Source organism: Cavia porcellus, unplaced genomic scaffold, assembly GCF_034190915.1.
Source record: "Cavia porcellus strain 051 isolate PalLab524CR breed Dunkin Hartley unplaced genomic scaffold, mCavPor4.1 scaffold_20, whole genome shotgun sequence".
Classification (NCBI taxonomy): Eukaryota; Metazoa; Chordata; class Mammalia; order Rodentia; family Caviidae; genus Cavia; species Cavia porcellus.
In genome coordinates, this window is record NW_026947503.1 from 56238109 (window position 1) to 56382287 (window position 144179).

General features: G+C 40.8%; 1 long non-coding RNA gene across 1 annotated transcript; it reads right to left on the reverse strand.

The window, feature by feature from the left end:
- Window positions 1-284: 284 nt before the first annotated feature.
- LOC134471805 (uncharacterized) lies at window positions 285-107965 on the reverse strand. The gene is made up of 6 exons (XR_010041471.1): window positions 107415-107965; window positions 103211-103314; window positions 27562-27630; window positions 18054-18110; window positions 10281-10476; window positions 285-916 (listed from the first exon to the last, which is right to left on the reverse strand). It is a non-coding gene; the product is annotated as an uncharacterized LOC134471805 (long non-coding RNA).
- Between the last annotated feature and the right edge of the window lie 36214 nt (window positions 107966-144179).

The window sequence follows — 144179 nt, forward strand, 5'->3', positions numbered from 1 at the left end:
AGATTAAAAAAATTAAGAGTATTAGGTCCCACGGGCAAGGCATATGATGCCTTATAATTCCAAGCAACATTATCTGTAGTTTATGTCCCTTACTCTGTTTTTATAAGTAAACACTAGGAAGTAATTCTTCTGAACACAGCAGCATTGTGAGACCAAATTGATGCTGGAATACTGGAAACTCAGCGTTACTTGGCTCTGTCTGTCATATAGTAACTCCGAGCCCCTGACCGCATACGCTTGCAAAACAGCTTCAGCCACCATGTGGATAAGCTTGGCGTGGCTGAGTGGACTGATCTTCCTGAAAGTCTGTGAGTTCTCTGGCATTTACAGCTCTCCTTTACTGTGCTTGTAAACCTGAAATCTGCGTTCGGCTGGTTTACATTTGCTGGCTCTTTTGTTCCAATTACTGGAGGATTAACACGCTTTTCAGGCAGAGGCTCTACCCTGGTGTCTCGTATTAATCTCTGGGCTTTGGAAAGGAGCGGAGGCTGCCCGGCAGTCCCAGAATAAGCAGCCACCACCTCCCACCCAAGTGAATGTTCCTGCCTCAGGAGAAGCCAGTGCTCAAGCCCAGTGACCTGGAAAATGTCTAACATCTCAGGACTTCTTCAACCTATTTTTCATTAACAAAATGTGTAAAGATCTTTACTGGCCTCACTAGTTACAAAGTTTTTAATCAGTTACAATTAAAGACGTGAGAGTAACTCAAAGGAGGGAGAGCGAAGAAGCACGCCATCTCACTTCCAGAGAAATGAGACACTGCGTGCAATTAGCTTGTTAGCTCACCGGTTCGTAGACTGTGAGGAACACCTGCTGTATGATTTATAGGACACTCACTATAGATGCTTACTCCACACCAGGAACCTCGGGGCTTGGAGAGCGCTGCCGAACCAGACCCTGTCCATCCGTAAATATTCTGTGAATAAATGAACAATAAATAAGTGAGTGCATTTATTACATTTTAATTACATTCTAGTTGGTGCCATGCATGTATATTCCAGTGAAACCAGTTCCCTTCCCTGCACTCAAATGCTTTCTGCTTGATCCAAATTCTTTGATGGTAAAATCAGTGCAGTTCATTCCTTCGGATTACCAACAGGCTCCCCTGGAGACTGTCAGGCCTTTGGGAAATCAGAGTCCCCCGAGGCAGGCAACCTACTATCCACAGGGTGGGGGAGACAGGGTGAGGTGAGTGAGGCTGGGCCAGGCCAGAATTGAGGCAAACTGAGAGCAGGGTTCAAGTTCTTCCTGAAAGGGCTATGAGCAACCCTTACCTCAGGAGCCAGCCTGTGCTGTGGGGTCTTCAATGTAGAATCTGTATTGCTGCGGGAAATTGCTAATTTTTAAATGATCACAAGAAATTTTGTTAGAACACCATTTAGGCCAAGTGGAACATGTCTTGTGGGCAGGATTCAGATTGTCCATCTGAGATCGCTGATGTATAGTTGCAGATTAAATGCACATTTTAGAGACTAATAACTCAATCTACCAAAATAGTTCAGAACTCTCTGGCTTTATGAAGATGGTTCTCTTCATTGCTATGGAGATATTTGATAATTAAAGGCAGTCCTGTCCTGTGGACACATTCTCTAAACATCCTGCAAACTCCATTCAAACTTGTACTGACGTCTGAACTAGAAGGGAAGGGGAACCACTACAAGGAAAAGTTATGTATATCATAGATTCTGTGCTTATTACTTTATTTAAATGAAATATAAATAGTTTTAATCTTCTATAAGAGACTTCTTGGGACATAAAAAAGTAGGTTTTCATTGTCTTATTTTATTATTTTAGCAGACTGTCACACCGTGGCCCCAATAAATCAACTCATTTATTATCAATACAAAGATTCAAAATAATTCCTTGGTTATTACTCCCAATTTTTCTCTCTTATGAAAGCAAAGGAAAATCTGGTTGGTGCTTTAGATTACTTATTCACTCAACAAACACTTATGGAGCTCCTACAATTAGTTGGCATCCTTTTTTTTTCCTTTTTATTGGTACCGGGGATCAAACTCACGACTGCTTGCAAGGCAGGCACTTATGCTGCTGAGCTAAATCCCCAGCCCCTTAGTTGGCATCCTAAACTGCAAAGTTTATCACTCCTTGAAGGTTTTCCAGCACAGAATCTGCATTTTGATAAAGCACACTCAACACATGTATTAAATGTTATTCTTGAACAAATCTATTGTTAAAAATAGAGTTGATTTCTAGTAATTGCAACATGAAGAGGTTGAATATTTGGGTTTAAGGAACAGAACAAAGTTGTCTTTCTTTATAAAAAAAAATTGTCTCAGCCTATAGAAATCTACCAACAGCAGAAAATAAATTAAGAAGTATTTATTCTAGAAAACATAAACTGGTCGTGCTTTGGGTAAGAATGATGGAAATCTGTATAGTCTGGGCTGTTCTTGAATTTATCCCTCTCCCCAGTTCAGTTAGCAAGAATTACAGCCGCACATATTTCAGCTGGTTGCAATTAAAAAAAAAAAAAAAAAGACTTTGCTGCCAAAGAGTGGAGACTTGCCTCGGGCATGGAGAGGGACAAACATCTATGACACTGAGAGCTAAACATGGCAGATTGGACTTGGAGTGGATGTAAAATCCTGCAGCTTTTCTAGAGCAATGCTGTATCTCCAGTTTAAAATGAGGAGTGAACCAGCCAGAGATTTAACTGGGCAGTCCTGGATTCAGAACATCATCAAAAGGCTGAGATAAGCTCTCCACACACCTGCAGCTAACAGCTCAACTGCACATGCCTGCACCACACACACACACACACACACACACACACACACACACACACACACACCAGGAAAGTATAACTAAGTCATACTCAGGGGTTAAGGAAGAAACAATCATTTTAAACTGACTGAATGACCCTTGATGTCAGACCTAGCAGAAAACAGTTCAGGCAACCATTATAAATACATGAAAAGAACTAAAGAAAATTATGTTCAAAAGTTTAAAGAAAAATATGCTAACAACTACTCAACAAATAAGGAGCCCATACAGAGAAGTAGAAATTACAGACAATAAGCAAACAGAAGCTCTAGAGGTAAAGAGTACTGAATGGTGAAATGAAAATTTTACTAAATAAGATCAACTGCAAGTTTGACGTGGCAAAAAAAGAGAACACACTAGAAAATGTATCAATAGAAATTAGTAAATCTGAAGAGCAGAGAGAAATAAAGACAGAAAAATGCACAGTCCTCAGAAGCTTGCCAGAAAATGTCAAGCATTCTAACATGTGTGAGGTCGGGGTCCCAGCCAAAGAGACAGGAGAGCTACAGAAAAACTGCTGAAGAATTTGTGGCTGAAATTTCTCAAAACTTGGTGAAAATCACTACCTCACAGATCCCGAATTCTCAGCAATTATGAGCACAAAGAGAACCACATTGAGATACATCATTGTTAAACTACTAAAAGTCAAAAACAAAATCTCGAAAGAAGCAAGAGCAAATGATTTCACCACACACAAAAAGAATGCTACGGCCAGCAGCTGATGCTTCGTTAGAAACAGTGCGATCCAGCAAGCACTGCAATCATATATCCAAAGCACTGGAAAGGTAAAGAAGAGAAAAGTCCACCGGGAATCCTATCTCCAAAAGAAGAAAATGAAGTAAAGACACTTTTAGATAAACATAAACTGAGAAAATTCATCAATAGAAAACCTGTAGTATATGAAATATGAAAATTTAAGTCATTTGAGATGAAAGAAAATGACATCACATGATAACCAGTACCCACTGCAGGAAATGAAGAGAAAGTAAGTAAAGGCTGAAGACTGTACTTTTGCCTGGTCTATTATTTCTGTAAGCACATGAATATTTAACCATAATACCACCATATTCTTAGGGTTATAATATATACTGATTATATATATGTACATAAGTGAACAAGGATATGGAGCTGTATTATTCAGTATTAACCCCAAATTTTGATAAATTAAAAGAGAAATATAATCCCTAAAACAACTACACTAAAAGAGTTTTCAAAAGATGTAATTAAAAATCAGTGGAGGATTTAAAATGCTACATTAAAAAGTTTTCTTTAATCAAAATGTCAGTAAAGGCAAAATTGAGGAACAAGAAAATGGACAGGGGTATAAGAAAAAATCATAAAGTTGGAGGCCTGAATCCAAAGCTATTAATATTACATTACATATGAATCAACTCAATGGCCTAATTAAAGTAGAAATTATCAGACTACAGAAAAACAAGATTCAATTTATATGCAGTCTGCAAAAAAAAACCCTCTAGATTCACATATGTTGAAAACATATTTTAAACTACCCCACAAATGTAATCACCAAAACAGAATTGGAAGGGCTATACCAACATAAGACAAAGTAGACTTAAGAAAAGACATATAGTTGAGAGACAGAGGTGTCTCATATGGTAACAGTGTTGATATACACAGAAGACATTTTAATTTAAAGTGCACATTCACATACTAGAGACAAAATATATGACCCAAAACACACAAAATTGAAAGACGAAGTAGATAATCTAACAATTTCATAGGGAAATTTTAATACTCTTTGCTCAGTAATTGGTATTTCATAACAAAAATAAACCTATAAGAATATACAAGTGTTAAACATCTTAAACTGAAAGAGATCACTTGAATGAAAATAGCAGACTACACATTCTTTTCAATAGCAGGAAAAAATTTAGGATTGCTCCAAATCTCCAAATGAAACAGCATATATCCCATAGTTCAAAGAATATATAAAAGAGAATATCTTATAGTTCAAAGAATACATAAAAAGACAAATTGAAAAACATCATAAATTCAATCTAAATAAAAACACAATGTGTTAATCAGCTTTCTGTCATTGTCACAAAACACCTGAGATAATCAGCTTAAAAAGAGGGAAGGTTTATTTGGCTCACAGTTTCAGAGGTTTCACTCATGGTGAGTTGGCCCTGTTGCTTTTGGCTTGTTGTGAGACAGCAGACCACGGATGTTAGTGTGCAGTAAAGTTGCTCACTTATTCACGGAGAGGTAGAAAGATAGAGAACAGGAGGACAGGGTCCCCATATCTCCTATAAAGCCATGGTCTCAGTGATCTAATTTCATCCCACGAGGCTCCACCTCTTACAAGTTCTACCCCCTCCCTGTAGCACAACAGGATGGTGACTCAACCTTTGAGGAACGTTTACCCAAAACTTAGCACATAGTATATCTAATTCTATGCAATGCAACTAAAACACTACTTAGAGAAAAATTATAACTTTACATAAATCAATGAAAATAGGGAGGGAAAAGCAATAGAAGAAAAACACTGAAGTCAAAGCTTTGTTCCTTTACATGATCCACAAAATTAAAACACTTATAGCTAGACTGACTCAGAAACAAAGAGAGAAGACAAAATTTATCAAACCTGGAAGTAAAAAGGGCTCACAAACATACACTCTGCAAATTTAAAAACTCAAACGAGAATATTATGCCATTTGATGTCAACAAATTTGACAATTTAAGTGAAACAGAAAAATTCCTAGAAGAAAACAAATTACTGAAACTGACTCCTGAGTAAATGACAGTAGTGAATACTGACCAAGTAAAGAAATTGAATTAATAATTTAAAACCTACCCCAAAAAGTTCAAACACAGATGGCATTACTGCTGAATTCTATCACTTAAAGAAACAATAACCCTACAGAAATTCTTGCAGAGAATAGTAAAACAAGGAACACTTCCAAACGTATCTTAGGAAACCAGCACTTTCCTGCTATTAAATCCAGACAAAAGAATTACAATAAAATAACATGGTAGATCAGTATCTTTTATGGACACAGATGCAAAAGAATCTTTAAAACTCTAGTCACATAAGAAAAGGATTATGAACAATAGCCAAATGAAGTTTATTCTAGGAATACAGAGTTGTTTTGATATTTTGAAATCAATTAAGGTAAAACCCATATCATTACAATAAAGATATGTTATAAGTTTTCACAAGTTCAGGAATTAGTGAGAACTTCCCCAAACTGAAAAAGGACATTTATAGGGAACTTACAATTCAACATATTTAGTGTCAAAGACTGAAACCTAAAATCAGGAACAGGGAGAAATGTGTGTTCTTCACTTCTCTTCAATTCTGTGAGATAGAACAAGCCAAATAAATAAATGGCACACAGAATGTAAAGGAAGAAGTAAAACTGTCTCTGTACACAGACATAATCTTGATGTAGAAAAGCTTAAAGAATCTAAAAAAGAAGAAAAAACCCTACTAGAATTAATAAACAAATTTAGTGATACAGATTGCATGACCATTGTACAGAAGTGAATGTGTGGCATTTTTATATACTCAGCAATGAATTCAAAAATTCAGTGGAAAAATATTTCACTCACAAAATACAAACATATAACAAAATACTTAGAAATAAATTTAAGAATAAAGGACAAGTTTACAATTAAAGGAGATCTAAATAATGGAGATGTATATTACATTCATGTATTTAAAAATTCAATATTGTTAAAATGACAATTTTCTCCAAGTTGGCCTTTAGATCCAACACAATTCTTATCAAAATCAGATAAGAATTTTTATAGAAATTGGTAAGTTACTATAAAATTAATCTGGAGATACAAAAGATATTACAGCCAAAACAATTTTGAAAACAAATGAAGAACAAATTTGTTAAGATTTACACTGATAGGGCTGGGAATTTAGCTCAACAGCATAAGTGCCTGCCTTGCAAGCAGGCAGTCATGAGTTCGATCCCTGGTACCGATAAAAAAAAGATTTACACTGATTGCAAACTTATTGTAAGCTACAGCAAGATAATGTAGTTTTGGTATAAAGACAGATATATAAATAAATAGAACCAAATAGAAATAGATCAAAACATACATAGTCAACTGATTTTCAGCATCGAAACCATAGGTACCATAGCTAACAATTAAATGGAGAAAAAATTTTCTGAGATTTATGCCAGAACAACTGGATATTTATATACAAAATAATTGACCCTTATTTCTCCCCATACACAAAAATAACTCAAATAGATGGTCGAGCTAAAACTAAGAGTATAGTAGGCATAAAATTACTAGGATAAAACTTTATGTAGCTTGAATTAAGCAAACATTTTTATATGCAACACCAAAAACACCATTAAGTCATCAAATATAAAAGATACTATTACTGTAAGAAAATAAATAGAAGTCACATACTGGGACAAGATATTTGTAAAACATACATTCATAAAATATTATTCCAAATATTTCAAATATATGTATGTATGCTTGCACCTCAATAATGACATGACAGTTTAAAATCATAAAGGAATTAAAATTTTTTCTTAAAAAATAACATACAAATGGCAAAAATATGAAAATTGCTAAAGATTGGTAGTCATTGGGAAATAGAAATGTAAAACAGTGCAAAAAAAAACACTACAAAAATCACTGAAATGACTAACATCAAGCAGACTGATACTATTAAGTGTTGACAAGGAAGGAGAAACAAAAGAAATCATATATACACGTTGGTGTTCAGTAGCTTATTAAAAAGTTTTCATAGTACTCAGTGATTTCACCCAAAGCACCTACCAAAGAGAAAAACAAACATGTCACACAATAATTGTTCTTGCAAAGATAACTCATACTATTCAGCAACCATAAACAATCCAAGCAGCTATTCACAGATGAATGGGTCAATAATATACCTGTTTAGTAGAACATGTTTCAGCATGAAAAAGAAACAAACCTTTGATAACATGATAAACCTCAAAAGCATCATACTAATGGAAAGTCTGTGTAACACATGATTCTACTTATATAAAATATCTAGGAAAGGAAAAATGATATCAACAAAAAATCATGATTACCTTTGAGATGGAGATAGAGAAAGTTACTGACTGCAAACATCCACACTAGAAATTTTGTGTGATAAAAATGTTTTAAAACTGGACTGTGGAGATGGCTACACAGTGGTAATAAATTGCCTTTGCAGTTGTGCGACTCTACTCTTAAAAGGAATGTTAGGGCACACACTGTTCCTCAATAAAGGTTTCTTTAAAATGGACCTAATCCTTGCCTTGTGGAGTTTATAATCCCTGCTATGTTCTTTTTAGATTATCCCATTTGAATATAGAAGTTATTTGTGTTGACTAACTGTAATAAAGATAGAGCGAAATAATATAGTTTCAAAATAAATCAGTACACATCTTTTCCCATTTAAGAATAAATAGATCTTCTAGAGCAGCTGTCCTCAAAGGCTCACCAGTTTGTCCCCATGTTGTGCCAGCACTATCTGGAGACATTTCTGATGGCCACAACAGAGAGAGAACACTACTAGCAACCAGTGAGTAAGGCCAGAGATGTCCCTAAAGATATACAATCCGTGAGATTGGCTACTGTCAACGAAGAATCATCTGTCCTCTGGCCGGGGTGGCAATGGCGCCAAGGGACAGAAATCTTGCTCTAGGCTAAGCTAATGGCTCTTTCCTACTCCTTGAGCTTGCAAGTTGGATTTCAGTTGCTTACATACACTCTCTTCCTCAGACTGGGACCCTCCAACAGTTTCATTGGTGGGTCTCTTTATTAGGGGCATTCGGCATGATGCCTAAAATGTAATAGTCACTCTATTAGTCATTAATAAAATAAACCAGCTATGAATATGAAAGCAATGACCAAATAGAAGGACACTATTTTTAGGAAATTGTGCTACCTCCATCACAATTTCTTGAACATCTACTGTAGCTTTATCATACTTGGGAAACAAATAATAATTTTTCAAACAAACATTTTATTCTGTACCTTTTTGTAAAGATGGAAGGGAGTTATAAAATCTGAGAGACATATGTCACATCTTGAAAACAACTATAAAATGATGGGCTAAATTCTGAAGTTACCTTCCTCTTCTGTTTTCACATAGGAAGTTTTCTTTCATAAATCTCTTGTAAGATAATTTTGTATTCACAAGTTAATATTATTGTCATAAATAATAGTCATTCTCATTACCCAGTATATGATGTTCTCATCTTTAAAGCTCTTTGCAGAATCTACTAATTTCCATTAATTATTAAAGCTATAACAATTAAATATAAGCATTTCATCTTAAACTTTCCATTCCCCATTCTCATAATAAAAGAAATAAGCATCCAATATTTTTACCATTTCTCTCTAACACACTGACCCTTTCTGTCTCAATCCTGGATGAGTCACGATGTTCTCTAGAGGATATAGATATAGTTGTAATCATAACCATAGGATATAGATATACTTTTAATCATGAACAGAGACATACAGATATACTGGCAAGCAGATAGATAGATAGATAGATAGATAGATAGATAGATAGATAGCTATAGATAGATAGATAGATAGAGTAGCATTATTATGTATTGTTTCATGTAAGTATATGTACCTCATTCTATCTTTCCATTTGTGTATCCATCCATCCTTACTTCATCTAGCTTACATACACATACATACACATATACATGCATATACACATATATAAGTGGTGCTCCAAAGTCTTTGATATAGTCTCATCTCTCAACATTCACATTTAAGGATTTCCACAGTTTGCCTAACACATGGCTGCAAATAATATAACTCTGTTTAAGAAAGTCTCCACTTAATATGGATTGAACGCTCATTTCCTTCAAATAAGAAGCAAGCTTACTGAAAACTGCTTCCATAATTCATCCTTCCTGCAGTGTATTCATGGAATGATAATCCTGTGTTTGTGGCTACAACCTGAAAAATGCTTTTCTCATTCAACAGTCTTAGAATGGGGACAACCTTGAAACAAAGTCGCTGGAGATTTGACTCATCAAATCTTGTTTGTAGCCTTCTGCTTTTCTAAAACACCATCTCCTGTGTTTTTGAAGTTATGCCACTCAAAGTCTAGTAAAATAAGAATCAAATTTTGAAGAATGCTGATTGCCAGTGATGTAACCACAACATAATTCCCAAGTGATATCAAGCAGAAATCCAGTGTATCTCCATTAGAATCCCACCCTCTGGAAGTCAATAAACCTGTCTTAGTACCCACAATCATACAGCACCTAGCCAAGAGGCAATAAATATTCGGGACAGGACAACAGCTGCTTACAGGGCCTGTTGCTCTCTATAGGCCTGGTGAGGGTCTGAATTCCTGTCCCTCCGTGAGTCGTGCAGGATTTCTTGCTATAAATGAGCTGCCTCTCCCTGCTTGCTGGGCTCCAGGTTTTTGTCCATCTGCTGCCATTGTTCCCCCACATTTCACAGCTCTGTTGTATTGCATGTTATTCTTTAGTGAGCCATTATGGCATCTGTCTGCCCACCTTGTGCATGGCCCGTTCCGGTTCACCAGGCAGCAGCTGCCTGCACATCTTGCCCCCTTCCATCATCCGAGCAGGGCCAACCCAGTCAAGCCTGGTTGCAGAAATCATCATTTCATCGCTGGAAGATTGGCTGCGCTCCAGGGCTGGGTTATAGGGATCCTTGCTTGCCGTTTTCTATTCCTATAGGTGATTTCCTCTACAAAAAATTCAGATACATTACCTACAAGAAATTTCAGTTTCAAGGATGTATACAAAGATGCATTCAACTATCTCACTACATACATCTCTATTAGTAGGGAGTGTGTAGAAAGCAACTACAGAAGCCACATGTATTAGAGAAACATTCTAATATACAAAGACTAGATTTCCAGAAACACTAACCCTTGTCCAGAATTGATTTTAAAGGAAGAGAGATAACACTATTATAAAATCCATGCCCTTTATTCTGCTCTTTAAATAGATGACTCCTGATCATTTATAACCATTAAGTGGGGCTCAGTTACACGTGGTATACAGTTTATCATGGTATAATCCAAAACGGTGATTGTTAAATTGATTGTTCAGAACTCAAGCTTTTCTCACCATTAGGAACTTTATTTTTCATAAAATTTAAGGTTAGCCGGGCATGGTAGAACATGCCTGTAATCCCAGCACTATGGGAAACTGAGGTAGGAGGACCACGTGGTAAATTCAGCCTAGCAATGTTAGCAACTGACTTAGATTTGGGCTCAAAAGAAAAAAGTGGTGGAATTATATATAGATCAGTATGAAGATCCTGAATTTAATCTTCTGTACTACCAAAACAAAACAAAAAAAACAAAAAAAAAGTCTCTTAAGAGCCCTTAGGCAATAAAACTCTGTGTAGATACAATGTATCCAAAACCTAATAATATTCATACCTTTCCTATGAAACAACACTCCTGGTCTTTATCATGGCTGTTTTCCTAATCTTTTTTGCTTACTTTCATATAAACCACATGATAAAAAGATTAGCTTTCCAAGCCAATTGCAAAGTGTTTAACATAAAATGTGTCCAAATAATATTAGTATTACAGAATGTCTTCAACAGGAAAGACACTGCTAGTAACCTGTGAAATTCATTCCACATAGCGTGTCCCCCTCCACAGAGGATGTGTTCCCAGACTCCCAGTGGCTGCCTGAAGCTGCAGAGAGTACTGATCTCTACACATCTATGGTAAAGTTTAATTTATAAATTAGGCACAGTAAGAGATTAATAATAATCACAAAATAGAATAAGTATAATAATGTACTATAACAAATGCTATTTAAGTTTGTGGGGTTTCTGTTTCTAGAATTTCCCATGTAATATTTTCAGATCAAACTAATCATGTGTAGGTAAACGTGCATAAAAAATATCCTGGATTAGGAGTACTGTGCCCTACTGTGTTAGCACTTTTCTCATCACTGAGGCATAATACCCCATACCAGCAACTTGAGGGAGAAAAGGTTTATTTTGGCTCATGGCTTGCAGAGATTTCAATACATAGTTGATAGGCTCCAAGGCAGGATAGAGGGGCAAGGAAGAGGAGAGCTGCTCATGGCATGGTGGACAGGAAGCAGAGGATGCAAAGAAGGGCGTGGGGAGGAAGATAAACCCCTCCAGGACACACCTCTGGGGACCCAGCTCCTTCGCCCAGATCTCCATCTCCCGTTAGCAAATCAGCTATTAGCCCTCATAATCCAATCACCTCCTGAAAGACCTGGGTGAGCACATGAGGCTCCTGGAGGATGTTTGGATATAAAGCAAAAGACCTACATAGAAGGCAAGCACAGAGCGCCTTGTCCTCCCCAAAGGCATTGCAGAAGGTGCACTGGAACAAGAAAAGTCCAAGTAACCTCAGCAATGGAGGGGAAAAACAGGCCCCCGGGGGTCCTGAGCGCTAAGCTCCTTTGCAGATGGCCCCTGGGTAACCACCACTGCTCCCCAGCAGGTGGGTTCTGCTGCTTCCCAGCTCTCAAATGAAAACCCTGAAATTCACTGAGGACAGTGTCCAAGATCAAGTCAACCCTACACAGCAGAGGTGGGATTAGAGAGAAGATCTTTCCATCTGTGCTGGATGATGACACGTCCTGCCTTCCAAGAGCACCAGCACCAAAATGAGAGGTCAACATAAAAGACTAAAGGTAAAACTCAAGGCAAAGCAGAAAACCCACAGACTCTCTACTTCATGCATGGTTTATTTTTTTTGGCAGTACTGGGGATTGAACTGACTACCTCACATTTGCCAGGCAGGCACTCATGCCGCTGAGCTAAATCCCCAGCCCTTCCTTGTGCATTTTGAATAGTTAGATAAACCCAAGCTGCTGAAATAAGAAGTGGGAGAAGAGTATGTCCAGGGTTGCCCGGTGCACCCCACCTTCCTTGAGCCATTTAAACAAGGTGATGCGATGAATTAGCTCCTAAAAACAAACACACACACAAAAGTGTTTTTCATTATGCCATTTTAAAATAATTTCAAAGAATAAGCTTTTCAAATCTATATTTGGTCTCTTTGTAAATATTATGACACCTGGCATTCCATGTTGGAACTGAGACATTTCCCCTTCCTCTGAAATTTTCCAGAGTATTCATACGTTTTCTTCCTGTGCTGCTATCACCCTTCAGACACATTTCTTCCCACCCCAGGCCGTTCTCATTCCTCTGCATAATCTAGTATTCAATTTGAATGTACTCATTTAAGTCCAAGAGGGAAAAAAAAGAGAACATATAAATAAATCTTTATTACTGTCAGCATTGTTAAAAAATTTCCTATTTTGAGCTGCTCTTCATTTGAAATCACCACCCTACCAGGATAGAGAGAATCCTGCTAGGCATTTTAAATTAGGGAAGACAGTTTTATTGTCAAGGCAGGTCAATCAAATTATAATTGGCTCTAATTTGCACTCCCACCAGCTGTTAAATTCTTCACCTGCAGCACTCAAAATGGTGTGAAATTCTTGCTGGCTTTGTGAAAGCTTCAAAGAGAATCACTCTCAATCTGATCCCTAAAACCAAATGTCCTTGTTCCTTTTCATCAGAAGCAAGGAAAATGCACTTTTGACTCTGACCATGGCAAGCAGGGCATGGTAAGAAGAGGGCTGAGCTGCACAGGGAGGGATAAACACATCTTCCATGAATGACCAGTCTTGAGAAGCCAACATTAGTACTACAAACCAGCGAAGGGAGACTTGTCTTTGTTATGACCATAATATTGTTGCGTTGTCTTCTGGTTTATTGTTAATTGAATCTGCAGCTCGCAGAAAAATCATAAATTTGAGTATTGAGAATGAAACAGCAGACAAAGGTAGAGTGCTGGGATAAGGGACACATGTGCCAATTAGCCCAGGAAGATCCAGTATGTTTTAGGATATTCTCTGGTGCTGCCATGGATATTTTGGGACTCTGAATAACTAAAACACCCAAAGGAAGCTCCTTTCTAGTGTGTGCATGCACACACACACACACACACACACACACACACACACGCACGCACCACGCTTTCAGGAAAGAGTAAAAAGTAATAACCAGTTAGCATGTTATAAAGTAATAACCAGTTAGCATGTTCTCCCAGGACCCCAGTTCCCTGCTCTGTTTACAATTTTGCTGAAGGCAGTTTTGAGCAAAATATAGACCCTGCAAAGGCAGCAAAAGTAGGATATGGTCATCAGATGTGGAAATAACATCAAAACCAAATAATCAACATAATCTTGATTTTGGATGAATTCTGGGTGTATCAGTTTGGCTGCAGCTATGGAAATTTTTTAATTAAAATACATGAATGGGAGTTTTTCTAATCTTGCTAATTGGTTGCATGGACAGTTTTCAGCAGTCTGGAAATGCAGGTCTCTGGGGATGATTAGTGGAGAGAAAATGCAATGAAGAACTATGGGTTCTTTGAAAAAAGCACTTCTGGATTTAGAGTGGCTTCAAGAAAACACAGCTTTCTAAAAATAAAGCATTCCACTAGAAATAATAGAACAGCTTCTAGGTAAACTTTCCAGGAAATGAGACTGGAACCCAAATTTATATCAGTATCATCATTACATTACTTAAAAAGCAAGTGGGGCCAGGGATTTCGCTCAGTGGGGTAAGTGCCTGCCTGGCAAGCACAAGGTTGTGAGTTTGATCCCCGGTATCAAAATAATAAATAATTTAAAAACTTAAAGCAGGGGAAAGGCTGGAATCAGACTAACCTTCTAACCATAAAGAATAGTTAATACATGGAAGGCACCCCTTAAATAGAGTAGCATGTTGCTTTCAAATGTCTCATGAGGAACTGTGTTGAATGAAAATAGGATAAAGCAGATTTAGAACATAATCTGACTTATGTAACTACCTATTTATTTTATATGTATAGTAAAACACAGAATAATGTTAAACAATTGGTTATTTCCAAATCATGAGTTAAAAGCAATTTTTAAAATGTTTTTCTCTACTTCATGAATTTTACATGATGGTTTTGTTGTTTTTTGCCTTAGTTTTGTTTTTTAATTTGGGGATGAGGGGTTTGAAACAGGGTCTTGCTGTGGGGTTCAGGTTGGCCTCGAGCTCACAGTGATCCTCCCAAATGCTAGGATTACAAGTGTGCACCACCACGCCTGGCTAGAAATTTTTATAAACAATAGCAACAGTCAATTAATACTTGTGAGCAATACAAATTTGTGATTTGTTCAGGCACCAAAAAAAAAAAAAAAATCCCATTTTAAAAAATTTCGTAAATCATATAAAATCTCTGCAGCCCAGGCAGGCAAAGCACCCTTTGTGGTCCTCACTGGGGCACCCTTCTGCCTCAGTGGAGTCAGAGTCGAAATGGATTCAGAAAATCTGGGAAGGACCTGGCCCTTCAGCACACAGTCTCCCATCTTTTGGCACTCAGATGTGGCTGTGCACATGTGCTATTAGGGTGCCAAGGCCCTGACGTGACTCCTTTGGTCCTGTACATGACTTCACTAAAGCCCTCATCCCTTCATGAACGTAGTCCTCCTGCCCAGGCAAGGAGAGAGCCCCAGAACCAAGCCTAGCTCTCCACAATGTGTAGCTGGTGGTGAGCAAGTCCACACAGCAACCCACCGCCCCAGAGCTCCCCCTACTGTGAGCAAAGAGAAGCAGGCTCTGTAAGCAGGCTCTCGCCCAAATAGAGCACCAAATCTTTAAGCCTGCTATAGAACAGTACCCAGAGCAGAAGTGTCCTGAACAACAGAAATCTATTTCTCCGCGTCTGAGGTTGGTTTTGGCCTCTCTCCTGGGCAGCCTATGATTGTCTTCTTGCTACACCTCATATGGTCTTCCTGCTGTGTGCCTTTGTCCTAACCTCCTCTACTTACAAGGACACTTGTCAGATGAGATGAGTGCCCATCTTCATTTTACTTTCATGGCCTCTTTACTGACTTTATATCTCCAAATAAAATCCTGTGCTGGAGCGTGGAATTATGGCTCAGTGGTAGAGAATGCGTTTCACATGTGGGAGGCTTTGGGTTCAATCACCAGCACCAAAAAAAACCCAAAAACAAAACAAAACAAAAACCAATAAACAAACAAATACGCCATATTCTGAAGCAGAGGGCTTGGTATTCCAACATATGAGTTTGGGTGAGGAACATAACTCAGCCTCAAGCAGTACTTCCTGTTAGCTCAGTGACTCTGAGGTAAAGTTTGGTGTGCTTTTAGATAGATTAGTCTATGGATATGACACACAGGATGGGCTTCAAGGCACCTGCCCATTATCATTTCACCCACTAAATGTCAACCTTACTCTCTAAACATGCACTGCTGGCCCAGGCCTGTTCTATGCTGTGGAAACTCATAGTGAGTTGAACCCTGGATTTCTAGACCAGTACTTTACAGCCTCAGCTAAAAAGTCAGATACACAGCACATCCCTGTGGATTTCCACAGTCAGAGGAACTCACCCGTCTGCTCAGGAAGTGGCAACCCAGCCAAGTCTCCTGTGCTGTGTGGTATCAGGACAGTTTCTGGACATTTCTTTGCCTCTATTTTGTTATGTGTAAAATGACACTGATGGTAGATACCACAAAGGATTGTGGTGAGGATTAAATAAAATAGTACATATATAGCAGAGAGGCTGGCCCACTGGTGTCAAAATGAATGTTAGCATTAGTATCGCTGTCACTGTGATCTCAGGGTCACTAAGTTTGGCTGGTGGGAATCACACTGTGCCCCAGAGCTGTGCTCAATTTCAAGAACTCAGAAGCCTCCAACTCTAGGCCATGTCTTTGGGAGAGAGAAATTCAGGTTCAAAGAAAACCTACAAGGCCAGATGGCTTGTTTCAAAGAGACTGATGCTTAGGACAGTGCTGGAGAGAGAAAAATAGGTAGAAGGAAGAAAGAAGCAGCTTGGGGACAGGAAATTCTGCCTTGTAAACTACAGGGGAGGACACAATCACCCTGACAAATGCCAGCCTAGGAAGCTTGTTTTCTATGCCAGAACTAGGTCTGCAGTCCCTTGATGGTCACTTACTCTCTTACAGACAAACATACAGGAAGTAGTCCGGGGTCTGGGAGTCAATTTTTACTCTACCTCCCTCTGTGCCTTTTTTTTTTTCCTGTACCAGGGATCGAACTCATGACCTTGTGCTTGTCAAGCAGGTGCTTACACCAATGAGCTACATCCCTGGCCCTTCCTCTGGCTTTTAAGGCAAGGTGCTAAGCTTTTCTGGATTTGTTTTCTTCATGCACAATGGGAGAATAATATCAATATCAAGAAAGTGTGTACTAAGTATCTAGAGAGAAGCATAGTCTTGTGGTTGACTTTTTTCTTCTCTCTTAATTATAATCAGCAGAGAAAGTCATGTAGTATCTCTAGTCCCCTGCACATAAATCCTGAGCACCATGAATGGTCCTTGTGTCTTGCTTTAACACAACCATAAGATTTAGTGGGATAAATTAAACCTCTAGGAATCTAAAGGAAAGTTTTCTAGAACTTTCCTTTTTGAATGATTGTAATCTGAAACACTTTGCCAAACATTCAGGCAACCATATATAATTTGAAATTTTACTATGTGTTCTATGCAAGAATATAACCATAAATATCTATACCCAGTACCTATCTGACCCAGTATGTATCTGTCAATGAGATAAGTAATTGGATGAAACAAACTCTGAAGGAGTACATGATAGCTCATCAATACTCTAGTAAAAGGGACCAAGGCAACAAACCTTTAAAAGGGAAATGTCTGTAAGATTCTGGGTGTACTTTACATAGTCTTTTAGGAAGAAGAAAATTAAAGAGGTAAAAAAATTCTATCCTTGCAATGCTTTGTAGCTTGCAAAATATCCTAAAATAAAATATTTCATTGATTCAACAAAATATTTAAATTGATTTATGATGAAAATCATTAATCAAGTGCCATTAAATCAAAATCACATGATGTAAACCTATAAAATAGTATTTCTCAAGACAACTCCAGAAATTCTAAGTACCATGTGACAATTTTGTAGTCCTCAATTTGTTTCTTTTTTTTATGTTTCACTTTGATGATTACCCAAAAAAATTAGCTCATGCAAATTTTGCATCATTTGAATAAGTAATTTATGATTCAGTACAATTGTGAGATTTAAGAATTTCATTGGCATTGAGTAATTCTTTTAGATGAATTAATTCTTCTTGATGAACTAACAAAACCTCCGGTAATCACATAATATGTTCGTACCACCTGAAGATCAACACATGCATTGTCATAGTTATTTTTTTCTTATTGCTGAGACAAACACCCAATACCCACAGATAAAGGGGGAAAGGTTTTATTTAGCTCACAGTTTGTAGAGGTTTTGGTCCGAGGGTGGCACATGGCAGAGTGGCAACAATTCATGGCTGCAGGAGACAGCAAAAGCAACAAGAGAGACAGATAAGTCTTTTTCTGGTACTTATGTTGTATCCAGTCTCAGGATTAGGGTGGTGTCAATCTAGTCAGTGGACTGATTCAGCAATCGCCCATCCTTAATCCCAGCACCCTTAACTCCAACTTTGCCCTATGAATCAATCACATACTTTAGATTCAGCCATCTCAAAAAAAAAAAAAAAAAAAAAAAACCTTATGACCGCATGAGGTTTTGAGGGAGACATCAAAACACAAACCATAACATATGCTGAGAAGTTTACTCAAAAGTATCTCTAGATAATTGGTGAGACAACCAAACTGTTACCCAGTACTTGGTAGTTAATGCTTGCCTGGTACAAATACCTACACCTAAGCAGTCAGCATAAGGGGTTTTTAACAAAGACTTCCAGAGAAAAGCCCCACTGGACCAGTAAAGTTAAGAGGGTATTTTGAACTTCATTTTGGGGAAGTTTTACTGAAGAGTATATAATTTGAAATTTTACTATGTGCTCTATGTTTTTGCAAGAATATAAGCATAAATATCTATACTAATTTTAACTTGCAAATGTAAAAATTTTATGTATATATGTTATTTTATTATATAACTAAGTTTTAAGTTTTTTTGTGTGTGTGTGATACAAATTGAATAAAAATGAAAATCACCAAGTTTGAAATCAGTCCATTTTGAATAGAAATGTTTCCCAAATCTTTCTAAAGTTTTTAAAGTGTAGTAAATCATTTGTGGCGACCTTGAAAGGTTGATCGGAAAATCTTCATGAATTCTATTCTGAGTGAGCTATATTTTCTTCAGTCAAGCCATCACCAGGTGGTTTTGTCTGCTTTCTATGTTTAGACAGTCACAGAACCAGATTGCCCTGAAGTGGGACAGCTGACGGGGTGAGATTAATGAGAGTTAAGAGAGGGACAGCCAACTCCGTAGCAAAATGACTGTGACCTACTGCAAAAGCTGAGCGCACCATCCACCTAGAAGTTAAATAGCCACAACTGAAATCACATACCAAGGCACGCGAAAATGGAAAAACAGAAAAATGTTGTCTGGGAACCAGCTCTGGTTCTGGCACTCCTCAGGATTTCCGACATGACTCTGAATAATGGCTTCTTTATTTCTCTCTCTCTCTCTCGTTCTCTCTCTCTCTCTCTCTCTCTCTCTCTCTCTCTCTCTCTCTCTCTCTCTCTCCAGTTACAAAAAGGAGGCCAGATCTATCAGTTTGTAAAAATGGCTTGTGAATCGCAGATGCCCAGTACCCTGGAGCATGAAGATCTCAAAAATATGCAATTTATGAGGCCTTTGAAAATTACATAGCATGCCCTGCCATTTTCTGTCTTTTTATTTCATCTCCAGTCACTTTACTGCACTTATTTGAAACAGATGGAATAGAATAAATAATACTCTGGTTAGGCTTGAGTTTAATTTCCTATTAAAAGGAATAATGTAAGGGCACTAAGTGATGTCATCTCTTTTGCTCCAGGATGAGATTCAGAAGGGAATGGTCTCTCAGCTATCTGTTCCTCACTTAAATTTGAAGGAAAGTTTTAAAAGAAGAAACTTGGTAGGAAAAAAAAATGCATTTTGGTGACTTTCATGATCCAAGAACTTTAAGAGACTTTTTTTGGATTTAATAAAAATTGTGCTCACTATTATAATTACTCTGTGGACTGGGTCCTCTCTGCTTTTTTGTTTAAAAACAAATAAAAATAGTTGAATTATTAATGTGAAGTAAATTGGTTACTGTGCACTTGGAGTCACTTTTTAATTCATACATACATCTGTATTAACATCTTAATGATACTTTATTACAGATTATGCCGTAGTTGGAATGGCATCTGAGGAACCATTTACAGGATAATGGTTGTTGCAGAGACATATTTGAAGAAATGCATGGTGGTGTTGAGGAAGGGATAGAACGGTTTCAATAAAATCAAAAACTGTGTTTGTGAAGTTCAGGGGTAGAGTTCACAAGACTGCTCTCACTTCTGCTGCTAACTACAGACTTCAGGCGTCCCAGGACTACCCTCAGCTTTAATAATTCACTCACTGAGAGCTGTAATAATTGTGGTCATGGTTTATTACTGTTAAAGGACATGGATGAAGATTAGCCAGGGGAGGGACATGTGGAGAGTGTCCAGGAGGTTTCCAAACTTGGGGCTCCCTGTTGTCTTCTTGTAGAGTTGTAGACCATATTAAATACCTCAGCAATAATGTGTGACATTAAACATGGGATACTGCCAGCCTGGGGAGCTCACTGGAACCCTGGCGTCCAGAGTGTTTTATTATGTGTACCAGTAAAAATGTACATATGGCTGATCTTTAGTCCCCGGCCCCCTACAGAGCTAATACTGTAGGCTTCCCATTCCTCTGGAGTCTTTCAGAAGCATAGAAAATTCCATGTATCCCAAAGTCCCAATCATAAGTCACATTATTAGACTGTTGTGGTCTAAGGACCCTCAACATAAATTCATAGAAAGTTTTAACAATATCTCCCATATATTTGATGGTCAGTATCAGTGTTATAAGAAAAATTATAGTTGTATCTTACCAACAATGTTAGTGCTACACCATATTAATTAAATATGTCCATAATACAATTCAATTCCGTCCATTACAGAACAAGTCACTAAGAATTACTGGGATGTTTTATGTGCTTTCACAACATAATTGAACATTGCCTATTCTATCAGTGTTTACAAGAGCTTGCAGGGCGGGGGCAAGCCTCCTCAAAAGACTATACACTCTCTGAGTCAGATTGAATGCAAGACACAGAAATTTACAAGACTGGCCTGCATTGACTGCCCAAAGAATCAAATGTACAAAAAGGGGGAGGGGGCTGGAGATTTAGCTCAGCGGCATAAGCGCCTGCCTTGCAAGCAGGCAGTCGTGAGTTCGATCCCTGGTACCAATAAAAAGGAAAAAGACCAAAAAAAAAAAAAAATGTAGAAGAGTGCAAAAGATCCTTCTGCATTCTAGAGACTGAAGGATCACAGCAATGTTCTGTGTGAGTCAGCATCAGGAGGCCGATGGATCCATGATAGGAAACCTAGAGGTCTGTGTCAGGAAGTCACATTAAAGAACTAAGAAAACTAAAGAGCCTGCACCAAAACGATGGTGCTGGAAGCTGAAGAATTCTGCCTGAAAAACAGGAGATGAACCCAAGGCCAAGGTGAAGACCGGAGCTCTTCCAAGCAGAACAGCCAAAGCTCCTCCAAGGAAAATCAGCTAAAATTCTTCCCTCCCATTCTCCTTTTGTACCATTCTGACAACAATCCTCCTTTAAGTGGGTCTTCCATGCCCAGAACCATGCTTACTCAATTCAGCTGAACATTTCCCATTCAAATTGAAAATCAATTAACCACCACACCCATATAATGGCTATTTTTATGATAGGGATCATTAACAATTAGCTATGACTTGGATGTTTCTGGGGGCCACATCAATTGGGGACAAAGGCTTTCACTCTGTCTTGGTTCACAGGCTTGTGGTAAGACCACTTTCCATTTTCTGCTTTATATAGCAATTCCCAGCATCCTCCTGCTGAAAGGACGTGTGTGGTATTCAAGGCAATACCTACGTCCAATAACTGTAAGGCACACTGACTTATTTTTATCTATCTAGAATTAGGACAGTCATACTTCATCAACACAACTTACAAGTGTCCCTAGAGGACTTTCCAAGGTTTGGGAGGTCAAAAGATCCCAACAGGTGTGCCTCTCGACCCTCAAATGCCAGGATGGAGGGGCATTCTCCAGGGGACTCAGCCTCCCTCCCCATTTAAACAGATCAAGAGACTACGGTGGCTCAGAGTCCTTGTCTTTTCCCCATAGTGGGTCCTAGTACTACCCAGAAGTATTGTTGAGGCCTGCGGATTCCCCTCCCTGGCCTTCCTGGATGAGAACTCCTCCAATTTCGTCGTCCTTCCCCTCCAAATGCCAGTCCTTGTTAGAAGCAAATGAACTTGTCCCGTGGGGCCTAGTCCAGAACCTCCCTTCCCCAAAGCATTTTTCTGTCCTGCAGTACAGTATGGGGTTTTTGTTTCTACCATGTTGTCAATGTGTATTAGTAACATAGATGCTGTCAGAATGTATGTTTTTACTCAAAATGTTGGGTGCATCATAATTGAGTTACTAGCATTACATGACATGCAGTGACCAGTAGATATAATCTGGTGTGAATATTCCATAAGGCCTTGCATCTCAAAATGGAGCTGTTTGCAGGAAATTCAGCCTCACCATGTGGTGGTAGTGAGGTATCTTTCCCTTTCTGGGAGTCTGTGTTATTATCTAAGAGATAATATTATTTTCTTGCTCTGAACTTCTCTCCATGAACCAGTATAAGAGTTATGCACCAGTTAACCACTGTGGATTTACAAGACACGATTGAAATATACAGTGAATATTTAAATTTTTTAAATGTGTTACAGTAAAAGACACATTACATTGCCATTAATCTCCCCTTAAATCCCCCTTTGTATGGAACACATATCCAAGTTCTTCTTGCCATTTCTGAAGCCACTTTCTGGAAGTACTTTCTCATGAGAGCTTTACAAGGACTGATCAATAATATGGTTTTACTGTCACGTATTATCCAGTGAAGGACGGGCTCATAACAACATTACCTTGTTCGTGCACCTTGTTCACTGATCTGGTACCTTGTGATATCTCTTTCTCAAAGTAAAACTGCCCTTGAAAGCTAAACATGTCAAATTCAGGATATGGAGCCTTACACAATAGAGCAACAAGACATTCTTTTTCTTTCTGTTTGATTTTTTTTCAGAAAGAGTCTCATTCATTATGTAGCTCAAACTGTCCTAGAACTCAAAGTGACCCTCCTGCCTCAGCCTCCCAACTGCTGGGATTATAGGCATGGACCTTCAGGACTCTTGAAAAAGGATTTTCAGGAAAATGGCAAGAACTATGATTATTGTATGTTTCATTGTAACAAATTTTTTAAATTGAAACATTCACTGCATATTTTGATCATACCATGTTTCCGGAAAAATACATTATTAGACAATTTTATCATTGTGAGGTTGCATAGAGTATATAAATATACAAATCAGGTGGGGCTTTTTACACATCCAGGTTACATGACTTGATTCGTCATCGCTCCTATGGCCATAATGAATGAAACACCTTGAAATCAAATGACATACGAGAGAAAATGATACAATCACGAGATTCAGGAAGATGTACTAGGTTGCTGCTGGAGTGCTGTTTGACAGGAAACTTTTTTTTTGAATAAACAACACACTCTAAAATAATGATGTAGAGTATAGTGTAGTAAATATATAGACAAAGAGGTTTGTTCACACCAAAATCCCAGTTTCATGAGGAGAGACCTGTTGCATGACTTTACAATGACTGAGACATCTGTAGCTAACAAGTATTTTTAGCTCCCATCATAATCTGCCCTCCCCTGTACCATGTTGTTTCACTGGTCCATCACTGGCCAAAATGTTGGTTTTTCAGTGCATGCTTATGTTGGATTTTGTTCACTATCATAACCTATTTATTCTTTCATCTACCCTCAGCTATTATTCTCTCTCTCTCCATTTGTCATTTATTGTTACCCAAACTTGTCACTTTTAGTAGTGTTTAGTTTTTAAAAACCATCCAACTGCTTCACATAAAGTGCTTGCAAGCCACTGGAAGGTAAACATCCCACTGAACAGTGAATCTCTGTGCTCCCAACCTAATAGGAGACTTTTCCAGCAGGTTTTAGACTCACAATGTATGTCAAGAACCACCATAAACTTCTTTTTTCCTCAATTCCAAAGTTATTTTACCCACATATGCAAATATGGCCTTGGAACCTCGGTGGGGTGTTGACTCAGAAGTTCCAGGCGCTTCTGTAAAATTTCATTTTGACTATGTGAGAAGTCAAGTTTCTCATTATCATCTTTGCCTTCCAGCTTTTCAAATTCCTCCAAAAGAGGATTGTCTGGGGGATTTTAATGTCCAGGATAGCCCACCAGTCTTCCCAACTCGCAGCAGTGTCGCACTAGACCTTGGCTTCAGTCCCTCAGTATGCTTCTCTCTTAGGCCATTTCTTAATCACTATCTAAAGATTTCCACTCTGATGGCTGGACTCTCTTGACTGGCTCCTTTGTCCTCTCCTATTTTCTTCTGGGTCACTCTAATATCTTAGCATATGTAAAATCTATCAGGGAAGCTGAGACAACAAATCTGATCTGGATCCCAGGCTGTTGCTTGATATCTCAGTGGAAATATTACACGACACGCCAATGAGAAAGGAGCCCCTAAACCATAGCATTTACCACACTGTGGGTGAGGCACGTATGCAGTAGATGAGTACTGTCATAAGGCCAACTCAACCCTTCTTGTACATACAACATACCAATTTTTTCCTCTGGAACATTCCACGTGGCCTTTATAGGAGGAGTAAACTAACTTTACAGTCACTTTTACTCAGTATCCTGGGATAGTTACTCTCTCAGGAATAACCTGCAGCGTGCAAAGATGACATACAGACACTCATGATTGTTTAATAGCAAGCTGAGTCATATGGAGGGTTAGATGGTACCATGCGTGAAATGAAACAACTTCACAATATAACTCAGGATAGTTTCCCCTTGGTGGAAATCCTGAGATTTGTTTGTGATCATACCAGATCTGAAAAATGTTTGAGCTTGGTGCAGAGTCAAGGTTGGTCCTAACACTCTGTCTTACTTTCATTTGAGCTCTCACAGATAACAATAGTTTATTTCTTATTATTTTACCATTTCTTATGTATCCAACTAGCTATCTCCCTAGGAGCTGGACCCATCTCTAAACTCTATTGGTAATTTTTACCTATAGTAACTGCCATTCACCAGCTGTTTCATACCATGGGTGACTTCACAGTCTTTTAGGTATCAAAAGTTCCTCAGCCACAGCCTTCTGATCCTTCCTCCCAAACCACTTTCCAGTGAGCCAGGTCCATTCTAGGGAATCCCACTTATGAAACCAACTGTGAATTAGCAGGTATAACTTAGAATAGCATGCTCATTTCTAACACTAACTTCACGTTCAGGGGTTCTCAAGACTTCATTGGATTTCAATAAAACTATCTAATTTTTTGAGCAACTTTAAATTATTAACTGCATATCACCTAAATGATCTTAGGTTTTGGTAAGAGCTAACATCCTGGTTCACAGCTCATGCCGTGCATGCCAGATCCACACCAGTTGTGGCCAATGCTCCATGCACATAACGTAACTCTGAGATACTTACTAAAAAAGTCCTAAAGCCAGTTGGAAAATGCATGTGTCACTTTGGTTAAATTACTTTTACTCCAAAGCTTTATTTGCCTCTGTAGACGACATTCCTTGGTTGCCTTTCCGGTATCCATTTTCCCTTTTTATGTCCCTCATTCCCATTGGTTCTGAGAATTTCACACCTCTTTCATCTTCACATATACTTAAACTAGTTTATTCCATTTATGCCATCAGAATAAAACTTAGGACTTTGGCTGGTAATATTGGGAGAATTTTTCTAAGAGCCACAAATAAGGCAGTATGAAACCAAACCCAAGCCATCTTGGCGCGAGGACAGCCAACCTAAAAGTGAATCCAACATTACAGAACACAAGAGAAAAACAAAAGAATGCCAGTGCTTTCACAACAATTAATTAGCTAGAACAAGCCTTACCTGAGGCCAAGACTTCCTGGATGTTTGCATTAAATGAGCTAAAACTTTCTTTACTGTTAAAGCTCTTCCTATTCAGAGTGTAATCTGTAAGTGAGCAACATCGACATCACTTAGGAGGAGGTGCAGAATTTGGACCACACTATGGATCCTCCTAAGCCATATCTGCATTTTACCAGAGTCCCCAAATGATCTATCCACACTGGATAGATCACTGACTTTGAGAAGAACTCAAAGGCCTCTTGGAATCAGCTTTGCTTGTAATGTGCAACCTGAATCAGGGCCCCACATCATCCTCTCCAGATCAGTGTTCCAACTCTTCCTTGGAGATAAAGAAACAGATTGAAAGAGTTTCCAAGCTGGCCAACAGTTACACATTCGGAATAGGTACAAGCAGCAGTGGCACTCTGACTTTGAGTTCTGTAGTAATCACCCCTGGGACTAAGTGAGCCAATCAACAGTTTCATGGGTCTGGCCTACCACTTCAGCAGCCTGGTATTCATCTTTTTTAAAAGACCACAGGTTTCACAGATATCCTTTCTCTCCCTGTGTTTATAATCATGGAAAACTCCTTAATCTAGGTAATTTACTTAATGAGTAGTTCCAAATATTGGGTTCCCAACTACCAGCGGTTTAATACAAAAATTACAGGCCAGCTAATTGCACTTAACCAAGTAAGCCCTGTGAACACTTTTCTCTCATTATGTCTCGATGAAGCAGGAACCCTTGGCACAGTTCTCTCCTTAGTAATAAAATCAAGGAGCAACTCTTGAAAAGATCTTCACGCTCCTTCCTGCTTTAAAATCCTTTCCTGTTTCTAAAACTGACAAGTATGATAAGGAAATAGTACTAACAAAACAGAATTGTTTTAGAGAAAAGCTTTCCCACGGAAACTTCACAACTGGTAGACTGAAACGGTATGAAACACCAAAAAGTATGTCTGGTAAATTGCTGTAGCCCCTAACACAGTTCACTTGTATGAAAATTCCTCAACAAACATGTGTTGTATGACTAACTCACTTTCAAGTTACTGTACAGTTCGCAAGGCACCTTATCTTTTTACGTTTACTCTTAATTGACTTACATCTTTGCCACAATCCTGGTAAATAGGTGTCATCATCTTTATTTTAGAAATGTTAAACCTATGGTTCAGAAAGACTAAAAAGCACTTACCCATAGTCTCAGCACTTACCCATTTACTCATGATAGAAATGGGATTTAAATTCTAGTCCAGAGACCATAATTCTGGGTAATTCTATTACCTTGTACTGAATCTTTCTGTTAAGAAAAGTATTCCAATCAGTCGTATATTTAAGTTATTGTATGTACCTGGGGCCATTAGCAGCTCCTAGGTACACACACGCCCAAGCCCATTTCATGAAAACTACTTCAGATTCAAGCCTTGGCTTACTGGTTGGAATAATCTGCATCACACTAGATAAACTGCAGTAGACCAAATCATCCTCCAGCATCTTCATCTGTTTCACATTATGTTATTACTGTTAAGGTTCCTTTTGATTAAAGAGATGTACTGACCTTTGGGTGTCTCCATTGAGACTGCAACGCAGGGATTTTTTTATCCTGCTTTGGGTTCTGACTAGTGCAAGGCTTCAGCTTCCCGTCCATAAGGGAGAAACAACATGTATAGAAAGAAACCCAGCACCCTGAACCTGCTGCTTCTTGCACCTGTTTCCAGCCACAGCTACAAACACCCAGCACATGGCCCAGATGCCAGCCATCATGTATGTAATAGCAGAAAACAAAATTATAGATACAACTCACCTGCTGTTCAGTGATACTTCAGGGCACTTCTTAGTGAAGTGTAACTTCAACAGTTCTGTCCATGGAAATCTACAGATGGAAAAATGGTGAATTTAGCCTCAGGGAATACAGTTGGGCAAGATTATGATGGATTGCATTCCCTATCCCAACTACAAATAGATGTATTTTACTTTGCTTTTGACTTCTGAGCCCCCTCCCCCATCCCGTATCATTTCAAAATATCTCTGCAAAGTTACATCCTGAGATATGACATCATTGTCTCAGTATGTCCTTTATCCTAGTGGGAATTCAGTATGATCTTAGCATGAAGAAGATACAACTGAGAAAATGAAAGAGCAGAAGTTGACACCCATCATTTGTTCTCAGGGGTTAGCAATAGCTAAGGGAATTGGTGCTACCAACTTCAGATCTCACACGTGAGGCTTTGAGGCCATGCTGGGAGGAATTATTGCAGCAGTCCTCTGGCCACCGCTGTTAAGAAGAGGAACAAGAAACACGTGATATTAGATATGTCCGAGCCCTTCCTTTGCTCTGTCGCACTCGTAATTTTTACTATTCTTTGCTCTAAAATGATAGTCTGCATTCAATGTTGAGTTATTTATAGATTAGTATCTCCATAAATCTATTGTGAACCAATCGTTAATTTCAAGGTTTTGTTTATTTAGAGTGAAAGGGTTTGAACTTTACATGCTATTAAAATTTAGACTTAAAATAATCAGTATTCCTAGAGCCTTGTTTTACAAAAGCCCCTATTCTTGCACAGACTAAAAGTTGCCAAAATACTTTGTGAACTAAAGTGCACTGTTGTGTCATGAAGAAACTAGCTTCTGATGTCAGCATTGCAGACATTTTCTAACTGGGTTTCATACAGGAAAATGAGTGCAGTCTCCTTATGAAATGTTGCCACTGAATGTGCTTGATAATTACATTTTATTACATAACATTGCACTATACCTAATACTAGAGGGCAGAAATCTTATTGAAATATGCCTCTAATAAAATCTTCTGCTCTTTCCCATGGGCTTACAGTGGTAGAGTCTGTGAAACAGACCTGGTCTCGTTCCTCATGATGTTTGCATGTCAGTGTAATAAAGGAACATGAACATAGGGGTAAATCTACAGCAGGACCTGAATGTGAAAAAAACCACTCACAGAACTTTCTGGAAGATACAACATAACCAGAAACAGATGAAAATTGACATGACAACAACTCATCATCAGCAGTTTTACACTGGAGGGAGTGAAGACAACTCTGTGTGTCACCTACTCAGCCTTTGAGCTAGAGAATTATCATGGGGAAGCCTTGGAATACCACTTATAAACCTTTCACTGCTACTTATCAACAGTATTTAACAAGCAAGATGATTAAAGTATTCTAAAGTTCTTACATGTTCATGAGGGCAAATTTCTAAACATTGAACATATTTAGATTTGTTAATTTATACAGCCGGTTAAATTTCAAGAGTGACAATTAGCAGAATAAAACTAAATAATTTTTACATCAATAATTAAGACTCAAGCATATAAAGTACAATAAAATAGAAAGCACAAGTAAGATGCTACATAAAGTCTAAGTATTTAAATGATCACAATGAATTTATATAGTCAAAATTTGTCAGTTAAAATGTTAGTGTTACCAATCTGAAAATGTTCAATCTAGATATGTGCTTTCTTAGGAAAAAAACCATAATACAGAAGGAAATAAAAAAGTTAAAGCAGAAGAATAGAAAATAATGTTAGAGGCAATCCTCATAAGAAAACTCACAGCTACACTAATATCAAGAAAAATATATACTGTAAGATAAAAAAGATTATTTGAAGATGTAGAAGAAATGTCCACAAAAAAAATTTCTATTTCGCACTGGGTAGATTACTAAACTATATGACCCAGGCTCCCTTGAAAAATGTGACCATGTGACTGAATTCAGCCAATGGAATATATATAAAAATGACTGTGCTACTTCCGGGCTTGGCATGTGACTAATTCACTCTCATTCCCATGCATCAAGAGGATGCAAACAGCAACACCCTAGGGCATGACGGAAGCGCAAATGAAGAAGACTGGGCCCTGGAAGTTTGACACAATGTCACTGCCAATCAGAAGCAATTATACTAGGCACAAGTACTGTTAAGCCACTTAAATATTCTCCTTAGTAAACATGAAAAATAAAACAGAGGAATTTACAAAGAATTAAAGTCAAGAGACTAGAAAAATTCTAACCAGGTAAGAAGGCTGAAGGGATTAGAAAAGAATTATATAAAACAAAAATTAAAGACTAAATCCACAAATTTAAAAGGAAACAAAATGAAAAAATTGTAGTTAATTCATTGAAGAGAAAAATCATTAAGTGAAATCAAGAATGAGGTAGGTTGCAACAAATATAGAAGAAATTAATTGTGATAGAATATTATCTCTTTGATAAAATTACTGATTTTTCAAGAAAATACAAATTGTCAAACCTTCCTAAGGAAGAAGCAGAAAACCTTCCTTAAATAAACAAATCTCCATGAAAGAAGCAAGGGGATAGGAAAGCACAGTTGACAAATTACCTCCCAAGCAGGAAGGTAGACCCATAAAATATTTCCACAGGCTGTGCCCATAGAGTTAATGACAAGGACATTCCTTGGCTTACACAAAATATTGCATGCATAAAAACTTTTAAAAGTTTGCAAATTGTTTTTACAAAGCTAGCATAATCCTTACATGAAGATTCAAAGTAAATATCATGAAAAGACGAATTACAGGCTTACCTGTAAATCAGCAACTCATAGATCTCCCCTTAGTGACGCCACCTTTCTCTTCCATCCAACCACTCTCTCCTCACTGGTAAAAAGAGATCCCTTCCTTCTTGGCTAATGGCAGGCCCTTTTCAAACATATGAATGGGTGGTTCATCTTCTGAGGGGAAGCATTCAACCCAACAGTGAAAAAACCCAGACAATTAACCTCATTAGTACCTCTTAGTACCTCTCACATGAAAAGAGCCAAAGAGAGCACCCTTCTTGTCAATGTACACACTTCAAAATTGTAAATCAGTGCAACCTACTAAGGCCTACGAAGGCCTCAGATAAACTTAGGTAAAAAGAGATACTTGCCAAGAAGCAATGCTTAATTCGGTGGTGAGAGAATATGTCGTTATTCCTGTGCACAACACAGGTTGAGAAACACTGAAGTTTGCCCCCCACAATAAAAAGCTTTCTGAGTATGTTGGAAGCTGTCCCTACTCTCTTCTCTGGGTGTAGGAAAGGCATCTCTTCAAAGTTACATTTCCTTTCTTTCTGCAAGTATCATACTTCCTAAGAGTTGAACAGTTAACCAAAAAAAAATCTAAGAGTATTCTATTTTTAATTGGTAAGATGATAAGCTGCTTTTCAAGTCAAGCAAATTTCCTCTAAATTTATGCTCTGAGTTGTTCATGCATTTTTTAAATTCCTTCCACACAGCATTATATGAACAGTGATGAGCATCAACAGTATATGAGCAAAGAGTCTTAGTACTCATGATGGTCCCCAACCATGATGTTTGAACACAGGTGTGAACCTTCCCTTCAACTTTCCATGTTATAAAAGAGCAGCTTTCTAAGGAGTGAGTATCCAAAGATAATCAGACCACAGGCAGTCTCCTCAGTATCACCTGCCTCGCTTCTCTTTGTATGCTCCAGCATCAGACCTTACAGGTCCCCAAGCTGATCAGAGACTTTTACTTGTACCACCTGGTGTGGCTTTGAAAGTGTCCCCAGAGTTCATGTGTTGGGAACTTCATCCCCCACATAGCAACACTGAGAAATGGTACCTTTAAGAGTTGATTATGTCATGATGACTCTAACCTTAGGAATGGATTAATGTATTATCTTAGAAGTGGGTTAGTTACCGTGAGAGTTGGCTTGTTATGGGAATGAGTCTGTCCTCTCTCCCTTCTACCATGTTATGACAAAGCAGGAGGGCCCATGCCACAGATACAGCCCCTGGATCTTGAACTCCCAAACCTCCAGAATGTTAGGAAATAAACCTCTATTCTTTACAAACTACCCAGTCTTGGATATTCTATTATAGCAGCACGAAATAGACCAAGACACTACTACCTCTGGTTAGAATGACCTCGTTAAACTTCCTTCCTACCAAGCCCCTGCTCATTCTCTCAGCCAAGACCTGTTGTTTCTCTCTCTATAAAATTTGCCACCAAGTCAGGAAAAGCCACACTGTGTTCCAAGCACCATAGCCTTCAACTGCACTGCAGATATTTGAACATGATTCTGTGCCCCCTGATGGCAGGGTAAGCTCTGTGAGGTGGGAACCAATCATTTTCTCACATTTGCACTTGTGTTCCCACTGCTTGGAACAAGGCACTGTGACACAGGAACTCAGGATAATTTTGCTGAATGGCCCTGTTGAGTGTCTGTTGGTAACTTCTTACCTTCCACAAGCCAGTATTAACTTGTCATAAAATTTAATCAAAAGAACTGACAAAGGCATCATAATGATGGAGAAATGGTGTTCAAAACAAGAAACACTGAGAACAAAGGAGTCTCAGACTGGGAAAGGCAGATGATACCCAGACCAAATAAAAAGAAGAAGCCTGAGAAAGAGAGGCCTGGATACCCTGGAAAACATTTTCTCTGCCCTGATTCTCTTGTTTATCAGCCACTTTTGTTTCAAAGTTAAATTTTCTTAAGGGGAGATGGTAGGTGGTACAAGCCAGTTGTTTGATTACCTACTGCTGTGTAAGAAACTACCCTGAAATGGAAGAACTTGAAAAATCACTATTTCACTTGCTTACAATTCTGAGAATCAGGAACTCAGGCAGGGATAGGTGCATAGTCCTGCTCCACACAGCATCAGCTCAGGAGAAGCACCCAGTGGCGTTCAGCTGGTAGCCAAGTAGGGCGAGAAGATTCAGGAAGAACTTCATGTACTGTGTGGTCCCTCAGGCTCCCTAGTGGTCAGTGTCTCTCTGCAGGCTCCACCCCACTCCACAACATTTTCTCACAGCAGGCTGGTCTTTGGGCAATTACATTCTTTATATGAATGCTGGCTCATAAGTCATGCCCCAAACGGTGAAACAGAAGCCATAGATCCTTTGAGGACTCAGTCTTAGATGTTACAGAGAATGAATTCTGCCATATCCTATCCATCCAACCAGGTTATACAGCCATCCTGGGCTTAGAAAGAAGAGAATTGGGTTCCATCTTTTCGTGGGATGGAAGGCAAGGGAATTTTGAGTTATCTTTAATCCGCCACATTTCTTTTTGTGGGGAGAACCAGTAACCAAAAGGACTGATAAACCAGCCATTAAAGGTCTGGGCCTGCCCAGATGAGATTGTAGATCCTCTCAATCAAACCATTCTTTAGCATGAATAAATTCCTCATCAGTGTCATACATAATAAGTACTTTACTTTACTGGGCAGTTAGTGTATGTTCTTAAAACACGTCTATACTTCAGTATTTTGGAAAATTAATCACATTTTAAATGCACCAAAGGAATTGGCTGGCTAAAGGAAATCTATTTTTGCAGGAGTTTTTCATTTGCTCATTTCTAAAATGGTTCCAGTTCTGCTTATCAATATTCATTTCATCAAAGATTATTTGATAAATGTGATACTGAATATACTCATAAATAGTTCATTAAACAAGGACTAATTTTATAAATTGTTAACCATTCCACATGAATAAGTTTGCAAAGAAGAAAAAATGCTATTCAAATTTCCAGAAATAAACTATTATTTTTGCTGAAACAAAGTTTGGAGTTTTTCTACAGTTTGGAGAATTTCTACAGTTATTCTTGGGAAAGACTGATATGCCAGGGATGGGTAAGTGGCCAGAACATCTTTTCAATCAAAGTCATAAGCATTTATTCAGCAGAATATTAGATGGCAATTTTGAGAGATGTTACTTAGGAGTTATTGAGAATTATCATTTAATCTTTGATCTCTGGCTACATAGCAGCTAAAGACCCAATCTGAACATTCTAAGGTTTGAGACATACATAATACATAATTCATTAACCTAGACCATGAGATAGAATTAGGATTTCAAGGTCAAGTATAATTTTCTCAAAAGGATCAACCCAGTTTTTCCCAATAGTTGTGAGATCTACTTGTGTCAGAAAACTTTTGTGGACTTAATTAGTGAGTGCGTGCATGAGTGTATATATCCTTGCCCGCTTTCTCAATGTGCTCTCAAGAATTCCCCAGATGCCCTGGAGAAGCCACTGAAACACAGAGCAGTGCTGATAGAAATGACCAAAAGAGAGGAATAGGTTTTTAACAAAATAGATTTAAGGGACCAACGCAAGACGTGGTGACCCAGTTCTAAGTGACATATGAGGAAGAGGAAGGATTGAACCACTCATTTCAATTTGGTGCCTGGACAGATGGTGGATATCAAGCAAATTAAGGAAAGCTGAAGATTCCAGTTTTTTGGTGGAAGAAATAGCATATTAGGAATGGATGGTACTTCCGGACTCCAGGAGAGAGCTCCACCAAGCAGTTGATATATTTATCTGATGCCTACAGGAGAGGCCAAAGTTAGAAGACAGATGAAGGAGTTGTCACTTTTATGTGGCAGTGATATCTCGAAAATCTATGTGATTGCCCAGAGAGTATGTATGGAGAGGGAGAATTGGACAGGGATAGTCCCTATGGAAACACAAGCACTCACTTTTCCGATAAAGAAGACAGGAAAAGAATAAACAGAAATACATAAGAAATCTGCAGAATGAAGTATTTCAGGATCCAAGGAAACAATATCCTTTAAAAGGAAATAACCAGCCCCGCACATCTGCTAGGTGTGAAAGAGGCCTCTCCACATTATCATATAGAGTGCTCATAGGCCAAGCAGTTAGAAAGGCGGCGATTCACATCTTTTAATCTGCCAGTACATTCACTCTGACTCAGGACCACCCCCTTAAATTCTAGGCTTCAGCCTCCCACCTGAAAAATGGGGATAATGACCATTAAGTCCTTTTTACCCGTTTACTGGTTTATTGAATTTTGATGAGAATATGAGTGCATTGAGTACTACAGGGCATGCACTGATATGCAAGTAGTTTTTAATTTGGTGGGCAGATCAATAATCATTACTAAATGCATGAAACTAGTAGTATTTGCGAAAAACATGAATAACCACATTGATGGACTCTTTAAATTGTAAATACTGAATAACAGAGAAGTGCTATTTCTCCCCCAAAACTCCCTAGTACTCCTCCAGCATCAGCAGCACTGAGCTGGGGTTCACAGGCCTCAACCCAGGCCTTGCTCCCCGCCTCTGCCTGAAGACTCTGTTGTCACCATGCCCTGGTTGAAAGCGACTATTTGATGCTAGGTTCGCCTCCCTTCAGAGCTCCTTAATGGCAAAGTATCCCTTATCCATTCCCCTCCTGTTTATATCTGTGCACAGATCAAGAGGCTTGGGCCACACTGCTTGGAACATGAGCCAAGCACCGCAAGTATTTACCAAGAGAGAAAATAAATTAATAGTGACCTCAACCATTACTTAACCTGCCCTTTATTAGGAGACAGGAAAATTGGATTATAAATTTACTGTAAATCCTTGCAACATTCATATTTTCTCCAGGCACATTAAGCAACACCAAGCAATGCTTGATATGTTATTTGAATATGTAATTTTGAACACACATAGTGAAAGATCGGTTTTCATAACAAAGATGACAACAGCTCAGGCAACAGCCAAAACTCCAGTCTAGAAACACTCTTGCCCTTGTCTCCCTCTGTTCGGCTGGTTTAGCCAACTGCATATATCAACCCCCACCTCAGCCTACCATCAAGCGAAAGATATTTATTGATTCTTATCCACATACAACATGCCAAGAACTTAAGAACAGGGGTGATTAGAAAAGAGGTGACTGGCACCTCCGGATGGCACCTCTTTGACCTGGAGCAGCTGCAGCTTACAACTGACAACCGAGCTGCAGGTGGCGGCGCTCAAAGTCACGGTAGGACAAGTCTATCCATCGTTTCGTTCAGTGGTTTGAGCAGCAAAAGCCGCAATTAGCCACCATAGGGATTTGTCACAAGATATAATTGTGTTCATTTATTTCTTTGAACTTATATGCATTGCTTATCTATATACAATTTTGCATTGAAGGTGTTTTTCCTCAGTACTCCCTACCAGCCTGGGAAATTTAAAAATAAGTGGTCCAACCTCAGAAGTTAAATGTCACTTAAGCAATGAGTAAGATCAGCAGTAAGATCCTGGTGAGCAGGACTTCCAAATAGGGAGCTGTGAGAATCCCAAATCTAGTGGCCAAATTCTGGTGCATATTTTTCTTTAATTTCCTCTTTTCTAGATTAGATAAAACATATACCTCCAAACAGCCAATCAGGAAATGTTCATCCTCTAGGGTAGGCATCTTGGAAACAGCAGGAATGAGAGAAATTTCCCATTTTGGACCATGGTTCTAGTTACAGATTGTGATGCTCTAGTATCAGCCCCCTGTGTGTGGGCGTGGCCTCTCCCTGTCAGTCACCTGTGGCTCCAAGGTGAGCATTTCCTTGGCATCTTGGGGGTGGCTTCCCCTCTGGTTCACAATGAGGTTTCTTATTTTATGATCTGGGTTGATCTCAGCAGTTATCAGCCCTCAAGGATTGTAGCTATTCCTGCTTCAGCAATAATGCTTGAATATTAACACTGTCACTTTCAACTTTCTATTCCCGAGGGTTCCATAAAGGAAAAACAACCCCAAAGACAATTTTAGTAATTCACTGGAAATCACTTTTTTTTCCTAAAACAATCTAGTGTCACAGAAAAAAAAAAGGAAGAGAGAAATAAAAGATGCATATATTTTGCCAGTTTCAGGGAAATAACCATATAGTAAAATGCAATTTCACAAAACTGCCTTAAACCAAAATTGAAGAAAAGGTAGATGTCCTGATTTTTTCATTGCTGCTTATAACAAATTTGCTAGACTTGCCTAGAAAGATCTCCAATTTAACACCTAAAAAGTTTTTTTATTTGAGAGAATCTCAGTGTAAGATTCATGGTGTACCCCCAGACAGCAAAAGGGAAAAGCAAACTGACTCTTCAATAATGTTGCTACTAAATCTTAAATGAGGTTTCAAAAAGTCATCTCCTTAAGAACTTAATCAATGAAGCTTCCTACTTCAGAGCATACATCCAAGAAAAAGCTTCATCTGTAGATACGGCAGTTAGATCTTTGGACTTGCTATGCTCCTATAATCTATTTTATTATCCAATAAGTTTCAGGTTGCATTTTATCAGAACACAGCATTTCCTTACACTATGTCGCTTTTAAGGCATATTTTTATGTCACTTTTGGATCAGCAGGGAATATATTTCTTGAATCATTGATTTGATTTCTTGTCCAGGGGTTACTGGATACTATGAACCAAGCACTGTGCAGTTTTTCTTCATATGCTGTCACCCTGACCCCTCCCAAATTCACAATTTGGCAAAGGCTTCAAAAGATTTCATCAGCATTCAAGATCAAGATCAGTGTAAACATCACATCTGTACTCAGACCTTGGCCCATCTGCCTCTAACACCCATTCTTTCTCCATCTCTCCCAGAAGTGAAGCATCAGCTTGCCCATGTGAAATGTCACCCTGCTCTCAACTTCCTCTTCCAAGTATTCAAGAAGGAACTGAGAAGTTATTCCAACAATTGTTGGGGCTATACTTCTGTATGATCACTAACAGAACAGTCCATGAAGCTGGCACAGCTCAAGTTTCAAATGGGCAGGGATCTGTGAAGCGGCCAAGTTTACTCTGCAACTTTTTCCCTGAAGTAGAAGATAAAGGGTGATACCCTGAAAACAAAAGAAATGAGCAGATTGTCCATGCACGTATGCAGCAGGTGATCCTAGTGTTTACAACAGATGCAGAAAATCTAAGGTTCACCTAAAGCTGTACTTGTTTCTATGAACTGCTTGTTATTTGTAATTAAGACACCTGTAACTGTATATCTGGTTTAAAAATGCTCAACTGTATGTATTACAATAATAAACTCTATCTGTATGTACATACATAGACTACCACATTGATTCCCATTTGACAAGACTGTTGATATTAGAGACAATACTTGATATCAATATTGCAAAGTACAATACTAAAGTATAAGGTATAGCCTAAGTCCTTCCAGAAAAATCTACTTCTTTATGATTATCAGCCAAAAGCACATCATCAACTCCATCTTTATGGCACATGGCATATTCTTAAAGCTTGGCTCAAGATGCATTTGAATCAATACCCTTAAATATAACATGACAATTTAAAATTATCCATTGGAAACAGTCCCCTGTCAATGTTAATAATTTCTGCTTAAGCAGGAATCGCAAGCTACTTCATTTTCTATTTCATAAAGTAAAAAATTCAAGTCTAATTTTCAAAGGTGTGTGGACTATCAATACAGAACTTTTTATTCTACAGAAAGCTAACAGTTTAACTCAAAAATTTTCATAGACTTTTGTTGTCATTACTCTAATTTGTATCATGGAAGAAACATATAAGAATTAGAGTATGGCACTTCAGAACTACCAGGGATCTTAAGGACCTCTTATCAGCTGATTGTTCCAAGACAACATTCTTGTGTGATGCTGCTCCAAACAGTGGCTGTATCCTGGCGCTTTCATCTGCAAGGAATGGAAAACGCAACTAAAAGTGACTTAAACAATGGGGAGAAGGTGTCACGTGATGTCCCAAGAAGTCTGCAGGTGTTCAGTTCCTGAGAGCTGGATGCTTGAGTATCTTTCCTCTGTACCATGCTCATTAGCTTGAGGAAGCCTCCTTCATAATTGTACAGTGACTGTAGCAATTCTAAATGCTACATGCAGACAAGTCACCCAGCAAAGAAGAAGCATTTCTCCCACACTTCTCTTTGCATATTCTGGGGACACATACCCCTGAACACTTCCCATGCTTACTTCACAATAGCCCACATTTGCTTTTGGGAATAGGGCAAGAGCTTTGTTCTCTTGTTAACCCAATTTCTAAGCAAATGCAACTCTCCTGGGAAGCAGGAAGGGTGTGGTCTGGATAAGCAATCAATAGGGTCTGGCACAGGAGTTTCCCCCTAAAAAATCCAGCATGCACTACTTACCTTAAAATTGGTATCAGTTTATTTTTATGCTCACCCTCCTTACCATTTTACCTCTGTAGCATACTTACCCTTCTAAGTTTCAAGAAAATCTGCCCAAATTTTCAAAAAACTTTCCTTTCCTAGCATGAGCCAGGAGTTCCAAAGGGTACCTAAATAGAATCTCATGCTATTTGCAGACCTATGTAGGAATCATGCCTCCCCAAGAACAAAATTTTGGAAGAAAATCTACCTGATTTTGACCCTTGTGCAAGAAAACGCAACAAAGCTGCCCTAAGTAACCTGTCTGGAAACACTTTTGCAGCAGTCTACCCCAATATTTCCCAGTCCCAACTTTTCTGTTTCTTTTTTTAGCTCCAGCTTTTCTCAGAACATGCAAACTTGCTATAAAGCTTAACTTTATTGTTCTTCACCTTGTGTCTATGCTCACAGACTCCTATCAAAGAGAAATGGGGAGGACACCCCAACTCGAACCAAGCTGGTGTTGCTAATTCACTATGTCCCAGTCTAATTGTCCCCTCCCCTATACCTGATTTGTTTCAGTCCTGGAGGACTAGCCAACATGTGCGCCTCTCCTAGGATTTTCAGTTTCTTGTTTTCTTTTTAGTCTTGACCACAAGTAGAAATGTAGGATTTGGCTGGTGAGACCATTATTGATAGCCAGGTGGCCATCAAAGAAAAAAAAACTCATAGCAGGGAGTGTTGTCATAATCTATAATTTATAAATGCTGTCACTGTGTTAATTGCCCTTAGAAATTTATTATTGTCACCACAAACAGCATTCACTGATGAGACACAGGTCACAGCTCCCTCCAGCTGCTGGAAGAGTGAAATGTGCAGGGAGAGAAGGGGAGGCATCAAGAGACGCTCCAAGGTGCAAGGGCTTGAACTTCATTAGCCCTTTCTCGGTGGTTGTTTACAAATATGCATGTGCCAAAGACTGCATACACCGCAGGAAATTTCCACCTAAGTCTAAACTGAGAGCACCACAAAAGAACGATGCAAATGTATGTCCTAGTAAGAAACCACAGCAAATCTCATCCTGGAGGGTCACCCGAAATCATCTAGCTACACTCAGCTCTACCATGCTCCTCATTCGCGAGAGCCCCATAAAATGTGCGGGAATGTACAGATGCTTCTGCTCGCTGGTGTCTTTCTTTGCAGAAGGTTTCTGTTTCACTATTAACCTCACCCACAGCTACACTAGAGGGCACTTGAACATCGCATTCATTGCAGGCTAAGTCTTTAACACAGGTACTAATGATGCTTTGGGGTGGGGGTAAGATTTGCGGAGTTGAAAGGAGGTGAGGGTATATATTTACTTTAATATGCCTTCAGTAAACCCATCAGTATTTGAGGAAGCTTCTAAGTCACACTTTGGGGACCAAAATCTTAATTATACAATATAATTATTGTTAATGGAACTTGTACATTTCAACCCAGCAAGATTGGTGGTGTTGAATGCCAGCATGACATATTTCCCAAACCGTTGTCTTTATTTGTATAAATGGGAAAGAAGCAAAATCATATCAGCTCTCTGCATAATGAAGAGAGAGGGAAAGTGCAGCCTGTACTATAGTGGCCAGATGCTCTTTTATCTTTTTTCAAATCAACATGCGGAGCTGGTGGTCCTCAAATAGAAAGCATCTTTCCTCAGGGATGGCAGCACTGTATGTTTGGAATGATAACATTCTATAAATAAATAAAAAAGATTATTAAGAACACTGTGTAAATCTCCTAGTCAAACACCCCTTCAAGCAACCATCATCAGTGATGCACTTTGGTCCCCTGATCCCACTGTATACAAACACACAGCATAAATACAGTATTTAATGAGCTCCAGCAAAGAGGAGTCACTTGCACAGCAAAGACCCCTTCTGAAAGAATGAGCATCCCTGGCCCCCCATCTAGTTGCCACCCCAGATTTTAGTTCTTGGTGTGACTCTACTGCCTGAGTGAGATATCCACCTGGTGACTGATCTCCAGCATGACCTCCTATTTAAACAAAACATGCAAATATTAACTTGGTTCCTACATCCTTTTTGTTCCCCTTCAGTGACTCCATAGGGTATCCATTAGAAATCACATCACATTTGCACATATCCACAGGCTTCCTTAAACTTGACACTCCAACAAGGTTTAAATACAGGTGCAGGGTTAGGGGCAGACCCAAATTGCAAGCCATGAGGATCTCAGGGGATCTGATTCCCAGTGGTGTCCAGCTCTCTCTGGAACTAATTCACTCAGCTTATTGTCTGTTCTCTGTCACTCACCATGTGTCTCTTGTCTATCTGTGCTTTTTATGATTCTTGTTTATTCCTGAAGCTCCACCTTTTCTCCTCCTTCTGTCTTTGTGACACCTTGACATTCACTATTTGGATGAAGAACTGAGTCAGTGAGTTAATAGAGAAGGTGACACTCCTTGATGTCCTAAATATAATTCCCTAGCTTTTCTGCTGACTTGTGAGACATTGTGACAACAGCAGTGTCTAGGTTTGGGGCTGCGTGGACATCAGTTCCAGTTCATTCTTCTGCCTGGTTACTGCCTGAGTATGAGAACCTTTAGTAGCTAATCAAACAAATGGAATACTTTGTCCATTTTTGCTCAGGTTGAATTATAGAAATAACACACACACACACACACACACACACACACACACACACACACTTACACATGCCATGAGGAAGCTCTGCTAACCAGAGACCCTCTAGGGGAAATAGTATTTCTCAAGCTACCCACTGAGCATTCCACCACCTCCATGCTGTATTTTTGTGTAGAGAGGAGAGCAGGCTCTTGAATTCACTTCCCATCAACGATACCCACCACCTCTTTTCCACACTTTCTGTATCAGTCTGCTTTCCCATTCCTAAAACAAAATATGCAGCAGCCACAATTCATAGGAGAAGAGGTATAACTTTGCTCATGTCTTAAGGGAATTTAGTCCTTCGTTAACTGGCTCCAAAGCACAACCACCTTGGAAGAAGGGATTGGCAAGGCAAAGATGCTTAGTGTGTGGCATCTGAAGAGCATAGGACAGAGAAACAGTGCCATAGAGGAAAAGGGAGGAATCAAACAAACTTCAAGGCCACACCATTATAAACCCACCCAGATACAACAAGCAGTGTGCTTTTTTGAATCCCCTGAGTGGATCCCAAAGTCAAAAAGCTGGTAATCCATGTTAACCATCACATCCCCCATTTCAGTGAAGCCCACTTTGCTGGAGGTTTCCCAGCACTTGTGTCCCTCCCCATGCCATGATTGCAGACATGGCCTGATGGACTAAGTACCAGCCCCAAGGCCTGATGGACCAAGTACCAGCCCCTAAGATGGGCATGGTGATTGTGAGAGGTGAAGTTCTTGCTTACTACAAACCAAACACAAGCTACAGTGCTCTCTACACTTGGCCTCCCACACGCAATTTTTAAAAATCACATTAAAAAAACATTTTGGTCAAATATAGTAAATACAATACAAATTTATCTCTTTTCCCACCCAAAACCTGACTGAAATGACAATAAAAGATTTAAAGCTATATAAACTCATGCATTGAGGAGAATCAGGGAGGTGACGGACAGAATGTCAAATATTTTGAGGAGAAAAAGTGATAGAAAAATGGCAATGGTCTGAGTAGAAGGACCTACAGTCCAAGAACACGTATACTCAGCCCAGAACCCGCAGGCTCTTGGGCAGTGAGGTAAGCAGTGTCTGCAGCAGAGGCACAGAGGACACTCTGAGTGGGCACCACTCGCTCGCTGCATGGGTTCAGCTCACACACCCCGTGCAAGTGCCTCTCCCCTCTCCCTACCCCAGCCCACCACACACAGCCCGCTGCCAGGCCTCCCTCATATCCTCCCTGGCTCAACCTGTCTACTAGGGCAAATGTGTATTCTTAAAAGGACATGACAAGACAGCTACCAACCAGGTGGATGCTCTGCTGAAAACAAGGCAGTGGATTGAAAGTCTATTCCCAGCGCCCTTTTATCTCTGCTCCCTGAATGCAAGAGTTCATCTATCTACCTCCCAAGCAGAAGGAAGGATAATTCTCCAAAGAAAATGGCTCTAGTAGAAAGACTCAGAGAGCCACTCTTTGACACATTCTTAATCAGCCAGCTCATCTCCCAACAGTACCTACAGCAGAACAAGCCACCCCATGCACAGTCCCCTGTGAGCTCCTATTGCACCGGATCTTAACAATAAACAGACATTCAAGGATCTCCAGATATCTGAATAAGACCTCAAACTTGAAAGGAGAAAGCAAAAACAAACTTTTTTTGAGGTGAAAGAACTAACATATAGAGGATATAGAGGGAACAGAAGGGAAAAACAAAGTTAAAGCAAAACAAAACTACAACCATTATTATCAGGAAGTTTTGACAAAATATTACATTCATGAAACAAGAATAGGATAAAATATAATCAGAAGGCTAAAAAGAGTTTAGGAATTAAACATACCATTGCCAAAAATTAAAAAAAAAAACTATTCAATAGAACATTGGAAGACAAGGCTGAAAACTCTCCTCACAGCATCAAAGAAATGGGCAAGATGGAACAAAAGAAAATTAAAGACCAATCTAGTATTTCCCCCATCTAAAATGCCAGAAAGATAAAATTGAGAAAATACAAGAGTGGAATAATTTTCCAGTTGGTTAAGTTACTGAGAATTGAGAGTTTCCAGCACATTGCATTTTTTAAAAAGTACAACCAAACAACATTCTAAGGAAAATATCATGGAATTTCAGAATACTAGAGATGAGAAAGAGCTTAGGTATGCAAAGAAGAAAACCTATCACAAAAGGCAAAGAATAAAGACGGTCAGGGGACTCCTAGGGCAGCTCCGAGGCTGAATGACAGTGTAGCTATGCCTCTGACTTTCTCAGGGAAACAATTCCGTCTATGACTACCAGTCCAAGCTCCTAATCCAGGATGAAGATAAAGAACCTTTCAGATAAACTAAAGAAATACGCCTCCTTTAATCCTTTTTTCAAGAAGCTAACTTAGTGCTTCACCAAAATTCTTTCTTAGCAAACAAGGCAAAGCGAAACTAAAAACGGAATATAAAGGAGGAGAAAATAAACCCCAGAACAAAGCAAGAAGGGGAGCCTAGGGCAAATGTCCTTTGGAAAGAAGAACAAGCATGGTAAGCCACAGGAGTCTGGAGAATTCCAGGAGAAATATATCCAGGCAGCAGCAGGGAAATTTAGATTATCTGATATAACTACCTTTGGGAGAAAGTAGTATGAAAGGCATTTTACACAGCGATCATCAGATGTGAGGAAAATTAGTGACAGGACCACCGAACACTAAGTCCCCCAAGAAAGACAACTATTAACTTGTGGGGGAAAAGTGTCAGACACTAAAGGTAAATATAGTGATGGTTTCGCTAAGCGTAGTAGTAACTAAACAATGTTTGCATAGCCAATGTAGGCCTTGTCTAGGGACAAAACTAAGGTGCCATGAATTTGCTCAGAGAATAGTGAGGAAGGAAGGCAGCAACAAAGAAAAGCTTCACTGCCAAGAGGTGGAGTAAATAGATAATGCCGAAAACAAATAAATCGAGAATTAGCAACATTAGCAAATTATTTACAGCTGTGTATGTACACACGAAAAGCACACACTGATATAGACAGAAAGACTTGCCAATAAAGAGCGTGCGTAGGGGTAGGAAGCTGTAAGTTGTGAGTCTGATTTTTAAGTCTTCAGGTGGTGTAAATTACTTTAATTAAGTTGATATAAATTTTAGATCTCCTTCCATATATCTGCAAGTCCCAAACTCTGGATGCTCAAGACCTCTTTGTAAAATGGTACAGTATTTGCATTTAATTTATGGACAGACCCATTTAGTTTAAATCCCCTCTGCATTAAACTCTAGTACTTGATACCCTACAAATGCCTATAAATAGTTGCTATACTGTATCGCTTAGGGGGAAAAGTCTGAACATGTTCAATATAGATGCAATTTTTAAAAAAATGTCAAGCCATGGTTGTTCTTTTCTTTTTTGTGTTTGTTTATTTATTTGTTGATGGTGGAGCCAGGGAACTTAGAGAGGTAACTGTACTTCAATACATATGAAAATTTTGCCAGTAGATAACATACAGAAGCAGATAAGAGGGACAGACAGACAACAAGGAGAATGGATAGGGCTGTGCGTTTGTGTACACAATCAGGAAGCTTCTGTTGACACCAGAAACCCAGGCAGGGCCAGGCACAGGTGCCATTTCACTGGAAATGGAGACTGAGCTTTGGGGATGCAGGCAGAAAGAAATTGCTTCTTAGATTATGTAGGAAATATTATGGCTTGGACTGAGAGAAAAATAACATTGGAACCAAGGAAAGTGTACTGACTTGTTGGAGAGTCTGGCAAAAAGAACCCGAGATGGTCATGCGCCAACTCCAATTGCGGGGCACATGACTCACATCAGGTCCAGATGACTGGTGCGCCCTAAAGTTAGCAGGTGCACACTCCAGCCCTGTGGGTAGAGCTCCAAGATCTGAGTTTCACTTCTTAAACTGAACCTCAGCTCTTAAGCTGTGTTTAGTCCTTGTAGCTCACCTGCCTATTTCTTGGGATACCTGACAACTCTAGACCTTCAACAGAGCAAATATGTTACTCTTAGGAATGACATTGAGGCCTTGAGGAACTTAGCTCTAAAGAGACAGCAGACTACAAGCTCAGTGAGGTTCTTGAATCCCCAACTAGAGGCAGAAGTATCAATGTGGCACACACACAGCTGGGCTTGGTTCAGGATATCACAGCCATTCCCTAAATTTTGAGAGCGCAGGCAGATCATTTGCCTGCTTGGATGTCAAGACATTCCTAAGGTACAGAGTTGAGCTGAATAAACTGCGTGGCCCATTGGCAGATGTGAACTCTTACTGATGTCTAAATTACACCTCATGGACAGAAGCCCTCTAACGTGTCACCACCTTACCAGGCCTCAGCTTCTGTCCAAAGGGCTCCATAAGGCCACCGAGGCTACTCTACTGAATTTTAATTGGGTACGTTTGATTTTCCTAAATTCATAGTGATGAGTTAGTCATAATCTTGAGTGGGTCACTTCCTGGACAGGTGTCTCAACGGCAAGTGCTATCATGCTGCGTCCTTTGGTGCATCCCTCTGTGTTGCTCCATGTGAGGCAAAAAGTGATGAAACAGATCTTGTGCAAGCCGTAATCAGCACAGAGAACAATCATCTATGTAGCTGGAAAGGAACTTCTAGGTTACCAAACCCAGGGTCTAAGCATTGGCCTTAAATTTAAATTCTAATTCTTTAGGCCCACATTCCCTCCACTGGGTTTATGGAAGCTCACTTAGTGAAAAGCAGTACCTCCACTGACCAGTGGAGCTAGGGTCACCAAGACCTCTGCGATCCTAATTCAGCTTTTCTTTGCAGCCCAATCTGCTTCTCCTACTACACAAAAGGGTCCCACCAGAATACAACCTATGTCACATCTGCACTCTTCTCCAAGTTCCAAATCCTTGGAATCTTTCTCTTTGCCTCTACCTTTGGAGGGTTTTGTACCTTCCACATGTGTGCAGACCCCAACTCCCACCGCAATACACTTTTGCTAAAGCTCACTGGCTGAACAGTTGACTCAGCCCACTGAGGTTCAAGGCGCTGACTCCTCATTGTACATAATCTCATGGCTCCTCCTCCGTCACCTTGAGTGTTGCTTAATCTTTCCTCTATCTCTGCTAATCTCAGCAGATCACAAGGGCCCTAAAGGCAGATGTACATTTTATACTTCTCAGTCCCTCTTACAGTAATTGGTACACAGCTGAATCATCCTTTAACTCCATCTTTGTTCCCTTTAATCAGATACCCAAGACTGTCAACCTTCACTACTAGAAGGCTCGAGTTAGCTTCATTCCATTGGACCCTGGCAAACTATAGGCAAACAGAGAGGCCAAGACATACATGACGAAAGGTGGTTAACTGCTTAGAAGGCTTCTACTTCCTCTTCTGTGAGATTAGAATAATAACAGACCCGATCTCCTAGTGTTATTATGAGGATTAATCACTCAATAACTATAAACATTGCAAACCATAACCATCATCCAGTTCATAGTGAATATTCAATAAGTATTTTTGGATATTATTATTACTTCTTCCTTTAAACCTTGGTCCAAGTCTATATTGACTTATTTCTCACTTAGGACTCTCCATCCTACCCCCACCAAAAAAAAAAGGTGAAGAAACAAAACCTTTGGTGATTTAATTTCTATTACGATTTTGTATGTCTTACAATCCTTCCTTGATGTGGGATCCTGCACAGGACTCTGAATGACACACACATGAGATGGATGTGGGTGCCGAAACAGCCTCAGCCTCCCCATTAGCAAATAAAAACACTTCCAATAATAAATGTGAAGTTTCTACAGGCACAAACTGGAGGAGGAGGATGATTAAGTGAGATGAAATATTCTGAATGATGCAAGTGATTAAAAAATTGGAGGTTCTTTGCATTGCTTTTTAGAAATTCCAAACTTATACCATATTTTTTGTTTTGTGAGGTGTTGCTCAACACTGCATATCAACACAAGAAAGTAAGCTTTTCATCTCCAAATGCCCCTCATGGGCTCTCCCTCGCACCACTGGAAGTGGAGGTACAGAGCTTCCTCCCAGGAGAAGCTTAGGGTTAAGATGTGTGCACTGAATAGAAGAGAATAGGTCTGTACTCAGAGTCTCATCAGTCACCCAAGAGTCTGAAGTTGTATTTACTACATAATTACTAACCTGTTATTTGTTCAGCTGGCCTGGAACAAAGTTTAAATGGGGAACAGTTCGGGAGGAGGTAAAAATGAAAGAGAAGAGAAAAAGCAGGGAGGAAAGCAGAGAGAAAGAGAGAGAAAGAGAGAGAGAGAGAGAGAGAGAGAGAGAGAGAGAGAGAGAATACACTTAAAGAACTAGAGAAGAAATAAAACAGAATTCACCACTCCAGGAAGCCTCAGACACCCTGACAAGCCAGCCTGTGACCATTGCGGGGAAGGGCTTCCAGGCGGCCTCCAACACACAGCAGGCCCTGGGTCTGGGGGTCTGGGGGGTGCTGTGTGGCAGCTGTGTGCAGCCCCTACCTGCTGCAACCAATCTCTGTCCTTACAGTGCCCAGGAGGCTGCATTTCCAAGAAATGCCAGGGCAATTGACAAGTCATTGGTAGGGAAGTGAGGACATTCACAGGTTCAGAACTGAAGCTCGGTCCTTAAAATGAATTGGAAGCATCTGGCTGTTTTGCTGTCGGTTCGTAATGATGCGGCCGCGTCACACACCCAGATGTGATTCTACATTGCTGCAGCTGTTCTGGTGGGAGTTTCAACACCCAAAACATCTGCTGCTGGGACTCTGTGGTACCATTCTCACTCCATCTCTCTGGGCACTTACTCTTCTCCCAGAAAATGTACTTTCTTTCTGCTTGGTAATTTTTTTCCGCTTTCCAAAGGCATATTCCTGGCAAAGGATGCCCACCAAGGTCTATGAAACACAGAACAGAAATTCGTATCATCTTAAAAATTCACAGTCCAACTGAGGGGGCGTGACACTAATTAGTTATATGAGGTTTGATGAGAGAGAACATTATAACCAAAAGACTTTATCATTTATTGTATGCTTAGAAGAAATGGTTGTAATGAAGTCACTTCTGTATGTGAAACATAATGGGCAGGGGAACACCTTTAAATTCGAAAATGTTTGTCTCCAGGATATTTGTCTGCATCTTCAAACTGTGCATAAAGCTCTCTCAGTTCTGCATATTTACTAGGTAACAGACCCTTTCAAAGCATGATCTTGCAAACATTTAAGTGATATATTAACTTACACAATAGTTGGGAAGATCAACAGGAAATACCAAGAGTAATAAAATATTCACATACTTTAACTCAGTAATTTCTGGGAATTTATTCTAAAGAAATTATCTGATATATGGAAAAGGCTTATGTATAAAGATGCTTATCATGGGATTAATTACAGTGAAAATGGTCCTGATCTATTGTCCCAAAATATGGAAATAGTTAAGATAATGGGGTGTCTCTACTTCCTAGAATACATGGAAAATCAATGCAAGGGACTGAACTGTTCCAGCTGCTCAGGCAGCAATTAAAAAGATATTTACTGAAGCTAATAATAACATGGGAAAATATTTCTGACACATACTAAGTGAAATAACAAAACGCAAACTTGTTTACACAGTCTGCTTAAAACCATATCAAAACTCAGCATTTGAAAAGGACCCAACGTAATTATTCTAAAACAATAATAGCTATTGGGCTTTAGTGGTACAATCATAGGTGATTTTCTTCTTTTCTCCATTTTTCCTAATTATTTATGAAGCATGATCTTCATAACTCCATTTAAAAAGACAAAGAAAAGTGGGGGGTCCTTACAGGATGGCCAAGATGTGGAATCTTCCCAGGGAAAAGGGGATTTTGGAACAAAACAAGAGCAACTCGGATGAAATCCAGGGTCATCACACGGAATCTGGAGCTCACAGACTTCACCTGCAGACCTGTTTCCCCTCACCAGCCCAGCTTCCTGCTATTTTATCCAGCAATTTAAGGAATGCAAAATGAATTTAACCCAAGATCCCTTCCCTGGATGGTGCTGGAAATACGATGTCTATGAGAAAACCAACCTCACCTGCTATGAAAATTCATGGATCAGCACACATGGGGAAACTCATTTTCTTTAATTTTAGGGATTGAAAAAAAAACCTTGGAGCATGGCTCCTCTCCTTGGTCCCCCAAGGTAACATTTCCAAGCCCTTGAAAGTTGGGAAGGGCAAACACAGTAACTGTGTCCCACTGTAGCCCAAAGCCTTCGCCAACCTCGTATAACCCAGAAGAGAGCAGACCTAGTCCATACTGCCTTGCGCTGACTTCTGCTTCCTAACTGTCCTCCAACTTTAAAATAGTACAATTGATTTTTTAATATCCAAAACTACATTGCTGTTTCTTAGCATTTGGAGGACAGCTTTAATTTAGGAGTGAAAGGTAATGATTGAGTGACCATAAACTGATTAATCTTGGGATTTCTCAAGGAAATGCTGGCCCAGCATCATGGTCTTCACACGCACCATTATAATTCTTTGATTTCCTGTCACTACGGACAGTCACTAAAACACGAAAGTAAATAGGAGACATGGAAAATCGATGTGAGGTGCTGAGGTGCTCCAGCTGCCGAGGCTCTCTTAATTACATCATATTTTCATGGAGACACGCAGCTCAGACTTGCCAAGTTGCCCGCATCTGGAGGCCACGCCTGCCATCCTGCTGGGGAGAGCTCCTCTCCCCAGGTATCTCTGGTAGCTGCCAAAGGACAAGCTAGCCCAGGAAAGCAGCTCATACACACCAACTCTCCAAGGCAAGACATGATGATCGTCGTGTCTTCTGTTACCATAGAGATAAGAGGTCTGGGAGCTGGCAGAGGCGCTGGAGTGGCGGGAAGCGGGTTAGTCAGTATGCACAGTGTGAACCTGAGGAAAATGCAAGTCTGTTCTACTCTGATGCCCTAGCCTTGGTGAAAGAAGCGGGGAGAGAGCAGAGAAGAGATGAGAGGCCATGGGGAGCAGACAGAGAGAAACAATGAGAGCTGAAGGACGCGGCTTGAAGCTTTGTGAAGTGACAGGCCATCGGGAACCATAGCCAATTTCCAGGACGAAGTCCTCCAAGGCCCCCCTCTCTAGCCAGGGCAGTAAGAGGAAGCTCCCAACACTAGCACAAACTTTAGGGATTGTTTCCATAAAGGCCCTTTCGCCTTTCCATATCCTTGAGACCCTTCCCACATCTTCTTTGGCTTTCCTTCCTCCTCTCCATCTTATTCCTTTCCCTTTTTCTTCTCTCACATCCTTCCAGAAGTTTCTAAAGCCACATTTTCTGTCCATCTTCATTTGTACAGAGACAGGCTCTTCCAGGATCTCTATTTCACCACAACACATTCTCTTTCTCCTCTTTTCTCTCTACAGCACCTGATTCCCTTCATTTACTTCTTGCTAATTTTCCTCACTATCACATTTTTTTCCCTAATGCTGAAGACTGAACTCAGGGACTTGTTCATGCTAAGCAAGTGCTCTACCACTGAGCTACATCCCAGCCCTTTTTATTTTTACTTGGAGAGAGGATCTCACTAAATTCCTATCCTCCCGCCTCAGTCTCTTGAGTAGCTAAAATTATAGACTCGCCCCACAGTGCCCAGCTGCATCATAGCTTCTTAAATGGCAGAGGAAAGGTAAATCCAGTGCTATGGAGAGGCTTTGAGATCTTCTAAAGTCCAGTTCCTGCTGCCACAAACCCGCTACATGATGGGTCCTGTTTTAAGAACAGCCCTGGCCCAGGCCTGTGAATTTTAAATCCTTTCTCCCTCAGCTTCCAATGATTTTACACATACAATACTTTATCTCATTATTTACATATTTATTTTTAAAGGTGTGACACTTGCTTCATATTTTCTCCCTTTGCCTGAAAAAACACATTTTAATGTAAATTAAACATATAGCATTCTTAAACATGTACATGTATAATATGTATATACATATAGCATGTGTAAATGTGCACTACCCTAAATTTTAAGTATAAATTCAATATAAATTTTAAGTTTAAAAATGTACACGTTTTAATACTTTATGCCATCCAAAAAAATCATGGTGTGAGATTTAGAAAAAGATTATAATAATATTTAGGAACTGTAGAGATTAGGAACATTATAGGACTACACTGGAATTTTAATAAACTCAGGCCTGTGCATGACTCATCACACAAAATTCTATGAAGCACACCATAAAATCACAGAAGTTAAGGGCTCAGTTCAGTACCAAGCAAGGTGTTCTGTCTCTCTGTGGAATATGTGTGTGTGCGCGCGCATGTATTTGTTTGTTTTTAATACTAGAGTTTGATCCTAGGGTCTCCACATTGGATCTTTTCTTATTTTGAGACAAAATCTCACCGAGTTTTCCAGGCAGGATTTGAACTTGCAATCCTCCTGCCACAGCCTCCCAAAATGCTGAGATTACAGATGTGTACCACCGTGACCAATCATGGGACATAGCCTTCGCACAGGGCAAATGCACTGATGCAATAGTAAGACAGATCCCCCCACATCAGAGACCGCTTTTGCTTTTGTTTCTATGTCCTGATTCTTTTTGCATGAGTTTTCCACAACGTTTAAATTCAAATTTTATTCTACTCCTCAAGCAAAAGTCAGAATCAGCCTGATGAAGGGAGTCACTCAGCACCGCACAGACAGCTGTCAAACAAGACTTTCCATCTGGGTCAGAAATTTAGCTCAGTGGCCTAAATACCTGCCTGGCAAGTACAAGGTTGTGAGTTCAATCCTTGGTACCAAAAAAAAAAAAAAAAAAAAAAAAGACTTTTCATTTGCAATAATATATCAGAGCCAGTGAGCTGACTCTAGAAGCTGATTAAGGCTAGATCCATTACCTGTGACCCCCAATTTGGAATTTTTATATCCATTCCAGTGGATTTATTTTTGTAATCTGCTGACTCTATGAAGATAATTATAAATTAGAAATAAAATGTATGTAAATGATTATTTAATTTGCTTTATATATTGGGGTTTCCCTATAGCTTTCATTTGAAAAGAAATCCTTTGAGACAAAAAGGAAAGCAGGAGAAGCCCAGACTTCACCTCCGGTCCCCTCTTGGTCTCTACAGAGACTTCTGTCCCGTGGGGCCTGGTGTCTGCTCCCTGCCTCCCCTCTGATGGCCCTTGCTTTCACGGGCGTTTTCATTTCCTTATCTCCTCCTTTCAAACGTGACCCAAGGACTCTTTCCCTACAACCCTGACCCCCTCAACCACAATAATAAACAGGCCCATTCTGTGTGGTCCTACATGAAAATGACTTCAAGCTACCACTGCATGGGAGGCAGGGGTGGAGATCAGATTTACATCCCACCCAGAATTCCTCAAGTCCTAGTGAACCTGTAAAAGAACCCAATCATCAGTCAGGCATGGAGGTGCACAGCTTGGATCCCAGCTACATGGGAAGCTGAGGCAGGAGAATGGCACATGAAAGGCTAGCCTGGGCAACTTAGAGACCATGTCTCAAAATAGAAAATAAAAAGGACTAGGGGTGTAACTCAGCACTAGAGCACCCCTAGGTTTGATCCCAGTAACAAACAAAAAGAAAGAAAGAAAAGAAAAGAGGAATGGAAGAGAAGAGAGAGAAAGCGAGAGAAACTTTCTCAAATTCTCAAGACTAGCAAGAAGAACCACTTGTGAGGTGTTCATTTATTTAAAAGCATATACCTGCGACCTGCCCTGAGCTCTCTGGGGCTTGAGACTTGGAGCTGCCTCTTTGAGCAAGCTCCTCAAATAACACTGTGCTTAGAAGTGGATCTCTGCCACCAAACTTCTGCACATTGTGTAGAGGGCAGGGTTGCTGGGGACACAGCCTGCGCTCCCTTTGCCTCTAGGGAGACACCAACTGAGAGATGGGGCCAAGAAGGGAAGGACACAGAGCAAGAAGACAGACACACACAGCACAAAAATCCCAGTAAGCAATTTCAAGAAGCATTGAGAGAAGTGCCTTTTCTCCAGCTCCATGTGAATCTGTCAGCAGTGGCAAAGCAGAGGCAGGTGGGGGACAGGCTAAGCCATGGCAGAAACCCAGCTCCCAGCCTACCCTAAAGGAGATGGCAGCCTGGGAAGGGCCATGCAGGGCAGTAAATGGAGGTGTGGGATGGAGGTGCCAGCGTCGGCTCTGTCTGCCCTTCCCTGCCTCTCCCAGGTAAGTCCAGAACTCCTGGAAGGCCGACGCTGAGAACTCAGGAACACAGCAAACAGCCACCAGGCCCCGGCACCTCCTCAGGCTGCCGTGTGCATCTCGGTTCCTCCTTAATGAAAATCCACCAAGCACTCCAAAAGAGGGACGCGGACACTTCGTTTTTATTCCACATGCATCTCATTTGTCTTCGGTAGGTTCTTCCATAATCTCATCATTATTGCGATGGCTCTCGGAGGACAGCTGACTTGCATTAATCAGCCGAGCCCCTCATCGCTCACCAGATTCTTTACACTTTTACCGTGCCCTGGGGCATCCTAACTTACTTGAAAAATTAATAAACCTCCCCCCTCTTATCGTACCTTATTAATGTCTGTCTTTGTAACCCATTATCCTTGCATATCATCAGAGATTACTGGAGGGTGCAGTGGTCACCAGCTAGTCCCCCTAATTCTGTCCTAAAACTGGACCGCCCTCCTTTGAATGACCAGAAAGAAAATGGCCTTCCTAGGCCAGCAGGGGTTTGTTTACTAGCTGAATGGAACCGTGGACCAAAGGCAAGAGAATTCTTGGGCTTCAAAGAAAGGCCATTAAGGCCCATTAAGTTGTTCTCTCCTCCTCCACATCCAACTCCCCCTCTCCTGTGCACCCTAGTAAATCTGACTCATTAGCTTTGGATGTTTTGAAATAGTGGTACATTAATCACTTGTGTTTGCACACTGTTTATGTGGGTTGTTGGTCATGGTTTGTGGTTATACTGGCTATCTCCCTTGCTTACTTAAAGGTACAATCCAATTGAAAATAAAGATTTTTGCAGGTTTGCTCATTACACACAGTGTTGGCAGCTGGTGAGTGTCTTTTGCAATTCATCAGAGGCCTCCCAGACCACCTGCTCTCGGCATCCTGCAAACAGCTGGCTCGGTAAAGTACCATAAGCTATTACCTTATACAACAAATAAATAAAGAGATGGATGGATGGGTAGACAAATAAATAAATAAATTGAATTGTCAGCTCCTGAATCGTTGCTTCTTGAAAGGAAAATATATTTTTAAAAAGGCATAGGAGGAAAAAAAAACCCACACATCTAGCTCAAACCTTTGTGGTTCTATTTAAATAAAAAGAGGGAGGGAAATGAAACCCCCAAAACTTTGAGTGGAACTATTTTGTCATTTAAGTAACAAGGCGGTCAAAAAAAGAACTTGATGACAGGCTGGCAGTGTGGATTGGTACAGAATGTGACAAGTGGAAAGACTGAATTTAATTGCTACTGGGCTCTCTCTCTCTCTCTCTCTCTCTCTCTCTCTCTCTCTCTCTGTCTCTCTCTCCTTTCTGAAAAAAACCATAGGGCAGCTTTGTGGAGGCTGGGCTAAGGGCACCAAACACCACAGGACTAGGAAGCCCGTTCCTACTCCCAAGGTGTTTTCCATTTTGGGTTTTTTGGAGTACAAGTGTGGCTTTTATCTCAATTTTTGACCTTGAGAATGACTCTCTGGGTGGCTACAACCTGCTTTGGTTCCTAAAAGAAGCTAGGGGCCATGGGAGCAGGGACTGACTCCGGGGGACCTGGCCACAGCCTCTGTGAAGGGGAAGGATGAGATTAGACAGGAGATAAATTTTTGGCTGTGTTGTGGTAGAACTTGACTACACAGAACCCCAAAAACATGGGAGTATGAGGGACTGGTGCTCAGCCAGGGTCAGTGTGAGTTTTCTGAAGCTTGTCAAGCCTGGGACTTCCCTGAAGTCTGCTTGGCAATTTGGGGTATGTGTCTATGTGCATGCTCATTACTGCAGATCAAATCCAAGAGCACTTTATTACTGGGTCACATCCCCAGAGCTTTTTAATTATTATTTTTGAGACAGGGTTTTGCTAAATCGCCGAGGCTGGGCTTGAACTTGTGATCCTCCTGCCTCAGTCTCCTGAAGTACTGGGATTAGAGACGTGCATCACCATGTCCAGTAGCAAACTTATAATTTGGAGCTGAGTGCTAAAAACATCACCCAGTACAGTTGTGATCACTATTTTTTTAAAAGTTATTTATAATACTTGTTTTAAAAAAAAATCACCAAGGCAGACTCTACTCAAGGAGAGGAATACTACAGTGGAGTTGTGGTAAGAAAGAGAGTCCAGGCTGAACAAAGACAAGCAGAAATTTATAAGCTAAGCAAGGAACAGGATGGAAGTCAGCAGATGGAAGATTACAAAGAGGAAAGAATGGGGCCATGAGTGGATTCTCCCAAAACTAACTTAACAGGATTCTTGCTTAAGAGAAGCTAGAGCAGCATCAGACATCACCCAAGGCAGGAAGAGAACAAGGAACCTAATGGCATGTGTATCCAGGTAACTATGTATCAAGATAGGGGATGCCAGAGCAAAATCAAAGTGAGCTAATGGCGAGTAGGGAGATGCATCTGCTCAAATGAGAAAGGGATCAGATAGATGGAGGAGGTGGAGAGAACCAGGAGGAAAGAATGAACAAAGGTTAAGATGTGTTACGTGCAGGTATCAACTCCACAGGGGAATGTAAGCACTGTGTACTGCAAACACAGATGGATACAATTTTTTAAAAATTAAAAATTGACTGAGCAGGTGTATTGGTCAGCTTTTTGTCACTGTAACAAAATAGTTTCAACAGGCCATCTAGGAAGAAAAGAGGATTCTGAGCTGACACTTTGGAAAGGTCAAAAGCAACATACCTCAGCTCAGTTTCCGGGAGGGCCTTAAGCTCTCTCTCATCAGAGCAGTGGTGTGGGCAGGAGGAAGCTGTCACATTTGCAACAGGACCAGAGAGAGCTGGAGGAGGGCACACCAGCCTGTTATCAGTCTGCTCTAGCAGGAACTCCCTGCAGGAAACCAGTGTTCCCTACAAGGTACAGTGTTCCCAGGGACCTGGGGACTGCCCCCACCAGGTCCTACCTTTTATTTTCTTTTAATTTTATTTTAAAGAAAAAAAAAACAGAAAAATCAAGAAACAAACAAGCAAACAAAAAACAAAAACAAAAGCAAAACAACAACCAAAAAACAGTAGCGATACAGGATTTCAAACCAAGATGTTAGGAACTGAACAATGGTTGTCATGCTGCGTATTATTATCTTCAGAATAGTTGCTCAGGTTACCACATACAGGCATGCAAGGTTGATCAAACAATATAATTTCCCTTTTACTATATCTATGGTAACTTTTGGATCTCTTTCAGTTTCTTATACTAGTGAGACAATGCAGTATTTACATATGCAAGTTTGATTTACTTCACTTATGAGTATGGTTTCTAGTTGTAACCATTTACCTATAAAAGCCTTGAATTTATCATTCTTTATGGCTGTATTCCATTGGATAAAAACACCACATCTGATCTTACCTTTTAAAGCCCACACTACTGCCCAGTACCACTACCCTGGAAGCAAACACTGGACACATGGGTCCTGTTGGAGAAAAAAACACATCCCAACTAGTGTATACATACAAATTACCAATAGCAATCTATTAACCAGCCCCCCCTTCCTCCCCGTTTTAAAATGATTAACTTCTTATTACATAATTTTACCACAAGCCAATTATGCAATATGTATTTTCATTCTGCCAAACTCTCCAAATGAGAACTACTCATACCTCAAATATTAACAAACCATAAAATTTTCCCTCCCAAATTTTTATTATCATAGGATTCCATACTTATTTTCAACATGTCAGTACATTTTTATTCTTTCTGCTCTTTATTCCAATACCCCTCCTCTCATGTCCTTTTTCCCTTTTCTCCTTTTGTCTCCCTCCTTCTTTTTCCATTTTATCTTGATATTCTTTTCTGTTATCCTTCCAAACACTAAGTTCCTTTCCCATTCTATCAATGTCACTTAATCATTCTTCTATACACTAAGTTAATGTGGCTTGTCATAAAGCAAGGCACTGAAAATGCCTAGATGAATTTATTTAACTCCATAAACACAAAGGCTTGTCCTAGTTTTTTTATTAATTGCTGGCAGGACAACACATGCAAGAATCTTCACACAGTGAGAAAGCCCTCTAAATTAACACAGATTCCAAGAAGCATCATCAAGCCCACTTCATAGAAGCTCATAACACCTTGCTCAACACACCCCCATGGGAAACAGCAGTGAGCCATACAATACAAATACAAAAACTGAGTAGCTGTTGTCGATGATCACTAATTTATGGAAGCAAGATTATGACCAGTTTTGGATAATTATCAACAATTCAGACAAACATGGGAGTCAGAGGGTCTTCTAGGCACGTTTAAGAAAATGCTGATCTCCTGAAGCTTGTGAACAGACAGATGGAAAGATCAGGCTCAGAACGTAATTGGTAGAAAAGCAGAACTTCAGAGAAAGTTAAATGCTCATCCCAGTTTTCCTATGTTGAAATCAGCGTCCTAGTAGAGTATGTGTAGGACCTTGAGATTTGGAATGGAACTAGCTGACCAATAATTTGGGGGATTTTGCTCTCAGGTTGCTCCAAGCCTTGAGGGTCTACAGAAGAAGTCCACTTCCTTTGTTAGGAAAGTGACCCCCAACCTGCCTGAAGATCATTCAGAAGCTCACATGAAGCAGGTGTCTGCATTAGTGTCTCAGAGGTCCCCACGGCCACCCTCAAGTTGATGACTCACTAGGAGGACTCACAGGACTCAGCATATGGTCCTACTCATGCTGTGATTTATTACAGCAAAAAGATACAAAGCAAAATCAGCAAAGAGAAAAGGCGCATGGAATAAAATCCAGAGGAAATCAGGCACAGCCTTCTAAGGTTCCTTTCCCAGAGGAGCCACAAAGGACACATCTCATTGTCCCAGCCTGGGAAGCTCAAGAGACTCAGCCCTCAGCATTTTTTTATTGGGAGTTAATTGTGTAGGCAGCCTCTGCATGTTACATTCCAAAATCCAGACTCTCAAAAGAAAAATGGGTCTTGTTACGGCTTTTATCTAGATGTTCCTCCAAAGCCTCATGAACTCATAGGTGGGGCATTTGGGAGGTGATCAGATGATGGGCTGTGACATTTATCTGGGGATTAACACATTGATGAGTTTATAGATAAATATGATGTTCAGAGGTGAAGCCTGGTTGGAGGACATGGGTCACTGTGGGTGTGGCCTATAAGGGTCTACCTCCCTCCCACCTCCCCAAGCCCTCCTCCCTTGGTCTCTCTCTCTGTGTCTCTGTCTCTGTCTCTGTCTCTGTCTCTCTCTCTCTCTCTCTCTCACTCTCTCTCTCTCTCTCTGTTTTCAACTGCCACACCATGACCTGATACTCCTCTGCCATGCCACCAAACCTTGCAGCCAGTAAGTGACTTAAAATAACCAATATCTATTTTCTCATAGTTGTGTGAGTAAGCATTTGGGGTTAGACTCAGTTGGGGCAGTGTGTCTGTATCCTGCCAAGCAGTTACTTGGCAGTCTGGCTGGGGTTGGCTTGTCCCAACAAGCTTTACTCATGCATCTGCAAGTTGGCTGTGTTTATGTCCCAGGACAGATCAGTGTTCTCCACACAGACCCTCCACATGGCAAGGCTCATAGCACAGCCCCTAGGATCCAAGAGAGAGAAAAGTAACACAATGCGTATGGCTTTCAGAGGCCTCAGCATATAACGCATCCACTATGGCTTCCAATTCTCCTCTATTAGTCAAAGCAAGTTCCGTGAAAGGCAGTATTTCATAAATAGCATGAGTTATAACTCTGTAAGTAGCAATTCCAGACTAGGAATGGGGCCCCCCCAGAACACTGCAAAGATTGGAGTTTTTAAGTTTTCTTTTTTCAAGAAAAAAACAGAGATCCCTTTGGGAATATGGGATACTAAGGGATCTACATACAGCTGGCACAGAAAGACAAATACCGTATGATCTAATTCATATGACAAAACTAAAAAATGTAAAAAAAAATAAGTGGTAGTTACCAGAACCTGGGGTGAGGTTTGGTAATGAGATAGAGAATGGGAAAATACTCATCAAATATTAGACAAAGAAGAATAAATTTTAGTGATTTATTGCATAGCACAGTGGCTATTCTTGTTCATAATGCATGTTTCAAAATTGCTAAAAGAGTAGATTTTGAATAATTTCACTACAAAAAACATGAGAGGTGATACGTGTTAATTAGCTTGATACAACTTTGCTACAGTGCAAAGCAACACACTATATCCTACAAGCATATACTTTCCCCCCTAAATATTTATTGAAAACACACAAAAAATTAACAACTCACAATTCAATCACTGGAGAAAAATCCGTTATTTAGTATCTCTCCTCTACAAAATAAAAGTTAAATTATAATTTTATAGCTTGTCTTTTTTAATCCTCTAATAAAGTCAAACATTTCTCCTTGTTAATAGCATTCTTGTATCATAAAATTATAAGTGGATTTTCAGAGTTTTCATGGAAAACAAAAGCAGATTCATCAGTTTTTTATTTGCATATTTTTAGTACAGTGGGTAGTTTAATCAAAAAGATATAAAGTGAATATACACTGATAAGAAAAAAAACTAAGGCCATTTATAGGGGAAGAAAAGGAAAAACCCTGATATCTTACTCTAGGCCAGAGATAATCATAATCACTCTTAATGTTTTTCTGTGCCTTGACACACAGGCTTATGCATGGATTGCTAGCAAGGCCAAATACCTTTCTATCTACTTTCTGGCTATTTATAATTTTCATTTCTGAAATGTTCATATAATTTGCATTTTTTTCTGAGTGGATCTCAATTTTTAATATGAACTTATATGATCACTTCAGCATATTAAGGCTACTAAACAGTTTTTGTTTTTAAATTTTAGCAATATCTCCCTTGGAATTCTTTTAGCTATTATTTTCTCTTCAGAACTTTAAATTTTAATGGAGTCTAATATACCACCATTATCTTTTTTTTAGTTTCTGCCTTTGGTTTAATGTAAGAAAGGCCTCAGCTATCCTTAAACTATAAAAAAAAAATCTATGGCTAAGTATGGATTCCCTTCTTTATATTTTAATTTTTAATCCATCTGGAATTCATCTGGCATAAGGAATTATGCAGTAAAGATCCAAATTTACTTTTTTCCCCAGAAGGCTAGCTAATTGTTCCAAAATCTTTCCCTTTAATTAGAAATGCCAAGTTTAGCATATATATGTAATCTTCCCATTATTTCTATTCTCTAAAATATTCTACAACTGCAATCTTGATTTTTTTCTTGTACCAGTGCAATTTAAAATGGCCCCATCCATTACGAGTCCTTGTTGCTTTCTATGATATTAATATATATACATATATATATGTATATGTTTTTAACTGCTGTGGCCAATGGATATTATTAGAACAATACTTTTTAGTTGGAGATTTTGGAGGTTTCTTTACAGTATGATGCCATTTTTGTAAATGCTTTATTTTGTAAATGTTGACAAGAAGGTATAATTTTCATGTAGTGTAGACCTCTCCTCTCTCTCATATCTAATTTCTATTACTGGTAAGTATGAATCTGAACTTTTTAAAAACAAAGGTTTTGAGATTTGGAACTTGGTTAGCTGGAGAAAGAGATGTTCTTTGACTTTTAGATAAAATAATTTACTAGAGAGCCCCATATGGAGTTTGGGGTCAAATTTTCACATAATAATAACATTCCCGTTCCCTCTTCATGGTCATTCTTTTCCTCTCCAGCCTCCTGAGTTATTTTAGGTGTAGCTCTTACACAAACAGAGGTTTGGTTTTTCCATTCTGTGTGAGATGCTTTCCCTTCCCTGATGTCTCTCCCCGTTAGTCATTGGTGCTTCATTGCCGGTGTTTGCTCTTGCTCAGTTCACATTGGTGTAAAGGTCACACTTGTTCACAGTTATTCTTCCCCATCTCTACCTAGCCCACTCTTTGGGGTGGGCAGAAGATGCTTTCCTTTCCTGACCTCTTGCTTGTGGGCTTTGCTATGGGATTGCAGGCACCAGTGCAGTGTGGATGAAAGGGACAGTAGCCAGTTTTGAGCCAAGGTTTTAAGAAGTGTCCTAAGTTTGGTTTGCCTTCAGCTGATGCCCTCTGATACAAGAAGCTCCCAGTGACAGCTGCATTGAGCTTCATTGGGATTGTGATTACAGCCCCAATATTTCCCTCCCCTTTTTCCATGCATTCTTTAAAATCAGGGAGCACATTAAGCCTCCATAGATGGTGACCAGCTCAGTGACCCAACAGAAGAATCTGTACAGACACCAGGCCACAGGAAGGAGCCTGCCCAGGGACTCTAGGCAGCCTGCTATGCAGAAAAGAAAAAGACAGCTGGCCACAGATCCTGCAGCTCCAGCTTAATTCACAGGACCCCTTTTCACCAGGAACTACTACTGGCCTACCAAGCGTTCTGTGCTTGCATCTCTGACACCTTGAAGGGGCCATCAGCCTCTGACCTCAAAGTCACTAAACAATTAAACTGAGCTCCTATCTTTTCCACTTCCTAAAGACAAATTCAGTGCTACATAAAGAGTGATAAAAACATAATGAATGTTTGAATAAAATTTTATTACAGTAAAAGGCACATTGCCACTAATCCCCTCAAAAAACTCCCTTCTCCCGCCCCACTTTATAAATACATGTCCCATTGTTCTTGCTTTCTGAGGTAGTTTTGGAAATCCTTCTTCGTGTTTTTTTGTGGCTGCTCCCACATTCTGAATCAATTCCAAACAGTTACAGCAATTTCTGTCAGATAAAAATATTGTGTGCCCTTGTGAACCTTATTCACCCATCCCAGCACCGTGCAACTTCTAGCTCTTCCCCAAAGTCCAAATGATTTAGGCACTTTAAATCAATTTAGAACCCTGAAGCAGCCACAACACTGCAACTAATGACACTCAGAAAAGAGAACTCCCAGAACTGCTTCAAGAAAGTGGCAAGAAAAATAGGATAAGTAGGTTGGGAGCAAGAGGAAGTATTTTGAGGGGGATCCATGGCAATGTGTCTTTTATTGTAATAAATATTAGAAAAATTTAAACATTCACTGTGGTTTTTATTACATTTTGCAAAAACCCTTTTAACAAGACATTTCACCCCAACATGCCTACGCTACTCAATATCACCAGGCACTGGCACTTCCTTAGCTTTTTCTGGGTGCATCCTCTGTGAGCAGAGAGTACATCTATTAGTCCCTCTGAGACAGAGAAGCAGCAGAGTAGAATTCTAGGCCTAGCAATAGGCTCCCCAAAGAAAACATTTCAAAGCTATGGGACTGTCCTCTGGAAAATCAAGCAAAAATTTGCTTAGACATTGCTGAAGAGCATAGAAGTCAAGAGCAGCTGTACTAAAGCAGATTTAGGGGCTTCTCTAAAATACACTGCTGCCACCTGCCAAGCCAGGTGGCTCCAGCCAGCTCCGATCAGCCTTCTAAACAGCTGCTGTCAGCAGCCCCATTCTCTTCCCCCAAAATAGTCTGGTTTGGGGATTATTGAATGCTAATCCCCTGAGCTGCCCCCAATTTAAAAGGAATTTTGTAGCCATATAAGGCTGGACCTGTGGGAGCTCACTGCCTTGGAGGGCCTGGACACTCTTCCTCCTGGCCTCAGATCTGATACATGAACTGTCTTTCATAGTAAATGGGTGTCAATAATAAACTCTGACTGCTCTTTGACACCTTTTATGTCAGGGATAATAAGAAACCTGTGCACCTTTCCTGAAAAATGTACTATATGGGTCAAGATCTATTTTAAAAAATGGGATCCAATTTGGAAGTTTCTCGAGCTTTCAACAACTGGTAGGGATGATAACAAAACTGTGGGTAGAGTGATAGAGAAGGCTGAGGTAAGAGTGAGGCACCCAGAGATTTTCGGTTGGGAAGCTGTGACCATTCTGGGTCAAAGGATGGAAAGAGACTCTTCCTGGAGGCTGGTGAGGGCTGGAGCAAAAGGCTGTCTATAGAAAAGAAGTAGTGGAGGGGTCATCCCCTTCCAAAAGTGCAGCATCAACAAGGGAGGAGTGGAAGAGACTACTCCTCACAGGAAGTTAGGAAGTGAAGGGGTATGAATGGAACCATGTGTGGGAAAGAAGGAGGAAAATGGCGGCCTATGGTGTGTGGGGGCTAGAGCACAGGGAAGTAGAATAACCAGCACATGATGAATGCATCAACAATCAGGGAACAAGACACAAAAAGATGGTGTTCTTCCTGTAAAAAGTCCATCAATTTGTTTTTCCATGTTCCACTAAGAATGGAGTGGAGGGGATAAGAGGGGATGAGAATAGCGGTATTGGGTTTCATGGTTAACTTTGTTTGGCCTGGCATTTAAGGAAAGCAGCAAGAAGGGGTAAGACCCTGTTTCCTGAGTTGGAATGGATGCCCTTTAGTGCCAGCAGGGATGACATTGCATGATAAAGACCCTCCTCTCTCATCCTCCTCCCAAGGCCAAGCAAACTGAACCAGGCCTTGGCTGGATACTTTAGCACAGGCAGAAGACAAATAATACCCAAGTGGTATTTTGCACTGCATTATATGAGAAATAAAAGGACAAACCTCTGTGGGTCAATCTCTGTCTCTTGATGTCCTGAACTTTACATTTTATTGCAATAAGAAGGAGAACCTGACATAGTGAACAGAGCTATTCTTAATTCTGATGGATCATAAAATGCTCCTCGTTGGAAATCTATAACATACATTATTAAAAGCTCTAAGTAGTCCTCCAGAAGAAAACCTTTGTAACTTTGCTTAACCCAGGATTTCCCCATTAGGTGAAAATAGAATTTTTTTATTCAAGTGCCCTTTGGAAAGTGCAGGATTCCATACTTCTTATTCCTGAGTTCCAGCTTGAGCTGGAGAGGTAGATGAGTTGTATAGGCCCAATGTGGCTTAATTCATTAGCAAGGTGTATGAAAGACCATCAAGTTTTCTCAGGCAAACTTAAAGGAGGTAAGAGTGGTTTCAGCCTAAGAAAGTACATGGTGACCTCCATTCAATCCACCCGCATTTGAGGTGATGAAGACATATACCACCCATCCTAAGAAACAGCTGGCCTGATAGGAAGAAGAAAGACTGCTAAAGAAAACAGAAATCTGAGGCATATGTGGGAGAGGGGAAGAGAAATAGACTCTTAGAAAGAAAGAGAGGTGTCTAAGATCTCTCAGATGTGACCAGAGATAGTTGTATGGATGTGTGACAAGGCTATTTTCCAACAGGAACAAAATCTGGATGGGTCACAGCAGGTGACAAAAACCTCTGAGGAAAGCCCTGACCAAGGAGAAGCCTGAAAGTACAGGACAAGTACTATAAACCTGCCCTCTAGAGCAACTGGGAGCCCTAGAGACTTTGCAGAATCCTGACAGTGAAAATGATACACACTGCGGTGAACAGGCCAGCTTGGAAAAGGACCACACAGAGGTCAGAGAGCCAGCTAGAAGGTCCTCTAGTCCTCATTTAAAGAGACCAGGACCAAAGCTAGCACTGTGACTATGGAGCAAGCAAGGCAATAGGTAAATCTGAGGAGTTACTAAGCTAGAGACTTTACTTTTTTTCTGGTAAAATTTTTACCAGGATCTAAGGAGGCAGGGGAGTTAAAAGGAGCTATGTTTATGAGGCTAATATGGAATTCGAGGCTTCAATTATGGTGGATGCCAGCTGGAATTTCTTGGCAACTCTTCCTTTCCATTTTAGTCCTTTATCATACTCTGGAGTAGCTGGCTTAAGCACTTCGACACCTTTCATGCCCATCAGCTGTGATGCCAGGAACAAAGGCAGTTGGATGGAGAAAATATGGCCAGAAATAATAGAAAGCAAACATAAAAGGAAAGCTGGAATGCATTCTTTGGTCCTAAAGGAAAATAAAAAGGAGGCCTGAAGATAACTTCATAAAAAATGAACTGCTCTTCCCAGGGCCTCAGATCCTGGCTTCACCCAACACCGAACACTACCTCCACCATGGAGATGGAAGCTCACTGTCATTCCAAATGACCGTAAAACACATTGGCGCCCAACTGGATGGAGTAAAAATGATCCTCTGCACCTGGAGAACTCCTTATCCCAGGCTTGTATGTCTTATTCTATAAGCACATTCTGATAGCACCTAAACTCAGATTCTCATAGGTTCTAAGAAGTGGTGATCTGAGTTCAGCTTCATAGTAAATGAAGACACCAACTTTAGGTAGATGATGAGGGGAAAGTACCTGTCCACATCATCTGTACCTGTCCATGACACATCTGCATTAGTTACCCAGATTTTGTTTGTTTTTTTCATTTTTGGTTTTTTGGTTTTGGTTTTGGGGAGAGGGGTTTGCCCATGAAATTGCTGGCATTCATCCAGTCATTCTCCTGAAAATCCAAATACAAAACTTTGAATTCATTTTCTGTTTCTCAAATGTAAAGAAATACTTGAGGAGGAGTAACTTATAAAGAAAAGAGGTGTTAGCAGGTCATGGTTCTGGAAGGCCAAGGCCATGGCACCCACATCAGGTTGGCTCTGGGAGGGACTCAGCATTTGTTTTCACACTGATGGAGCATAAACAAGGAGAGATCTCATCACCAGACAGGAGGCCAGAGAAAGACTGGGGTTCCACGAAGGAACTAGATAAATCCCTTCCAAGGACAGTGCCCCCAGGGATTAATGACTTCCCAGTCTGTCCCAGCTCCTAAAGGTCCCACCAACATCTGGTTTTACCACACTGGAGATCAGACGTTCTACACAGAAGCCCTTGGGCAACAAGCCACACCCAAATCACAGCTACTCCCCTAATTTCCATGCTGCAGCACCCCAAAATGAATTTTATGACCTGCTTCCTGTTCCTAAATTGATTATCTAGCCAGACTAACTTTCTAAAGCACAGCTAAGGCCAGGCACACCTGGCTCTGTCAGCACTGCTCTGACTCCAAAATGCCCAAAAGCCCCATCACACAAGACACAAATGCATGCCATTAATGGCTTCCATGTCACATGCCAACATAATTCTTTCAACATAAGATGGACCCCAGGTCCCCATTATTTACTTTGACCACATTCTGTACCACCAACATGCCTCCATTGTCTCCTAGTGCCCTTGGTGACATTATGTAGTACATAGCTTTTTTGGAAATTTAAGAACTCACAAGCAGAAAATGACTGTTCTTTCCATCTGTCAAAATCTTGCCAACATCAAATCAATGCCCTTTTCAGATGTCATGGGATCCCTGGCATTTCCGTTTAGTCCCTTTTACCAAAAGTAATTTCTCTCTCTGTTGACCTGTATGGAAGGTTGGGACACAGCTTGCATTCTATTAGAGTTCACTGCTTTACTGTTTGAACGTAGGCTCCCTGAGGCCAGAAAGAGTGCTTTGGCCTCCTCCTACCTCTTCACGTAGCACGCTGCTCGACAACTGTTTTCTGTTTAGTGATCTAATAAACAAACAGTCTTAGTTAGAACCCACACCCCTTAGCAAACCGGAGATGAATGGTGAATATGGAATATCAATGGGAGGCATTGCTCCAGCTGCTGCTGCAACACTGTTAATTACACAATACTTTTATTGAGCAATTCGGTGGTAATTCTTGCCGCTATTCCTCCTTAATCAGATCCATTGTGCACCATAAAATAGTAACTGGGACGCAGTTTGTATTCCACATGCATCACATTTCTTTTTAGCAGGGTCTTCCATATCCATAATCTCATCATTATTACTATTACCCTCCGAAGACGGTTGACTTGCATTAATCAGGCCTGCTGCCATTCCCTTGCCAGATTTTCTGCAGTTTTATTGTGCTTTTGGACATTTTAATTAACTTGAAAAATTAATTTTAAAATCTTACCTTATTAATGCTCTGCCCCCTTGGAAATCCTGTCTTCTTGTTTATTATCACTGACCATTTGAAGATGAGGTCATTAGCAATTAAATCTCCAGAGAACTTCCAGGCCATCTTGTCTCTGACTCCGTGCTATTTTTAAATGAGATGAGAATAATAACCCAAAACTTTTAGGGAGGTGGGCTGTTGCTTGGGGAGATAAAAGACTTATAATTTCAATTATGTCATAACATTTACTCCTCAACTACCTGCTCTCTACAGCTCAACAGTGTTAGTTGATTAATGCCATATACGGAGGGGAGATTTGTTTTACCCAGTTGCCAAACAGAAATGAATAAGGCATCAGATCAAGTGACTCAAGAACAGTGACACCAAGCCAAATAAACAGAATACATCACATAAAACTAAATTTTTGATCCTTGGTGTTCCATAAGGACCCTAGGAAATATAACAGGATGGTCACCGAACAACATGAGTTCTTCATTTTCTAAACAAGATTGTGGGAGTCAGCTTTCTGGAATTTTAATAAAATGCCTGAGATGACTCACTTGTAAACAGAATAGAATTATTTTGGTTCACAGGGTCAGACGTCCCAGTCCATGACCAGTTGGTCCTGTTACTTTGGGCCTGTAGCTCGTAGCACATCATGGCAGAAGCATGTGGCTGAGTAAAGTCACTGATTTCATAGCCAGTAGGCAAAAAGAGAGAGAGTGGAGAGGAAGCCCTGGTCCCACAGTCCCCTCCAAGGCCACCCCCCAATGACCCAACTTCTTCCCTCTAGGCCCCACCTCTTTAAGTTCCCACTTCCTCCCAGCAGCATCAGCCTGGGAACCAAACCTGTTACACATGCGTCTTTGGGGCACCTTAAGATCCTGAATATGGCAAAGATAAAGCAACACCACAGATATACCGACTCCATTGGTAATACCTTCCTGGTATTATAAAGAGCGTATAAGGCCATACTGCGGGGCTGGGGGTTTAGCTCAGCGGCATAAGCACCTGCCTTGAATGCAGGCAGTCGTGAGTTCGATCCCTGGTACCGATTTAAAAAAAAAAAAAAAAAAAAGTAAATAAAAAAAAAAAAAATAAGGCCATACTGCAAAGTGTTCCCCAGACGGTCCTTATTTAGAGATGCCTGCCCAGCGTGTAAGATAAGTGACCAAGAAGCATATCTGCCTTCTCCATTATAAAGACTCAGGACCATTTTGGTATAATTTATAACAGTAATTCTTGACTTACAATTATGAGGATCTACTTTTCATTTCAGGAGATTTTATTTTTCAGGAATCGAACTCACAACTGCGCACTTGCCAGAAGACACTTGTGCGGCTGAACTATATCCCAGGCCTTCTATTATTAATTTCATAATCCTTTACTGTCTGTTGACAAAGGAAATATATGACAGAAAACTAACGTGGCTTCAGTAACTAATTACTCAACAAGGATTCTTTTTTATTGATATTAACTGATACTGATATATATTGATATCAACTACCTCTACATTTAGAACATAACATGTTCCACATGTTATGCAGGACATATATATATATATTCAAATTACAGATGACATGTGATACACACATGTATCAGGGCACCCTTTATCCTCTGTCTCTGGGCCCAGCCCAGTCCTACTCATCTGGCAAGTGCTCCATGTCACCGATGAGAATCACCATTTTAGTCATGCAGTCAAAGAAACAAATATTCAAGCTGAAACACTCACACAGATGTAACTTTGGATATTCTAATTAAGGGACCTATTTTTGCCATGATCCTGTTAAAATGCCTGCATTTTATAGAATAATAGAGAGAGAGCTACACTGCCCAGCTGCCTCAAATCTGAGCTGCTAAGGTACCTGTTGAGTGTAAGAAACACACACCCAACAAAGTCAATTTATTGCAAGGATTTTTCAAGGATACAGCATAATACAAGGGGACTCATTGGCTAAGGGTGCCACCACGTTTATTAACTGAGGTTCTGAAGTAACTATCCTACCATCTCAGAACTTCAGCCATTTTGCTTATAAAATGGAGACAACACCTGCATCATAGGATTATCAAGATTATTAAATAAATGAACATTGAGAGCATAGCCTAACTCTTGGAAGAGAGGAATTACTTAGTCAACGTTAGCCCTTGAGAGCAGCAACAACAGTGCGTGGTCCCTCACTCATCCAGAGCCAACCTGGCATAGTCACATTTGGGTGCCAATTCTAGAATAAATTCTTTCATAGTTCATCCTTGTCTCCAGATTCAGTGAAATGATTTTTAAAAGAGATAGAAACAGCTAGAAAACTCTAGGTCTCTAGGTAACTCTTTTTTTTCTTTTTTTCTTTTCTTCTGTTTTCAGTTCTAAGAAATAAACACAGACTCTTTGTGGTGGGCTACATTCCCAGTCCTTTTTCCTATTTTTTATTTGAGGCAGAGTCTCACTAAGTCTTAAGTTGCCCATGCTGAGCTCAAACTCATATTCCTCCTGCTTCAGCCTCCCCGAGTACCAGGAGTACAAGCATGCATCACCACATTCAGCTTGTATGCTTTTTAAGAGTCTTGTGATGTATTGTCTGTATTCAGGTAAGTGTGCAAGAGCTAGTGTTATCTTATTTCATGAGATAAGGATAAAGGGGGCTTAGAAAACAAATGAACTTCATCTGGAAATTTTCACACAGAGAAAGTCACTGCTACTTTCCAGTCAAGCCAGCAACAGTAGGCTGAATATTTGTGACCATTCAACATTTATTTATGTGTTGAAACCTAGTACCCAGTGTGATAGTATTAGGAGGTAAGGCTTTTGGGGATTGAATAGGTCATGAGGATGGTGCCTCTGTGAATGAGATTAGTGCCCTTATAACAAAAACCTGCAAAAATCACCTTCCCCTTTCCTGCAAGTACAGATGCAATGAAAAGACTGCCACTTGTGGAGTGGGAAATAGGCCCTCACCAGACACTAAGTCTACTAGTGCTTTGATCTTGGACTTCCCAGCCTCCAGAACTATGAAAAACAAATTTCTGTTGTTTACAAGCCACTCAGTACTCACAAAGCTGAGGCAGGAAGCTCACAAATTCAAGCACAGCCTGGGAAATTTAGCAAGACCCTCTCTCAAGATGAAAATAAAAAAGGGCTAACAGTATAGTTCAGCACTTGAATGTTTGCCTAGCATGCATGAGGCCCGGGATTCAATTCTCATACATCACACACACACACACACACACACACATACACAGAGGCCTCATAAGCCATCTAACCTATAATATTCTGCTATAAGAGCCTGAACAGACTATCATGACGTCTATAAACTTTTTCAGTTCATATTAGGACTATAATTCTAACAACCTCATTAACCCAGAGCAGGTAGGAATGGAGAAGCAGCAGAGGCTGGAAACATACCCTTCCTCTGGAACTTCACAGGTGCTGCAGGAAGGGACTGCTGGTGAGGGGGACGGCCAGGACCCAGCCAGGTGGTCAGGGTTCCAGCCAGTGCATTGGTCATACAGTCAGCGCACATGGGTGGAAGACAAGACTTCTGAAGTCAGACAACAGCTCCAATATGTCCTGTCTGAATTTAAATCACATTATTTAACCCCTATCCAGGTAAAGGGGCTTTCCTGCCTGTACAGTGAAGTTGGAAGGACAAATTGCTATAATGCATCTAAAATGATGAGTGAGTTTAGTTAAGAACTCAATGCATGTTGTCTCATCATATTTCTGCTATCATTATTATCATTATTACTACCATTACCACTGGTGCGTCTAGCAGCTATCACTAATGTGCAAGTAGCACTTGGTAAATAATGAATAAATGAATACATGAATGAGTGATCAAAGGAACAAAGAGTTGTCACAAGGCAGTACATGATGAACTGTGGTTTTAGTGGGTTCTGTAGTAATTTCCTTGCAGCCTCATCTGGCTTTGAAAATATGTGTTAATCTTCAAATCAGATTCAATATTATAATCTGCAGATTTTTCTAATATGCTTCTGGAACACAGTTCCTTTCAATGGCACAAATGTTATAGATGTTAATGTTTAACGAATAAATAGTTCCTTAGAAATGGGAAAAAGCACTTATTAATTCTCATGCTAGGGAGATCTGTTTAAAATTTTAATTTGCTTTGTTGAAGGCTGAGAACTCAGGTTGTCACATTCACCCAGAGAGGATACTTCTTACAAGAGTAAATTGGAAAATTGGATACACAGCTTCTGAGGGACTTTGTGTTCCTTTTTAACGTCTGTTGAGATCTACCTGAATAAAAGAAGAAAGAGAAGGCCTGCAGAGCTTAGCCATGGTGAAGCAGGTCAGGGAGAGGAGGAGCTCTTGGAAAAAGAGGCTGTGTAGAAGCATCTAGGAAACTCGGAGTGAGTGAACAGATGTGGGGAGAAGGTAATTAACACCAGCATTCTGCGTGGAAATGAAGGTCAAGCTGGTGGAAAGCATCAGAGAGTGACAAAAATGACCTGGGACAACCAAGTGATAGGAGAACCACAGACATCTCAATCACGGCATTGAGTTATACACACCAAATGAGGTTACACACCCAAAAGGGAGAAAAGAGCTGTATCTGCTGCTCTCGTAGAGAAAGGACTGTAAGGTTCAGTGAAACACACTTGTGATGTTAGCCTGGCATCGATTCCTGGGACCTTGATCTCCTTATTCAGCTAATCATTTCTGCCTCCCCACTCAGCCCCTCCCACGGCTGGCATTTGGCTTTTGACTTACAGCCATACAGCGTTTCCTGTTACTTACCTAACTTTTATCTCAAAATTTCATATTTGCCCAGCCATTATCTTAGGGTTGTTTTTTGTTTTTTTGTTTTTTTTTTTTTTTCTGTTTCTGCAACTGAACACAGGTAATTCATAAAGGCTAAATCCTTCATTAAGAAATAGAGGTTTACTTAGATTCTGAAGGCTGGAAAGTCCTTGGTTCTGGGACCTGCCCAGCTTTTAGGTAAGACCTCATGCTGCTTCAACTCAAGGCAGAAAGCAAAAGGCAAGTGGGCCCATGCAGAAGAGATGCAACAGGGCAAGGGGGCAGCCTCGCTTTATAAAGGTCCTCTCTGGAGGTAATGAACCAAGTCCCACCAGAATTAATGCATTCGCTTGAAAAAGGCTTTACCCTTCTCTTAAAGTTACCACCACCTTTCAATAGCATTTCACTGGAAATTAAGCCATATCCAAACCATAGCAACCATCTTCGAGGGCAAAATGCGTGGCGTATTCCAGAATTGGCAGGTCTGAGCCTGGATGAGCTGAGTGTAGAGGGCTCAGAGAGGAGAAACAGACAGTGGGAGGAGAGGACAGAGCCTGGTAGTGGGAGCTCATGAAGCCATCTGACCATAGATATAGCAGCATGGACAAGGGCTGCTCTCTAACACATGGGTAACCTCCGCACTAGGGACCCCATTCTAGAATTAACTTGTGAACATTGTTTGCATGTGAGATATTTTTTTATGGTTTTCATTGCTTTTTAATGTGATTCCTAATTTCAAAAGCAGTCAAATCTCATTTGCTTTGCACTTTAAACGTGCTATAGTAGTGCCATCCTCATCTACACATTTACCTAATAATTGCACATTTTACATTTATACTGTATTTGCTCGCATAGTACACACTTGATTGTATGCTTCCTACATTGTAAGAAGAACAATTTTTCCATTCCTCAGATGATGGTCATTTTGGTTGTTTCCAAGATCTGGCTATTACAAATTGTGCTGCTATAAACATGGGTACATATATATCACTGTGGTATGATGTTTTTAATTCTTCTAGGAAAATGCCCAGCAGTGGGACAGCTGGATCAAACAGGACCTCTAATCCTAGCTTTTGGAGGAACCTCCACATGAAAATTTTTTCTTTGTAAAATTACACTCTTTCCAAAGAAGTCACTCACACAGACTTCACTGCTGTACAGTAGTACTATCCATTGATTACTGCTTGTCTTCATGATTGTTTTTCTCCCAAAATTGATATCTGACAAGGTGCCTAAACTCCCAAGACCTTCCATTCCTACAACCACCAGCGCCTGAGACCTTTGTGAGTTTCACAACTCAGTACTTGGAAAGAAAGAATCTTGAATCTTGACAGAAAGACTGCTTTAGCATGAATCCAGACTTTACACCCTTTCCAATCAGGTTGAACTGGGCCATCTGGTATAAACATGCTACAAAGCTCACTCTTCAAACCGAGACAGACCGATACTTCTAAAGAGTGAAGCCCAGGCTGGGCATGAACCACAAGCTTACTCATTTCAAATCCCTTTTTCAAAGATGACTGCTTCAAGGCAGTACTTACTTGTGGGGGCCATTTTGTGAAGCTAAAGAAGTAATAAAGAAAAAGAAACCCATTAGCACAATTTGATTCTAACTACATTGTCACTGACTGCAGTTTAATTCTAAATGGCTTGTTATTCTTTAGTTAACTGGGAAGAAGAGACATTATGATTTGAGAGTAATGAGGAGATGGACCATCATTCAGATTATGATCTGACTAAAGTCTCAAGGCCTGAATTAAACTGATGAAACCAAGAAAATAGAGTACATTTCAAAACAGTACAGTTTATCATATATGCAATCATGATATTATTGGGGTTTCCATGCTTTTTAGGATCTAAGAATACTCAATTCATACTTGTAAACAGTCCAGTAGCTGGTCCAGAACTCCTATGAGTTCAAAGTCACCTTTGCTCCTAGCTCTTGCTTCCATTAATTAGTTCAGTTTATGGATTAATCTCATACACTGACATTTGTTACCCATGCTCCTACTTTTCCCATTTTATGAAACAGATATAAGCACTGCCTCTCTCTTTTCTATCTTGCCTCCCCATCCAAAATGACTTATACAAGAAACAGATGTCCTAACCACTTTTTTGTCCCAGGGACAAGCTATCCCACACCCACAACTTGAAGGAGAAGACCTTTGTTTAGACTCTCAGTTTCAGAAGTTTCAGTCCATAGCTGGCAGGCTCATATACAGGAAGAGCAGAGTAACAGGACTTGTTGTGGGGGGAAAGCTGCTCACATCATGGACCAGGAAACAGAGAGAGAAGAGAGGAGCTAAGCAGTAAGATGGAACTTTCCAAGTTACACTGCCAGTAACCCACCTCAAGCAGGCCCTGCTTCCCCATGACATATTCATCCACTGAACTGATTAGTGGATGGATCCCCTGACGGATAGAGCACCACCATAATCCAATCATCTTCAAAAACTTTGAACCTGTGAGAGTTTTTACAACTTTGAACCTGTGAGAGTTTTGGGGGACATCCATATCTAAACCATAACAACATCAGTGAAGATGTAGGGAGACAGAAGCTGGCCTTGGCACACTGGACCCTTCATTGCTGCCACATCAAATGGTCAGTCTTCAAATGCTGGGCTCTACCTTGAGCTCAGCATCACCACACATAAAAGAGGAAGCTAGGAATAACCAGACTCTCTAGGTGTCACTTAGAGAAGGCCAGGAAAGCAGGATGGTGAGGCTTCTAGAGATACTGCAGTAAAAAGTCTAGAATCCAGGAGTGCAACACAGCATGCATTCATAGCTGGGGCTTTCCAGAGCTGGCTGGATTCAGGGTGTGATGCTGGGATTAAGGATGTTCAACCCTGGATGTGGGTGTCACTGCCCAAAAGGTAGGTGCCCAGGATGAAATAGAAAAGTAAGTTTGCTTGTTTGCTTGCTGCCTGCTGCCTGTCTTGCCATGAACTCTCTCTCCTTTGCTGTGCCCCTCTGTCATGCCCCCTACCTTGGAACCAGCCAACTTACTATGGATTGAAACCTCTCCAAACTGTAAACTAAATAAACCCCCCCCCACTGCCTTAACTTGCGGCTGCTGAATATTTGTCTCAGCAATTGGAAAATAACCAATACAGAACCCCAAACTACAAATTCTAAACTCAAATTTCTTCTATGGTCTTAAATTCTCTTTACTAACAAAAATGAAAAAAACTAAAAGCCACAATATAGATGTGATTTATACACAAACATGAAAAGCTCCAAAGAGCAGAACCATAGAAAGAGGTCATGATCCTACATCAAAAGATTGTACATTTTTGTGTTTGCTTTAATATTTTATACTTAATTGTATTTTAAAATTAACTCACTTAAACAATTATGTCAAAGATGAGGGCTTGTGCTGAGCCTAGAAATTGGGAAAACTGGTACACTGCTTCACAAAGAGTTGTCTGTGTTCTGCAGACTCTCTGTCACCAGTTACAAAGTACAGAGCCCAAGAGGATACCAGGAGGACTAAGGCATTGAAATAAGACCTGGATCAAGGGGAACAGGCTCAAGATGGGCCCTGACTCTCAGGAACAAACAGACAAACACAAAGTTCAGGACACTGCACAGAAATGAAGCTCTGTACTTCTATCCAAAGCTGACATTTGTGTGACTGGGAGTCTCAGGCTCCCTTCTAAATTCTGAACTCTGAGTCTTCTTGGCAGCACAGGGACTCAGTGCTCCATCAGGATTAACAGGAAGGGAGAGATGAGTGGATGTGCACAGGCATAGCCTCAAAGGGTGTAGCTGACCCACCAGGAAGGTGATCTTCCTCTAACTCCAAATAACCAAATTGTCAGTCAGCTGCCAACTCCAGTTGACCATGGTGATTGTTGACCTACATCGTGTCTTAGCCAAGAATGACTCAGAAATAGCTTTACTCAGCCTACAATGAGACAAATGATGGATTCAATGTCAAGGAGGCAGAAGAGCAGAAGAGGATCCATGTAGCGCTGCAGAGCTCACCACTTGGGACCTGTGATAGATCTTTCCATTGCCAGCCTCCAGGCTCAGGTGAATTCAGTACTCAGAAGTCCCTGATGCTCAGAAAGGCTCTGGCACTCAGCTTGCACAACAAGTGCTTGAGGCGACATTAGGATTAGGTGTCGGACATCAATTCAAAGTTCGATGGCCTCCAGGTTTAGAGGAACCCCAAAACATTCAGCAGCTTTGTGATGGAGCAATTAGCATCACTGAGGATGTATTTTTAGCTATATAGGCATCGGTGAGCAGCCCGACCTCCTAAGCATCATTTTGAAAGATTTTTCTAGGAGAAAACTATCTCCAATGAAACTCTTCCTCTCTCCAATGCACAACTTGGATTTTTTCAAACTTACGAAGAATTAAAGTTATGTTGAGTTCAGTTCAACTCAACATGGATATTTCATATATGGCATCATTTACAGTGAATAATCTGAATTTGAGAATTTGATGTCAGATTATTTGTCCTGTTAGCACCATGGGACCATTTGGCACCTCTGTAATCAGAAATGTGACTCTACCTGAATGGAATGAATGTTCATTGGGAAGAGATCTATGGGTGGGGGGATCCAGGAGGTAATCCCAATACAGGAAAAAAGTAAACACTCATATCTCAATCTGGGAGCCCATTTGAATTAATAATAATGCATGGCAGATACATTCAGGGAAAAAGGACAGACTGTCTCTTGCCATGTACGAGGTAGAGACCTAACCTCACTGTGAGGACCCTATGATAGCTCTATACAAGGTACAAACTGACCAAGCATCCCCAAAATCCAAAGAAAAACAGTTAAGAAATAAGGAAATGTTTTCACGATTTTATCTAACGTCCCCTGAAATGTACTCTCCTTACTCTTCATAAAAACTGTGCCTCTCCTGTTCTGCACAGTGCAACTCTCCTTGTCTACGCTGCCTTAGAGGTTGTGCAAGGCTGCTTCTTCCACTACAGTTTGTACTCTGGAGCCTCGGGGAGGAGAAAGGAGAGGACTGGGGCTCCACTGTATCAGAGCCAGGGTTATCCAGAGAAACAGCACCAGTACAGCATACAGAGAGAAAGAAAGCGGGCCATTTTTTGAGGACTTGGGTCACGTGATTATGCAGGTTGGCAAATCAGAAACCCAGAGAAGAGTAGATGCAGCAGTTCATGTTCAAAGACTGTCCGCAGGCAGAATTCTCTCTTGGGCGAAAGAAGTCATCTTTTATTCTATGCAGACTTTCAACTGATTAGATGGGACCGTCCATATTGTCCACCAATTTAAAGGTTGATCTCACCTGCAAGCACCTTACCACAAATACTTAGAATACTGTTCGGCCACATATCTGGGTGGGCAAGTTGATATGTAAATATCAGGGGCACAAAGAGAATCAAAACCCAAACCTGATTTCTACAAAACTCAACCCTCTTGATCACATGGCCCCAAGAGCGTTCATCTTTTGAAACAAAATTCTAGTCCTAAATTTGACAAGCAAGAAGCTGAGGGTAGTGAAATCTCATACTTTACAATCACATTCATATATATGGTAAAAGTGATTTTTCCCAGCAACATTCTTGCCTGGACACATTTCAAACCAAGGAAAGAACAAAACATAAATTTTAAAAGACCAAATTCAAGACACTGAATTCAATAAAACCCCTATAGCATCCCAACTCTACCATAAAAAATTAATGTAATTATTTGTGAAGCCCTTTGAGAACCATGGATATTGGATGCAGAAAATCATAAAATACAAAACTTTAGGAGGTACATGCACCCAGTAAACCCTCCTTTTTAACTCTTGTAGACAACATGTTCTCATGGTTAATCCTAATGATGGATGTGATTCCTTAATAGAGAAGGACATGTTCATTTCCATGTTTTCTATTTCTCTTATATTTCCATTTCACTACTCTGAATTTTACCCCCTATAGTCTTTTTTCTTCATTAGAAGGAAATGAGTGAATTAACCCCTTGTTGAGGTTCTATTGGAGAAAGAGACAGTCCCACCTTGACAGCTCATATCTACTGAAAGAATATTTTATTAGCTAAAGAAGTCAAACTATAACCATTTAAGATTCCACCAACTTCTGCAACAGCATCATTACCATAGCAAAACACAGATTTCAATTTCATCTTTACCTTTTCTCAGGACTCAGGTAGTTTAACCCACATGAAAAATCCTAAATCCACTGGGAAATACTTGAAGTTTTTGGTTAGAATCTAACAAGCAATTTGACTCCATTCACCTGACAAATGTAATCACGTAGGAAGCAGTTACTGAGATGAACAGCCCAAAAGCTGCACCATGAATTATATCACTGCAGTTCTATCTCTGTAACAGCCAAAGTAAAGAGCCCTTGGGTTAAAAGATCAATCCATCCCATCCTTAGGACTCCAATTTGGGCTATGCAATGCACTAGTCAACATGAACTGCCTTAATAAAATATCATGGTCTGGGAGACCTGAATAAACACCAATTTTCTGCAGTTTCAGGAGCAAGGTTTCAGCAGGGTTGACTTGTGGCAAGGGCTCTTTCTTGTGTGACACCAGCCCTCTTCTCTCTATGTCTTCACATGGACCTTCCCTCTGTGCATTTGTAGACAAAGAAAAGGAGAGAGATAAGTGTCTCTTTCTCTTCTTAAGTCAGAACTCTAACCTTGTTGATCCAGGGCTCACCCTTTATGATGTTATTTAACATTGGTTGCCTCCTATCTCCAAATACAGTCACATTAAAACTTAGGGTGTCAACATAAATATTTGGAGAGATTCAACTCAGTCCTTAACAGGCAGTATTAAACTACCTGAAATATAATTTCTATCATTTCAATGTTACATGGAGATTTTCTTTTTCTTCTCTTCCCCACCACTCTTTCTCTTCTGGTTTCATTTTTCTAATCATTCACAGGCTATTTTCCATTCTGAATGAAGCTTGTGATAAATCAGAAGACCTTTTCATCTATTGTTTGTCTTAAATGTATTAAATGTTCAGGACCCTTTCTTTAGTGTAAAGAATCTGATTCACAATTAACCTAACAGATCCAAAACATATTAGATTCTTTTGCATTCTGATATACTTTAAAATATTTCTAATAACTCATATTTGCTTTTGGGCCACACTCAACACAACAGGGCAATAAAAACCCAAGTGGACCATATTTGGCCTGACTTCAGGGGTTTTATTTCTGTAATGTATACAAATCATGCAAGTTTAACTATATACATTTGGAAATAGGACAAACAGGTTCTCTATACTATACTTGTGTTTCTCAAAATACAAGTCATTCAGTAAGCCTTGTATTTTACAGCTTTGTATTTTAAAAAAATAGCAAAATGCTCTTACTGGAGAGGAAAATCTGACCAAGGATGGACTTCTTGACAGACAACATATGATCCCAGAATTCATCTTTGCTACAATTGACAGATAACTTAAATTCCCAAGGATACTTTGGACTCTGTGGCTTTTGCCTAATGACCTGCCTTCAAGAAGTATTGCCAAACTAAGACTCAATTTTTAAAATTTTAAAAATATGATAAATATTTTTATCATATATCATGATAAGATTTAAAGAACAAAGTGAGAATTCCACTGGCCATCCACAGAAAAGAAATTAAATTCTCCTGAGTAAAGAAAGGAAAGGACAGCTTTACTGAAGGAAGGAACCGCACAAACAAAGCCACAGAGGCAAAAATTCAGCCAGAACCAACTGGGCAGTGTTCCGGAACAAAGTGGGAACTGATAAAGTGCAGAAGACGCTCCTTCTGCCCTGGCTTGGTGACCTCTGGGATTCCTCATGATAGCAGGCTCCCATGTAGGGCTGTTGCCACTGTCTGAAACCTTTGACTACAAAGCACCTAGAAGGAGGTAAAGGAAGATAAACTGGAAAGGCATTTGTAAGGAGGCGGAAAAAAAGGCAGGCTCTTTTGTTGAGGTCAGACAGAATAAGGCCTTGAAAAACAGACTCAGGAGTTGGATTCCTTATTACTCTTGACACTATCAGGCAACAGAGCAGCACAAGGTGTTAGCAGCCAAGTGTTAGGAATATTGTCTGGCAGAGCTAGGCAGGGACCAAACCAGTGCAAGAATACTCAGACTTAATTAAGACAGAAGGTTGGAAGAATTTATGTCTCAAGGAGAAAAAATCCACTACAGAGGGCAAATATTTAGGGAGGTCAGAATAAAAGCATCCCACTTAAAGATATTTTAATGCAACTTTCTGTTCAAAGGCAGAATAAGTTGTAATCTATGTGTCAACCATCAGATTTATATATTAGAAATATTGAATTGCTATTCCCGCAAACACTTCAAAGAAGTACCATAATGAGCAAATATTTATACACCAGCCGAGTACTAATTCCCAAAATCTCTCCAAGAGAAAACATTTACAAAATAAACCATAACAGCAGAGAAAATCCTCATCAGAGATAGACCTTTCTATCCTATGTGCTATGTCAAAATCAACGTGGATAGGAAGAAAGACTACAAGACTGAAAGGCAGATTTTTGTCATGGTTTTGCTACCAACTGCTTGGCAGTACTGCTTTTGAAAAAGCCGATCCGTACTCCAACGTGAATTATTTGGGCCTAGCTCTGGATAAAGATAAACATTCAGGCTTCCAGGGACTGAAATCACAAGAGTGATGAGCAAAGTTCAGAGGAGCCAAAAGACCCTGGTGCCAATTAAAACCCATACATCCCATCGCAGCAAGGAGGGAAGCTACTGAATAATTGAATAATCTCAAGCCATTCCAAAGGAGAATAAACAGATGATGGCCTGATCCCGGGGAGACTGGATGGAGCTGTGTGCATTAGAGTGCTCTATATTCTCTTCATACTTTGATTAATTATCCAGCTGTGCAACTGTCATTAACAAGGATATCTCTGAATCATGCGGCTCCGACAGTAACCAAATCTGGCTGTTCTTTTCATTTTTTTTTTCACATGGGTAAGCACCTTGCTGTTTGGCAGAGAGTTGCCTGGTATGTCACTTGAAACAAGCAAATGCTCCATTCACCACAGATGACAATGGGTCAGACTTTAGATTATTTTCCACTGTCCTGTGAACGGGCTTGTCACAGAGGTAGACCTGACAGATGAGAGAAATCCGCCTGCCTGGAACTTGATCTTCCACTGCAAAAGGTCCAGAAACATCAGGCCTGAAATGAGAAAGACTGTCATTTTTTTAATCTTACTTGCTTGCTTATGTGTCTCTTGCTTTGTGCTAGAAGTTATCACCTCACCCCACCATTCCTAAGGGGGCTTGAACCTGTTGTTCGGACTCGATGTGGTATTTCTCAAAGGATTATGTTAGTTTGTAAAGCGTCCGGGGCTTGAGCCAAAGGAAATCATTACCGTTTTCTCTGTCAACCAATCCCGGTGAGAAATAAAGACATAGGAAAGAGAAGTTCCTGAAATAATGCCACGTCAGGGGCTGCCTATTTTACCAGCTTTTGGCACCTATAACCAAGGTGACAGCTATCCTCAGTGAGTCACCTAATCTTCTGCACCAAAGTCTATCTGCTGGTTAAATCTGAGTAACAATGCATGTTTTCCCACTTTGGGGGAACCAGCATACTAGTTGGGGAAGGGAGCCTGTTCACTAGTACTCTAACTACTTGCTATATTTCCCTGTCTCTTGCAGTTATCCAGGACCTTGTGACTCATTCTGGCCAATGAAATGTGAGTGGTGACGTGGGTCACATCCAGGCATAGGTTTAAAAAGATAAATAAATAAATAAAATAAACAAACAAAAAACATTCCACTCATCATTTTCTTTTCTTCTCATGTTGCACTTATAGCCCCTCAGCCTGGCTTCCTGAGTCCACATGCACAAGCAAGACCCCTTGGAAATGTACCACAAGTAAGAACTAAACTTTTGTTTGGTTGAGATTCCCTTTCATATCTACAGGGAAATTTTTATTCATTCTTGAAAGTCCATCTGAGTTACTTTCTCCACAGACCCTCATTAGATATGCATCTCTGAGATATTTTGAACCTCCAGTGCCTATTAGTACTGAAAGTCTGTAAAGCATATATCTCAAAGCGGGCCATGGTGGTAGCACAGGTCTATAATCCCAGTTTTCAGGAGGCTAAGGCAGCATGATCATTGCAAGTTCAAGACCATCCTGGGTTACAAAGTGAGTTCAAGGCCAGCTTGAACTGCATAGCAAGACACTGTCTCAAAAAAGAAAGAAAGGAAAAAAAAAAAGGTGTTTCAAGATTCAAGTCTCAGTTGATCCATAAACTGTTTAGCTTTAGGCAAATTAGTAAACCTCTGTTTTCCTTGCTTTAAAGTGAAATTAACAAGAGATACCATGAGATTTAAGTGAGATGCATGTACAAAGGTTGGCACAAGGTCTGATATGTAGTTAGTATCTGTAACTTGATCCTAAAATCTTACAAGATTCTAAGCATTTTATACACAATGATGATCAACTTTCTATCTTCCGGATGGCCTAGAACTAGGTCTCATATTAACAGGTATGCAGTAAATGTCTGAGGAATGAAAAAACCAAATCAATAAATAAATCACTGAAATGATAAAAGAAAAAAACACTTCCTGAGAGAGAAGTACAAAGGAAATAACACAGAAAGAAAAAGTAAAATATGTATCGACAATAGGCAAATTTTTAAGGAATCATTTTGATTTAAGAAAAGGAAATAGATTCACCCCAGGCTTCCAGGCAGCCATTTTTAGAGAGGGCCTCAGGAGCAAAAAGCCAAGGTTATCCTAATCCTCTGCCCACAACACAGGTCCTCTTTTTGCTTCAGGATTGTAGACTGTTTGCATGAAACATTTACATTTTAAACTTTAAAAGATCTGTAAAATAGTTAAAATGATACTCTGAATTCTTAAGAGAAAATCACTTGACATTGCTTAGTAAAGTAAAATAACGATAGATAAAATATAAAATTATGGCACTGGGGTACAGCCTAACTAAAAAATGTCTTCTAAGTGTCTGTAAGAATGTTCCCTTTAATGAAACAGTTTCCCACTTTCTGGAAACTTCCTTCATAAACTGGTCCTCACAAGTTTTGACTTCTCTCCATTTTTAAACAACAGCGACATCTTGTGGCCATTCTAGTAGCTGACTGGTCTCTTGGAGCTGAATTTCCACAGGGAGACAAATAAATTTGTTTGAAAAATATTCAGTGATTTAAGTGTGAACTCCACACTTAGGATAAGACAGTGAGCTGTAGCTCTACCAAAACTTATCCAAAGGACCTTCTTGTCATCACTAAGCTCTTAAAGAACCGGACCCAGCTATTTAGAGACCAAACTAGTCACATAGCAACTGCATCAACTTTGTGTTTGACTCTAGGCTGAGTCAGAAGCAATGACATGCAATGGGTGCATGGCCCTTCCCAACTGGTGGTTATAAGAAGTCTTCCATACCAAGTCAAGATTCTCCAGTTTTGCACCTATGTCACCCTCTGGGATGCCCACTGAGAATTCATCGCAAATATGTGAGTTCTGCTAAGCTGAGCGGTCTATAAGGGTAGGACAGGGCTCACCTTTGTTTCTGTAGCACCTTTGTTTCTGCCTCTTAACAGTAGATGCGAAGCTACTGGTTCATTAGATACTTATTCAGCATCTATCATGAGCCAGGCACCTTTGCAAGTACTGCAGATTTTGCAGGGAACAAAACAAAGCCCTTTCTCTCATAAAGCTTAGGTGCCACTTGGAGTCAGCCAGCCAACATGTAAAAAGGAGATAGTGGCGAGTGCTTTGAAGAATGGAGGGTCCAGTGAGGATGCTACTCTCTGGTGGGTGTTCAGGGACATCAGATACCTGAGGAAAGCAAGAGAGCCTGCCATGCAGTCAGCAGGAAAGCTTTAGGGAAGTGCGAGGCACCTGAGGGAGGAGGAAGGACTCGGGCTGCTGCAAGCTGGGAAGACCTGGGCAGGGAACCCTGGCTCTCACTGCTAGCTGCATGGACCCCTGCTTTCTTTCTCCTTTCCAGGCCTTGGTATCTTTGTGGCTCTGTGAAAAGTTTAGACTCAAGCATTGCTAAAGCCCCAGCCACTGTTAAGACTCTATCACGAAAATTCAAAAGCTGGAACGTTTTTGGCATTGTGTGTGCGCGCACATGTGCATGTAGATATGCAGACATGTGTTACTCTCTCAAAGCCATCCTAGACATTTGGGTTTCTTTCAAGAGTGATTGCACACATAAAAACTCTATTTGCTCACTTAAAAGAAGTTAATTTTGAGATGATAGTTTAGAAATTGGTTGACCTCACACTTTTAAGACATAAACTTACAGAGATTTGTTATTATGTGCCCAAACTATAATTATGAAACAATTAAGTATGAGATATTATCAACTGTTAGTTATGTGATATTTTACCAAAAGTGAGCTCTTAGTTTCGTAAGAGCTCTTAGTTTTTTTACCAAGAAGTAAGCTTTTAGTTTGTAAGTTCCTTAGTTTGACCATTTCAGTTGTATTAATGAGGCTTATGTCTAAGGATCTCTGATAATACAGTAATAGATGCATGTGTATAATAAATACAACAACACAGAGAATATAAAGGCCAACTAGGCAGTCCCCAGGTTTAAAATGGTTTCTCAGTAATAAGTTTCTCCAGTTTTCATCCACATTGTCACATGTGGAGACAACCAAAGAAGACAGAATGGATTATATGTTGGACTTCAATCAGGGGACCCTCATCATCAATTTCAGGAATCAGTAAACATCCATTTGCCCAGAAATAGCTTTTGCACTGGACCATCATTTTATGTGAAGGGTCACTGGCAGAGATTCGTACTTTGAGCTAAGTTGTTATTTTTAGAAAATTCCTGTTGAAATGCAGAGACGTTTCCAGGAGGAGCTAACCATCCCACTTTTATAGTAAATGCCTTAGGAAGAACAATCAAGATCAAGCCTTGGACAGAACTGCTGGTGTGGGAAAGGATGGGCAGGGCCAGGAAGCAAGGCAGGAGGCAATCCAAGCTTTAAAAAAGAGAAAGAGAGAGAGAGAGTGGGTCATGGGGGTGAGTTCTGCTGTGGACGCCAGCCCAGCTCCACAGCCACACTTCAGTTCTCTTGCACACTAGATCCCATGATGCCATTTTTGCAGAGGAGAAAATGGAAGCTTAAAATCTCCCAGTTTGGTTTCCATCCCAAACAGACCCACACATCCTGTCGGTGTTCACAAGAGCTCTGTACGTTCCTGGGCAGGAGGAGGGAGGGATAAAAGAACGAAGAAAATAAAGATATAGACAAGAGCTAGGTCAGCTGCAGCCCTTCCTCCGGAAGGGAGGAAGAGACTTCTCAACCACCACAATATGGCTATTTATACACTTGTCACACCACGCCCTTTGCTTCACTAGCTCACTTCTTGTGCAGGGTTTTCTTGGGGGCTGGAACATCTCACCTCCAGCACTCCATGTCCTCAGGGCGTTTCTCAGGTGCTCTGTGCCCTTGGGGCACTCCTGTTCTGGGCACCACACATGTGACCGATCACTAGCTCAGCAGCTCCCAACAACACCCTAATTGTGTCTGGCTACTCCTCGACGCCAGGAGCATTGGTTGGCTCAAAGAAGAGGAAATACTGAAACAGAAAGGGAGGGCAGTAAAGCAAGGAAAAACAACCCGTTGCCATTCTGTCCTGAATTTGCCGCAGGCCTGAGCAGCTGAGAATCCTGGATCACAGGTGTCTCTGTGGCAGCCAGGGGTTGGAGAGCGGGATGACTTGTAACCATTCCAGTACAACGCTGTTAAGGTGGTCCACCTTAAAGAAGAGGCTGAACAGTGTGGTAAACATAGGATGGGTTTGAAAAGCAGCCCTGTCACTTCTTAGGGAAACTTTGGGAAAGTTGATAACTTCTCAAAGCTTCAGTTTCCTCCTCTGTAAAATAAGGGTAAGAGTACAACCTTGGGGAGATTTTTGAAACAAAATTATGTCAAGCCTACCTCAGTACTTGGCACACAATACACGTATTTCAATACCTATGGTCACACCCTTCATCCCCAGGAAAGAACCAGTGAACCAGGGAAATCAGACCCACTGCACCCAACCCACTTCCACTCTGCCTGCCCCAGAGCTATTCTCGCTTGCACCCTAGGTATCCATAAGGGCCCAAGAGCTTCTGGTCATCTTGCCTGCTGGAATATTCCCTGCACACACCTGTTCATACAATTCTCCAAACAGTGCTGGGTGTGAATGGAGGCCCTGTCAACTCTGCTACCCCTGCACAGGGAACACCAGAATACATCCTGGCCCATGTGGGTTGAGGTCCCAAGATGCTTAATTTAAGTTTATTCTAGCTTGAGGACTGGAGATTTGAGGAAGTGAGAATGCAGGTAAGGAAAACAAACTATTGCTGAGTGATTTAGAGCCAAGAAGTGACAGAGCTGGACACCAGGAACAAGCTCACCATTGCTCATAGCACCGAGAAAAGGCTCAAGGATGCTTAACTTAGGGGAATGAAATGGGCGGCAAGGTAGCTCTGCACTGGGCCCTGTTCCCCACCCTCATCCCCTTGGTCTGTCTCTGTCACTTCCTAGTACATAGTAGGAGCCTTCAATATAGATTTCATAAATGCACTACAGAATTATAAATACTGAATGATTGGACGGGTAACTCTTTAGATAACTGCATTTCTACCAAGTCTGTGTGATTTTTTTTTCACCAAGCTCTATATACTAACAACATGATTTGTCATGACAGTGTGGCTTTGTTTGCTAATATTTGGTCCACTAGGAGAAGTCCAACACCCAAATTAATTATTCTCATTTCTTATATGCTCTGCGCCTCAATGCTTGACAAGATAACACAGCCAGGTCGGAGGATAGAGTCCCAGAGAGAAACAAGTTTCCGCTAATGTTAGCATGAGACCGCTGAAAGAAGAAAGCACGTATTTGTTAAAGTCAGAGATGGATGCGTGGGTAGGGGTTGCTTTATTGCTCTTGAAATTGTCCACATGTGATTTATATCCTCTTATGCACATATATTTCAAAAGATGTTAATAGAAACCTTTCAATGGAAGAAAGGCAAAGAGCGGGTTAACACCTGCCTCCAGCCTCCGCCGCAAAGAATACATCTGTCACCGGAGGCCTCGTGCCTGCGCTGCGGTGGGCAGCTCCTCCGAAGGCAGCCACACAGCGTGGTGCCCGACGAACAAGTAGACAATGAAAGAAAGAGCTCCTGTGATCTTTCCATCCTTGGATAGTCTTGAATTCCACGCAGCTGTTCCTGGACAAAGGGACGTTCTGGAACTGGAGTCTTCTCCCTCGGGATTGATCTCCGTGTCCTTTATTCCCCGAGAGTGGCGGGTCTTTGGCACCAATGATGAAAGCCGGTTCGCAGGCCTCCGTGGACATAAAGGCTTTTTGTGATGTCCAAGTGCGAGACGAGGCAGCACGAGACAGGAGCAGGCACCCGGCACTCGTGCAAGCCCGGCTCAGATCTCAGGGCCGCCAGGGAGCCCGCTCCTCCCCGCTGACCTGAGACGGCCCCAACAAGCCACTTCAAGCAGATCACCTCGTTTCCGTCTTGCAGCTTTTTCTGGGCTTCCGCAAGGTGGTTGTCTGGACATAACACACACTGGCAGTTCAGCCTAATAAAAAGCAGGATGGATGGAAAGAGACTGATCAAATCCACACCTAAAGGGACTCCAAGCAGTGGCTTCTCAGGGCTCGGGACTCCCTTCAGCCCAATACCCCCTGGCAGGATGCAAGGCTGGGGCTTCCTGGCGCAGGCAGGGGACTAAGAAAATGTAAATCTGGCACAGAGATACCTTCTCTCCCTTGGACATCTCCACCTAGGAATTAGAGACACAATAATTGACTGAAGTGTGTGTGTTGCGGGGGAGATTTGGTGTTCTCTTTTTAAAACAAAACTGACCTCAAGTTTACATATATTACAGGTTTGGACTAATTAGAATTTTTGTATATTTGAAATAAATTGAACACCTACTGCAATGACCTCAAGAACTCTATGTCCCCAGTTATCCCAAATGCACACCAAGCAGAACCACTGTGGAATCCACAAACATTGTCAAATTATCTTTTTTCTCCCTTTTTTCTATTGCCTCCTCCACGCCAACACATAGGTCTTTCTGAATGAGGGTACCCTTTCACTGGGGTGTTATGACAAAGAGCCACATATAGGGCCACTTGGCAACAGAAATGTGTTAGCTCCCCTTCCAGAGTTACAAACTCAACCATTAGGTGTCAGCACGGTTGACAGAGCTGTTATTCTGGCATCTATTTCCCCCTTTTGCAGGCTGAGAAGGGAGAGTGTGTTCCAGTGCTCTTCATGGCTTGTAGATGTCTTCCTCTCCACGCCACCTTCCCTCTGCTCATCTCTGTGTCTCTCCTTCCTCTTCTCAGAAGGACACCAGTCAGGCTGGATGAAGGCCTAACCCAATATTCTTCTCTTCAGCCCCCTGTGAAGACGCTATCTCCAAAGGAGATCACATTCTGTGGTTCTGGGGTTAGGAAATGATTATTTGAACTGGGGCAGTGGTGCACAGTTCAACTTACAACATGGGACTTTGCCTAAATCCCCTTTCCAAGGGCGATTTCTTCAAGCCAAGATACTGGAGGAAATAGAGGAAGGTCTGTGTTGAATGTAGATGTGTTCAAGTGGGCGTGTTTGGGAAAGTATCAAGGACAGCACAGGTCTGGGAAAACACCAAAAGAAAGGGGAAGTTTTCTTCCTGAACCAAGATAGGAATTTGTTTTATGCTGAGCATCAAACAATAGGGGTAATGTGTATCAACACCATGGCTGTTTCCTTAGCATATTTCCCTGAAGCACATTATTTTTTTTCTTTTCAATTATTTTTGTTTTATATTTTTCATATTTATTTACACTCAAATCTTTATTTAATCTACTGTATGATTATTTGGCAGTGTAAATGGCAAACTATCAGGGAAAGAGGAAACATGATACGGGAGATTCAAACACCATAAATCCTCTCCCAGTTTATGCTCTATTTCCTAGGCATAAGACACATCTGGCTAATAAGTAACCACATAGAAGCAAGAGAGAGCTGAGCCTCTATTGTGCTTCAACTCCATTGTGCATCTACATCAGGGCCGGGGTCCAACAGATCTGGACACAAAGCACAAGGCAGTTCCTGTCCCCAGGGAGATTTGCACATAGTGTCAAGACCAAGGGGCTGCCCACTTCCAAACCAGAACGTCACCTGCCCTGGATGTCCCAACATAGAGCTAATGAGTGTGCCTCTCTTTGGGGATTCTGACTTTTGGTTCCCTTACCATCTAGGAAAAGTGAAGGTTCCACTGAACAAGGATAATGAGGTGACTAAAACTGAAAGCTGCATTGTATGAAAAGGAGATGAAAGAATTTGTCTGGAGAAGACTAAGGAGAAAATTTTATTTTTTGGACATTGAGTCTCCCTAAGTCACTAGGCTGCTCAGACGGGGCTCAAACTTATGATCCACCTACCTCAGCTTCCAGAGTTCTGGGATTACATGTGTCTCTCACCATGCCCAGCAAAGGAAGAAACTTTTGCACACTGTCAGACACAAAAGACAGCTGAATAGTGCTGAGAGAAGTTATAAACATCCCAGAGGTCAGGAAAAGGTAGGTCACTATTACAAACTTGAGCTGTGCATGAAACGTGACCAATAGGCAGTGAACTCCTACTCACTGAGATATGGAAAAAAGGACATCACACCAAAGAAGAGACTGTCTCAAAAGTACAGGCATTGGGAAGTTGAGTCTGTCCTCATTTCTTTCTGCCTATGAGAACTTAAGTAATTCCTTAACCTCTCTAAACCACAGTCTCTCACGCACAGATTTGTACCCCAGTCCCCAGCACATGGTAAGTCCTGGATTTATGAACATACCCTGGATCTTTTCCTTGGAGTTACAGACACTAGAAACTCTTTCACTTCTTTCATTGAACAACTTGAGAGAAGCCAACCCATCAGTATGAATGCCTGGTTTTGGGTGTAGGGACAAAATCTACCCTAAAAGTCCTCCAGGTGACAGAATAACAAACACAGGCCATGAGGTTACCATCATGGCTCTTCCCTTCCCCCCTGTGGTGGGGAAGCAAGATGTGAGCATCACTTAGCACATAAAACATTCAACTGCATCTTACTGGTAGTTTTAACCACGTTTAAATATTTCATAGAGAACATTTTTCTTTGAAACACTGTCTTGTCTCATTTTTTTAGCACAGACTGACCTGAATTAACATGAGAAGTCAGAAGAATGAGCAGAAGAAATTAAAACAGGGAGGCTCTAGTGTGGAAAGGGTTTAACACTAGTTGCAATGCTGTTTGTTTGTCTGTCCACACTGTGTGTGTAGAGGTTTAACAGGCAGGATGTACAATCATGCAGCTACCGTTCATCGTCCAGTGGTTTAGGCACTGGAAGCTTGGTTCCTGGCGTGGCGCCATCAAGAAGTGGAGTATATGGGAAGGAAAATGGGTCATTCAGGCCCTGCCACCTTGGAAGGATTCATTCTGTCTGGTACTGTAGGTCAGTTCTGGAAGAGTGAATTCATTGCCAGCAGACCATGTTGTCATAAAAAGAGCAAACCTTGCCTCTGCTGGCCACTAGCTTCTTGTCTTACCATGCAGTCTCTTCCATTTGTGCCCCTGCCATGCCATCCACTGCCAGGCCCTCATCAGAGCTGGGAAGATACTGGCATTATGTTCCTGGACCATCAGAGCTGTGTGCTAAATAAACCTCTTTTCTTAAGAAAATACTCAGCTTCGGGTGTACTTAGGATTCAGTCTCACAACTTGCTCCACGTAGTCAAATGTGGGCAAATGTGACAGGGTACCAGGTCCTGCTCTGGCCGCAGAGGCAGCACCTTCATGTGTCTCCCTTAGCCCACTGGTATTGGCCTGGAAACAGCATTCCCAGAGATCACAGCCGCCTCCTCTACTGGTGCACCAGAATGAATCCTCCTGAAGCAAACCTGAGCCTGAGTCATAGCCAAGAGCCAAGTTCACCTGGACCATAAGTCAAAGGGGTTCCACCCAGCAGGGACAACCCCAACTGACCAACCGCTAGATGCATGCACAAAACATCGTCTCCTCCCACTTACTTCACACCCTGTATTTCTTGTGTCATGTGATGTTGCTCTCTCTACATAATTAAGTTGGCTATATGGGGCTGTTATCACTCCTGATCAGTGTAACCCATGCACGTGTGTACTGCTAGATAGGTGTGTGTGTATATGGCTGGCTGATCATAAATATAATCGAGCAGAGGACTGCAGCAGAGATGAGAACAGCCTCCTGAGTTGTGGTTATGGACTTCCCAACCCACAGAGCCAGGCACTGACCCTTATCACGCCTCCAAATAAGAGTAAGATGCGGCCAAGAGTAAGATGAGAGGCCAAGACTGGTATGATCCAAAGCAATCCTTGAATTAAAGAATTTCTAAAATTCCACTCTTTTTTTTCCAGAGACTTTCATAGCCCTGTTGGCAGGCTCATATACAGTCATTAAGGTTCACACACACTGGGTTCAGTTTGGCTAATTAAGTCCTAGATCAGTCATTGCCATCCATTAGCATAAGTTGAATCTCCACTTGGGGACTGGCATGAAAATCAAGGGCTGGGTCCCTGGAGCCACCTTGAGTTGTCTCTTAACACATGTTCCTAGGGTCTTGGTGTCTCCACCCTGAGCAAGTGCATTGATCCTACAGTGGCTTGTGGTCTCTCACTTGCAACTAGGAAAAAAACAAGGCACTGTTACCACACTTCCCACTGCTGCTGTTGGAGAATGTGCAGGTTCAAGAGACTTTCTAGGGAGAAGCTGATCTGGAGGAGGGGCGCACTGGCCTGGAAACACGAAGGGGCCATGAGCAGGATAGAAAGCACAGCAAGCAGCTGTGTGGAGATGGGCTGTGCTCAGGAGTGCTGGCGCTGCATATGGACGGGTGCACAGCTTCAAACCCAGGGCAAGAAGCTGGAACTCAGAGCAGTGTGAAGTCTGGGAACAGAGCAAGACATCTGAGAAAAGGTCAAAACAGTGAGCCTCAAAATGTGTACTTATATTTGGTTGTCCTTATACATAATAAGCAGGAGTGCTGGAATTCCTGCAAATAACATTGGATTGGGAAAAAACTCAGCATGTTACAATAACATTGTATACAATGGTGTGAAGAAAAGTGGGAGAAGGGCACTTCTACAGTTCCTCAGGTTTCCTAGGTATGACATACTAGGTGCTCATCCAAATGTTACTCATCTATTGATCTCTCTCAGTTGGAGGAAATATGAACATCAAAAATTATTTTGACCCTCGCAGGAAGTATTCCTTTTCTATGACTGCATTATAATGCCAGCAAATGTAGTGACTTAAAGCCATACCTATTTATCAGAGTGCAGTTCAAGGGGTTAGAAGTTCAGCACAGCATAGCTGGGTTTTCCAATCAAGGTCTCACAAGACTGCAAATGAGACAGCCCCCGGGCTGAGTCCTGGCTTACAAGCTCTAATGTAAACAAAACCTCCAAGCTTGGGTCCTTGTGGCTGAAGGACTGAGGTTCTGTTTCCATGGTGATTAATAGTGGGTGTTCCCAGCTTCTGCTGCTAGGAGCCTCTTACCTTATTGCCTCTCCATCAACAGCCAGCCATGTGACATCTCCAATCTCTTCCTGCACTGAATCTCTGTCTATACTTACTTATCTCTGACCTTTAGATCAAATGTAAAGAGTTCATGTGATTACGTTACAACCCCACCTTTTCAGGTCAACTGATTCAGAAACTTATACATCTGTTGTACCATATACTTGTAATACAGTGGCAGGAGTGAAATATCATCTTATCCATAGGTTCCAGCCACGCTCCAGGTGAGGGAAAAATACAAGAGCGAGGGTCCTTGGGCATCATCTTAGAACTCTGACTCAACACAGATGTGTCTACTCCCCACAAAGTTCCAGAGGGTTCCATTATCTCTTAGCTTCCTACAGCCCTGAGAACTCTGGCTCCATTCTGGCCCACTGAAACTCAACTCACTGTTTTCCATTTCAGAAGATCTCCCCTGGGGTCACCAAGTGGTGAATGGGCTAATATCTAAATGTTACTGGATTCGTGTATCTGCCTTTGGCCACCACATATGCCTTGTGGATAAGAGCATGATCACAAAGGAGTTGAAAAGATGACAGGAGAGAACTTGGACACCAACCTGGCTCTAAAACATCTATTTGTGGAAATTTTGCACTTTGATAATTGAGGAAAGAGGATATATTTGATCTGAGAGGTTTGGGGGGCCTCCCACACCTTTACTTGCCTCACTACCCCACTTCTGAGTGATGCCTGCCCCTCCCCCTTCAAAGTATCCAGAAAGCAAAGTCCACAGTCATCCCTTCACATCTATCGTGGGTTCCAGGCCCTCTGATGGATTCTAAAATCTGTAGATGCTCATGTTCCTTATATAAAATGGTGTAGAATTTACACACATGTTCTCATCTCATTTAAATCATTCTTGAATTACTTAAAATGCCCAATACAATATAAACACTGTAAATAGTTGTTATTTTGTGTTGTTTAAGGAGTAATGATGAGAAAAAAGAGTTTACATATTCAATACAGATGCAGTGTTGTTTCAAATATTTTAAACTGACAGCTGTTGGTTTGAATCTGTGAGTGCAAAACCAAGATTCAGAGGGCTGATGATATAAACACTTGTCTTGCTTACTTTTCTCTCCTTGCTGCAACAAAATACCCAGCAACCAAAATGAAGGCAAAGATTTATTTAGTTCACTGTTTGTGAAGGTTTCAGTCCATAATCAGTTGACTCCAAGGCAAGGTGGCATAGCTCTGGTACAACATTTCAAGGCAGCAGCAAGCAAAAGCATCCAGAACAAAAAAGAGGGGAGAAATCAAGCCTCTTTTCCACCTTTGTATTGTACACAAGCCACATCCCTTCCAGGATAGGTGTAACACTCACAAAATCTTTCCTCCTTTTGCACAGGACTAGGATATTTACAAAGCGAGAACCCTGGCTTCTTTGCTGATCTCTTAGTTAAACTTCAGAACATCTTAAGTTGACACAATGTATCAACTGTAAAAACACTCAAGCTTTATCTGCATCATCTACCCAACCTGGACAATGGACAGTGGTTCCTGGAGGCGCTGCTGGCTTTCTATTTCACACATTCGAGTCCACTTGGCCATTCCTCCAAGTCTGCAGTTTGGCAGCTCAGAAACTGGCCCAGATGCTCCATCATCAAGTGGCCCCATGTGCAGCTCAACCGAACCAATCTGATTTCAGGGACAGACACCTTCAGCAAGCAACAATCCATTCCTTAGGACCTGCTTCTCAGTAGAATCTGTGCAACAGGTCTGAACAGCAAACACTTGGCATTCACCCTCTAGCCCCAGCCAGGCCCCTCTAGGATGTCTGACTAAATCAATTTTCAAAGAAAGGCGATCTCCCAGTCTCCCGATGAAAAAGATCCAAAGGCAAAGGTCTGAGGCCAATTTCAACTCACAAATTTTTAGAGAGATAGTACAAAAAGAAAACATGTACATACTTCCTGCGTTTCCTGTATTAATTCATATTTCCATATAAATTTAAAGATCACATTATACAAAGCATACTGATTTGGCAATGTGGCTTTTCTCCACTCATACCCATCAAACAACTGTGTCTGGCTCTTCCTGAGCATCTCCTGCCCCATTGTAGTCTCCCTGGCTCAATGGCTCTGTTGAATCATCTCACCTGGCCAAGCAGGAAACTTGGCTCCGAATCACCTCACCTGGCCAAGCTGTAAGCACCCTTCAGTATCCAGCACACACGCTTGCTACAAGGTCTGGTTCCCACTATGGATATGTATCTGTGACCTCCACAGTGTAACTGTTGACAGCACATCTTACACTGGATTTTTTTTAAACATCATCCCAAACTAGCCCTTGTGAGGTCCTGTGTTCTCTGTTCGAGTGCCTCCTCTGTGTGACTTTCCTTAACACCTCTCTCAATGATGCCTCCTGCTAGCGGCCACCCATCTCCCCCTCTTGTTCTTCTCCACAGAGCTCACTGTCAGTTGCCTGTTGGGGACAGAAACTTTGTCTTTTGTGGCCATTCTGTCCCCCTCTTGCAACAGCATCTGGTACATAAAGGGGCAGTAAGTTAGTTGTGTCTAAATAAAAGAATATTTGAGGAACGGTTATTAAATTATGTTAAAAGTTTTGACAATCAAAGTTTACTGTTTAAATATAAAATTGTCCTTACATGTTTTAAGTATGAAATCACATAAATAAATGTGAAATATATATTAAATTATATATACACAGGAAATTCACTAAATGACACCTGTACACAGGTAAAACTGTAATAATTAAAATTGTTTTAGGCTAACAAGACTTCCTAAGTAATACTTTAAAAGTATTAAATTGCTATATTAAAAGTATTACTAAAAGTAATGTTAAGATATCATTAAAGTATTAAAAATATTGTCTAATACACTCTTGGGAAAAAATAAAAGGTTAAGAAACAATCAAGAGCACTCCATAGCAGAAGAGACTGAGCAAGAATCATCTTTTTGGAGGAGAAGATTTCTTCTGACTGGGGCCCCTCATGCAGATACAAAGCAGTAGCTTCATTTCCCTACCAGATAAAACCCATGTCCCAGGTCTCTGTCTTATCCAGATATTCTACTACTCAGCTTTTATGAAAATGTCTGTCTGTCTCTCCATGAAAAGTCTTTTCATGATTTGTTTTAAATGTGTTCCTTTGCAACCAGAGCCCTCTTCTGTGGACTTTTATTTCAATTTTGTGCCCTCTTTAATTTCTCAAGGAAGGAGACAGCTCCCCCATGTCAGGCCTCCCTCAGCTCCTTATGCACTTCCTCTCCTATAAATCACAGAGTGCTGGTTTCCACACCACTGCCAGGAAATTCCCATCCACCTTCCCACCTTGGAAGGATGTTCCTCGGCTGCTTGAGCTTATTTCTGTTTGCAGTATTCCCGTCACTGGCCCCTCCTGCTCCACCAACACATGACTTCTTACAGATTCAGATGTCTGGATCATGTAATCCTGACAATGCAACGATGTGACCAGGAGGTAAAAGAGGTAAATGTGCTTAGAGAGACGGTGGATGTCACCTAACATATGCATCACACTTGAAAAGTAGCAATCTTAGAGAACCAGTGGCAGAGACTGGTGATGTCAGACAGCATCACCACCAAGCAACAGAGGCCAGACTTCTGGAAGAGCCAGTGTAGGTGTCAGGGTCACTCCATGATCCCGGGGAAGTCCTGACTATGTATAGTACATAAAGCGCAGTGAACTTGAAAGCCAAGACAGCCCACAGCTCAATTGTTGTGTAGTCAGAGAGAGTGCGTAGTGGAAAGCAGCAATCCCTGGGGGTACCTGCAAAAGAACCAGGAACCTGGACTCTCTGAAGTCTGCAAGTGGGGGCAAAGAGAGAAATTTAAGCAGTACAAAACCCAAAAGCCAAACCTTCTAACTTCCAAACGCTTCCCAGCACCTATAAAGTATTCCTAGGAGTCATAGGAGAAGTGGATGGGACCATGTCACACACCCAGAGGAAAACACATTTCCCAGGCCATTGACAGAAATCCCAAAGTCCCTGCGAGAGGGCCAGCAGGAGGGGAGCTGAGGGTCCCCACTTCCTTGGAGGAGCTTTCTCTTCTTTCCGGCTTAGTGATGGCCTGGAAGCTGTCCTGTGGCACTCCCCAGTGGTTTCTCTCCATTCTGCATCTGCCTTGTGATGCAGCAGGGCAGCATTCAGTCACTGTTTTCTTCATCTCAGGTCTTTCATGACGAATAGCTTAGTGCATGCAGTGATTTTTCTCTTTAAAAAGTGAAAAACTTTGGAAAATCACCATTAGTACATTTTTTTCCTACCTAAAAACTAAATATAGCACTTTAGGGGTTGTTTACAACTCTGTACTAATGTTACTGTCTCAGTTTTCTTGTGTTCTCCCTCTCTCTCTCTTCTTTTTGAAAAATTTTTAAGGAAAAAATCTTTTCAGAAAATAGTCTTCCCAGTTCATGCATACTGATGAACTGGTGATGAAACCAGAACCACAGATTATATGTGGAATTAGAAATACATTAGAAGAAATGATTCATAGTCTCATGACAATATAATCTGTACAAGAAGAGATGCTAATTTCCATGCATCCTGATTTATTTCATTATCAATTCTTACAGGCAGTATATTCTGTTATTACTGAACTTCTTTTAGATCAGTAAGTTTTCAAATTGGCTTATGATCAATTCATAAAAATACTAGGAGTAATCAGACACATAATAAATTGTTCCATAGAGTCAGATATGACTACTATGTAACACTATATTGAGACGATATTGGTTTTAATCAGCTACCCCCCAAAAATGAAAAATTTATACCATTCTCTGTTTAATTTAGATTATAAAATTCACTAGGGAAATCAAGGAATCGGATAGCTGATAGGAGTTCTTAATAGCAATTGCGGTAAAACACATTTCACTGCTTGAAATTTGTGAGCTTCAATTAATCATGGACTCAAATAGTTTTTAAAAGTGTTTTATAATCCAAATGTTACTATCTCAGACAGACACTCGAGTGTGTTTATTAATCTATATCTACTTGCGCACTCGCCTTGACCTTCAGCCCCGTGCCTCACAGCTCAGCAGGCTTCAGCAAGATGTTAAAAGCCCTGCTCTGTCTACTCACAAGATTTTCAATCACTCCATGTTGTTTCTTTCCAAGAAATTAAATTTTTTTAAAGTCCTCAACACTTTAATCTCCTTTCTTAAGGATGACGGAATGTGTATTTCACATTTCTGGAATTATAAACCTCTTTCTAACTTTCCACTTTAAAAAATTATCTCCTCAACCAACTATTCCTTATTTTCTAAAATAAGACAGTCCTCCTATTAAACGCTTTCAGATGAATGAGAGTCTGTCCTCCGGACAGAGATGGCGGGCTTTCCACAAGTCGCTCCCCTGACAAGACACCCCATGCCTGGTGCCCCTAGCATCTCTGCTCTAAAAAGGCAGTGTACAGTTGCCAGTATAGACCAGTTTCCTCCCTTTTGGGGACATGAGATCTTTCAGATATTCATGGACTTCCTGACAAAGTCTATTCAGGCTTTTCCAAATGGAAAATTAGTTGCATTAATCAATCAATTGGTCAGAGAGAGAAAGAGAGAGGAGAGGGAAAAGACAAGGTTGGTAGTTAAATGGTCTGCTTCACTGCCATAAATAAAATCTACAAACAAAATCAAATGCTTTGGATCTGTTTCTTACAGTGTAGATGTCTACATAAGTTCTCATAAAATTTTGCTACACTCAGAGAATGATCGAATTATTGACCTGATCTGACATATTTAGAAACCAGCTAGTCCAGAGGTTTTACAAAGCTACTAAAGTCATAAGATATTTACATGTAAAAATTAAATTTCACACACTTGATTAAGAGATAAAGTTGTAGCCAGACATCGTGGAACATGCCTGTAATCCCAGCACTAAGGAGGCTGAGGCAAGAGGACTGCCATGAGTCTGAGGACAGCCTGGGCTACACAGCAAATTCAGAGCCATCCTGAACTACAGAACAAAACCTTGTGTCAAACCCTGCCTCCCCTCAAAAAAAAGAGAGATAAAGTTGCAAATACACATAGCGTATAATAAGAAATTGCTACCAATTTAAAGTCAGTAATTTATGGGAAGGGATTTTAATGTTTATTTTCATTTATTTCTTTAATGAACAATTAGAAATATTTAATAAATGCCATGAATTTGTTTAAATACTTTAGAACATTAATTTATTTTCTTTACAACCATGCTAAGTACTTACTATTATGTATTATCCCCATTTTATATGTGAGCAAAACTGAGGCCCAGAGAGTTTTAGTATTTCTCCCCAGGTCACACATGAGTTGTAAGATTAGGACTTCAAAGCCTACAATCTGGTTCCAGAATATACACCATAGCAAACAAAAAAGCTGTCTTGTTTACTATTGTGGTTATTATATCAGAAAAATAATAAAATGATACCATAGCAAAAACTATGAATTTAAAGAATACTCAAACAAAAGTTTTTCCTCTGGATGACACAAAAAGACTTGAATTAAAAATTTGTCACCAGAGATTATAACATCGATACTCACTTTGTTGCTGTGATCCTGCACGAGTCTTGACTGACATTTTATGAGCAAAAGGAGGAAAAAGGAATTGGGTTAAGAATTTTTTTCTTCAACACTGAATTCCACCTCACCCCAGAAACAACATCTATTATTAAGAAATCAACAAATAACAAATGCTGGAAGGGCTATGGGAAATAGGAATCCTTCTCCACTGTTGGTATGAGTGTAGACTGGTGCAGCTACGGAAACCAGTGTGGAAATTCCTCAAAAATCTAGGATTGGAGGTCCCATTTGACCCAGATATTCCCCTTCTGGGTATCTTCCCAGAAGAATTAAAAACATTGTACCACGGTGATATATGTGCACCCATGTTTATAGCATCGCAGTTTATAATAGCTAGATCTTGGAAACAACCTAAGTGCCCATCAGCTGAGGAATGAATAAAAAAGATGTATTTTTATACAATGGAGTACTACTAATTCATAAAGAAGGAAAAACCTGAGACTTTTATAGGTAAATGGATACAATTTGAGACCGCACTCAGTGAAATAAATCAGACATGCATGTGTAAACATATTATCTCTCTAGTGTGAGAGACTGAAAGAAACTATATACATAAAAGATAGTTAAGATATTATACTCCTGATTTCTCTGAGCACGAAGCCACTGAAAGCCTAGAGCAAAGGTACATTTACCATGAAATAGAGATGATTCTCCTTCTCTGCAGAGAGCATACCCTGGCCCACCACACTCTCGGGGTCTCTTGTTCATTGACCAGCCAAGAACAGGAAGGTAAAGGTAGAACCAGTTCCCAGTAATCCATCTGGGAGAAGCATATAGACCAGGTCTTGTTGGCAAACCCTTAAACCAGCAGAGGAAATGTGGTTCCATGGGCATAAATTCACACAGGCATTGTCTACCTCGTTGTCTTAGTGTTCAAGAGAGATGGAAACAGAACATAATCCCCAACATAGGAGACTTCTGAGGTTCTGCTCCAGCCAGAAATGCACTCTCTGAGGAGTCACTGAGAATGAAGCTCTGCCGTGAGAAGTTCACAGAGACTTTTAACAAAGGAAGGAAGATGTCTCAGCATTCATGTAATATCTCCTTTTTTGCAGATTGTGTTGCAAGAAGAAATTGCGATCAATCCAAAGTTAAAATAGGTTCGTGGGCAGATGCAGTACATAACCACTCAGGGAAGAGGCAGGCGAGGACCATGTCAGTAAAGCAAGCCCAGTCCCTTTCCTACGGCATCTCACTTAGTCTACAGTTTTCTGTACAGAACGAAGACCTTACAGCATTATCTACCCTTCAGGTGTGCTGTTACCTGAGCCTCAACTGTTCCCTAGCCTTTTCACAATTTTGTTCTGTCCTATCTGTGTACAATTTGTGCTGTTACCTACTAACATGTTTAACCTTTTTTTTTTTTTTTGGTACCGGGGATCAAACTCACAACTGCCTGCTTGCAAGGCAGGCGCTTATGCCACTGAGCTAAATCCCCAGCTCCCAACATGTTTAACCTTTAAATCTGCAGCAAAGATTGCCACCCATCCTCTGGTTTCCATTCTGTCTTTCTCCCTTAGGGCAACAGTGCACCCCACACCACTTAGGCCTTACCGGGGACAAGGCCACTTGTTCTCTCTTGTGACAGGGCAGAGCCATATGACCACAGAATATGAACACACATAACATATGCCACTTGCACATTGCTAGAGGGAAATCCTTGCCAGGGAAGCTCCTCTTCTTCTCCCTTCAGGTAAGATGACGTTAAGAAGGTCATGCAACAGCCTCCACCCTCCAGAGGAGGATGACAAGATGACAAAATCCGGGTCCCTACACAAGTCTATGGACTCAAAATGCAGATAGATGCCCACGAGACAAATAAGCTGCTCTCTTATTTAATATACTGTATCTTGGGGATCTCTCTTTTATAGCTGCTTAGCAGTAGCCTACCTAGCACAACATCCTGTATTTGATAATGGCCATTAAAATTTTAGATTTCATGTAATTTTTTCTTGTTGGTGAATGCATTACATTCTACAAGTGTTCAGATATAAAGGGGAAAAAAACCATTCCCATACCACAGTAGCACTGACACCCCACTCTAAGAAAGAGCCCTGAGAAGGGAGCAAAAGCCAGTGCTGATGAAAATAAGCAGGAAGACAGTGGGCACTGAGAAATGAGAGGCCACAGGAAAAGCAAAGGCTGGACACGTGGACAGTGCCTTCCCCCTGCTCACCGGACGGCTCTGGTGAACCTGCGCCTGCCATGTAGCTCAGAGATGGGGCCAGGGCTTCATGAGTCGCCCCATCCTCATCTCCAGCATGGGCTGTTTGTCCTGCCCTGCGTCCCCTCCCTGTGCAAACCAAGAAGAGAAACTGTGTGCAAGGATGGAGCCAAACAGCCAGCGCTGTCTGAACGTACCGAGAAAGGCAGCCCTTTCACACGTGTTCCTGTCGGGATGCCCCTCAACTCCCCCTCCAGGCAGCACACGCAGAGAACACAGGCAGGAAACACCCACGACTCCCCCGACCTGCACCTCCCCAGTCACAGCCCTGCTCCCAGCTCCAGCCCAGTCTCTGGAAACCAAAACTGCTGTTTTGCCTGGGGCCAGCTTGGAAGCAGAAGAAAATGAGATTTTAAACTAATTTTTAAAAACGGTATGCATCGCTTTGGCTTTCCATCTGGAAGTACTTACACACACACACACACACACACACACACACACACAGAGCAACTCTTGTCTTCATATCGATGTCTACATTTGACCTATATGCAACAAGGCAGAACAGAATCAAGTCAAGCAACTCTTAATCCTTAGGAAGTGGCCAGGGCGAGGCTTACTTTTCCCAAAGAGCCCTGGCTTGTAGTATCCTTCAAGGCAATGTGCTGCAGACAGACTGCATTCTCCTCCTCAAACCAGACTCACCCATCAGAGTAAACGCATTAAAGTAGAATTTTTGACTAACTGCTTTCATATGTATAGAAAGGAAAATCCATTTTAGTGCCTGAGCTCAGCAGAGTAGGCTTGAAAACAAATCACTGTGATTAGTGGAAAGAAAAACGTAGAGGCTGGTAGAGCAGACTGTGCTTAAAGTTAGCTCAATCCAAGCAAGTCTCTGAGTTGCAGCTTTGATACTCAGAAGAGCAGAGAGTGATGCTGATCACAAAAGGAGCCTGCGTAAATTAAACGGGACGCCACATAAATCCAGGTGGCACAGCGCCTGGCAGGCTCACCACAAGAGCAAACTCTTTTTCCCTGATTCTGCTGTTCCTCTGCAAGTGAGTGTTTTAGACAACTTTGAAATAACAATCATTGAGCCATTTTCTTTTTGTTCTTTATCCTACTCTGTATTCTCCAAAAATTCTTCAGAATGTGTATCACTTTCCTGAATAAGAAAGCAAGTTGTTTACAAAGATAGCAACAGGTGATCTCTGTAAAGAAACCTACTTGTCTCCACAGCCTAACTTCATGTACTTTGTGTTGATTTTTTTCTCCTAAAAACAATCTCTAAAATCCTTCACAATAAGTTATTTTTTCAATTGGTAATAAAGTTATGAAAATTTGTCATAGTAATTAAAGCAAGCTCTTGTATTATTTTTTAAAAGCTCATACTATCAGAAAATAAATATAAACAGCAGCTAGGCTATTACAACTGAGAACTGGAAATGCAATAGATTTTTTTTTCCCTAACTGGATTAGACAATGGTTTTGTAAATGAAGTCAGTGCTTGGAAATTTTTAATTATTCAATTATGTCTACACATGTTATAGCAGTTAAACATTTCACTGTCTTATAGTGATGCCTTAATGTAAATTACAAACAGGTTCAGAATCACTCTTTGCTAGAAATCTGACAACTTTCATTCTTAGCTATACAACACTCTAACCTGCAGGCATGGAAAGTAGGTTTTGTGCAGCACCAGTGCTAAAGAACAAGCAGACCCTGACCTTTACTGGCAACAGTCCCTGGAGGTTCACTACAGTAACATGGGAGTGAAAGTGATTTGGGCCAAGAGCTTAATTCGGATCAGCTATTAGCTGCAGAACCGGTATCCACCTAGGCACAATACCACAAACATGGTAAACCATCTATGCATGGAGTCTCAACGATTGCATAGTCTCAACGATCTATGCATAGTCTCAACGATCTATGCAACATGGGGACATGCCTTAGTAGCTATATGGCAATAATTTTGTGTTTCCTTTCCCTTTGCTGCTTAAAGAAAACGAACCTAGGAGATGAAAACAGACCAAAGGAATTCTGGAGAGTAAGCAAGTGTCTCCTGCGAGGACACCACAATGCCCTTCTTAACTGATCTGATGCCCAACGAATGGACATTAATTTTGGGATCCTCCATCCCAAAATTGGATGCACAGAGAGACTTACCTGAGGATTCCTTAAAATACAGTTGTTCCTTGCACTGCCCCTGGAGAGCTTCAGGAGTAGGTAAGGGGGCAGTTACACAACAGTGGCCTCCGGTAATTCACACTCTAAGAGAGAAGTGAATGCATAGTTATTTTGACAAACATAAAGCTCATGGAATTTTTATTTGCAATGGGGTACTATATGTTAGAACAGGAAAAAGGAATTAAATATGAAGAAAGATCTTTTAAAATGATTCTTCCCAACAAATATTTTTTAGTTATCAAATAGATACCAAAGAGTGTTTTCTAGGACAAATTGAGAAACTGCTTCATCCTAATCTCTCATTCTCAGAAATTAATTTCTTGCCAAGCCAACAGGAAAAAACAAAGTAAAAAGATAGTGAATTATTAGTCATAGAAGGCAAGAACAACACAGTGACAAAGTTCTAATACTCTTTCCAAAATGAGATATTTAAGCTAAGTCCTGATTAAATTATTCCAGCAGCTTGAGACCAATTATATTTTTATTGCTTAGCAAATTACTATGATTACTATGACAAGTTATAGGCCAGACTAGGACCTGGAATTCTTTGTGAGTTCCTGGAAAGGGTAAAAATAATATAAAATAAAAGGAGAAATAGAGAGCTAAGTTTTTTTTTTCTTGGTTATCTTTGTCATTTCAAGTTAGAAAAAAACTTTCTCTTAATTTTCTATGCTTTAAATTTGCTGCATGGGAGATGGTTTTCTCACTTGAAAACATAATTAAAACCAAGAAGACTTCTTGGCGAGTAACAGATCTTCCTAATCCAAAAGAACATTCACAGAAGAGGTGTTCAACCACACTAAAAGCAATAAAACTATCATAAAATGTCAGTTTTTAACCTTTCATGCAAGCAAAGATTAAAATTTGATAATAAACTACTGATTTTTTTGCTCATCGGAAAGCTGTGCAGAGATACTGTCAGCTCTTCCAGGGAACCAGACTAGAAAATTAAGCCTAAATCCCCTGCATTGCCAAATGGGTGCTTGTCCTGGACAGGGAACAGTCCCGCATTAGGCCTTCATGGCCCTCTCTGTGTTCCCTAGATTGGAAAGGAGCGCTTATCCCACTGGGGATCCTGGGGAGCTAGTTCTAGAGCCGAGCACTGCCGTTCATTCCAGGAATATTACCTGGGAACCCCCAAGTGGCTGGCAGCGGGAAGATGGAGGGGGCAGCAGGTGACAAGGAAAGCTTTTCCCTTTCTTCATGGAGTATGCACCTTACCAGTGAAAACAGCTCCTCATCCTAACACATCTCATGTTACACACTTCCCATGGATTATCCTATGTCACTCTCACAACAGTGCTGTGAGGAAGGTCTTATTCCCATTTCACTGATGGAAACACTGAGGTTCAGAGCAGTGAAGTCGCAAACCCAAAGCTACAGAGCTTAAAAAAAACAAAGCAGTCAGACTTCAGTCATGACACTTTGACCTTGGCATTATGTTACAGCCTCTGTGCTAGTCTAACAGATGATGCAAAAAATAAATAACAAGCCAGATAGAGTGGACATCTATAGTCCTAACTACTTGAGAGGCTGAAGCAGGGGAATCACGTGAGCCCATGGTTGGAGACCAGCCTGGACAACATAGGGAGTCCCGGTTTCCAAATAAATAACAACAAAACCAATTTGTCAGTACACCTGGTGATCAGCAGGTCTCTGAGGGACGCGTGGGAGGGAGGTTTAGACATCATCCACAGGCCGGGACCTACGGAATTGGGCGAAGGCCTTGGGAGCAGAAGGTCAAGGGTGGGGAGCTCACACTGCAGCTGGAGCACAGCTGAAGCACAGGGGAAGTGGCAGCAACAGGCCGGGCAGCTCAAGCAGAGCCTGGTAGTCCAGAAACGAGTTTGAGTTGTATCCTAATCACAGTACAAAGCCACTGGCTATTGTAAGCAAGGTGAAGTGCAAAGTACTAGGTTGTGACTTGCAAAATCCCACCAGCCGCCCAGCAAAGATTGTCAAGAGAGAGGCAACAGGAAAGTCAACAAAAGCAATCAGGGAGACATTGCTGCAGCCCAGGTGAGAGACACCGTGATGTGGGCTGAATGGGAGCGGAGGGGATGGGCAGAGGGGCAGGTTCCAAAAGTTTGCATGCAGTAGAGTCAGTGGCTCTCAGCAACAGAGCAAACAAGGGGAGGAAAGGGAAGAAACAACTCTGGCGACCCTGGGTGGGTCTTTTTTATTCACAGAGTGCTGATGCTGTGACATCTGAGGCCTTGCTGGCTCTGCAGGGACAGCCACTCGCTTGGGTTGGCCACTCCTCTGGGAGGTAAGCAGCTCTTCGTGCGGACTTGAATTACACATTGCCAGCACCTCAAGCATGACTCTCACATTTTAGGCCCTGCGACCAGGCTCATCACCTAAGAGACAGCCAGGGACAGTCCCTGTGCCACAGCCTCAGTGAAGCCTTGCAGCACAGCTCCTGAACCTCTGCTGCCTCCTGGCTGACACCTGGCTTCCTCCCAAGTCCTCCAAGAGTTGCATGCCCTTCCTCCAAAGAACAGGCTGTCAACCCAATGGCAGTGTCTCCTCATCTGTGAGCCTAATTTACTATCAATCCAACAGGTTTTAAAATACCCCAGTCTGTCAGAATCTCACCCCTTGGGCATAGGAAGGGGTCCCCCGTTGTGAGGCAGACAAAGAAGCAGGACTGTACGTAAGCCCCAGAGCAGAGTCCCTGCCAGGGCCTCCCAAGCCCCTTCCCTACCACCTCAGTATGGAGAAGAAGTATAGGAGTCTCTTCAAGTCCCCTTAAAGAATCACAAGAGTGCACAGATAGGTCTCCTTAGCCCCTGCCCTGTCCTGGTAATTGATCTCCTGAAGCCTCAGGAACGGAGCTGGCTTGGGCTCCTGGTCTCCCTGCTGAGGGGACAGGGGACTTGCTGCTGCAGGCTGGGAAGCACGCTCTGAATTCTGAGCTCACAGCACTGCTGCTCCCACAGGCTGCACTTGGAAGCGGATGCTATTGATATCACAGATATTATTTGAACAATAGCTTCCAAGATAATTAAGTCAGTGAACATCTGTGCCTGGGGAACTGTAGGCAGGGACTGTGCAAGGGTGGGACAGGGGTGACTGAACATATCCACACTATTAAAAGAGGTGAGAATTAGCAGAGGCACTTAGAGGGAGTTCCAAGAGTTGTTAAAGGTGATCAAAGCCCTTTCTTCCTCAATAAGACCTTAATTGTGCTGAGAGTTACCACAATTAAGCAGTGGGTAGCAAATAAAAAGCCCTGGCTCCTTTTGCAAAGTGAAGCAAGGAAATTGTGAAACTGGGTTTCAGCAAGATTTTCAAACTACTGCCAGAAAAGTTAGCAGAATACCAGACGCAGGGGCAGAGTGAGCCCGGAGACCAGCTCAGTGCACCGGGCCCGTCAGCGTTATGGAAGCTGAGCTGCGGGGGAGCCTGTGCTTTTACCTACCATGCACTGTGCTCTCATACCCACGAGGTGGCCAGGCTGGCCAGGCTTCTCCTGACTGGCCTTTGCCATGGGGACAGGCAGCCATCTCCCAAGAGACCAAGTGAGATTCCTCTGGGCTTCCACAGCACTTAGCTCACGATGTAGAGATAATCCTCGCTCTACTAGCCTGAAGTGCTCTTTACTAGCTTGAAGAGGCTGTGCTGAGGGCCTAGACTTGTGCTAGCTACCCTGGTCTTCCCCAGAGCCCAACATGTCACCCAGTATGTAGTTCAAAAATGCTGATGAACACTTAGGACTGGAGAGAGGGGAGGGAAAAGAGTGTGGATGGAGCAAGGGCAGGAAGGAAGAGTGAAAGACGGAAAGGAAGGAAGGAGGAAGTAAATAAGGGACAGAAGGAGTTTTTAAAAAGAGAAAGAGGGAGGGGAAAGGAAAAGAGAAAGAATAGAAGGGAGAGAATGTGGAAGGAAGAAACAAGGAGGGGAGATGTGCCTCAGCAACCCTTTTCCCAGGCACTGTCCCAAGCTCCCGCCATTCCCCACCACCCTCTGCCACTGTGGTGGTTGATGGACTGCTGGTCAACTTGGGTGGGAACCCCCAGGCGGACTGAGTTAGTGGTTCTGGGAAACCTTATAAAAGAAGAACAGGCGGGAAGGATTGTGTACTGATTTCCCTCCAGGAAGCTTCCATAGTTCTCCTTGTCTGAGCTCCAGTCTTCTCAGAGGACAGCTATTGTTCTCTGGGAAGAACTCTGGCCCTCACCTTCACCAGGCATGCTGTCTCCTGGCGCAGATGCTTCAGCTAGGAGCTCCGCTCTTCACCTTTGCCTCAGCATACACTCCTGGTTCTCTGTCCAGATTCTTCGACTTCCAGCACTGGCCTTGGCCTGCCGGTGCAGACTCTCTAGCCTGGTGCCAGTCCTTGGTCTTCTCGGCTTAGAGCCCTTGACATGCTGGCGTGGACTTGCACAGGATATTGCTGTGAACCCTCGGCTGGATTCCTGGTGTCCGGACAGATCTCTTGCACTCTTCTACTTCTGACTCCAGTAAACACTGACTAAAACACCCATGCAAGCTCCCTAACCTGTTACTCAAGCCCTCTCTGTTGGCTCTGTGTCATCCAAATTACCTGACAAACCAAGTTTGGCATGTATGTATGTCAAAGCCAAAAGCATTTGTGGTGTGTCTCTGTGAAGCAACTGTCAGCACTGACTGGCAGCTTTGTATCCCTTCAAATGTCCAGTCCTCACTAGGAACAGAGACAGTCCCACTCATTAATCAAAAAAAATAATAATCACAGGTGGAATCCAAAGCAGAAACTGGTCCAGGGCTTCCCTGAGCCTCTTATCCTTACCTAAAATAGCCAGGGCTTTCTCGGACATGACGCAGAACAGTAATCTTTGCAAGATAACATCCAGTCAAAACATTTGGGCCAATCAAAACATTTAAGCGAATGCTGTCAGGCTTGACTACTGATCCACCATTGGTGTACTGTAAAACTGCTTCTTGAACTATTATGGTTTAGATCTAAAATGGTCCCCAAAGCCTTATGTGTTTGGACAGTGTGCTGGGATTATGGGGCATACAGCTGACTTGCTGACAGGAGGTAAGGCCTGATCAAAAGAGGCAGGGCACTTGCTGGTGTGACATGGAAGGGCATATATCTGCCTTCCTGGGACCTCCTGCCTTTTCTCTCTCTCAGCTTCCTGGATGCCATGGCATGAGCAGCTTTTCCTCTGTCATATCCATCTACCAGGCCATCTTGCCTTGAAGCCAACCTGAACTGCATAGAGAGACTCTGTCTCAAAAAAAAAAAAAAAAAAAAAAAAAAAAACTTGTTAGTGGAAAGTTGTATATTCAGATTCTGACAAAAACGTAAACATTTAGCCTTTTTGTAAGGTAGGTTTCTAGGATCTAAATCTTTCTGTGTCAGCGGTAAAGCGCACTGCTGGGTGTGTCTGTGAGACAGATTGGAAGGTGGATCATGTATCTGAGAGAGTATCTCATGTATCTCTAAGACCCACCCTGAATGTGGGCAGCGGCATCCAACAGGCTACAGGCCTGGATGGGACAAACAGCAAGGAGGAAGCTCGCTTGGGTAAGCAAGCTCAGGTCTTCTTACACAGATAGCTTTTTGCCAGTGCTGTCACTCAAAGACATCAGATTCCAGATGTTTTAGCCTTTGAACATAGACTTGCACCTGCAGCTGTCCCAGGAGCTTCTAGGCCTTGAGCCTTAGACAAGAGCCCCGTGCTTGGCTCTTCCTGTTCTGAGGCTTCCAGCTTCTTGACTAGTGCTACATACCCCAGCTCTCTGGCCTACAGATGGTCATCTTACCCAGCCTCTGACCACATAAGCCAGTCAGATAAATCCTCTCTTACAATTATATGTACATTTTATTCTGTTCCTGTTGAGAACCCAGACAAATATGCGGGTATTATCTTACATAAATGAAGACGACGAGACTGATGGTCTTCCTGAATGCAAGGACAGTTCCCAAAAAAAGCTTCGGGACCCATCTCTCCAAAGGGGCACCGATAACTAGAATTTTTCACAAATATAGCATAAGCAAACTCAAGCTATGTGCATACCAGGTGAAGACAAGTGAAAAGTCATTCCTGCCAGGTTAGGGCCACCCACAGGCATACACCCCCTCATCCTGCTGCAGAGATTCACCACCACTTTGCAGGGTTGGGGTTATTTTATTTACATCTCCTTAAAAGCAGGAAAAAGAAGCAAGCATTTGAGAGATTAAAGTTTTCCCATCTCTCATTCTGCCTCACCCAACACACATATATTGATCAGCATTTCATCACTTTAAGCAAATCCCTGACATATGCAACTCAAGGGAGGAAAAGTTTATTTTAGGTGACAGTTGCAGAGGTTTCAATCTGTGGTCAGCAAGTTCCAAGGCAGAAACATCATGCAGATGGGTATGGCAGAGAAACACTGTTCACCTCAGAGCACCAGGAAGCATAGAAACAGAGAAACTCAGAGAGAGAGAGGAAGATGCCAAGGACAAGAATGTGCCCTCTGCCCCTGTGATCTGCCTCCTCAAGTTTGGCTCCCCTTCCAACAAACCCATTGAGCTATGAACTCATCAATGCATTTATCCACTGATGAACTTGGTGCCCTGGTGACCCAATCATCTCTGTAGGTGCCACTGCTGAAGATTGCTGTCCTGGGGATCAAGACCTCAACACATGAGTCTTTAGGGAATTCCATGTTTTAACCATAACACAGCAAAAGCTTCTACAGAAGAAAGCATAGGATATTTTCTTTTTTGGAAGCCTGGACTTGGGAGTTTGTAACATTAAATTTTGTTCTTTGCTCCTCCACTTACTTGACATGTGATGTGGACAAGAAATCTACCTTCCTGAGCCCCCATTTCCACATCTGTAAAGTAAGCCCACCAGCCCTACAAAGTTGTCTCACAAAATTGTAGATTCTCCCAAGGGAAAGAAGGGATGTAAAGTCTTCACTTAGTGGGGCTTCATAAATGGATAACACTGATGCTAGATGCCAGCTAAGTCCAGTGCTACAAGGACTCCCTCCAAACATGATCCAGTCATGGCCTAATACATTTTTTTTTACTCCAGGAGTACATACAACAAGAACTAAATTAGTCCATACTGTCAGATGTAAAATCACAAAGGACCCAGATAGCATCTATCTTGTTTTCATAATCTCCCCCAAATGGAAGTCTCAGAAAGTCCTGCAATATGAAAGGTGATCCAGAAGAGGCTGACATTCAGAAGATCCCATTTCTCATCTTCTTACATAGTAAGGAACAGTGGGCATATAGTGCAGCCTCTGAATTCCTGATAAATCCTACAAAGAAGTAAAGAATCAGACTCAAAGTCTGGTCCAATTGATTTCAGGTCTGTAGCCTGAGGCCAAAGGCACCAAATTCACCCTACGCAAGCAAATTCACCTTTCCATGCCAAGTTTCAACAAGCAGCAGATGGGAGGTGAAGTTCTGGGATCACTACTTTGTGTCTACTTCTATGGATCACACCTGAGTATTGTGGCTCTCTAATGGGTTCTAGAGAAGTCTAAAGACCACGTGGAAAGTTCTAGAACACCCAGTCTAGAGCAGAATTCAAGGATCAGCCCCACTTTGCAATGAAATGGCCATTAGTAGCTTCCCATCTCTCTCAAGATGAAGTCAGAATGCTTCAGCACTGTGTGTAACCCTCCAACCAGCCACATTTTTACTGATTTTTTATGATTCACAATCCTATCTCAATCTCCTTTTCCCTACAGAGCCTTCAAAAACACTGTCGGAAATGATTTTCTACCGCATCCTACTCCCATTTCTGCCTGGCCAATTCCTTGTCTCCCAGGCTCAACCTAAACAAATGCCCTCAAAGAACTTTCACAGACTGGTCAAACCTCTCCACACCTCACCATAGCACCAAATGTTCCCTGCTTCCTAAAATACATCACTGTAAACTTATGTATTTCATATTACTTCACAGTACTAAATTACAAAACACAAAAGGACCAAGACCATACCAATCTTATTACCAAAAAGCTCCCCATTTGCCTGACACAAATCCTGGCACAAACCAAACCTTCACTGAACAATTATTGAGTGAGTTTGAACCCATCTGGTCGATGACCTTCTTGCTAAAAGGAAACTGAGGCAAACTCAGCAAAGTGAAAGAATTCACTTGATGCCACCATTTGTCTTTAGTTGCAGCCAAGAATTAGAATGCAACTTGCTGGATGACGAGTCCCAAGAGGTCCTTCCTGTGTTCCCCACCCTTTACTGATGGTACTTAACTCCAGCATTCGTTGCGTGCTCTGCATTTAAACATGATTGATTCTGGACATGGGTCATGATTTACTTTGGATTGTCTGATATCCACATTCCCTGTTCTGTCTGAGGATGAACTGGGAAGACTGTGGTTTCTTGATCCCCTCTGGCTGTGCTGGGATTCTTATTTGGGTATCACACAGCTAAGCACATAGTTAGCATATAGGAGCACAAACTACCCCCACCACTCTGTTCTGTGCCTTAGAAAAGTAAATGCCACATGACAACATCCCCTTGGTGTAACTGCTGAAATGGCCTTCTTTCCCCAGTGAGGGAAACATCCCAAATGAGTGCAAGGTTCCCTCCAGTGGTGTCATTTTCAATGAAGCTTGCCGGTGTCATTTGCAGTTAGGGGTTCATTGGTCAGAAGTGTTTTCTAGGGATGTGCACAATGGAAACCATTAGAGAGATACTCAGAGCCGCCAGCTAGCCCAAAAGTTTCATCCACTATATTAGCTGTAATGACAGTAAGCAGCTGCTAAGAAAGAAAAGGCACAAAAACAAAAGAGCCAACCTCTTGCTGGCAGGCTCACATGGGGTTCCAGCAAGATCCCCCAGTGGTGGATCTGGTACTGTATAACTGCAACATTCATAATCTCCCAGATTACTAAAAACACCACTGAAATGCTTCAGGTAATGAAAGGTTATGAAAAAACTACACGAGAAACCTATGTGCCTCCACTGTAAGTTCCTCTAGTGGAATTCCATTATCCTTTTTATGTTGTTGAGATGGGGAGGGGGACCTCATTACCCTTGGGATGACTTGCAGGATCATTTCTCAGCTAGAGAGCTTCATACAGGAATCCTAGAAAATGGTGACAGCCTTCTTTGAAACGCAGGGAGCAGTGCAGAAATTCTCATCTCTGCAACCAGAGTCATCTAAAATAAAGTAGGACTTTGAAAGAGAAAGAAAGGGAGAGGGAGAAGAAGAAAAAGAAGAAGAGAGAGCAGAGAGGAGAGAGGAGAAAGAGGATAGAGAGAGAGGGAGGGAGGGAGAGAGAAGAGAAATGCCTCTCCGGATCATTATAAAGGAAAGGAGCTGGATTCATGCTCATCCATCTGATGAGTGATAGCTTGTCATCTGTGCCAGAAGTCTGTGTTCAAAAGCAGCTAACACAATCCATGCACTAAAATTACAGACTTTGATCCCAACTTGCCTGTTAGAGCAGAGAACTAAGTTTGCTCTTTATATTTTTGTATCTCCAAATGTTTCAGCGTGAAGAGATGAGAAAGCCTGCTGAATCCTTAGATTCCCTGTCTGTCTATCTCTAAATGGGATCTTAGGAATTTCTGTGCTTACCTCACCTTTCATCCAGCCTGCGGTGTGACTCATCTGCAAGCACAAATTACCCACTAAAGTATTCTTAGGAGAAATAATTAGCCGCAAGCCCCTCCTCCGCACACACTCCTGTATTCCTCCGGAGGCCCCAATGCCTGACATAAATCATTTAGTCCGGAGCCCTCGCACACACCTTTCCCACTGGATTCCATAATTGGCAAAGTAGTTGCCAACTGGGTTTAAAGTGATTTGAAATTGTTTTCCATCCAGTCTTGCTGATAGCAAAGGTTTCCCCTTTACCTCAAGCATGAGTTACAGTAACATGATTGAATGTAACCAGTTATTCAGTTCAAGCTGTGATTCTGATACAGTATAGACAATATGAATTCCCCCGAGCTCGGTGAGGCCATCTCAATGGTCCGTTTAAGTCCAATTCAATTAGACTCACTATGGTTCTTAGACTTCCTTAGGTATGTTTGCAGCAGCCTCGGGGTTGAATATGAGACTGGTATTCATCTAGGACTTTTAAATTAGGTCTCAGGTGTCATCATTCTAAATGAATTATTACAGTGGTGTGTTCACACTGCTGTAGTTGAAGTTATGCTAGCATCTCCTCGCGACCATTTTAATCCGCTGTGGAATGGGACTTGTCATGTAAGGTCTCTGCCAGAGTGACTTTTTTCTTGAAACCCAGTTTTCAAAATAATTGGTCTACCAAGTAAACACTGTGATATGCATCTTCTTCAATGGAGGGAGAAAAAGACCACTCTAATTTATTTTTGGTCTTTTGTTTGTTGTACGTGTATCAGCTTTACTTTGCAAATGGGCACTATGAAAGGAGAACTATCTTGATACTGATTTTTTTTTAACCTTTGCTAGTTTGTGTCTTGAATTCATCTCTATGGAGTGAGGAGAGGGTAAGACCTGAAGAGAAAGTGAGTAAGTGGGTGCACATTCTTTTTTCAAAATTTCCTATGTGTGCCTTTTATAATCTCTCTTTCCAGAATGTCAACTAACATTTTCTTCTGTCTTTTAATTTGCTGGGCTTCCTATGAGCCACACTCGTGACATCAGCAAGCATGCAGGAACATCTCTCTGTGTGTAGCTATTTCACACATTTTTAAAAGTCCATGCTCATATTCCGAACAAACTGTAACTTCAAGCATAGTGACAATGACATTAATGCAGTAGTAGAGGGCTCCATCAGCCTAATGAAGAAAGCATCCTATGTATGTGTCATCAATAACAAATCACATGCTGAGGAGAAAATAAAATAATTACAGGACCTACTTTTCTAAAGTCAGGCAATTCAGATAGCATGGCATTGTTCCAAATGCCCCCCAAACCAAGGAGTTGCAGTAATCAGCCTTGCTCAGAAAATGTATGCAAGAGGGGGTTTAAAACAACAGAGCCATGAAATTCAGAACAAAGCAACAACAGGTGAGCAGATTAAATAGGGCATTAATTGGGGAGTATATAAATCAGAAACTCAGAACACACATATCCAAGGCTCATTATTGTTCTCACTGAAAGGAAAACTGAACTGGCAAACGGACTGTGCCATCTATCTGTGACTTTGATCTATTAAGCCTACAAAGGAGGTGATATTTTGCAATTCTGTGAAAAATTTGGTGTGTCCTAACTCAAAGTTCAAGCCTCCAACTACTCAAGAATCCTGAATTATACAGAGACACTGATGCTTTATTCATACACAGAGCAATGTTTATTTTTAGTCTTCAGCAAAACTGTCACAGACCTCATAGTTTACCTATTTAATGGAAGTACAACAGTGCAAGTAGATAGAAATACTCCCCGGTTTCTGGACGTGACTAAAATGAAGGGAGGAGTCTGATTTCAGTGCTGAAAGTAGTTGTTCTGATTTAAATAGTGGTCTGGCTACTTTTGTTTCAGAATGATCTTCTAAGAAGTCACATACATGAAGAGTTATACTTACCAAGAGGGTGCTCAAGTACTTGATTTCAGTTATCTCTGCCAGGATTCAGATAATGAATCAACCGAATCAGATCTCAGATGCTTTGCCCTTGCCATTTTCCCTTTCACCGTGAAAGGGAAGTCATCTTCCCCCAGATATTTGCAGTTTCCTCATCATGAGTGGATGCTGCCTCTCAGCACAATGTCCCTGGACTCTCCTGCCCTGACCACCCTCCCAGCATTGCCCCTTCTCAAACACTTATCTGCCCATTTCCCTCTTTCATATTTTCTACAGACTTACCTGCAACTTCCTTGCTTATTCTCTTATTCACTGCTTCTTCTCACTCATAGTTGGGCAGGAAATTTCTCTTATTCACCTTTGTATCTCCAGTACCTAGATAGTACCTAATATACAACAATAAATATTGTGGAACAAATGACTGAATATGTAAATGAATGAAGTGCCTATGCACATACTCAGAAGATGTTTAGAATTTAAGTCAAATTCTTCTTAATGCATAAATTTATCCCTGCTTCTCTGATGCACAATATGGAACTCTTCCTTACAGGAAAAACTTGAGCAACAGTGCCATCCGAGATGATAATGGAATATGTAAATAGAATAGTGTGAAATAAATAACTGATCTAGGGCAGTTAAAGAAGAAAGGGGAAAATGCAGACCACTCAGCGAAGCAGGACGTTGAGTTCCTGGATTGTCACCTCAGTTTCTATACCGGAAGGATCTGTAGTTAAAGTTGATACATAGTTGACCCTAGGAATGTAGAAGAAAAATCAGTCCCCTGAGGTTTCCAGTTCCATTCGGCACCATGGAAAACTAGAAGTCTCAGGACAGAACAGAACACTGGAGAATTCTGAATAAAACAGGTTTCTTTTTCTTTTTTTAATTGTAGTAGAATATACATAAAATTAATTAACTTACTCTTCAGTGCTCTTACATACATTCACATGGCTGTACAAATATCATCATCAACCCAACTCCAGAACTTTTTCATCTTTTAAAACCAAAATGCAAGGAGGGATGGAGAGGAAAAGAAAGGAAAGGAAGAAAAACATGAGAAAAGAAGGGAAAATAGAAATAAAACTTTTGTACATAAGGACGGGAAGAGAGATTGGAGGGAGAACAGAGGAATGAGGAAAAAAAGAATCAAGATTTATCATGTACAGCTACAAATTCCCTGTGACGAATGTGATCATTAAAATGTACTAACCAACCTAGTTAATTAAAAAATTAACTAAAAACAAAAACTGAAATGCTGTATTCTTCACTCCCCGTCTCCTCATCTGCTAGCACTGTCGCTCTGCTTTTTGTCTCTAGGAATTCATTTGCAAGACTCATCTGTACGTAGCATATGTCAGAATTTCCTTCTTTTTGACAGCTGAACCATAGTCCATGGCATGAACATATGTTTTACTTATCTAGTTTTCTCTTGATGGGCAATTCTGTTATTTCTACCTTTCGGCTAATGTGAACTGCTATGAATATGAATATATCCAGATATCTGTGCAAGTCCTTGCTTGTTATTCTTTTAGTGACATACCCAGACATAGAACTGCTGAATCACACTATAATTTCATTTTTTTTTAAGAACAGCCTTTGGATTTCCTATAGCAGGTGTGTTGTTTTACATTCTCACCAACAGAATATAAAGGTTCAAATTTCTTCACATGGTCACTTATGCTTGTTATTTGCTTAGAGTTTTATTATCATTATTATTACTACTAAAGGATGTGAAGTGGTATCTTTTTATAGTTTTGATTTGCATTGCCCAATAATTAGTGATGTTGAATATCTTTTCAGGTACAAATCTTTGAGAGATGTTTATTTAAGTCTTTTATCCATGCTTGAGCCATAGTGTCAGTGTTTTGTGGTTGAATTATAAGCATCCATTGTACATTCTGAATATTAATTACTTTTCAGTTATATGATTTAGAAATATGTGCTCTCATTCCCTGGGTTGCCTTTTTAACTCCACTAATAGTGTCCTCTGGTGCACAAAAGCTTTAAATTTTGTTGTATAAAAAAGCCCTTTTAATTACATGGCTAAACTGATGAAAAGGAGTTATTAAAACCATGTAAGACGCAAAATCTCTCATCAAAAAGGCAACTGAATCTGAGACACTGTTCGACCCTGGTGATATATGCCATTTTCTGAATGTTTAGATCTCATGCCTTAACCACCCAAAGGTAGAGAAAAGATGGAAAACCTGGGTTAAATCAAGTCATAAAAGCAAGTCTATAAAAGTGATATTCATGATTGGTATATTCTTTAAAGACATCTCAGAGGAGGATAATGGGAATACTTCTAGGTCTCAGCCTTGTGTCAGACTCAAGCATAAAAAAGAAAACCCTTCCCCTAGTGATTCCCAACAATAAGCCCATTTTTATGCATGTTTGGGGCTGTAATTCATTACTAGTGGGACACAAGAAGTCTTTAGATAAAAATTTAATGTGACCTTGGCTAGTGAGCCCAGAAATCCTCTCTGGAAGAACACACTTTATACCTCAAAGAACAAATAAAACTGCATGGAACAGGAGTTTGGATCACCAGACACAGGAGGAAATGAGCTGCCCAAGCAGGAGTTAGCAGAAACAGCAAATGAGAGAATCAGAGCCACAAATCTGCAGCCAGAGTAGTATATCAGTAGTACAATAGTGACCAGAAATAACATGTTTTACACATTTAAAGATTTTAAATGTTTTCAAAACTATAAGCATTAATATATTATCAAAGATTATCTATCGATTTCTAAAAGAACTAAACAGAACATTTTAAAAATGTGAAATTGAAGTCAAACACAACCACTAAATGGACAAAAGTGTAACTTCAGAGTAGCTGAAGAAAAAATATGAATATGTGGAAAACAAGTCACCAAAAATTCAACAGAAAGTGGCAGCAACAAGAAAGGTTGGGAAAGGTAGAGGATATAAAGAGTTCTAAGTCAAATCTAATGGAGTTTCAGAAAAATAAAGTAGAGAAAGTCAGGAAGAAGTAAATGTGCAAAACTGGAAAATATTTACCAAGCAGTAGATTTGGAAGTCCAATGGATCACAAGAAGGATTAATAAAATAAAATTCACAAATCATCTCATAAAGAAAGATTCCACAAAAAAAAAGCAAATTTCTCAAAAGTAACCAGAAAGATCAGATAGTTAACTTACAATTAAATTAATTACAAACACCACTAAAAGTCAAAGGGTAGTAGAACAGTATTTTTAATAAACCAAGAGAAAGTAACACTGAACCTAGAATTTTAAAAAAGACTATCAAGAATAAGAAACAAAAAAGTATACTTTCCAAAAGGAAAAATAATTATATCCTACCAACTGACTTTTGCAGAATGAAATTCTAGAGCATGGCTTTCAGGAAGAATAAAAATTACACATAAGGAGGGCCTGGGAATAAGAACATAAGAAGTAGTGATGGGGAGGGGATCATTGCTGCATTAAACATAAAATGTCTAATTTGCGGAACTGAAAAAAATAAACAAGATGGAGCTACAAGTATCAAACAGCAATGGCAACCAAGGCAAAAGGAGATAATTCCTTAATCTTAGAATTTGAATGCCTGGCCGGACAGCAAATATAGTTAGTGCAGGCTGTATTAAGCTACATACACATGTTAAACTTTCTAGGGTAAACACCAAAAGACAGGAAATAGTGCATATAACTTCTGCCACAAGACTTGTGGCTGACATCCTGTAACAAGAGACAGATTAGCAAGAGAAAAACATCACACATTTGCTTATTGTAAGAATTGTACCATCAGAGTTTCCAGAAATAAAAGCACACAGAAGCAAAGACAGGCATATTTTTCTGCTTAGGTTAAATGAAAATTGGAGTCATGTAGAAGAGTGATTAGACCAAAAGGGATATGAAATCATGGGGATAAAAGGAAGGGAACATCACAGTATTAGTTTGTGCAGATTCTTCTCGGAATCTCTGTGCCTTCACTCCTCACTTTTGGGTATAGAGAGGACCAGGATCTGACGACCTAGTTTAGAGGAAGGTCAATAAATTCTTTTATGGCTAAAGGAGAGACTGGCAGAAGATCAGAGAGATCTTCCCGCTTGTGTTATCTACTCAAGTGCCAACATATCAACCCAGCAGTATGTCCTTTACCCCATCCTTTCCAAAGGGAAGAAAATGGAATAAGAAAAGGGAAAAATAAAGATGGTCAACTCTTTGAATTAATAACAAATTAAAATAGCAATAATGGTCAGAGCAGAAAACCACAATAATTGTATTTCATAAGCAGTTCACAAGACATGAGCCAATATAACATATAGTCTAATACTTACAAATAAAATCATATTCTACAAATCACAGAGCCTATATACATCTGAGCAGACAGCTAGTTTAAAATACTTGTATCAAAGGTTAAAAAATCATGCTGGAATTTTAAAACAAAAATCAACCCAGAGAGGCATACCACTACATAATCCAAGCAAACAAGCTATCTCAAGAAATAGCAAGATATAACAGTAAATAAAATAGCAAATTGCAGAATTTTATTTCTTTCTGTGTTAAAAAAAAACTTTAAAAGTGTTATTATGTAAACAGAGAAAATGCAACAAAAATTCAGATCTTTTCTAACTTTATTCCGTTTGCATTATTTGAAATTAGAGAATAAGCATGTATGTACTTCACAATAAAAATATGGAAAATGCCCCAAATTTTTTTCAAAATCATCTGAGAGACTATAAGCAGATAAGAAGAAAAAATGAAGAAAACGAAAAAGAATGAAATATTAGCTACAAAGAGACAGAGAGAAAGAGGGGAGGAGGGAAGATAATGTAAGCAAAGAAATTAGGTGAAATGGAAAATGAGAAACTGAGAAGCAGGATCACCAAAAGGTTATATAAATGTTGCTCTACTTAACTTTTGTGACAAAAAATGGTCCTTTTATTTACTAGTTGTTTTGCTTCTTTAATGTCTGCTGGTTTGTTGCCAAAGCTCTAGACTTCTCTGCAGCTAATTAAGACCCTTGTCTGGATTTGGACCCTGGAGATAAAGGTCAGAACCACTGGTGAGGCTCTCAGTGTTTTTAACTGTTATTCTTTGAGCTCCTAAAAGCTTAACTCCTCAATTACCAGCCTGAAAAATGGTGTTGCTCTTTTTGGAGACAAAACCCCTGTGCTTAAATCTTTGCCCATTTAACTCCTCATTAACTCATTGAACCCCTTTGCCTGAATTTACATGTTTATTTCTTGCAGCTTCGGTATTTTCCAGGGATAATGCTGCCTGGGAAGATCTTTTCTGCTTCTCCAATGGCTAGTTAACATCAAGACCCTGATCTTCCAAATTGCCACAGCTCTTTCAGCATGAAAGACCCTGGGAGGAAGGTGTTAATCAGAGCGACACCTAAAACAATTGGACTGTAGGTGCTGCTCAGTTCCTGAGGGAGAAGCAGGCTGAAAATTTCCAGCAGCTCTCGGGCATGGGGCAGACAGGGGTGGCGGGGTATGGAAACCACACAAGGAAAAGTGGTGGCAGGAAACGAGGTAATAAGTCATATAAATTCTCACGTCTACCAATGTGTGTGTTGAGAAGGAAATGAAAGAAAATGAAAGTGCCCCTCTGTACTGCTTAATTTATGGCAGAATATTGAAAACATTCTGCTAATGCAATTTTTCAGAAGATTCTGTTGTGTAGGTAACTATTAAGTTCTAAAAAACAAAAGTGAACTAATTGTAAGGACAGTTAAAATTTTGGCTTAAAAATATTATAACTCAAGTCATTTTATGCTCAGCTCATGAGAAATGATAATCTGACCCCTTATGCAGGGCTTCAAAAGCTTCTGGGGCATATTTACAGTTCTCTAGATTCCGACACGAGAGCCCCAATATATTAAGACTGTGTCTGTGCTTCGTACTACACAGAATATTCGCTCCTCTTCTATTACACAAATTTTTACCTTCATGAGCGGCTTTGCACATGGACATAATAGACAACTATCTAACATTGTGATTATAAGAATTCTGAAATCACTTACGAATGTCTTCTGCACCAGATTCTGAAACACCACTAAGGAAAAGATATACTGCGTACAGCAGAATGTAGTAGTTTCAAAGTTTCCTTTTCTTTGGGTCTCCTTTAACAAAATGCAAATATTGCAAGAGGGATAACATACAGGCTACTAACAATATATCTTAGTTAATGCTTCAGGGATGTCACTTACTTAAAACCAGAGATGAGGCCTTTCATTCCCTTGTACCTCAACCGCTGGCTCCGTGAAGGAGGAGGTAGTTGTGCTAGAGGCAAATGTCTGCATCAGGAACAGGAGTTTAGGAAAGAGGAGGCTAAAAGAATCTTCCGGAGAGGGCCGTTGTCATGATGTACCCACCACATATCTCCTCTGCCTCTTACCAATGCACTTGTCCTTCTGCACACCAAATCTGCCCCAGATTCAGGAAAGTTCAAGGTTGCTTTCAGCAACAGCATCCTACAATTTCTATATGTCTAAATTATGACTCAGTGATTCCTAACTGGCTCTGGATTTGACATTTGGTTGTTTAAGGAAAGCTATGAACCCTCTACTAGTTAGGCTAATGTTAGTTGCTCTAAGACAGTCACCCAAGATGTACACTGACTCCAATGGAAGATCCATTTTTACAGGTATAAAGTCCAGAATGGGTGCTCCTGGCCCAGCAAATGGATCTTCTCTAAGCAGTGGTTTAGAAACCCAGACTCTTTGCTGTCTATGGCTCAGCCACCTCAACATCTTCAAGGTCTCGCTGCCCTTCAGCAGTGAGGCAGCAGGAAAGAAATGGACAAGGAGGTTGCCAGATCCAGAAGTTGCACACAAAGCCACATTGAAGTTCTTTCATGCATGTGGAGGTTTGGGTCCAGGAGGGTAAAAATTCCCTGGACCGGATCCTTTCTTTCCACAGACCTGAGCCCCTACTGCATATGAAGCACCGCAATGGACTGAGGAATCAGAAAAAGGGAGATGAAGGGAGGCACAGCAGCAGCAGCACCCTTCAGGATCACAGAGGAGTAAACACTGGGCCCTGCTGAACTTCTCCAAGGAGTTCTTAGCACCCTCGGGGAGGGGGGGAATCTGTGTATCTTGTTGAAAGTTCCAAAATTATATATGTAATATATATATTAGTCATATTCATCAAATACGTGTAATAGTCATAAATTGATATGAATATTTTCATACACCTGCCTGTAATATATAAACATGTAATATTTACTTAGCTGGTGTCATGGTTTATGTCTGTGTCCTCCAGGCCTCATGAGTTTGCATTGTGCATTTGTTATTCGTTCATTGTCTAGTGCTTAGATTGATGGTATCAGTGCTCCACCCACAAAGGGGTGGAGCCAGGTTGTGATGTAATGGCGGGAAGAAGGCATGTCTTGCTCTTTGCTGGTTCAAGCTTGCTGTTTGCAGCTGCCATGAAAGGCAGCCCAGCCATGCCCACCTGTCTTGGAGCCAACTGAGTGTGGACTGAAACCTCCAAAAACTGTAAGAAATAAACCTTTCCTTTCCCAATTTTGGGCTTCAGGTATTTAGTCTCAGCGATGAGTAAAAAGTAACTAAAACAGCTGGTAAATATTTATTCCTAAACAATACACACTGGTAACATCGGTGATAAGTCCCCTTTCATGAACTTGTTTGCTGCCTGCTTTGGGAGGCATCACTATCCAGAGGGACAAACCCCAATACAACTGCACTAAATAATGTGTCATAAACCATTTATCCCATGGAGAAAAGTCATACGAAATGCTGTGAAGAGATGGAGACGTAAATCTGGTAGAATAGTTGCCTGGCACCTACAAGGACCTGAGTTCAATTGTCAGTACCAGAAAAACAGAAGAAAATAGTCCAGTAAAGTGACATTCCTATTTAGAAATTCCTGTTTATATGTGCAATTTTTAACAAGAATATTTTGACAAACAAAGTCGTGTCCAAAAAAGTGGTGTATCTGTTCAAGTGGCTATTCAAACAATGAAGGTCAAGTTTTAAAGAGATTTTCACATTTGCTGAAATGATTCCATGTTCAGCATGAATTGAGAATAAAACGTTAAGCAGAATACAAAAACAAATATTGTGACATTTATTTTAACTGAAGAACTTTTAGAAAGAGAAAATATAAAAAACCAGAGCAAAAGTTCCCAAGTACTCTACCCATGTAATTTCTTGAATCTTCACATTTTTCCCCCTCTGCCAACTCTTCCCCAAATACAGAGGGAGAAAGAGAAAGGAAGAGAGCCCACAATGCCTTCTTCAAAAGCTTTGGGGCCTTGGAACATTGGTAGCCCTCCCAAAAAAACCACTGGAAAGAGTCTTCTCCACTGTCCTCTGATCCACCACCTACCATCTGCCATGTGACCTGCATATGTCACCTGCTTCCCAAAGACCCCACCTACCCCCTGTGGGGAACCAAAAGGGTAGCAACACAAGAATATGTGCTTTCGAAAAGCAGTCATTCCGGGTGTGCCTCTGTGTGTGTGTGTGTGTGTGGGTGTGTGTTAAACTAGAAAACATTTCCTTTCTTAGGAAAGAGTAACAGTCGATGGTAGATATAGTACTTCCTAGCCATATATTATTGGCTGTTTTATCTTCTTTTTTAAGACTCTTAAGTAAAATATACTCCATCTCCTGGTTTCCTCTCCTCTTCCCTCTTAACAAAGGTCCTGCTTAGGCCTCCTCCACCCCAGGGCAGTTTTGGAAACCATGCCATTCTCTGTCCCTTCACCGTGCAGAGAACTTCAGCTCCCTTCCCGAGTCCCTTTGCCCAGAAGCAGCTGTGCTCTGCCTTTGTGCATCAGCTCACAAAACGGCATCACACAGGGCAAAATCATCCTCTTCCAACAGCTATGTGAACTACACAAAGCAATCATTCCTTCTTCATTGTACATTCTTACTGAGAGTCCACAGATGTTTTCCCACTATTATTTTTAATGGGATTTTCCCAGTACCTGTAAATGGAACACAGGTTATTTCGGTGATTTTTCTTGTCATAAAGTTTATGTTTACACAAGTCTTCCTCTGTGAAACTTGCACTGAAGGTCCTTATCTTTGCAGATGCATTCCCCATTGGGCTAAGCACAAAGGCCGACTAAAACAATATGGTAATGGACCTTTGCTAAGTGAGAAAAGAGATCCCATTTGTGATTTGATGTCTGATATATTTTGTATAATGTAGGCACTCAGTAATGCTAGTTAAGTGAGTAATTATAAAAGCACACTACTAGTAAATAAATGCTGAAGTCTTGTCTACAATAACATGTCAGATAGAGTAAATAAAACTGGTATCTCAACATTCAACATTTATCAAGAAGGATGTCACCTGAGGGGCCATGTTGCCAGTGTACAATCTAAATAACAACATTACAATAATTAGCTGAGGAAACGGAAATTGATTGTGTATTTTTTTAATTTATGCGATGTATACTCACATAAAGCTTGAGTTGGTTTAAACATTGGGATAATTTATGTAAAAGCCCAACAAAAATGATAGGAAGTATATTCAGCTGAGAAAGGTATGTCAACTGGAAATATGAATGTGTTCGTGGTGCCTTTCTAGCAATCTTAATTTTATTGTTCTGAATGTAAATGTTTACATCATGAAATAACCTTGAAGTCCATTTGTTCAAAATGCCTTTCAGGTATGTTGTCACACAATAGCGCCACATCCCAGAATGGACAGAAGACTACAAATGATGCCACATTTTTACAATACCATTATACCACAGTTTAGACTTTCAGATTTTGAAATAATCTAATGTTTTTCAAAAAATAATTAGAAGTATCTCTACATCTATATTTGCATCGAAGGAAATTTGAGTCTCTATACTTAAGTATTGCTACAGTTTGGATCTGAAATATCCCCAAGTTAAAGACATGACACTCAGCTTGAAAAGTGGCAAAACCTTTAAGAGGTGGGGCCTGGTGGGAGGGTTTTGTGTCCTCAAATGGGCCTGTGGGACACAAGTCTCTTACTCTTTCTTTTTCATTTCCCAACTTCCCTATGCGAGAAACTCCTCGCCATGTGCTCCCCACCATAATATGCTGCCTTACTACAGGCCCAAAAGCAATGCAGCAAACAGAACTTAAACTGAAACATCCAGAACCATGGGCCAAAACATGCCTTTCACTGTTTAAATTATCTACGGTATTTTGTTACAGTACCAGAAAGCTGACTACTATACTGATCTCTGACTATATTCCTGCTGTTGTGTAAACATGCATATGTCCTGCACGTACATTTTAATATTGGTGTGTCTCTGCCCCCCAGCTATCAGTGCTCTATAATATACTAGACCTTTCCCCATGTATCATATTTCACAAATAAAAAGCTTTCAGAAATGCTTATTATATGAGTAAATACTACAATCTGATTATTTGTTCCTATGGGCCTCTCTAAAATTTAGAGTCACAAAATCAGGTTTTTTTAATCCTCTCTTGAGTCAACTTATCCAACTCTATAATAACAGCTTGCATTTGGGGAGCATGTATAATATACAGGCACTCTGATGCATTCCCTCAATGCATTCTCACTAATCCTCAACGCAATCCCAGAGGTCTGACATTGTCATTTTAATTGTCTTCATTGTACAAAAGAGAAAACCAAAGAAGTTTAAAGAAGCTAAGTGATTTGCCTGAGGTTACATAGTTAGGAAGAGGCCCAGCCAAGAGTTAAGTCTGCATAGGTGGTTTCTAGAACTAACATCTGATCTTAGGTATTTCACAAAAATTCTGGACCAGAAATGAGCCAGAGAAAAAAGCAGAGTACCCATCCATAATGGATAAAAAGCATCCTGCCTCTGAGGGCTGCAGGGCTTGTGAAAATGCAGGAATTCTTTACCTCTTTTGTCTTCAATGACTCCTGAGGGAGGCCCTCAGCTCTGCTGCTTAGGTTCCTAAGTGAGGGAAGTAGTTCTCAGAAAGGAGTGCATGCCAGTGGGTGAGGCCCAGGATACACAGAAGGAATGGGAGTGTGCAAGGAGCAGGACCACATACACTTCTTCCTGGCTTTAAAATGCAAAGCTTTGTGCATATAGTGATGGTCTTGCAGTTATATACCTGAAGCCAGAGCAAACTTCAGATTCCATTATGAGATTCCACCTTACATGTAGCTCTAGGGGAAGAGAACTCTATTAATTAAATATAACCACTGCTGAATTTGGCAATCGCCTCAGGAGCATTACAAAAAAGCCTGGTGTCTGTATGCAGCCCCAGGAAGCTGCTAGTGCATATTAAGACCTCAGGGAGGCCGAAAGGCCCCACTCAGCCTGCTCCAGGAACCAACCTTTCTACAATGCTCCCCCTCCAAATGCTCCCTGGGCTACATCAAACCTTTTCTTCCAAGCTCTCACAGCATCCTTCCCAAAAGACCATATTCCATCACACAGCAGCTCTGAAAAGGCAGTAAGTGTGTGAGTTGAAGAAAGACCTTTCTACCCTTCCAGCCTTCCAGCTCTCTTCCAGTACCCACCAGTGACCCCCTCTGCCCAGTGAAGCTGTGAGCCTCGTCTGCAGGAACATTAAACAGACATAGCAACCATTCATCCAGGTCCAATGGCAGGGGCTGGAGGGGCATCCTGCATTGAGCAGAGTGTTGGAAGAGGTGAGCTCTAACATGTGACCTTCAGTGCCATGAGTGCTGGGTTAAGTCATTGTGTGGCACAGATTCCGGGCATTCTATGTCTGCAAACAAAGGGAAAAATGATGACTTTCATTTGGGTTATTCTGAGGATTATTTGCAAGGGCCCAAAACCACCTTTGTCACCTAAATCAGATCATCAACCAAGGCTACTCCTTAGTAAGATGAATTTTATTTCATTGTTGGGTTGCTTATTTATAATCCAACCTTGTTTCTCAGAAGCTCTAGGGGTGCACATAATGCAAATTGGACAAAGCAAGAGCCTTAAAAATGCAGACAGACCTACAAATGCTCCCAAATCCTGGAGCCTGCTGGGTGTGTTTGCAGTATTTCTATGGAGCAATAGTGACATCCAGTGGCCAATTAAGTTATACTGAGATGAGGGTTGTCATTTTCCCCAACCTAAAAATAATTACAATAGAAAAAAAAACTTTTTTATTAATTGAATTTTAATCTATTCTGAATATGAAGAAAGGCCCAATAAGTCAGGTTCTGGAATGCAAGGGACACTTTTCCCCTTTCTCTTAGCATGTGGCTTTGGTGTTTGTAGACAGACTGCTCATTTGTAGGAAAAAGATTTCTGTACTGCCTCATCTATAAAATGGAGCCAATAATAAACTACCTGACAAATATGAACCAGCAAAGAGCTACCACAGGATGCACAGGGGGTGAGGACAGCCATAAATGTGTACCAGAGGAGACAGAGAGGTGTTCCATAATTCAACTCAAGAACAAAGGAAAAGAAGCCGAGAGGAGGTGTCCAGAGTTCAGCTCTCAGCCAGAGAACTGCAGAAGGGCCAGCACATAGCTAGGCTCAGATCGTTTCTGGCTGTATGAATAAATAAATGAGTGAATGCATTTAGGACTTTCCAGGCATTATATGCCAAAGTGTGTGCTGTGCTGGTTAAGGAGTTAGTGAGTCTGCTAGCCTGGTTTTTTTCTTTCTTTTTGCTGTTGTTGTTAATGTTGACGATGATGAAGATGCTGATGCTGATGCTGTCGTTTCATGTTTTCAGCACCAGAGATCAAACCCAGGGCCTCACGCACACTGGCTCAGGGCTCCCTCTACCCCTGAGCCACATCCCCACTCCCAGCCTAGTTTTGATCTGGAGATTGCACCTCAGGGTTACATCTGGAGATCAGCAGGAAAGATAAAGCCCCTGGATGCTCTGATTGCCCCAGAGTACAACAAGCTAGAGCAGAAAACAGAAGTTGAGTGGGTTAAACAGTGTTTTTAAAAACTCCCTTCTTTTAAAAATACACGTTTTATTATCTAATTTGCCAGGAGCTGTGGGTGACCCAGACTCACTAATGACCCAGGAGAGTGGAATGGCATCTGTGACAAGTGTCAGTCCCCAAGCTTGGTGGCTGACGCTCTCCCATCAACCCCTTGGGGCATGACAGCCACACTTATCACAGGCCTCGCTGAAGAGCCTTTTGCCCAAACAGCTGTAGATGGCTTTGTGTAGGCTGTAGCTTAGATCATTGGTCTCATTTGAAATAAAACATTTGTAGCAATAAAATTGTATTCAATTTACATGTTTTTATTTTGTACCATTTTAAGGACAAATTGCAATAAAAATATCTTTATTAGAGGATTCCACTAGCTATGTCAATTATATTGATACAGTGCTAACAAAGCTAAATACTTCAAGATATTATCCAAATAATCTTATACTGCTGTCTTCTGAATCCACCCTGGGGGAAAAAGGTGAACAATCTTTAAAAAGCATCCAATGATATTTTTACATGGACTGTAAAAAGATGGTCAAAATGATTATTTCCAATTCATCACCCTATAACCTTGCAAAAATGCAATAAAAACATGATATTCTTGCAAGAGTAGTATGTCTGAGATCCCAATCACATGAAAACTTGGAGAAATCCAATTCAATTCCTTCCTAATAGTATAACACAAAAGAATAGAAAGTCTTAATATAACAGTAACATAATTGTGTTAAGATAACTGTTGGCTATTAGTGGAAATTGTTTATTCTCAAAAAGGCATATGTACACAAATGGTTAGTACAATTAGTATACTCTTCTCCCTGCATGAAATATAGTAATGTCAGTGTTACTGCCAATAAGAAATGGAAGAGTGTGAGTGTGAATTCATTTAGTGATTTTTTCTACATCTTATGTGCAGATGGGCTGCGGTCTAGATTAGAATAAAGACTTGTGAGAGTCAAGAATTGCTGAAACCATTGATCAGAACAATACACTCTTCCTGCCCTGTGGAGTTTCCTGTTACCGAGGCATCATTTGCTGCTAATGTGTTGAATAATCCTCACAGCTTCCGAGACAGAGTTCAGAGTCCTAGAACTCAGTCAGCCCTTGCTCACAAGTAATTCCTGTAGGGTCCAGAAGTGCAAATATAAGAGAAAGGTATAATCTGAGACAAAAGAAAGATGCTTCCTCATCCATCCTTATGGAAGACAGGCATAGCTGGCTTTTGGATGTCCTTTCATTCATTATGTAACATAAAAGGCACTCAACAGCTATTCTAAATGAAAGTCATTCTAAATTAATTTCCTCTTAGAGTTTTTGCTTCAGATTCCAATATGACTTTTAAGGTATATATATATCAATACTTTTTAGCTAGACACCAATCCTCAGCTAGCATCCATGTCGTGGCCTCCTATTGCCAGCAATATAGATTCTATCTGCCTGATAGAGTTTCCAGGTCTCCTGTCTGACCTCTATATCTCTCTCGCCTGCCATCCTTCTCATGCATCCTAATCATTCTCAAAGAACACTCAGCATCCCAAACAGATTAAAAAGATAAAGGGATTCCATGACTGTCAAGGTGGATTGTCAACTTGAATGGCTTGGGTGCCAGCCAGGGGTGAGTGTGTGAGTGGGTAAGGCACACTTTTTGATGTGTCCTGGTGGATCACAGAGGTATAAATATGGGTCTACATGCAGTCCCTTGTTCCTTCCTCTCTGCTGCTGGTTCCCTGCTCTGCTGTTTTGCTGCCATGAACGAAGCAGCTTTGTTCCACCATGTCCTTCTACCCTGAGGTTTCTGACTTGGAGACAGTTTACTATCTACTATATTCCTGGAAACTGTAATTCTAAATTAAACTCTCCTCCTTTAAATTGTGAGTGTTGAGTATTGTGTCTCAGTGACAAGAAAGTTGACGAATATTGATTCATTTACCTGTATTCCCCTTATCGTCTCATTCACTTAGCAAATATCTACTCAAGGCCTTCTATATGGCTGGCTCTGAGGATAAAAGAATATACCAAATGTTTTTCTTTTCCAAAAAGATCCTGATCTGTTAAAACGCTGTCAAATGCTCCAGGATTACCCCTACCTCTTAGGAAGGCAAAAGCATACACAACTTTCTGCTGACCAAGACAAAAGAGGCTGAGGACTTCATGAGAGTACCATGTTGTATTACTGGTAGCCAAAGCTTCTAATTTGGAATCAGTTTCTGATTATCAATCACAACCAAATACAGGCCCATCCCAAATCAGTTCCCACCGAAGATGAGGAATCAGAGAGAGATCCAGTCTTGGTTGTGCAGAGTGACATGTGAAGGGGAATCCAATATCAGCCAGACCTTTCAAGGTCACCAGGTTATTGATAATGCCAGAAAGAGACATGGCTCATCCACAAAGATGGCCAGGCCTGGGGAGAGCCCTGGAATGAACCAAGTAAGCAGAGACGAAACTAGAGTACTTCTAGTCACTATGCTACACTATGCCTTGTGAACGAACTACCGTTGGTCTTTCTCAGCACCAGTCTCCTGGGCTGTACTGCTTATTACTAGGACAAAACAAATGCAATTAAGATGTTCTCTAACTGAGACATTAAAGGAACATTCCAAGGTCACCTAGAAGAACTCCAGATTGGCTTAATATCAAGTTAGCCTTTAGGACTAAAATAAGCCAGCAGGTCCTAGCCTTCCCTACCCCAAAAATATACCAATCTGATCACACAATAAAACCAATCATCTTGTAAATACTTACATAGTTTACACTATACAAACAGAAATCATTCTTCTTAAATCCAAAATGCAGGATAAAAATAATGAAAAAGAAAAAAGTTATTGTACCTTGGAAGTCAGCTAGACAAACTGGTTACATATGAAGGGGACTCCTTTCTCTGTAACTCCTCTTCCAAGACAGTAGTAGTTAGTTCAAGTCTTTTTCATGCTTCTAGACCCTGCTTAAGCAGCAACGTTTCTACAGAGGGAGAGAATGGAAACGAAATGTGCATGCCTCGCTCGGCAGAGGCAAGAAGAGTGGGAACCTATCAACCAAAGTTGAGTGTGCTAGATACAAATATTTACAGCACTGCTTTAGGAAATGATCCACTTCCAGGGCATCAACTGCCATATGCAACATCCCATCAGGCTGAAAATATTCCCATCTGGGTCTGCACCTAAAGGAAGTTGAAATATCTTAGAAATATGGACCTGGTTGGAATGACATTTGTAACTATACCTAACAATGTACATTAAGGATCACAGGATTAAAGATGCTGCAAAATGAAATTTTGGATATGTCTATTCCATACTGAGAACAGGTCATGATTATTTTTCTTCTCTATCACTAAAAAGCTATGTACATTCTGCAATCTGAGGTTATATTTGTGCTTAGTAATATGTTGGGAAAACTGCACATTAGAAAATTTGTTTCTGCAGTGCATCTATAATATTATCATATCACTTGCATTTGTGCAAAGAAAATGAAATGGTGTCTTCTATTTGCAGACATTTATTTCAGTAAATATTATATGTAAGGGAAAAGAATATAACTGTTTCACTAGACCAAGGCTTCCCATCCTTGACATTATTGATATTTTAGGCCAGATACTCTAAAGTCTACATTGTAGGGAAGCTATCCTGTGCACTGTAGGGTGGTCAGCATCATCCCTGGCATCAAATTACCAGACAGCAGTAATATCACTCCCTATCAAGTGACAACCAAAAATATCTCCAAATATTACAAAAGTTGCCATGGTCAGGAATGAAGGCATAGCCTGCTCCTTCCAGATGTATCTCCAACTCCAAAAGGCAGATTCAATGGAGCCCTGGCTTTTGTGAATGCAGAGAGGAGCTATTTTCTTGCTAGAGATAATTGTGTTTCTGGATATCATTGCCTTTATCTAAACACTGAAAATGCGCTGATAGTTACGACCAGGCACAGGTATATAGAATGTTCTCTTCACTATTACAGTGAATTTTTGTTTTTGTGTTTTAGTTAAACTCTGTTTCACAGTCTTCCCTACATCTAGTAGTGTTGTCAAGGAGACAACTGCCAACTAGTAGGTTACAGCTATGACAAGCTAATTGGCCCTTGGTTTCTGTCTTTTTGTTCCCATTTGCACACAGAGGACCTTGCTGATTCCTTAAATCAGGACTGGCTGTGTAATAATGGTATCCAAATGAGAAGCTTGCAAACTTCAGTCTCCTTGTCTTACCTAGTTTAGAACCAAAGAGACGCATTTAATTTGTTTCACCAGATGGAATAAAAAGAGAGTCTGGCAATAGTGCTAAACCCCAGAGTTCTGCTAAATTATGTCCCAACTTGACATTTATATGAGCACACGCCTCTCAGTCTCCAGAGGTGATTACCAAGGGTATTTTGGCTTGCAAGTCATGCACACATATCCCAAAAACTCAAAGAAAGGGGCAGATTGTGACTAATACCATCAGTGCTTTGATTCAAATGTTTGTACGGCCAATATGCTGCCTCAAGTGCTTTTTAAAGCCAAGAACTGCATTTTCACAGAGTGCACCCAGCGTCTTTATGTGTCAGGGTGAAAATCTTCACACCTAACTTCACTCAGAAGCCGAGCCACTATTTCTTCTCTTAGGAAACATGATCGTCATTTCCTTTCTGGGCATGATAGCTTGTGGCATGTTCTACCTCCAGAGGCTAGAATCATTTTCCTCGGAGATGTTTATTTACCTCATTAACCTCCAGACATTTTAAGAGAAGCCTGGAACAATGCCCTGGAACTTGGTCTGACTCTGCAGTCTCTGGGTGTATGTGGAGGCAGGAAAAAATGACTCTTTATCTTTGGTCTGCTCTCTGCAAAAAGTAACAGCATAAGACAAGAACGAAACATTTGTGCTTCATAAAATTCAGAATTAAAACAGTAATGCAAAGTCACCAGCAGCAAGCCAAAACCTGTTTTTTTGTCCTATTAGGAGATAAAATGTCACTGACAGCATCCACAGATCGGTATCTGTATCACTGAGAAAGAGGAATCACGTAGGATTTCAGATTTTGGATCTGAAAGTTAACAAGATAGATCCAGAGTGTGTTTTAAAGTTCACTACTTACTAGCCTAGAAAAGGAGAAACTAAGATAGGCTTAATTCTAAGCAAATGACTGAATTCTTTCATCTGAGATATGTTTCGGTTTTGATTTTTTGAAAAAGTTTTAGATAACAGCTTAATGCTATGAATTCTATATTTACTTTATCTATAGCTAGTAAAAAACAAAAAAAGTCTTGAACTGTTTAACTGTAGAAATGTATGTGATTTTTCTTGCTCCCCTAACTTATCTTTTGCTCTTTGTGAATCATTTCATCTATAAACATTATGACTATTATTCATCCTCTATTTAGCTGACCTAGTCCAAATATTCTATCCTGTTGCTTTTGAGTCAGACCCATCTCTGAACATGTGCTCCAATCTTGAGGTCCGAAAAGCATCTATCAGTGCCCGATCAGCACAAAGTGGTTTGGAAAAAGAAATCCCTCATCATATCCAAACTTCCAATATTCTGTTGCATAAAACTGTCAGGCACAATGGAAACTCCATAATTCATTTTCCTTCTTTGCCTATATCTACCTTCACCTCAAGCCACAAAGGATTGCAGGCAACTTGCAAAAGTATATACATCACAAAAGAATCACGCGGTTGAAGGAATCAGGACAAACACATATGAGGATAGGATGCTCACAAGAGCCAGAGGTACAGTCAGGGTACAGCTAGACAGAGCACAGAGCCCTGTCTTCCTATAAGATGTGAGCCCGCGGGACCTTTAAGCCACCTAGTGGACAAATCAGTGACAGAGATAATCTGTGCGACTGAAAGCAAACTGTTCGAGGGTAGCTTGCTCTGCCGGATGTCAAGTCCTGAAAGCAAAGCCATCCCTCAGGGATGCCTCCTAAGCAAGCTGCATTAACAGGGACCTCACAACCTCTGTGCTCATCTTTTCCATCTTCCTAACCTTTACTGAGGCAACGCCTAGGACATGGATGATTTTCGCAGTTAAAAATCACTGAGGGATACTTGGAGACATCATCCAGTGATTCGCAGCCATGCAAATATTTCCTTCTTCCCCTCTGCCTCTTACAGTTTTATTACATGCTGTCTTGTCTCTTCAGCTGCAGCACACCCCCAGCTCTCCATTTTATAGAGGAAGATTTAACCACCCCACAAACCTACTCTGAAAGTTGTGTGTGAATTATGAGCATCAGTCCCAAAATTCAGTAAGCCTTCATATTAATCATGGCCCCACAGTGCGAAAAACATGAACATACTTGGCTATAAAATACTTCCTACCAGTTAGGTGCGGTGGTGCATGCCTATTATCCCAGCACTTGGGAGGCTGAGGCAGGAGGATTGTTCCAAGTTTGAGACCAGCCTGGGCTACAAAGTGAGCTCAAGGCCAGCCTGACTGCATAGAACTCTGTCTCAAAAAGACACACACAAAAAATCCTACCAATGTCAGTAAAATATTGTGGAGACAGTGAATTGTTTTTAGCTGTAAGTTCCTATAGCACACACATCCTACCTAAAATAACTTGTCCTCAGTAAAACCTTCTCAGGGAGGAGAGGATACATCATGGACTAAAAGCAACAGAATAACAGAGAGTAATAATAAATATTACATGCTCTTGTAAAGAACTTATTCAAAGGGCAGCAGGCTTGCCAGCATTACTGAGTAATGATCTTTGAACACAGCATTAAAGTCATAGCATGAAGGAAGGGAGATCAAATATTTAATGACATCTTCATATTCCCAAATCTCACAAAAAGCCAAGAACTGGTCACAGATTATCAGTGGCTGTATATTTTAATATCATTAGACAATAATTTTTCCAATCAGAGTAATAGAGTTACCAAACTCACAGGGTGGTAAAAAGAAAGGGAAATAAAGTGGGCAATAAACCACTTGGAAATCCTGTCTTTTCCAACTGACTTTTAATATGAATGTGGAAACTGGGCCCAGCAATCAGTTAGCTCACTTGGTTAACAGTTTGATCAGAGCCTCAATAAATACCAAAAATAATTCTAAAAAATAATCTGTGACTAACCATACCAGGATAAGCCCTCTAAAATCTCACTCACCTCTTGGGACACAAGTGTGATCAGAAATCACTCTTGGATCTGAAGCGTCATTCCTTTCAAATTTTCCAACCCTTCCAATATGAGTAAGTTCAGGAATTACATAGTCATCCTTTGGGATCCATGGGGGACTTATTTAAAGACCAAGGATTCTCCCCTAAGATACCAAAATCCTTCAATGTTCAAGTCCTAATATAAATATAGTATTTGCATATAACTTGTGCACATTCTCCACTATATCCAATCATTTCTAGGTAATTTATACCTGATATAATATCATGACATATATACTTAGTTGCTGAACTAGATTGTTTAGGGAACAATGACAAGAAAAGTGTCTGCACAGTTTTACTACAGATGCTACCATCCTAGCACTAACTACAGATGCAACCATCCTAGCACTAACTACAGATGCAACCATCGTAGCACTAACTGTTTTAATGTTCAAATATAGAACCCACAGATCTTCAGGGTCAACTGTCTCTGGAATTCTGTACCAGTGAGTGGGTGCTCCATGAATAAGCAAGGAAAGCAGCTGTTACAAGGAGAAAACCAGGCAAGAGAGGGACAATGATGTGAAAGTGGAAACCAGACTATGGAAGGATTTGCTGCAACTAGTTTCTCTCTACTTATTCCTCTCCTCCTCTGTACTCCTCCCTTTCAAATAGCAAGGTCAGTATTATTTTCTTACTCAAAGTTAATAGGTCTGCTTCCTTTTGTGAAAGCCCATGCTTATCCAAATCAAAGCATATGGAATATAGTCATCTTCTAAGCACTGCCATAGCAGAGTACCACAGACATGGTGGCTGACCACTAGGCGTTTCTTTCCCACAGTTTTACAGACTTCCAGCCTGAGGTCAAGGTGTTGGCAGGGCTGGTTTCTTCCAATCCCCACTTCTAGGCTTCAGGTGGCCTTCCTCTGCCTGGCTGTTCATAGGGTCATCGCTGTGCCTGGACATGTGTGGCCTCTTTGTAATCTCTTCTTCTTCTAAGGACACAGCCATGTTGGATGAGGATGTATCCGAATGACCTCTGTTTCACCTAAATATCTCTTTAGAGAGCCTTTTCCCAAATACAATCCTATTTGGGGATGCTGAGAGTTAGGACTTCAACCTATGAATTGTGAGGGGTGAAACTCAGCCATAATGCAGGGAAACATAAAAATAGAAAGAGGCTTGTAAGTACTGTGGGCAGTTTAGATCCACATCCATTCCAGAGAGTTCAGGGAGGCAACAAGAAATAGAAGGCCTTGCTCCAGGCACACCTACAGAGGACAAACCTAAGCACAGTGATCCCTGACCTTTCACAAGATCATTGGCCCTAAAATCCATCACACAAGTCTCAGGGTCTCCCAGTCGGAAGGCCAAGGCATGGAGAGTCCCTGGGGTCCAAGGAACAGGCTGGTGGCCAGTGAACAGCTGGTCTTTCCTGATGCTCAGGCTCTAAGACCCAAATCCCTTGCACAGCTGAGGGGTGGGTGCCTGAGCAGCGAGGGGCAATGCTGAGTTTCCAGATGGCCTGCAGAGCAGCAGCTCAGTGAAAGATTTACATTTATTCAAAGAAAACATCAAAAGCTAAGTTTCTTGTGATTGGTGCACTGCATTTATATCTGCTGGAATTAGGTCAGGATGTACACAATGTTTGGGAAAGAATGAAAGAAAACAGAAACCAGATATATACTGATACAGTAAATTGATCTAAATATCTAAAACTAGGCAGAAGAAAGGCTAAGCTCAAGCTAAGAGGTTGCGAGGTACAAAGCCATTCATTTGGACATTAGAGGTCAGAGTAAGTTGGGTCTCCTGACCTATCCTAACGACGCTCTGATCTTCTCCGTGAGTGATTATAATAGTTAAAAGCTGCTAGGAGGCAATGCTCGTTCACCTTCCCTATGCAATCCAGCCCTGTTTTCATTTCAATTTGAAATCATCCTTTTTGTTCTCCTATGGATCCTAGTATTTCAGCGTCTTTTGTGATTGTGTGTCTCTCTTGCTCATGCAATCCTCTGATTCCAATAATAAACTTCGTGACCACGAGATTTCTGTTTTCTGCCTCTAGACACTCCCTGACTATCTAGAGACATTTCACTCAGTTAATCATGGGTCACAGCCATGCCCGAGAGGTCTTTCTTTTCTTCTCTCCATAAATATTTTTAAATCTCCCTGACCCTTTATACTCTTGAGACAGAATGGGCAAACTGGAATGAAATCTTTCTATTCCTACCAAAAAAATAATAATTTAAGGGTATTTTCAGAAAACTTTTTTGCAAGTACTGTAGCTAGATTCTAGAAAAACCACTGCAAGGAAAAACAAATAAAATGCAAGAGGTTCAGCACTGAGAAAGATGAAAGAAACCAGAAGGGAGGCAAATTCAGGAGAGAATGGGTGAGGATAGAGGAATTCTGCTTAGGATGCTATTAGCATGTGAAAGTCCCATGCACATTTCCCTGCCAAATATTGCCTTTTCCAAACCTCAAGTTCTGAATCAGCAAAGAAGTAAAGCATAATAGCATTTAATAATGTACATCTGTAATCCGAGCACTCTATGAGGCTGAGGCAGGAGGACTGCTGCAAGTTCAAGGCCAGCCTAAGCTGAGTTCATGAATTCAAGGCTAGCTTGAGCTATATCATGACTTTAAGCCCCAATCTAAGCAAAATCCTGTCTCAAAACAAAACAAAAACCCTAAATTGAAGTAAAGCCAAATAAATTAAAACATACATGAGATCAAAATGTCCTTATTGTTTCCAGAAAAGTTGGTAATAGAGAACACAGCTTATTACTGTGGGCAAGTGGATGTGTTTGTTCATCCTGAGCTCCTGACTTAGACTGTTGCTGGTCCTCCACCCTTGGAGAACTGATGTCCTTAGCTCCCATGGTAGGTGAAAAGCTCCCTGCAAATCATGGTTTTGTCCATGCATGATACCATCAGGAGTAAATGTGTTGTAAGAGAACGTTCAGTGGATCCAGCTGATACAGAGAAGGGACACTTGGGAGGCACACTTGGATGTGACTCCTCAGAAGGACATGGACTTGGAGGAAGGAAGAACTAGGGATGGAGCCCTTAGCAGGTTGAACTTTCAAAGGCAGAGAAACCAGGAAAGACATGAAGCCAGAGTCCAGGAGATAAAAGAGTAAGGCACGGCGGGGGGGGGGGCACTGAAAATCTAGGAATGAGAGTATAAAGAAGAGAAGGAAAACAACAACACACACAGTAAAGAGGAGGATGGAGACAGAGCTTGGCAGTGGGTCGTCACCGGAGCTGTTCTGCCCTTCTGCGGTGCAGCTGGAGGAGCTGGTGGTGAGAAGCTTATTGTAGCAACTTGAGAAAGCTGGGAGGAGCTGAGAAACACCTGTTCCCAGCCCTCAGCATGATAAGAACCCATGACCTCTCTTTATAATTAAACCAGCAATTACTAGAGGTGTGGTCTTTATTTTACATTTATGAAGGTGCTCCCAAAAAGGACCAAAAATCACCAAGCACCTAACTCTGGGCCATGCCTGTATGTGTCTTTCTGGAACGTTATTTGTAGCTTTATAAATCCAAATTCTCCAGTAAGAGAAGACAAGGAAACATTACTGGAGACTGCAGAATTCTAAGCCCTCGCCTAAACAAGGTCATCCATTACTAAACCAGGGTGTCTACAAAGGAGCAGAAGACAACGAGGGAAGCAACCCCCCTAGCAGGGTTTAACCAGTCACTGCCTGAGAGACACTCTGACAGGCCTTGATAGGAAAGCAGGAGAAAGGAGCAAGCATTGGAGCTGGAGGAACCCACCTGAATGTAGACCCTGGTTACTAGAGGTTGGGAAGGCAGGGAACAGCGTGGGCAGAGGGAGGTTGGATTTGATCAGTGTGAGCAGTGTACATGCATAGAAATACCACACAGAACCTTATTCACATGCGCATCTAATATTATTAGCCAAAAATAATATTTTTTTAATTTAAAACACGAGAGAGCTAGGAAGCCAAAGCCGTCATTGATTTATTTCACAAATATTTAACAAATGCCCTTGCATTCAGACTTGAGGGTAAGCCTTGGGAAGACCCCCTTCAGGAGTTCACGTTTAAAGGAGTTTGTTTCTAACCTGAGACACTGAAACAGGAGGTGAGATGAGGTTTTGCAGGTGAAAACAGCTCTTTTTTTCACAACCTCATGTCAGGTTTGCTCAGTTATTTCGTTCTTAAGTCACAATGATCACAGCTGGGGGAAACAAAGAAAAAGAAAGCAAGCAAGCAAAACCACACAAGGCAGTGGAGCCCACCTAGCTGCCAGGGCTGAGGTCCCAGGCACACATTTGAGTCAGAAGGGAAGAAGGAAGCGTTCGGATGAAAATAAAAAGAGAGAGAATTAACATGTTAAAACTTTTGCATTTCAACTTTCAGCTGACATTGCAGCCAGGCTCTTTCCAGCTGCTTTGTCTGGCCATGTCAAGAAGTGACCATGATTTATTGTGCCACCTCTGTAATTTCAATGCTCTTGATCTCCCACCGGAAGCAGTGACAAGTAAGGTTAACTGCTGTGTGCAGAGACAATATGAGTAATGCTCCATGCACAGAGCTGGCACTGTCTCCAGCATGGGGGGGGGGGGGGCAGAGAAGTAATCACTGGTTAAATTCTTTCCAAACAGCGACCTCCCAAACGCCCTAACCCCTTTCGGGACCATCAGTGTTTGTGAGGGGAAATACCCTAAACTATGTGAGAAACTGTTTCCTATGCTTGTTCCCCCACAAGCATGCATACAGCCAGCTTTACCCATATTACAGCTTGTGTCGTTAGTAACACTGAAATTAACCATCCACCCCAGGCCTTGCCCCATCTTTATTGTTTTTGAGACAGAGTCTCACTATGTAGTTCAGACTGGCATTGAACCCACTATGTAGCCCACACTGGTCTTGAACTCACTGGCAATCCTCCTGCCTCTGCTTCCCTAGAATCACTGACACGCCCCACCACCATCAAATATTTTATATGCATGGCTTCCATTATTCTAGATAAGAAGGTGACACAGAAGGTTAAGTAATTCATCTAAGAATACAAAGCAAAACCGGATTTGAGCCCAGGGAGTTTGACAGCAGGTCGCTGCTATGTTATCCTTCGATCTATTCTGATTCATTTAACACAATCCATTCAGTCTAACTTGTATTACAAGCTTACATACCTCTCTAAAGGCCTCGAGGTGTGTATCACCATGGAAAATAATTCCTTCATTCTTCCAAAGCCATAGTTTGTCTTGGTAAACAGGAGTATAGAACAGGAATTGTTGTGATTATCTGCAAACATCCTCCTATTTATGCTAATTGCTTTTTCTCACGCTTACATCTCAGTTCCCCCACATTACAGAAAAACGGAAAGAACTCACGCTGATTCAACACCACCTCCATTCTGAATGGTGTGTCCTGTGCACAGTCTTCACAGTGACTCACAATGTAGGTATCATCTTCATCATTTAAATAGAGAAACAGGCTCAAGAAAGTTAAGGACATCTTTCCAGGCCTACCTATGTGAGCGGTGGGAGTGGGCAAGAAGGCATTAGCAATCTCATTTCACTAGGACCAAACTCAAGCTATGCCTACCTTAGAAACTTTTGGGGCCACCCCCTCTGTATCCACAGGGTCTATCACCGCAGATTCAGCCAACTACTGATCAGAAATATGTTTTAATAAGAAAGACTGGGTCTGTACTAAACATGTGCAGACTTTTTCCTTGTCATTATTACCTGTACAATATCATAGCATTTCCATTGTGTTAGGCATCCTAAGTAACCGAGTGAGGTACACTTATGTACCTGGGAAATTTTATGCTATTTTTCTATAAAAGATTTGAGCATCCTCAGGTTTTGATATGCAAAGAAAGTCCTGGAACCAACCCCCCTCAAATACTGGGAGACAATTAATTAGTTGTACTCTATTTCACCATGAGGTGAAGGGACATAGAAGGGAAAGGAAAAAGACCAGAAGAGACTGAGGAGTGGGGTGAGGGCTGGCTTCTGAGGCTTGATTTCCTTGCAAGAATGCAGAAATGACTCCTCCAATGTCCATCTTTCCTCCATCTCTGGTACAAAGCCTTTCAATTACTTTCTTCTGGAGGACAACCTTGAGGTTGTACAAAGTTTATTTTCTGGCAAAAAGCCAAACTCCCTCCAAGTTCTGGCACATGCACAGTACCTGTATGAGGCCTTCTGCTTTCCAAAGCCCCTGAGGACAGGTCAAGGACATACTGTTACTGGTATTCTGTCCCCCACAGCGACTCAGCTGACAGCAACTGGGTTCCTATCGAAAGAGGCAGGGGCCAATCTTCCCCTTACCACACAAATATCATCTTAATTTTAATCTTCCCAACTCTTGCCTTTCACTAAAGAGTTCTTTAAAGTTAATTCAAATCTCATTTCAAACTCTTTTTCCACTTAGAAAGACAAGAACATTGTTGTTTTCGTCTAATGGAAGAATCGTGCTGTGACTGGATTTGTAACAACAGTGTGTCAAAATGCCAAAAAAGTGTGTCAAAAATAACATATAAAAAAACTCAGGGGAGACATCTTATAGTCCTAAATGAGTGTTTTTATTTATCTGTGTTGGAATTTGTTAGTCTCCTCTCAAGGGTCTTAATAAACCTCAAAGAAACACACAACACTTAATGAACACAATTTAAGGGCCAATTCAACCCTTGATAGTCCCATTACTGTCAAAATATCTCTCACTTGTATTTGTGAGTTCTCCTCTTCCAAGTCTCTATTCACTTTCTTCTTCAGTGATGCTTATTTTTCCAACATCCTTAACCTCTAAAGTATGTGCATATTGCCACAAGGTTAATCATCTAAAAAGAATTAATTTCAATTTATTTTCTTTGTCATTGTTGAGGAAAACATCACAAAGCATTTTCTGTCACATTACAGATAACAGTCAAATTAAAGGCAATCCCAAGGCCCCTGGTTTGTATATTTAATTGGCTTCAAATAATATTCAAGAGTCTACAGGCAGTATTTTAGCCTCCCATGGATGCAGATAAGAATATCTAAAATTCAGAACCTGTTCCCCTAATTTCAAAGTAGAAGGTTTTTGTATAACCTGAAGATACAATATTTACTTCCATGAAACTCCAGTTTGATCTAATATCATGAAGTTCCTTGAATTTTCTGGTTCCCTCACCTTAGTGGCTATCCACTGCTTTTAGTCTGCTTCAGTTCCCCACCACAGAGGCAAAGTGTCCCAAGGCAGAACAATTAAAGTCAGAATGGCCCCCACTTCAATAGGTCAGGTAGACCTATTGCATAGCAGGGCCATAGTTATTTTTGCAAAGATTATTTTGATACTAGAGAGGAAACTACAACTCTACTCAATAATAGAAGAGTAAAGGATGATGTAAGCCCAGAAGCTCGTGGCTATTTTTGCCATGATGTACAGAAAGGGTTATAAACATGAAGTCAACAAAGGTAGCCAAAAGCTAAAAAAAGGAAGAATCATCTTGATAACAGTGTTTGAATCCTTGGATCCAACTGTATCTGATGTCCGGTTCACTCACAGATGTCCAAATTGCATGAACCAGTAATTCATTTTTGTGCTTCTCTAAATCCCTGAATAATATACTTCATGATTCTTCCCCTCAGCACTGGGTAGAGTGTTTCATAAACTGGAAGGCATTACAGTTCCTTGTGGGTGGCTTTCATACTTTTCTGTTGACATAGCTGGATGTTACGAGGATGCAAGATGCTTATACTCAGATTTTTATCCCCAGAAATGGCCAAAGTTGAAGACCTGCCCATCCCTTGTCTCTTTAGTGGTAGCTTTTAACTGCACAAAGACATCAATCATGTGTCCCCTCTCAGTTTGCTATGTGCTGTCAGATAGCAGTGGTGGGAATCACATACAAGTACATAGCAGTGTACCTCTTGGGCTCAAGAATCTTTGAAATATTCATACATTTGAGATTATCCCAAAATATGGAGAAATTCATTAATATTAATGCACCAAAACAAAATGCACACAATTATCTCCATAGATATTGAAATAACATTTGAATTTTTAATATCTGTTATTAACTTTTTTATCTTAACAAAATAAGAAAAGATGGATATATTCCTTGTATGGTAGGATGTGACTACCTTAAAACATAATTCTGTACCATAGAACCAGTAGGAAGCTATACCTAGTCTCAATAAAATGATAAGACAAAGATGTTGTTATATCAACAACTACTTACCATTATTTTGGGGATATCTGCCAATAAAATGAAGCAAGAAAGAGAAATGAAGCATTAAAAATGAGGAAAGAGGAAAAGAAGTTCTCATTACTTGACATGATCTAATAGTTTACCAAGAAAATCCAAGAGTCAACTATTTCAAGAATCCAAAACTATTATTTAATCTAAGAACAAGACATGCAGTAACTAGAAACAAACTTACCAATGAAAAAAACCCATCATATATTTATTGTACAACTACCAGGTATACTTTAAAATAAAAGGTCTTGTTTGCAATAGAAGAAAAGTTTCTAAAACTATGTAGAAAGGGGCTGGAGATATAGTTCAGTTGCCTAAGTGCCTACCTGGCAAGCACAAGGTCTTGACTTACATTCCTAGTACCCAAAAAATAAATAAAAAGTATGTGAGAATAAATTAGTAAGAAATGTGCTAAATCAACATGAAGTAAACTTTAAAATGCTACTAAGGAGACAAAAAGACAATAAATAAATGGATAAAACAACCATTTTCTAAAACAGGAAAAGTCAAATTATAAAAAATGTCATTTCTCCCTAAATTTATCAATTAATTTGATATAACTCTAATGACAATATTTATATGACTTTTTTAAAAATCAGGAAATGTGATTTTAACATTTCTAAGGAAAAAATAAATGGGCAAGCCTGTCCCAATAAAATCTGAAAAAAAAATCAGAGACTAGCATTGTCAGATATTGGAATAGATTACAAAACTAGAACAAGCTTTAAAATTCGAGAAAGCTCATTTAAAAGACCAATAGAACAGAATAGAAAAATTGAAAAATATGCCCCAAGTATTGTGTGTTTAGTTTTTTCGCCCTGTGAGAGAGAAGAAAGAGAGCGAGCAGGAGGGAGATCTACAGGCTTTACTGAGGAAACCTAGGCACTGCTGAGGAGACCCCTGAGGAGATGGCAGCACTCAGAAGCTTCAGGAACAATCATGGCCTTTTTATTTGGGACGTAACAGAGGCGCTGCTAAAGAAGCAGACAGAATGACGTATTGACAGCTGATAGGAGGAGCCTCTGCACATGCTCAGAAACTCAACAGAAGCGGAGCTAAAGGGGCGGGCAGAATAACATACTAACAGCTGATAGAAGGATCTTCTGCACGTGTCCAAAGGGCAGGAAGTTTGATTGCGGGTTTGTGAAATTAACGCAATGGGGTGCTGTTCAGCAATAGAGACAGCTCTTACATGAGGAAAAACCTACCATTTTAACATATAATAATACTAGCATCTTAAAATAGTAGGAGAACTTTTATAAAACAAATGGCATTGGTTAGCTATTTTTTAAAAATTTAAGTTGCATCCCTATCTCATGTCACATAAA